The sequence below is a fragment of the Acanthochromis polyacanthus genome, chromosome 19 (assembly GCF_021347895.1).
Source record: "Acanthochromis polyacanthus isolate Apoly-LR-REF ecotype Palm Island chromosome 19, KAUST_Apoly_ChrSc, whole genome shotgun sequence".
NCBI lineage: Eukaryota > Metazoa > Chordata > Actinopteri > Pomacentridae > Acanthochromis > Acanthochromis polyacanthus.
The window spans coordinates 19,838,152-19,982,330 of NC_067131.1; the positions used below are offsets into that span (position 1 = coordinate 19,838,152).

Sequence of the window (144,179 nt, forward strand, 5' to 3'; positions counted from 1 at the left end):
AAAAGCTATTTCTGGTTTTATCAGACCAAAGAACTTCAGAGTCTCCAACATGTCTTCTGGTGAACTCTAGTCCAGATTTGATATGACCTTTTTCAACAGTGGCTATCTGTTTGCCACTCTCACATAAAGCTTTGACTTGATGAAGAACAGTCAGCAATTGTTGTCTGTCTCCTTGATCTCAGTTACTGAAGTTCGTAACTCCTTCAGAAGAGTCATACGTAGGTGTCTTGGTGGCCTCTCTTACTAGTCCGAGGTAGATTTCTCTATGTGCCATATTCCTTCCATTTCCTAATGATGAATTTAGCTGCACTCCAAGGGATATTAGTTATCATGGAAAAGTTCCTGGATCCATGCCCTGACTTGAGGTTTTTTGGTAACCTTTCACAGAGTTTCTTGGTGTGTTTATTTTTTTAATCTTCAATGTGTAGTTATAACAGAAGTGCTGATTAACCAGCGACTGCACCTTCTAAATACATATGTCTATATTACAATCACTGAGATACATTCACTGCTCTCCAATAATCTCAGTTTCTATACACACGTTCATTACTGCACATATGTTGAACTGGGTGACTCACTTTAAATGGGCTGAATACTTATGCAATCCCTTATTATATTTGTAATTAACTGACATTACTTTGTAAAAAAAATAATCTGTTTTCAGTTTGACATGAAACCAATGAATAGTATAAATTCTAAAAGCCAAATTAAGTTGACAATAGTTCAAAAGTGGAAAACTTCCAAGGGAGTGATTTTTTTTTAAATGGACACTGTAACACTGCTTAAATAGACTTTTTATTACAAGTGATCTAATATTCACATATAAAATTAGTGAATAGACCATTAGGTCAAATTTTTTGTTTATTTTTTAAGGGTAAGTTTTTATTCCTTTTACTTAAGTGAAGGACTTATGCCACATCTGCTGCAACCATGATTACCAACATTGGTTCAAAATGTACTTGTACTAAGGTTAGTACTGATAGTAGTCTAATTAATACTAATGCTAATACTGAAATAAATATTCATGTAAGCTCCCCATCATCTGTTCTGCTACTCTTCTTCTGTCTACTAAAACATATTTTAATGTTAGTGCTCATAAAAGCCATAATGGTATATGCATTATCCTAATAGACCACTAGATGGTGGGCTTTGCCTTGGAAACATCTAAGCCGAGTAAACCGTTTATGCTTGTAGGCATAATGAAATACAAGGAACAAAAAAAAAAAATACAATTATTATATATCATAATATTAATACTATAGCAGCCATATTGTTTAAATGCAGCTTTTTGTTTCTTTTAAGCTCTCTTTTTTTAGTTCTATGTCCTTCAAATTTTCGTGCATTTGTTTGATTTTTTGTAATTTTTATGTCTTACTAAATCAAACAGCAGCCAGTGAGCCAGAGGGAAATCCCTGCAGCTTCACGGAGCGATAAATGGGCTTACCAGCACTGGGCGGAGCTGCTCTGTATAGGGCCCTACTTAGATAACATGTCACTCCTGATACCTGAGGACTTGTGACAGTTCCTGGAGTGTAAATACTGGGCTTTCCTCACATGTCGTGGTAGCATGGTAAGTTCACACTCTGCAGGCCCTCTGCTGGGTGGTTTGATATACCAGCTCTTCATCAGAAAAGATGTCCATCTAATCTCGGGCAAAGAAGAATCTGCCCAGGGGCCAAGGTCAGCTCTTCTTGGAATGTAGGAAGAGAACAGAAGGGCTTAACGTCTGGTAATCAGATCCCCGGTTGGACAAGAAGGAGTGACACCTAAAGCAGGAGTGGAGACTTAGACAACCCTTACTTCTAGCACAGGTTCCACTGGAGTGCTCTTTGAAGTCAGTGCTGTTATCTCACCACCAACGATAGACCAAACACATCTGCTGTTTTGCATCAAGAATCAAAATAAAGCATAGTCTCTATAATTTGCCCTGATAACTGAAGCAATATCTAATGTTTTAGTTAAAATCTTAACTGCTGAAACTGCATCACAACACAAAGATTATTGAGAACTTCAAAGCTCGATATCTTAGAATTCTTTATCTCAGGCAGATACAGCCTTATACACAAGAGCAATATCTAAATGAAACAGAGGAAACACTTCTTGTGTCACTTGTGAAAGTCAAGTGAATTGAAAGGAAACAGAAAACATGTGGTAAGATGGGAGAGAAGATGTAACAAGCGGCACTGGTTGTTGTTATGCTGCTTGTGTTGTAGCCATTCACTGAGGACAGTTTCACATCTCTTTGTTTTACTTTCAAGATAAGGATCTGTCAGATGGTAATTTAAGGTATGGTCTGAATGGGGCTCACCACTACTCATAATCGGGATGTGTCAGTATGCTTAAAGCAAAGTAGTTTGTAAGATGTTTGACCAATGAGTGAAAAAACGAAATATTAAGAAAATATAGAAGTACCAAAATTTGCATTTGCTTCACTGTCTAAATGGGGATGAGTCAATCTCCACATAAACCCCCATGTTAAAATATCCAACTTGACAGCAGAAATAAACACGTTCACAGCCTGGTACGCAAAACAGTTTTGGTCTCCTTAGCTAATTTCCCCATTCATGGCAACTGTGCAGGGGTGACTTTCTTGTTTAACTTACCTGTATTAAGGTTTAAAGTTATGCATCACTAGCAGTGTAGCTGCTTATAGTGACAGGTGAGTAATAGGACAGGCCATGGCCCAGAGACATTCGCATGAACCACCTCAGCTTCTGTCATGTTCCACCTCTCTGCTCAGTGTTGGATTTCTCGAGCGGTAGGCGGAATCCAGCACTGCTAACATGCCGATGGCTGGAATCACCACACGGCGCTTCAAAACCACTATTTGAAAAGTTTATGGGTGACATTTGGAAGGATTTGTCCATCTTGTGTTGTAGTGGCAACTACATTACAAGGCAACAAGGAATGGCAAAAAGGGTACGATGCATTAAGTCAGATAAAGTGATAATGACACCAACATGGCTGAAAATCTTTCTGGGAAGGTATTCATAGAGTTGCACTTTTTTGTACGCACAAAAAGGACAGAAATATTGTTCTGTTATTACATATTCATGACTACGAATACCAATTCATTTTCTAATCTGTAGATTGTATTTCCCGGGGTATAATTGTATGCAAAGGTAACAATTCTGTTTGCACATTGGTATGGAGTATGCTCTTGGTTTAGCTGAGAAAGGCACAGCTATTTTCTTGGGGGGGAAACAAATAATACTTTTTAGACTTTATTCTCCAGACAAAACCAATCAGTGGCTTGGTGCTTATGCTTATAGTGAGCTCCACATGGTGACTGTCTGACTGATACAGTGCAGGAAGGTTGATTAAACAAATAGTGTAAGAGGTGCAGATTGGAAAAGAATAGCAAAAAATGCAGTGTTTTTCTGCTACACAGGTATGAAGGTTAACCCTGCTGGCATGCTATAGCTGATAGACAACAAGCTGACTGCCTAAACGTTCTAGGTGGAACTCAAGGTCTAGAATTTCTGCTCTGGAAGTCCGAGTATGTAAACATAAATAGGCCTCTCGCTGTTTGAACAAGTCTCATTCCTAACTGAACATCAGCTTCCAGGTCTCAGTTACATCTGGGAAAACTAACATAGAAGCCTGACAACAGCCAAAGAATGTTGTTCAGTGCTATTGAACCCAATTTTAATGGATATGGTATGTGGATTTTCATAGTCTTAAATTGGGAAGACATTATCAGCATGAGAAACCGTGGCAGGTATATGGCTAGCACTTAGTTTGAAGCATACTGACAGCGTAAAGCTTCATGAGCACTGAGCTCATAGCTGCTTCACACCTGTACATCTGACAATGAGCTCAGGGTTTACTCAGTCCCACTCCAGACTTATCCTGAAAATACAAAGCTGTTGTAAAATGTTGTGAAAGTGATTTCAAAAATGTTTCAGCCATTGATCCTTGTGGCTACATTTGTCCTCAGCATCTGACCAACCATGGCTGTTTAAAAGGCAGTCATAGCCACAGAGCAGCAAACTCTAGCTCTGAGGCCAACGTTCTCAGACAGACTTGTAGCTGTTTCAATGTGGAGAGGAAGCAAGTCACATGCTGTAAGTATTCTGAATCATAGTCTAATCTCTGATGTCTTATGCTGTGTCTACATGAAAAGCATAGTGTCCAGCATGTTAGTTCTGCTCAGGCACAGCTCTGGATCTGTAGGTCCATAGGTGTCCTGCATTTGGCAATGAAAAATATACAGTTACTGTGATTTTCACAAATGAAGAGACTTAAAGCATAAACATGCACTTCTTCTCGTGCTTGTGGGTGTCTAGTATGAATGAAATGTCTGTGTAGACAACTTATTATGCAGTCAGATGTGCTTGAGACTGAGGACTCAAAGAGTCTGTAGACACAGTGTCAGAATGATGGAGTAGAACAAGAATAAAAAAAATGTAAATGTGAAATGAGGATAAGTTACCTTCAGGCTTTCTGTAACCAGAGTTCTATTTTCACTAAAAACATTTTTTTCTGTCTTAGCTGTGAGTAATTTGATCTGATACAAGACGGCACGCATGGTGGTATCTTTTTGGCTAAAATAACTACACAGCTAAGAAAATATTTGTCTCAGCTGTGTAGTTGTTGTCACATTTTAGTACATAGCAGCATATAATAACTATTCACTCAGTGTGTGATTGTGAGGAGAAAATTCTTGGAGTAACTTGCATGTTAGGATGGCTGTGATCTAATATCCAACACCTGGTAGCTGTCTGACTCTAACTGTGCCCAAAGGCCAAGAGCCTGATGAAAACTACACAGCGTTGCTACTGAAGTGATGATTCACCAAGTCCCTATCAAACTGTTTTCCAAAAAAGGCCAAAGCAAGCACCTGATGTACACTTCAAGTTAATATTTAGTAATACCGAACCACTCCAGGCTCTCATGCACACAACAAGCAGACTTCAATAAAGAGAAATGTTTTTATACACTTTTGTAGCCCAAAGTATCACAGCCCACAAGGAGTACTTTAACTAGCACAATTAAATAAAAAGTAGCACAACTGGGTCGGAAAATTCCTCATAGTTGTGAATGTACCTTCATATAGTGTTTATATCTACAAGAGTGTCTGTCTGAAAGTCTATGACTCTGTAGGTTTGTCAAGTAAATGTTAGACCAGGGGTCCCATAAATTGCCCCATAAAGCGAATATCAGTGATCATCGTCTTACAATGTCTTGTTCTTGTGGAAAACCTTGAATCCTGACTTTTCTCAACATTGAAACATAAACCATATCCCCCCATGCAGTGGCACTACCCAACATAGGTGGCCTCTTCCAGCAGGACAGTATACCCCACCCCACCCCACCCCACCCCACCACACCACACCACACCCCACCCCACCCACCCCACCACACCACACCACACCACACCACACCACACCACACCACACCACACCACACCACACCACACCACACCACACCACACCACACCACACCACACCACACCACACCACACCACACCACACCACACCACACCACACCACACCACACCACACCACACCACACCACACCACAAAAGCTGGCAGTGGTGACAACAGTTAAGTTTCTGGGTTACTGATCAGAAGGTCAGAGGTTCAAACCCTGACGTGGCCACTGTCGGGCCCTTCCTGCTCCAGAGGTGCTGTACCATGGCTGACCTTGCTCTGACCCCAAATGAGGTATGCGAAAACAGCATTTCACAGTGCTGTAAAAATGTATTTGATTGTTCAGGAAAGGCTCAAGAAACAAAACAAAGGGCCCAAGGGTTTGACCGAGCCTCCAAAGTGCCCAGATCCCAATCAATGGAGCATCCGTGGAATGCAGCAGAACAGGTCAGATCCATGGAGGTCCTACAATCAAATGCACAGGACCCAAAGGATCCACTGACAATGCAGCAGTGCTGGACACCACAGGACAACCCCAAGAGGTCCTGAGTCCGTGCATTGACAGATCGCACCTCCACAAGGAGGATTTTATATATTAGGCAAATGATTTTAATGTTGTGGCTGTTCAATGTTGTGTAATTTTAGATGTAAATACACTATTTTTCCTTATTTGGGTGCAGGACACAAGCAGCATAGAGTGAAAAGTAATTGGGAGTTATCAGCATACTGAATATCGTGTGAATATACACACCAAAAACAGTATCTCCATATAGTACAAAACAAAGTACCCCTCATATCTCTAAAATGATAGAATTAGTTTATGTTACCACATGGTAACTGCTCTAACATAGTCTGTAGTTGGGCCTGGATCTTCAGGATGACCATGTTTAAATAATTCTATTAATTTATTTATTTGATGGGGACAGTGTGCATAAATGAATGTCTATTTAGACAGCAATAGACGTAAATGTCGGATTATAGCAACAATGCTAATTTGCATTCTCAGTCCCCAGTCAGACTAAAAAAAATGAAAAAAAAAAACAGAACACTGAAACATAGGATAATAGGTCACAATAAAAGGACATTACAAAAAGTACACAAAGAAGAATCTGAGAATCTGTGGGTTTTTTTTTAACCGTCTTCCAGTTCCTGCTCTGTTATAAGCCTGTAACATGAGGGAACATACTTCAGTACATAAACGATAGATCAGTACTAAGAAGTCACACAAACTGTAAAACATATATTTCTAAATTTAATACCACAGAATCAGTTATTAAATGTACATTGCTGATTTGACACTCAAACTTCAGTTTGCTTGGACTACTGCAGTGTTAAGTAGGCCATCCAATGGACTTGAAATTCTGACGTCAAGATGAAAAAATGTAGTTGTTGAGCTAATTTCATTATTTCATCTCAATTTGAAATTAGTTTTAAGCCAACTTATGCAGGTCCATCCCATAGGTCCATCCATCCAGTATCTAATCTTTATGGGCCGTGAGGGTGCTGGAGCCTATCTCAGCTGACTTAGGGTGAAGGTAGGTGACAGCCTGGACAGGTCACCAGTCCATCACAGGGCTACATACAGAGACAAACAATCACACTCACATTCAATTCAATTCAATTTTATTTATATAGTGCCACTTACAATTCAGGTTATCTCAAGACGCTTTACAGAACCCATATGCCTGAACCCACACAGCAAGCCCTAAGGCAACAGTGGAAAGAAAAAACTCCCTTTTAACAAGAAGAAACCTTGAACAGAACTCGGCTCATATGGGGGGCCCATCTGTCACTGGTTGAGAGGGACAGAAGCATATAACACATATTGGAATACATGCATGATAAGAGTAACATAGATGATACATACAAAGTACAAGCCAACACTGAAACTGATTCATAAGTTTACTGTTATGGTGTAATGCACTGGTATTAAATACACAACATATATAGCTGGTAGTAAGATGCAAACAGTGTGTAGATGAGCATATCATGTAGCATACATTCACGACTGTGGATTATTTAGAATCACCGATTAAACTGAGCATGTTTTTGGCCTGTGGGAGGAAGCTGGAGTAACAGGAGGAAGTCCATGCACGCAGAACATGAAAACTACATGCAGAAAGATCCCAGGAAGGCCGTGACATGAATCAGGGACTTTCTAAGCAAGGCAATAGGGCTAACCACCGACCCACTGTGCAGCGCACTTATGAAGATATTTAAGCTTAAGTTACAGACAATTTTCAGTAGATGCAATTAGTGACACTATTATGTCAGATGAACCCATCAAGAATAATGTTTGCATGCCCATTGAATTACCTTTTAGAATGCAGACACACACTGTAAACAACAAAGTGCAACAAAGACAGAAAATAGTGAAATCTAAATGGTTTTCAAGGTTTAGTTGCTCCCAGCATCATGGAGAAGTTGTTCTCTGTGGATGTGCAGCGACTCCTGTGTTTCCTGATGTGATCCCAGACTAACTGGTGGTGCTGGGCTCTGTGGGGGCCATCTGTTGCCAGACCAGATAACTGCTCATGAGTCAGCCTGTGTGCTTGGGCTGGTTGTCATGGTGCACAATGAAGTTGGGAACAATCAGACACCTCCCTGATGATACTGTGAGACAAGAAATTAAACAGCTGGAGCACAGAAAACCGTTGCAGTTTCACAATTGTGGCGATTTGTTTGTGAGGAGTTAAACAACATTCATAAACGACAAACTTCTTCTTTTGTTCAGACTGGATTGACTAATTTAAAAAGTAGAAACCACCAGACTCTTTCCCAGATTTGACCCTAAATCCCCCCCCCCCCCCCAACCCTGATAACATGACTCTGCAAAAAAGCATAACTTCATGTTGCTGAGTCATGCTGAGTGAGTGTGTGCGCTTGTAGCAGAGTGTGTGTATAGAGTGTGTGTATGGGAGCGGGAGGGGCGGAGCTTAGTAAGCAGCCGCCCTCCTCGCCATCGTGACAGCCTCCCGTAGAAATAATTCCTGCCTGACTCCGGTTGACTTTTTTTTTCACCTCCGAACGAAACATTTCCTGACGCCGCCACCGGCCACGCTGCCAGGAAAGACGGGGAGTGAGACGCAGACAAACCAAGACGCTACACATACCTGTCCGTGTGGCATGTGACATCCAGAGAGCGACTTGTAACGCGAAGGAAAACTGGTCGGCGAGACGCTCCGACCTGTAGAAGGATAAAGAGCTCTCCGCTGGTTCTTGGTCTCCCGCCGCGACCGATATGGAGCGGCTGTGCGGACCAGACCTCCCCTTCTGGGTGAGTAACTACCAGGTGCCGGTGTTGTGTCCCGGTGGTTTGACGTGTATTTTAAAAATGTTCCTCCCGTCTTCACTTCATGTACCTGACAAGGTTGTAACCGTCAGTGTTATGTCAGCTTCGTTTTCTTTCCGGGCAGCCATTCAGAAGTGCAGCTAGCTAACTATAAATATCCCACTTAATAGCATTTACCGTGTTAACGAGCTCAATTAACCACACGTTGAGTTAGCTGCTTTCGGTTCACCACGTACAGAAGTCGGTCAGTGTTTTCTTCTTTTCTCGAGGAGGAACACTTCTTCAGGCTAATTAACTGTCAGGTTTAGCTACATGTCAGTATTAGTGTGGTGTTTGTAGTACTACAAAGTCACGGTGTGTAAACTTATCTCAGAGTCCGTATACAGTAGGAGTCACTCCAGCAACGTTAAGGCTAATAGAGATAACACTACTGTAGAATTGGGATAGCTAATGAATAGCCCATTAAAGACACTGTAGTGAATTATTCTGTATGGTAATAAAATACTACACGGTAGCAGACATCACTATCTGGCACCACAGACACCTTCTTGTTAAATATTAATATCATGAATGTTATAGTAAACCACAGGCTGTCACGAGAAAGTCACTACTACACAGTTATACCAGCTACATAAATATAGTCCCCAATGGGAATATTATAGTGTCTGTTTCTTACCCTTACTTATTTTCCTCAGAGATCAATACAGTTGTTTATGATGTGTTAGAGGTAATCAGGTTCAGGGTCAGTGTCATTCTTACCTTTGACATACTAATCTGGGTTTAATCTTGCATGCTATTAACCTGTTGCAGCCATAAAACGCAACAACAGCTCCTATTGTGCCTTTATTGGGATGTGAGGCTATAGCCGTTTTGAGAATGCACACCCTGTCGTTTTTTGTAGGTCAATGATAGCTGTTTTAATGTGTTATAATGTCAGTGCCAGCATGAGGAAGTCTGTTTATGAAAGTGTCACTGTGGTAAATCAGTGTTTCTCTGAATAGGTGTGGGTGACACTGAGAAAATGTGTAAATGTCGTGATGGAGATGAGAAATGGTATACATAACAGGCAGCATACTTTTTAATAAAAGCAGAAAAATTACAAGCTTATTTTTGGAAATAACATTGCTGTGAACATGTAGATTAAAATATATTCAACTTTGTGGTCATTGCACTGAGTACAAGTGCTGAGACAATGAAAAGTAATTTAGCATCTAATTAAAGGTGCAAAAGAAGCATTGAAAGTGCAGTGTAATATAAATGTCTATGTGGAATAGCTTTAGGAGCAGTATGAATGTGCTGAGATTTAAACAGTACGAGCAATATTAACACCATAAACAGTGCATTTAAGTATGTAAGACATGAATATCCAAGATATCTAGCTAATACAGGGTGACACAAAAAACAGGAACTTTTGAACAATCCAATAAAACCAAGACTGATGGAAGAAAAATATTTTATTCATAGTAATTGAAACCTTAAAACATGCCATTTAAGAAACAATGATGGAATTTTCATTTTTTTTAAAATTACTTCCTGTAGATGGCGTCCTCCTGTACGAATGCATTCTTGAAATCTACCTGGGGCTATCTCAATAGTAAAGTGTACACGATTCGACCAAGAACTCTAGATGAGTTAAAACAGAGAATTCAGGATGAAATTCACAGTATCCCAACTGAGATGTTGCAGCGGTCAATGAGGAATCTCAACAGCAGATTTCAAGAATGCATTCGTACAGGAGGATGCCATCTACAGGAAGTAATTTAGCAACTAACAGCTACACCTGAAGACCTGAAAGACCTGAAAGGTCTTCACCATTCTTGAGCCTCTCCGCCACGGTCATCCGGCTGATGTTCAGCTGTTTGGCTATGTCAGACTTGCTGTGGCCAGCACGAAGGAGAGCAGATATCTCAACTGTTTTGACTTCCATCTTGATACAACTTCATCGGAGAACAAATTTGTATTAATGACACCTGTCTATAAGGTAGAATTTTCAGTTTGCTTATTGGAAAGTTTCACTCCGACATGTAAAAGTCTCTAAAGATCATGAAACCGAGTGTAACAGAACTTTTGCAAAGCCCGATATTTCTTTTCCTGTCTTCACTCTGGTGCTACTATACTCCCCACTATCTGGATGTTTCTTAGCTACATATGTCATTAGATCCACCAGGTATTTGCAACTTTCTGATCCTGGGAACTCAGTATAAAACTGGCCAGCTAGCTGTTTATCAGTGCTTTTACGTTGTTTTGAACCAAAATAGTAATGTTGCAGAACCTATAACTAAAACAATGATCTTTAAAGATGCTAAAACACGAGAGCTGAGGGGCTGTGCACAGTTGGATCATAACTCTCAGTTTGTGTCTGTTCTGTGTTAAAAGTTGTCTTTGTAATTTGTTGCTAATATGGAAATATCCATGAGTGCAGCTTTAAATACTTTACAGTAAATTCTTAGAATGTGAGCATGATGCAGGGTTCTCGCCAGCGCATTTCAGCGTAACGGCCCGTTACGCTGCCATAACGGCCCGTTACGCTGCCATAACGGCCCGTTACACTGTCTAACGGGCCGTTACGCTGTCTTAACGGCCCGTTACGCTCAGTTTAAAAGATTATGCTGTGATTAGGGCCGCTACGCCAGCGCATTTCAAAGATTACGCTGTTGTTATGAGAGTGTGTGGCTCCGTCATGAGAGAGGGAGAGAGAGCAGCGTGTGTGTGGGAGGGAGGGGGAGGGAGGGGGAGAGCGAGTGAGAGAGACGGCAGTCGGTGCAGTCGGAGGAGGAGAGAAGGTGTGTAGTTGCTGGGTTGGCCTTACTGTGCGGTTCAGCCACTGTTGATAGACAATAAAGGCTGCAGTGTTCTTCGATTCGGCTGGGCTCCTGTGTCTTTGCCTCTACGGCTGCTGAGGAAGTGAAGGGGGTTAACCCCGGGCTTCCTGACCGACCTGGCCGAACAGGAAGGGTTAACACTGTGATTAGGGCCGCTGCGCTGTTATTTTGACAGATAACGCTATGTGCGTTTGTTTTTATCAACTGGGTGCCTATCTAGGTTAATTTATGTCTCCCCACCTCAGCCGTACTTTTCTGTCGATTGACCCGTTCCCGTGTATTGCGCATGCGCGTTCCCGTCTATTGCGCGCGCGCGTGCAGGAGGACCTGCCGTTACGCTGAAAAAAATCCTGGCGAGAACCCTGTGATGACACCAACAAGTCAAGCCTTTATACCATTCAAGCACCCAAATTGTGTAGATCAAATCTTATTATACTGTGTCTCCATTCTGTGAGGTCTGTATGAGGTTTAGGAAGCTCTTGGCCCACACTGTCATGAAGATTCTCCTCTCTGCATCTAACTGTGCAGCTGACTTGCCTCTGGCTGGATCTTACACTAAAGGCTGGCTTGTTGTCCAGGTCATTTGAGGTGACTTAAAGAGGACATGATGCTTCTCCTTATTTCCTGTCATGTATGTAAAACTGTGTGAGATGTTAGGCATGATAAATCACGCAAAACAATTCTGGTGCAGGCCCAGAACAAGAATATTGAGCCAGAAATAAGGATAATACGTCCTCTTTAGACTATTTACGTCGACTTCAGACAATTTGGAGGTACCAGTAGTAATCTGCCAGCATGCAGTAGTGCAGTCAGGTTGAATACCAAGGTCTGGTCAAGGGCTTCATTTGCAATCTCATTGTTTGTTAAAAGGTGCTAAATTGTTTGTTAAAAGGTGCTAAATGTACCCTGCACCTTTATCTCTAGTTGATAGCTCAAACAAGCTTGTACAAGTAAATGTGCTGCTGTAATGCTCATTGTTTTGCTGACTGGTCTGAGTTTGCCACAAAGTGAATTAAGCTGTACACACTTAATGAAAAAGAGATTTGGAAGTCCTGCACAGGGAATATTTTTGCTTTCATATTTCACAAGATCTTGGTCACCTATTTGACAGACCTTCTCTTATGTTTGGTTAAAATCTGCCTGCCTTGCTTGTTTTCCCAAAACAGCCAAATATGCCATTGTATTTGACATTTGCATCTGTCTTACTGTCAGTCTACAGTACTGTACTGTGGCAAATTACTTTTCACCTACATTAGAGAAGACATGTTATGTTGTTTAAGTTTACTTCACAGATATTTGAATTTAAAACCAGTACATAATGATGGGATTGAAAACACGTGCTTCCTTAAAATAACCTTGTTTATTTTTACTAAATGAATTTATGTTTTTAGTATACAATATACTGACCATCATTTTAGCAGCTTTTTGCTAAACCCTGTTTGTTGTGAAGCTGTAAACAGATACATAAAAAATATAAATGTAGTAATGATTATTACTTACAAAAAGTCTGATCAGTCAGAATTAGACATGGGTGTCTCCTGTGTAAACACGGCCTGCATTTCAGCTGGAAATTCCCTTTTTTTTTTTTTTCCACCAGACTGTTGGTTGGAGCTTAGTCATTCATGGTTGTGCCAAGGAGAGCATCATTGATTTTTTTTTCTCTTTTTTTCTTTTTTTGCAGGATCTGGTGCAAATATGTTATTTTTGAATGACACATTTAAAATAATGTGATATTGATGAAGTCAGAATCATTTGTTTTTATAAGCTATTTACAGACTGTATGTGCTGAAACAAGAAACAGTATTCACCTTGAGGTAAACTCATTAAATATGCAATAATTACGATCAGGGTTTGTGAGTAGTGGCAGTAAAATGTGCCAAAGGACTTTTAGGATCCCTCTAACCCAGTTATTCCTAATGGCTGACTGTTTTCTATCTTTGTGGAAAGTTCTGGTGCTGTCTCTGCTGTCTGGTGATTACTTTGCCAAGAAACGCGACAGAGTTTCGTGACAATTGGTGTACGTTTGTTTGTCTGTCTGTCTGTTAGCAACATTGCTCAAAAATAGATTAACGGATTTGAATGAAATTTTCAGGGAAGGTCAGAAATGACACAAGGGCCAACTAAAATTTCAGAAATGTCCAAAATGTTCATGACATCATAATTTCCCCCCAAGCACAAGGTGAAATATTTTATTATTGATCAACCAACAGTTAAAACACCAAAGATCTTTACACTTAAGAAGCTACCACAAGTACTTAAATAATTAAATGGTGATTAAAATTGTTGCAGATTTTTTTTCTGTCTACCAGTAATCAATAAATGTAGTAACCGATACAGCATACTCATGTAATCGTGTATTTTTCATTTCACTTTACACACTTGGCAGCACTTTTTTACTACGCAAATATACATTGTACAAAAAAAGTGCTGTCAGTCATCAGCTCAGCAGTTGTGTTTGTCAATTGCCTGCAGCTGCTTCTCAGTGAAAGACATCCTGCTCTGCTTTTTTAATGCCATATAAATTCTAGCTTTTTGTAATCTGGTTGGAGTTGTGATGAAAGATTGTGCTGCTCTATTATCAGGTGTTTAACAGTAATTTTGTGTGTTCATTTTGAGATATCATCTCATAGTGTGGACTGGCAATGCAGATGCATTTGTTATACATAATGAAATACTGTGTCCATCATTAAGACCCACAGTGAGCCACATGTGACATGGATACATGCAAATTTTTATGCATGAGGTCAAAAGAGGTCAAAAATGCTCAGACAAAAATCTCCACTTGCTCCAACAGTTCTCTGATAGCTAGCCATACTTCAGCTGCCTTTAATGGACTTTATAATGAGAACATTTTCAACTGTCAGCAGCAGCAAGGATTACAGTTGCGTTGAGGGGAAGAGCAGACAGGCAGGAGGACCAGGGAGTTCCCTGTGTTCTCAGAGACTGTATAGATGAAGCAATGTATAAATCTGGAATAACCTCTGTCTTATTTAGGGTCATTGGTTACAGTTTGATTACTGTGGGGCTGAAGCTGGATTGAAACTAAAAAAAGAGGAAGATAGAAATGAAGAAGTCATGACTATAAGGATGTTGAGTGGGAAAGCTTAGTGCTTCACAATGATCACAACACATTTATGGTGTTCGATTTGTAACCGACTTACAGAATTATTTTGACCCTTTAGGTCAAAGCCTTTTCACACTGAATGAACAATCAGACTGTAGTAAATACTCATGGCACTGATAATGGCTGAATTTAAGAGAGTACATGAAGCTCAAATAGAGGTGCATTTATTAGTCCATACACAAGGCAACCTGACCACTTGTTTGTTATTTTTACTGAAAAGAAAATGTCTCACTCTCATTGACCGTTAAAAATTGCCTTGCACTTGTTTTTCCTTCACTGTTATTCATTATATTTTTTTTTATTTTGCTCAGTTCACTGAAAACCAACTTCCTCATTGTTGTTTTTTAAATAATTCAGTAACAGGGCTTGAGTCTGAATGCGCTATTGTTGCAATGACTCCTGCCTCTACAATTGCTAGAATTAGCAGGCTTTTCATTTTAGAATTTATTGTATACAGCAGAAGTGCATGCGCAATGTCACTTTAATTTCAAAATGAACAATTGTATTATTTCTAAGTTGACAGTGTTCTCAAGCTTTTTAAACATGTTGGAAATACAGGCCCCTAAGTGGAAACTCAATGCAACTAAAGTTAACACACCACCAGTGAGGCACAAGTTGACAAGCTGTGATCACTGAAACTAAATTAAGAGCACCTGTGATTTCCAATTTCCCCTCTTTGCATGAACATTTTTAAAGACCAACCTTTGAACGCCAGAATTTACTCACATTTTGGATTTTTCTGTGTGTCTCAGTTCCACATGCAAAAGAATAGCCAGAGGTATTAAATAACTTGATTGTAAAACTTCACAAAGATTAAAAATAATGCCAGAAGACTAGCAGTCGACTAACAATCGGCAATAATTAGGAGGCATATAGCAAGGTACAGTAATGGGAAAATCAACCTCAGACAATCAAACAGCTGAACAGGAACTTCTATGAAGTGTGTACAAGAAAAAACAGTTTGCTCTTCAGCACTAGACTGTAGGATTAAATGTGACTAAAAGACATGAACTGCAACCTTATGAATATTGGCAGGTGATTCTTCAGTCAGAAGAGACCAAGATAAATTTCTGGCTGACAAGATGACTCCCAGTCTGCAGATGCTTGGCAGAGGAGTGATATTTCAGTGTGATAATCATATAAAGCACACTGCCGACATCACACTGGCGTGTCTAAAAAAGAAAAATGTAAGAAATATGAAATGCCAAAGTATGCTGCCTGACTTGAATGTAATGTAACACCCCTCCAGCAGAAGCAGCTGAAATAACATTTACTCTGAAAAAATGAACATCTCTCCAGAAATTTGTGCAAAACTGGTATTCCCCATGCGAAAGATTTCCTCTGTTGTCAGAAATACAGTTAAAATACAGTCAAAATCTGAGTAAAAAAGATGCACTGACTTTTGTTGTGTTGACTTTCACCTATAGACGCAATCCATTTTTAATGTAGACATAGAACATAGAAGCTGTTATGAACTAAGAAACAATACAATTATTGTAAGGTGATACAATATTGAATCATTTGACATTTAAATGGTACCACACAGTGGTCTATCTACTTTTGTTTTATGGTTTATAAGCTCTAATAACCTCCTAAGACCTTTTTTCCCCAAAAAGAGCATATTGTTAATAATAATAATATAACTACTAATATTAATAATAACAATAACAATAATAATTTAAATACAATAAACATAATAATCACACATTAGATACTATCCAATTAATATTATTTTTTGGTTGCTCCGTATCCGAAATAACTGGAAGAAATCTAAAATGCAAACACAACCAAAGCTTTGGTCTTAGAGGTTAACAATTACAACTAACAAGTTAGTTAGCCAAAGTACAAAAGTCAACTTTTGGTTGTTACCTAGTAAACGTTATTGGTATGCCGGGGTCAGTTGGGCTGGGTTTACAAGATGTCTGTGAATGGATCAGTAAACCATCTAGCATTACCTGGCTGTCATTTGCCATCTGTTTGTAGCTATACACCAGAGACTGTGCTTATGAAAAATTAAAACTGTGTGATTTCAATTTTCCTGTCACCCATGTCAAAGTAGTCTCCTTGTGCAACAATATAGTGCTCCCACTGCTTCTGCAATGCTTGTAATGCTCCCTGAAAGTCGTGTTATGTAAACATGTCAAGCAATATTTGTTATTCCCAAATTATCTTACAATGGTTGTCCTTCTTCCTGTTTCTTTTTTAATTTCTATTTTTTCAGTTTTTATCAGTATTTCTGTTTTTATCTGTATTTGCGCTGAAAGAGAGCACCCAATTTCGTTGTTGAACATAACAATGACAAAGTGATTCGTGAATGTGTCAAAACAGCAACCATTTGACTTTCCTTGAAAGTTTTACTTCTTAATTTTCATTTCGGGTGAGATGACAAAGTCACAGAGATCCAAATCTGGTGAGTAGCATGGATGGAGAGCTAAACGTTCTCCCTCAGACACCTCAGGACAATTATGCTCTTTGTGTGACCCTGACTTGGTGTTCTAGTCCTGTTTTGGAGCCTGCAGCTCTCCTGCTGTTTCTTCTCTTAGATCCACCTTTCATGATGATCCTCTAGATGAAAGTAGGATGAGTCTTGCTGCTTTCTGACACAATATGTGATGTTTTTTCTCTGCTCTGGTTTTTGGTGCACAGAGAAATTGCAAATATACATATGTGTGCTTGTGTGCTTCGTATGCGTGACTGTGCAAATGCACTACAAACAGTCTCAGAACTTTTTGATCAACCCTTGAAGCTGTGGAGAACTGACAAACATCTAATGCTAGTAGATGATAAATAACAGTTGGAATACATCAGATAAACTTACTTTAACTGATGTTTTAAAGTAGATCCCATTAATTTTTAATCACCTTAAGCTTAATCTTTGGGCTTCTTCTGTAAATTTGTAAAACTGTGTTTGCCCACGTGCACAGTGGCTTAGTGGTTAGCACTTTCGCCTTGTAGCAAGAAAATCCCCAGTTCAAATCCCGGTCTGGCCCTGGGATGTTTCTGCATGGAGTTTGCATGTTCTCCCTGTGCATGTGTGGGTTTTCTCCGGGCATTCCGGCTTCCTCCCACAGTCCAAAAATATGTTGAGGTTAATTGGTTATTCTAAATTGCCCATAGGTGTGAATGTGAGAGTGATTGTTTGTCTGTATATGTAGCCCTGCGACAGACTGGCGACCTGTCCAGGGTGTCCCCTGCCTTCGCCCGAGTCAGCTGAGATAGGCTCCAGCACCCCCCGCGACCCTAGTGAGGATAAAGCGGTGTATAGAGAATGGATGGATGGATGTTTGCCCACGTGATATTATCTTACAACTTAGGAGGACTCAGAGACCATTTAGTAGATCTAGTTTAGCTCATATTTTTAAGTTAAGTTAAAGTTTATTTCAAACCCCACATACACAAACATTTACAATTCCCACTAACTTACAGTTACTCATACTGTTGTTAATGTTCAGCTGTTATTGTCAGCAGGTGCAGTTTGTCATTATTGTCATAAATGGAAAACTGCGAGGCAGACATCACTTCAGTGACAATGCCACATTTGAACATTCATCAAATAGCTACACTTGCTTGAACTATGAACAGGTCATCAGTGTATTTAAACACAATAGTATGAATAATGAAAAGTCATTTCTATTATCCCAGTTATGTGGCAATTGTCACTAACCACTGTAACCTGTGAAGTCTAGATTTTTATGGATTTTGTATTTGACCTAGGGGAAAATACTGATTATATATCTACATTAAGGTATGTAAATTTTTTTACATTTTCTTTAAAAATATTGCTTATATCTCTAATATCATATCTCTAATTTCATTCCTTATATAATGTTATTTCATGCTTTCAAAGTATTTGAAAAAGTATTGAAAGTACTAATGGATGCTTTTATTTTGTCCCCTGCCTTCACTGCACTATCAAAATCCCCAAATGCAGTTTCTATTTCCCAAACCCAAACACTGGTAACTTGGCAAATAGAGCAATGAGGAAGGGTGGTTACCTCCCGGTGATAGCATGTTGCTTTAAATGTTTTATGTGAACCTGTGAGGTCAGAGCCGCAATATAACTGCTTAAGGTTAAAAAATGTCATTTAGATTTGTTGAATGAGATTATTTCCTCGCATTCCAAATTAGTGTTTAATTTATTCATGTTATCTACATCCTACAGCATGTTGGTCTGCAATTCAGTTTTGTCTGTGCACTGTGTAGCATTATAGTGATTTTCATTGCAAGTTACACAGCAAATCTCCTCTGAATTGTAACCTTTTGTCCACTACAAATATGAATGTCTAGCCTGTCATGTGTATTTAAGAAAACGGGCAGTATCCACTAAACTGTGAAGAGTGTAGATCCGTGAATACCATTGTTAGTGTTTTCCACATTGGAGAATAAACACACATAGCCCACAGCAGTTCCTGTCCCCATGCAGTCTTTACTGTTGTCAGCCTTCCATTCCTACCACCAGACAGCTTTTCAGTGTAACAGAGAACAGATGGAGAGCCAGTTGTAATTTATTTTCTCAAATCATTAAGTACACTAGAAAGCATACTGTAAGCCTGATGCCCCCACACCTCCTGCACAATTTACAACCTTTACGATTGATGGCTATATTTCTCAGCATTGCAGTGTGGAACATTTCAAGGTCCATGCAGAAGACGGAACTGATTCATACAGAAAACAATGTCTTTTTAATTACTAATTCTGTTCTTTTGGTCCGTTGTTTGGCTTTCAGTGCTCTGCTCTGTGGCATTAAACCACATATGATGAAAATACTGAACTAGATCCACAAAATTATATGTAGCGGAACTAGTAGAGGAATTGTATTAAATTGAGATACTGTGCTTGATTGTTGTAACACAGTTATAATATAATACCTTTACATTTGCAGTTGTGTTGTGTTCGCAACAGAGTAAAACCATACTAATATTACTGTAATAATTTCACATTTTGGAAAAAACTTCTATGTGTTTCAGTGTTTGATCAGAAAATTGCTGCTACTCTGTGGTCTGCATTTTAAGCATAAAGGTATGGCCTTATAGCCCATGATGATAATGTGATTAGGATGTACCAACAGTAGAAAGAAATGTTAATAGAGCATTTGATAGTGTAACTTCAATGCTTTCAATGAAAACTGCCTTGAAAGCACATGTCAGAAACATGAGATTCCATTGTAATAAGGATTTCGTTGTCTGAAAACACAGATGGTTCTAACATCTCCATCAAGTTATTGATAGTGGTGAAAAGAAACACTCCATTGTGTCAACATTTTCAGCTATTTTGCCCAGCCCTACTGCCAGCTGCTGTTTAGTCTAGCATAAAAAGTGAAAGCTGGGTCAAGTAGCAAAATCAGTCTATTAACTCATGTGAATCTGTTGTATGTTGTTGCTTAAATCCATATGGAAATCCGAGTATGGGTAAATTCATGCTTTCCCCATCCAAATGCGCAGACCAGTGCAGGCTTTGAAAGCAGACTCTGGATCAGCATGCAGTTCTGTTTAAACTACAGTAGGTTAGCGCAGAATTTCGGAGAACAGAATAACACACTGTGAAATTTTTGCAGACGACAGCAGGTACTGATAGACAGCTGCAGCACCGTGTTAGTGAATATTCTTGAGGTGTGTCGAGGAGAGTGGGCGGAAATATCACAGGATTTCTGAACAATTTAGATATGGCTACTTTGTTTGAGCATTTTAGATTAAAATCATGTACAAATAATAGCTCCGCCAAAGTTCTACAACAATTACTTCAGTAGTTACAGTGATGAATTATAAAGGTGTGGATGACCGAGTACAGTAGTCTCATGCAATCTCTCCTCGAGCCAAGCATCTGTTTTGAGCATCATTTGTTTTCCTTGCACGAGTAGTTGGCATTCTGTGCCGATCGTCCACATGGTCACAAGTTGTGGGTTGCATTTAGATGTCCGTGTGGATTTGAGAGGATGACAAAGTTTACGTCACACAGGCACAGCATGCATGGGTTGGCCTGAAAAATAACAACCAGGCTTGTCGTTTTCCTGTTTCCAGTCTTTATCGTAAGCTAAGCAGCTGCTAATGGAGGCTTTACATTACAATAGTGGGATGGTATCTTTCTTATCTAGCTCTTAGCAAGAAAGATTATAAACATTCAAGAAGTGTCTGTGGCTCAAGTGGTAGAGCAGGGTTGGTTATTTGATCTCAGTCTTCTCCGGTCTACATGCTTAAGTGTCCTAGGGCAAGACACTGAACCCCATTTTGTTCTTGATGGCCAGCTAGTGCCTGACACGGCAGCTCTACCACCTTTGAAATGTGAGTGCATGTGTGTTAATGGGCGAATGAGAAATGCATTGTAAAGCACTTTGGTTGTAAAAAAAAATGTGCAAACCATTTCCCATTTTCCCATTTGCTTTTTAAAATGTGTGTTAGTAATGGCTAACTGTGATATTGCACTGCTTTTTCTTTCAACAAAAGGATGTGAGCTGTACACAGTGTAGAGTGATTCTATGGTAGTGAGATAATGTTCTAAATGTAGCTGTCAGACATTATCAGGCAGACAATTCGAGAAAGCATATTTTAAGTGTTTGACTTTATTTAGCAGTGTGCAACATAAAAGTGTGTGGCTTGGAGGGCGATTCCTCTTCCAGCAGATTTCAGGTCAATGTTTTCTCTGCTTCCTTATGGCTTTATTGAGATTGCAGCTCGTTTTGTAACTGGGAGCCAGTGTTTCCCCTCCCATATAACCAGCGAGGCGGCCTGCCTCGTCGGTGCTCGTCGGTTATTCCAGTCTAGTCGCCGGACCGACTAGACCGTCCGCGGGGGGGTGTGCAGCTGCGGCGGAGACGGTGGAGACGGCCCGATAGTACATATAATTCCTTCCTTCCTCCCCCCCGTCAGTCGTCAACAACTTTCAGCTGAAAGTGACCCCACCACCTCACAGCCATTTCAACCCAGGGGAAACACTGGGGAGCTTCTTTCTGCTACTGCTGCTGCTTCATATTAAACCCTTTCCATTTGTGAACCTCAGGAATGTGTTTGAGTGTAGTACAGCTACAAGGAAATACATCAGCATCTTTACACTGACAGTGGTAATTTTGGCACCTGATATGCCTGTACTCTGCAGTCATACACTTAGTGCTCACTTAGCATTAGAATTATCACAGTTACCATCTCTCTCTACTGAAAAGCATAAGTTCATTCAGTAAAATTCACTCATTCACAATCATTTGCTCATTAAAATCTTGTTCCCTTTCTGGGTTTAGCTATAATGGTTATCCAAAATGTTAATCCAATTATCCCACATTTCAGAACATCCAGAGAAAGCTTTTGACTTAGTGCTATCATTAATATAGAACAGACTCATTCCTCCTGACAGGAACATGAACGTTATCTGACTTAAAGTACAGTAACTCAAGTAGTAATGTAGTAGTGTAACATCCACATCAGCTATGTTGCATTAGCAGTGTTAAATTACTGTCCGCTTACCTTGTCAGCTGCTGCGTTGGTCTTCATAGTTTGTCTCAGCTGGATTGTTACTGATTTTCTGTGTAATTACTCCGCCAAGGAACATGGCGGTGTCATGTGACGATCGGTGTACTTTTGTTTGTCTGTTGGCAACATTACTCAAAAACAGACAAACAGAATTGGATGAAATTTTCAGGCAAGGTCAGAAATGACACAGAGTGATTAGATTTTGACATTGATGCGGCTTATAGTCTGGATCCATGGATTTATTAAAGATTTCTGTATTATTGCATTATTACCTGAACATCACCGCCCACTTGAGCTTTTCAGCCAATCACAGCGCAAAAAACGATGGACTTCCTTTTCCACTATACTTACTTCCTTTTCCACTATTCTCTCTGGCACATACATACATTCTCCTCTCACACACCTACATTCTCCTCTTACATACATACATTCTTCTCTCTCATGCATATATTTTCTTTGTACATATACATATATGTCTATTTAGGAGAATGTATGAATGTGAAAGGAGAATGTATGTATGTGCAAGTGTGACAATATATGCATGTGAGAGGAGAATGTATGTGTGTGCATGAGTGAAAATGTATGTATGTGAAAGCAGAATGTGTGTGTGAGTGAATATTAAAATATATGTATGTGAAAGAAGAATGTATGTGTGTGCAAGGAAAATATATGTGTGTGAAAGGAGAATGTATGCGTGTAAGAGAGTGAAAATATATGTGTGTGAAAGGAGAATGTATGTATGTGACAGGAGAATGTATGTGTGTCACAGGAGAATGTATGTGAGTATGAGAGAAAATATATGTGTGTGAGAGGACGAGAATGAATTAAGTCTTGTACGGCCCCTCATAGACCCCCCCCCTCTCCCTGCCCACCCCTAGTAAGTAGATGTACTGGTGCAATAAAAACAGAGAGCAGGTGAGGCAGGCGAGAGGCGGGCAGAGAGGGGACACAACCCAAAACAGGCTGCGCCCCCCTCCCATCACCACCACCAACTCCCCCCACCCGCCCAAGAGTTGTGTATGTAGTGCAATTAAAATTGGAGGATGGGAGAGGCCACCACCACCCCCGACTCCAAGAGCCCTAAGTGTTGTATATGTGCCCCAAGGTGAAAATATGTACAGTGCAATGTGTGAGTTGTGAGGTGCAAATTAAGAGGTTAGGCAAATGGGGGCCAGCCCCACTAGGCCAAGACAAAGGGGGGGGGGGGGGAGCAGGAGCGGTGCCAGCGGCCCCCCCAGCAGCAAGCCCCAGGGCCCACAGGCAACGACCCAGACCAACCCCCCGCGGCCAGGCACGCCGAGCAGGAGCACCGCCCCCAGCAGACTGCAGAACAAGAGCAGGATCGGCACCAGATGACACCCTCCACGAGGAACCCCAGCCCCATGATTACACCAGAGACCGCCCCATCCAGGCCCGGGCCCCCACACCAACCCTGTTAATTGGCAGGTGGGCCCATGGGCTGCAGCGTCAGGGCCCCCCCACCTAGAGGCAAGCCAGGCCACAGCAGCGGACCCCCAGGAGGCCGGAGGCTCCCAGCCCCCCGCAAGACGGAGGGGGGCAAAGCGAGGCGAAGGGAGGAGGGAGAGGCACGGGCCCGCCGCAGAGGAGTCCCCCACCCCATAGCCCCAGGACCGGCCAAGGCGCCACCGGGGAAGCGGCCAGCGCCATCTCCAGACCCCACTGACCACACATAGATCCAGCACCTCCGGGGCGCAGGAGGCAAGCCATAGAATACCCCAGCATCCCATGAGGAGGCCGCCAGGCCAGTGGGCCCCACAGGGCAGTGGGTCCGGTCTGGGTACCTAGATGGAAAGTTGCCCCCAACTACCATAACCAGAGTATACTTATCGTCTCGAGGTCCCAGGAAAGTGTACTATTTTAAGAGGAAGAAAAAAAAACAACAGACAGACAAAGGGGCCGCGCTAGTTTGTGTATTGTGCATGTGTGGGTGTGTGTGTAGGTGTGCGTGTGTGTGTATGTGTGTGCGGGGGTATTGGCAAGCAGAAAATAAATAAATAAATAATTACGGTGAGGTGAGATTTATGTTTTTGTACTTTCAGGTGTGGAAAAAATCAAGACAAGGTGACCAATGAGCTTCATTATCTGCAGTGTTGTTGAGAGGAGAAGTTAGATTTTCCAGGGAGATGTAGTCAGAGAGGAGGTTTTTCCATTAGGCTAAATGTAGGGAGTTCCTTGATTTCCAATTTAAGAGGATAGTTTTGTTTAATTATGTCCAGTTTATTGACTGTAAATAAAGATGCGTCATACACATTTGAGCACAATGTGAAGAACTCAGACTTAGCAGACTGTGTATTTGTGTCTCTTGTTACATCCAGTCACTTGGAAGGTGAGAATATGGGACAGAAAAGAGCAGGCAATGAAATGAATTAGTCTTATATACCATGAGTCATCTTAAAAGCTCGGCTCTTATGAGCATGTTTTACCATGTGCAAACAGCTTGGAAAGTGTGTCACAGTGCAATCCAGCACTCTTTGACACACTGATAGTAGTCAGGATCAAATTTTAATTTAATGGTTGATATGGAAGGAAATTAGAGGCTACTGCACCTTTCCTTTGACTTTATGGCAGGACTGTTTATTACCAGGCTTTGCAGTTTACTGTTATGGTAGTGAAGTGGCTGACTTTCCAGCCTGCTGTGCTGATTTCATAATGAAGTAGATTGCTAGCCTAGCCGCGCTAGACCCATGCTCTGAAGACGCAAGGGTCTAGGCACGCTCGACAGGGAGGGAGGCGGGCTAAAAGGTTGTCTATCAAATCACTCTGCAGCAGTTGGGTAGGTATACAACCAATCAGCGCAATGAATAGGCTCCTAGAGCGCCGGAAATCAGAGGATGCGGTAGTTCGGTGAAGCCTTATTTATACAGTCAATGGGTGAAGCTCAAGTATATTACAGACATGTTAACAGAAAGATTATTCAGAGTCGGTGCTAATGGAGCTCAATGACTGTTGTCGTTTTTGTTGTCGACCCTGGCAGAGAATTAAATTCGTTACCGTGGGTTGTCTAGCACGGCTAGGCTAGTTGTTTCCGGTTGTTTCTGTCAGAATCGTCGCGCCTCCGTCGTCACTTAGTTACGCCCGCCTTCTGACTCTACACTTCATGGTGATTCGTCCGGCCAGTTTTAGGAGCATCCAACCTCGAGCCTTATGGAGGGTAACTAGACCCACCCTGGCAGAGAATTAAATTTGTTGCCGTGGGTTGTCTAGCGCGGCTAGGCTAGTAGATTGCTGTTGTATTGTGAAAATGTCAAGAATGTAAGATTACTGCCTTTGTTACCAGCTGACTTGATAATATACAGGTAATGTACGACTGAATGCCAGCCTGTTTCATTTCTCCCTCTCTTTCTTTTTTGAAGGTGTGGATTGTCTTTCATTGTGTGTAATTCTACTGTCAGCCAATGGGAAACTAGCATGTAAAACCACAACTTACAAAACACCCTGTCTCAATGTTGTACCTCTAAAAAATGCTTTGGTGGAAGTTCAGTTGCCTCACAATTGTATTAGTGAAGTCAATCTGATCTTTAATTGATCTCTGCTGCTTTTAAAGAGAGGAAAAAAATACATCTATGATCCTATCCTTTGTTCCTTGTTTGTTGAGATGTGGGCAATACAAATTCTCTGATATTCTCCCTTTTCACTATCAGTTTTCCAAAGTTGACATGTCTCTTTTTGCATCTCTCTGTTTTGTCTGTACTTGTGTATTCTGTCTACCAGTCCTTTTAGAGTGTTGTGAATTTTTGGTCCAGCACTTGAAGTTCCCTTCCGCTCAGAATATGTTCTGCATGTTGTTACTCTACTTGAATGTTTGAGCTTCACCATGGAGACTAACGAGTGTCAAGCCAAAGGTTGTTTTTAAGTTTATCTGCTGAAATGGAAAAATTTCTTTGTGCTGTCTGCAAATCTAAGTTAACACCTGAACATACTGTACGAGCGTGAATTTGACTTCATTCCTATTCTGAAAGCCAGCCATCGTTTGTTTGCAGGGCGATGAGGAAACTTGAAATCTCGATAGCAGCACAGGGTTTCCGCGGGGTTTTAAAAAGTATTAAAAAGTGATAAATCAAAAACGCAAAATTTAATGGCCTTAAAAGGTTTTAAATTTGGGCAAAAGGTATTATTTTTTAAAAACGAGGTATTATTTTTTTTCTTTTAGACAATGAGTTGTTTCATTTTGATCAAAAAATAAACATAAATAAAATAAAACATATCTTGCTTGCAAAATTTTATACCGGAACGTTCGTCAGTCGCTCACGTCGACGTCATAGCAATGCATTCATTGGTCGTTAGAGAGCTGAAATCCTCCGCATGCGCACTGAGTACATAGCTGACTTAGCTGCTGCAATGCTAACTTGACATCTCCCTGGATGATGCCACTTTGACTTCCGAGAGCGACCGCGGCCTGCGGGATCGCGGAATAGCGCTCATCTGTCCGCAGATTGCTCTCCCACAACCTATACGTGGATCCAAACTTTAAGCCGTATCACTGCCGAAGTCTAATCATTTGGTCCTTGTGTCATTTCTGACCGACCCTGAAAACTTAATTCAAATCCCCGAGTCCGTATTGAATGATGTGGGTAACAAGGAAATTATTCACACACGCTGATCGTCACATAACTCCGCCGTGGCTCTCAGCGGCGAGACCGAGACGCCCCGTCTGCCCCAGTTGTCCGACCACGGAGCGCGTTACCTCCCGCTCATGCGGTGGTCGACCCTCCGGATGACATGGACATTTCTCTCCACTCTTTGGTGGAATAATTAATCTAATTTACCTCATTCTTTCAGTGCTCTAATGGATCTAGATGCAATAGTTTCCATCATGGTGATTTGTCTGGTCTGTTGTCCGCTCATTTCAGCCGTTCTAATATGTTTCGTGAGTGTGTATCAATCGATGATTTTTTTTCTTTTTTTGTATTCCACCACAATATTGCACGGTTGTAAAACAGTTTAGCTCCGCTTTGGTGAAGAACATCAGTGAATTAATTGTTTATCACGGTCTTCAGCAGTAATTTTTATTGGTAAATGAGAGACATTAGTATCGCACATGTCTGCATCTTCAAACCATAAACAGGAAGTGAATTCGGTGACATACGTGCATTACGTTTGCGCTGGGAGCTGCTATGATTGGTGGAACTCACGGGAGGCAGGCCAAAATTGCGGGAAAGTTGCGGTGATTGGACAAAATTGCAATGGCTGAACTAATCACAAAATCAAATTCTCTGAGGAGAAGATACAAAGAGAAGAAGGAGGAATTGGTGCAAATGGACAAAACTAACGAGGACAAGGCTGTGCAGCTGACGCACTTGCCGTAAGACTTTGATTTTGTCTCTCTCTCTCTCTATTTTATGAAAGGTTAAGGCACTTGGCACAAGATTTTTTTATTTTGTCATCCTGCTCTCTTTTTGATTAAGTGTTTTGTGAAAATTTGCGTGCAGATTTGTTGGTCATTTAAACCTAGTTGGTTGTTCAATCCTTGTCTCAATTTGTTTTTACTGGTTTGTGTGGTTGTTAAACATGTTCTTAATGGGCTAGTGGAGTCTTCCATGGGGACAGGAAATAAATGTGCAATATTTTGTCTAAATCTCTTCTTTTATAGTATTAGTAGCTGTTGCCTAATGGTTGGGAGTCAATCTTGAAAAGGTTGTATGTAAGTTTAAATTCAATACCATTCCATCGCTTAAGCGCCTCTGAAGCAAGGCACCCCACCTGACATTGCACCAGTTACTGTAACTAATACCCTGTAGCTAAATAACTAGGTCTCCTTGGATAGTGGTAAGTATGATGTAAGTGTTGTATGTCAAAATCTGCGTGCATATCAAAAAAGGTTTCTGATTAATACTTGCAACTCGGTGTCTTGATGGTTGTAAAAAAAATCTGAAGGTAGTAAAAAAAGGTATTAAATGGTAGTAAATTTAACTTCAAGATTGGTGTATAAACCCTGCAGCAGTTACATTTTTGAGCTCTTTCGTGGTGTAGCAGGGTATTTTTTTTTATTCCTGTAGCCAGTTCCAAGTTGATGAAACACTTGAGATTTTTTAAGGTCAGCAGCCAACAAATGCCTTATTGAATCTCTGACTCATGATTTTTGTTTAGCTATGCTCTCTGTGACACTGTAGGTAGCAGGGCCATGTCACCATACCACGGCGTATAACAGTATTATATTGTGTTCTGTGACTTCTTGAAATGTAGTAATGCAACAATGAGTCTGTGGCAAAATAATATTAAAAAAAATTGCAGAGCTGAAGCTAAGGTGTTTAGAGCCAGAAATGTCCATTCTCTATACACCGCTTTATCCTCACGAGGGTCACGGGGGTGCTGGAGCCTATCCCAGCTGACTCGGGCAAAGGCAGGGGACAGCCTGGACAGGTCGCCAGTCTGTCGCAGGGCTACGCCAGAAATGTTTAAATGGAAAAAAAAAAAAACTTCTACATATGTAACTTTGATACACAGAGGTAAGTTTTTTTAGGGTTCACTCAGTGACCAAAGAATGATTTTTAAGTGTGCTGTGCATACAAAGCGACAGTGATTGGAAGTGATATTTTGAAGTGTGATGTTGATTTAATTTTCTACTGCTGCAATCAAAATCAATTACCTTAGTTTCTATAATAGTCTCTATTTGCAGAGCACATTCTACACTCAAATTACTCTGCTTCACTCACACAACAAAACAAGTAAGTCATGATATCAGCTGTGGTTGTCATTATTATCTGGTAATTGGTCAACTATTAAAATGACCAGTAGTCAATTGGAATTGTTACCATGATCAGAAGAAGCTAGTGAAACAACAACAGACCATAGTCAAAAGACTTTCAGGGCCGCTAGGTTGGTGAATGACTGCTTTCCTCTGGCCTTGAGTAGCATGACTTGTTCCAAAAAAAGGAAGGAGTTGTTTGGATTTCCTGTACAGGAAACTTTAAACAAGAGGATATTATGACAAGATGTGATTTGATTGTTCACACAGTACAACTGTTGTAGCAAGTGTCAATTTACAGTAATAATCCAAAGCTGCTACCAAGGCTGCAGCTAATGATTATCTATTAAACTAACAATTTTATTCATGTTTTGATTAAATGATTGTCTACTCTTAGAATATCAAAGAATTTATCAATTCTCTAGAGCCCAGGGAGTTCTGTTCAATATGACTATAAGCCAAAGATATTCATTTGACAGTGATATTTAAACACTTTTCACAATCTTTCTATGACAAATTGGTTAATATAATAGTTAATGATTCATCAACTAATGATTACTGTGAAGTGAACAGTGTGTTTACTAAGTCAGAACCATTCGATCTCTCATGGTTCTGAAAACACCCTGTGATAATAACTAGATGCTAGGCAACAATCCCACTGAGTGATGAGAATGAAAGTGTCCCAACGTGTAGTTGAATTCCGTCTGTTTCATCTCATAGCCGGTTCATTTTAGACTCTCTGGTCTTTCATTGTGCAGCTTTTCACTCAGTTAAATTAAGCAATCTTCCTGCCAAGCTCTCTGCTGGCTGACTGTTATCGCATAGCGCCTCAGCCTTTTCATCTCTCCTTTTGTTAAAGTTTCAGGTTTCAGGTCTTAAGTGTTGTGATAACTGCTGTGGAAGTCTGTGATATACAGGCTAGGCAGGCTGCGTTTAGTAATCGCTGCAGCGTGTTACAAGCAGCTTTTCTCTTCTTTTTCATGGCAATCATCAGCATTTTTTGTAATGAGGGTAATTTCTACTGCTTCAAAAAACCTTTTTTAAACTTACCTTTAATTCACTTGTTAAAAGCATCAATATGGTCAATTGTCGACTACTAAAGCCTCTAAAAATGTGATGTATTTGAATTTCAGCAGGGGCAACATTCTTTCCACAAAGCAACAAAGCACTCAAGAATCAAAGCCATTTTTTGGTCCTTTTAGCCTGTGACAACTATTCTTCAGTGAACACAAAAGTCTTCGTATCTGTGGACAAATGGTTTTCAAATATTGTCTTATTTAAGGTGAGCCATCAAAGCAGAAACTAATTAGACCACATCTTATGTACATTCAGTGCCATGATAAGAACTACTATGGCACGTATGTGCGAGAGCAAAGAAGCCCTTTGTGTAGCATGGTCAGTCATTAATCACAGTATTTACTCATGGCCTTTTCCTCAGTGTACAGTGGAGATATGAGGATGCTTTTAAATTTGGCATTCAGCATTCATTGCTGGGTGAGACAGAGAGTTGTGTTACATATTATATGGACACAAATAATGTGCTGTTGGCTGTTCTCTGGCTGCTCAGGTTGACCTTAAGCAGAAATGTTGGAATGAAGGACGTATGATTTGCAATGCAAACACTGCAGGAGTTATTACTTCTACTGAATATATGGCATAGAGGAGGAGATACAATGAAACATGAGTATATCCTAAGTCCAGTGTGGTTAAATGAAAGGATTTATTGTATTTAGAAGCAATTCCTTTTTCTTTCATTGTCTTTTGCTTTGAGCTGCACCTTGAGAGTCACTTTAAAGCAATAGCCTGAAATTTGGGGAAATATCCTAATTACCTATGTGGGTGACGGCTGCATTACAAGAGTGATAGCACTCTAATGTGTGTCTGATAAATGTGAGGTGTGACAACAAAAGAATGAGACATAGTTTGCTAATCACATGACTCACGTGCTGTTTTACATCCGTATTATTTTTTCCTTGTGAATCCATTAGATGTACCTATTGCACGTTGTCTCAGTTTTTAAGGACCAGTTTAGGTCAAAGCCTTTTTTAAGGTGTTAACAGCAAGGGCTTGTTTGGACTCTTAGCAACTCCAAACTTACTAAAATGGAAAATTCCAGTTCAACAACAATATGTTTATGCCTCTTCCAAGTGTTTATTCAATTTTCTGTTGAGTCATCAGGAGATCGACAGTGCATCGTGGTCTAGTAAATATTTGCTGTCAATAAGATTCATGAAACCACTGATTCACAGCTTGCTCATGAGCCATAATGTTGAGTCCATCTAAAGAAGACATTTTACAGCTGCTCTCCTTGCCACATTACTCATATGTGCCAGTGCAGGCAACTACCAGACATCTCACTACTCCAACGCTTTCACACACACTTGACCTTACATACATGGGTGTGGTGATTTGTCGAAAGTTGTTGGAGGCTGGCAGCTGTGTTTATCTTGGTTCTATCTGTGGGTGGGCCTGGAACCATGTTTGTCCGGGGGAGCATGATACCTCTGCGTGAGGGTGTCTCTATGATTCATGTTTACTTTACCTGCCTTGTCCGGATGTCCTCCAGTTTTTGTTTTTCATTTGCAAAACGCATAAATCATACCTTGCTTTATATGAAGTGCTGAAGGTTTAAACAGAAACATTTTATCCCACTTGGAGCTTGTCTTATGCTTGTTTCCTGACCTTTTTCCTACACAGAGGTAGACAAAGTCTTGTCTCTGCCTTTCTTGTGTAACATTAGCATGATGTTTGGATCGGGTTTTAACACTATGAGTTACTGGTGCAATTTACAAAGTGAGCACAGCACGTACACCTTAATGGGTCTAAAGATCATTTATGTTTCAATGTGTTACTATTGACGTGTGTACATGGACCTTTTTGGGGTCATTCAGGGTCTGGCGTCATGGAAAGAAGTTCACTGATGTGGAATTTTAGGGCCAGTAATGATATCCAATAATATCAATCTAACAAATACAAAAATATTAAAAGGAAAATCTGGAGATTTTTAGGCAGAGAAGTTTATTTTTCTAATGCTATGCTAGTATTGAAACAGCCTTTAATAAAGAGAGGCACAACTTGACATTCACAACTGGCTTAAGTCTGCAGTCCATGCTCTACATGATCAGATATGAGCATTTGCTGAAACTCCATTATCAGAACCCAAACAATATTTTCAATTGGCCAATAATGCATGTCACTCAATTTATAAACATGTCACTTTACAGCAAGCCTCAGATCCACAAAATCTGAATGTACACCTTGCTGTGCAGTTAACCGAGAATTGGAATTTGTTTTTTTAAACACTTAGATTCCTATTAAATAAACTGTCTCTGCTTATTGAAATGTTGTCAGGCTGTTGCCAATCTCAACTTCTTGGAATTCATGTACAGTATTTCCTTGGAAGGCATCACTCTTGTTTCCAGCCCCTGATCTTCAGGCATGTTATTTGGTCGCGGATCCGCGAAAATTTGCGTATCGAGGTATCAATTTTGAGACCCAACGTGAATCGCCCAAATTCGATGAGAAAGAAAAATATAGGGTGTAAGGGGTATAGGGTTGGATCGCACGTAGTTGTCAACAGTGCGCTGGCAAAAGCACGAGTTGGAAACAACGATTGGAGAGCATTATCGAAAGTTAGATGTAGCTGGGAAAGCGAGGTGCATGGTGTGTGGCGATGAGACAAAATACATCGACAGAGGATGCCAAGCGCTGATAGACCACATGAAAACGAAAAATCATGCCAGGAAATTGTACGAAAAGCGCTCTAACCACCAAATGCCCAGCAATTTTTTCACCCGGCGGAGGGAAGAGACGCGACAACAGGACCAAACATACGGGATCAGTAGTGTGTACTTGCAACCATAGACATAATAAAGAGTAGACGCCGCTCGGGCTGCTGCGCAGCGAGAAATACGGCCGCCATCTTGGTCCGGTCAGCCGCTCCACTCAGCGCTGTTTGACAGTGCATTTAATCCATCTTAACTCTGAATATTAAACTGATTTTCACGCGTTTTTATTTTTATTTTTTGCTGCAAATGTCATACATGTAGCTATGATACAGGACATATTCTGATATTAAGCTCGACTGTAGACAGGTATTTTGCAAACACTGTAAACACACACACACTAATATATGTTAGAGAAGCAGATAATGACAGTAAAGTCAATTATTTTAATAATTTGAAGAGACAATATATGATTACACCATATACACATTATTATTATCTATTATTCCCGCTCTGAATATTAAAATACGCTGAACCATTTGTCCTGTATCATAGCTACATGTATGATGTTTGCAGCAAAAAAATTAAAATAAAAACTCGTGAAAATCAGTTTAATATTCAGAGTTAAGATGGATTAAATGCACTGTCAAACAGCGCTGAGTGGAGCGGCTGACCGGACCAAGATGGCGGCCCCACTGCTCGTCAGCCCCAATAGGCAGTAGCGGTTGATGCGGCGTCTACTCTTTATTATGTCTATGCTTGCAACAACCCAGTGGCATTGCCCCACAAGTTCCTCAACAGAAGAGGCTCACTCCCATGGTTGATCGGAAAGCACACATAGTGATGACTTAATGTGGCTCATTCAAATTTGAATCCAGTATAAATATTTGGTTTCATCACATAACATGACTTTGTGCTGTTTTTGGGGGGTGCCTAGAAGGTCCCATACAGACATTTTTTTAAGCCTTCATGTTTAAAGAATTCTAGGTGTCAGAGTTCACCAGAATGCACCATTTCAGCCTTTAAATTTCAAAGGTTTCTTGCATGGGAGGGGGCCCCCTCCAAACCCTCCCCCCGGCTCGGTCGCTCCACTCCCTCGCTTCCAAGGATTCACTTATTTGGTAATTTCCCAATGACATACCTGGATCTTAGAGATAGCAGACTTCTAGTTCAAGGAAAACATCTGGTATGATGGAATTGTGGTGTTTATTTGTGTGGACGGTGAATGTTGGCTGACACATGAATTCACTGTTTGGACTGTGCATCTTTCTGTTACCACTAGATTTTTGTTTCTGTCAGTTAGGGCTGAAACGATTCCTCAAGTTATTCAGACGCTTCTATTTTAACTGGTGCAGCTTTTCTAGTGTTTACAGCGCTTAGCAGATTAGACAACTGAACTATGAAGGCAGTTCAACACGGTCTGGCTTTATTTGTGTGAATCGGCTCGACAAAACTAAAACCTCACTCAGAGTTAACAGGTATGAAGGTGGTTTTCAACTTCCTTTGTTAACTCGGACTTTCTACTTCAAACTCGTCCCCACAAACAGGAGTGTTTGACGCATCATTTGACCCGTTTTCTAGACAAACGATTGCAAACAGGTTGTTTTTATGGAGAACAATGAGGATGAAAATGAAAATTTATGATGGTAAAAAACTGCAACTGGAAATTATGTAAGACAGTAATACTGATAGAAAACTGTTAAATGCGTATAATGTATTTATTTTACTGATCAATGCAGCTGATTATTTCTAAAGCTGCACGATAATTATATTTAAACATAATGTTGTATTGAAGTGCATTTAATAATAATAATGGATTAGATTTATATAGCGCTTTTCTGGGCACTCAAAGCGCTTCACAATGGACCCATTATTCATTCACTCACACATTCTCACTCTGGTGGTGGTAAGCTACATTTGTAGACACAGCTGCCCTGGGGCAGACTGACGGAAGCGTGGCTGCCAGTCCGCGCCTACAGCCACTCCGACCATCACCAACATTCAGATGCATTCATACACCAGTGTGAGAGCAGCACTGGAGGCAAGGCGGGTAAAATGTCTTGCCCAAGGACAAAACAGCACAACTAAGTCAGAGTGGGAATTGAACCACCAACCCTTTGATCATTGGATGACCTGCTCTATCACCTGCGCCAAAGCTGGGGAAGGAGGGGGAAGATAAAAAGGGGGAAAAAAAACCTGGCATGAGTTCAAATCCCGCTCAGAACCATATGGATAATAATTGCAATTTGTGTTTAAGTGTTGAATTCCAAGTTCTCTCAATGACTGAAACTTTAAACACTCATAACTTGCTTATTCTTACAACTACAACTAACAATGTAGAACTATAATAAAGAATGTAGGTGATTTAATTGTTGTAATGTACCTAAAGTCATCCAAATGCTGTTTGTATTATGTAGTCAGATTTACATTTGTTGTTGACAATATGGCATTTAATGCCGTTAACATTTCAACAAAGAAGAGAGATGACACACCAGTGTATGCAACTAGATGTATTTGAAACTAGATGTCACTGAAATTTCACATAACTGGACATATTTTACAACTATTTTACAATAAATAAAAACAAAAAAAAAATGTTACAAAAACTTACAATAATGATACATTCTGGTAAATAAAACTGCTAGCCCTCAAAGAAACATTAACATATGCACATTATTAAAGGAAAAAAAGGAAGAAAACATAAGGATTTGTGAAGGTTTACCTAACTATACCTTTACAAATCCTGAAGTATTCTTCCTTTCCTTTCTTTCACAGCAACAATCCTCAGAGGCAAACAACAACAGAATGATTAGAGGTTCAGTGGCTTTATTTTCTGCCTCATCATGTTCAATCACTGTTCCTTGCTTATGGTCTCAGTATTTGGGCAATATATTTTGCCCTTATACTGACTATGGCCAGTCTCCTGTGTGCGAAACTGTTAGCACTTCCCACAAGTATTTGAAGGTGAAATGTAGCACAGATGAAGTGTGTGCTGGACTTGACACATCACTGGTGGATGAATGCGAGCTCTGGCCAGTGGCGGTGGATGAAGCACCAGGAGCAAGAGGAACCTGTGATGTCACACGAGGCACAATAGTCAACATTTGCAGGGTGCATGTACATGCAACTCAAGTTATTGATGGATGTAAAGCAGAAGTCACTGGTGAATTTAAAAGCACAATACTAGCAGCCTGTGGGCCTGGTTAGTAGCAGTTAGCGGCTGTTGCATAACTATTTAATCAAATATTTTTAAAAAAATATTGCGTTAGTGTGCTATAATTAGTTAGACCTTCGATTACCTAGACCTGTGCTTTCCTGACTTATACTTGTCAAAATGTGTGCCGTGTATTCGCTCTAAGTACTGGTGATTAAGTATTTCTCAATTTTTCAGACATAAATAAATGTGTTCTGCATGAATACATAAAACTGCAAGGGATCTTAAACAATTAGTTGAAGAAGATAGTAAATGAAACACCAAAATGTGTCATTATTTAAAGTACTGGGCTAAAAAAATAATTAAAAACACACTCAACACACACAATTCATTGCTGGTCAGTAAAATCTCTTCTCAAGTTTGGTGAAACTAGCAGCTGGTCTTATCTCAGTTTTCTATGACAATATAACCCTACATAAGTAGACTGCACGACTTTGTGGAGTCACCTTAATGAATTGACGGTGCCTAAAAAACCATAAGGAACAAACCATATGAAATTGCTCGTGGTTTTCAGTGAAAAAAAAGTTAACAGTTCAGAAACACATTCATCTACAACTGCAGCTTTTAAATGTAAATTCTATTACCTTCTGAGTATGAAATCCACACAAGCATCTCTGCGGCTCTGTCAGGAGGGTCCTCTCACCCCTAAGTTGCAGGGGACATTCCATCTGTAACCATGAATATGAAGAAAAGAATATGGCAGACTTGTCATGCTGGTTGCTCTCTGACTATACCTTGACAAAAGTATGCAAGGAGTTGTTGTGTCAGGCATTTGTGGTCTCTCATCTTACCTTATGATAGAGGTGGTGCCATTTTTTTTTTTTTTTTTGCCTGGGGGCAGACCTGTTCCCAGCACTTGATGGCCAGACTCCTGTGGTGGAAAATGACCTCAGCAGCCGAGCTAGCCATTCTCTGTCATCCATGGCCTTGTGTGTCTTTTTTGAAGCCATTTTCTGAAATAACAGTGCTAAAAGGCAAAAATATCAAGCAATCAAAAATGTGTGACATGCAGCAATAGCCAAATTAGGCTAATGTATTACCTCTGTAGCCTACAGTTTCATAAGAAAACAATAATTAATATGCTACAGCAATCATGGAAAGCTCTCTATGTCTCAAATCTGCAACCCATGACAGCACCGAATGAAAGTATGGCGACATCAGAAAGAAAGGGTAATTCACAAGTATATTTTAGGGATGAGTAAGTGTGTAATTTAGCATGCATAACACATATGTAATTGAAGACACATCAGCACAGTTGTCCGAATTATCCGGACAGTTGGCCAGACTAGCAAAACTTCGATTTGCCGTTCTGTTTAGAAAAACAGTTAATGCCACAGACATAATGGTATTAGCATTCCTTTACTTACAGGCAGTGACCAAAATGCATATTTTCTGTGAATTTAGACACTGAAATGCTTACCTTATCTCTTGAAAACCAAAGTAAAAATATCGGACAGTTGTTTTTGTTTTGTTTTTTGCCGCTTTCAGCCGCCTTGTACTTCTCTGTCTGTTTACTCGAACGTACACACAGAACCGGTGGCGGGGAGGGGGGATTTGAATGCCAACGCGCGATTGGTCGATGCGATCGTCCTATCAGAGGGGGGGAAAGTATGATTCCGGGCATCAGATTAGCGCGGGGGGTGAAAGATGTGAAAGATGATCAGGCGGCGGTGATTTGTCCGGAAAAGACTGAACAGGCAATGTGAGTGGTTTTCAAAAGAAAGGCCAGGTGACGCGAGTGGTCAGGAAAAGATGATTTGGGCGACGCGATTGGCCCCCCGTGTGCGGACAAGCGACCTCCAGGTACCGCCACAGCCACCCCAGTGTCAGACCATTTAGACCAAATCAAAGTGAAACTAATGTTACTGATTGAATATTCTCTGTAATAAATAATGCAAATGTTTAATAATCAGTTTTCTTATTTGTTTTCTATCAGCTGCAGTACCAGCAGTTTAAACAGACCAAACATTAAAACATATTTATGTGATTTACAACGCCCATGCTCCACCAAGGCAGTTATTTCTGTTGCACAGCATACTCACTTCAGCTTTTGATGCTGTAACGCCAAGCGCAGAGTCTGATTACTCGATTAATCGCCAGAATAATTGACAGAATACTCAGTTACTAAAATGATCAATAGCTGCAGCCCTACTGTCAATAGTAAGGTCCAGTTTGGGGTTATATCATAACAGATGAGGTCTGTAAACTAAAGCTCTGTTTTCCATCTCTTGTGTCTCTACAGGTAGCCAATGAGACGTTCCACACAGATCAGCCCAACCTCCCAGAGTGTTTTCAGCTCTCTGTCCTGTCATGGCTGCCAAGCATCTACCTGTGGGCTGTCAGCCCGATCTACCTCTTCTATCTCAAGAGGAACAACAAAGGGTACATCATGATGTCCATTATGAACAGGTTCAAAACGGTGAGAGGATATTCATTCATTCATTCATTCATTCATTCATAATTTTACTCATTTGTAGTAATATATGTTTTCAGTGTACAGTTCTCTCAGAAAAATCATTTGGGGATCAAAAAGCAGCACCACCTACGATAACATCAAGGTCGACCAATATTTTTAACAACCTTTAGAGATGTGCACACATTAAAGCATTTCTCATGAGATCAAATACAAACATTACTCATTCTGTTACGATAGATTAATTGATTTATATGCATTTTCTTAAACTTAATACGGATTATGTTGGTTTTCTACTGTTATCCTAAGGACTGTCTGCCCACATATGAATTAGTTAAATGGCTTATCTATTAGGACAAATGAGCAAAGAATGAGTAGTTCCCATTCATTCTTTATCTGTGCTAGGCAAAAACTATTTAAAAAATAACTTATACCTTCCAGGTCAATTTCATTTCTTGTTCTTTTCCATCCATCCGACAGCCAATTTCAGGGCTTGCCCTATAGCTATTTGAAGTGTCATATAACCAGGCTTGTGGCTTTCTCTTCTCTGCTTTGTAAAACTTTTGGATACATTGGTTGCACTGTTACCAGGTTTGTTAGTGTACGTGTTCATTTTGTGACACTGTTCTTCGAAGTAAGGTTAAAATATTAAATCTGGTCAAACTGTTTATGAGACAGCTGTTCGGACCAGTATCGGAGTGAATAATGTCTTAGTGTCATTCTCATGTATTCATTAAATTGACCAACAGAACAATCCCCAGAACTTAAATGACAACTTCAAATAAACATGGTTATTACTGTAGACAATGAGCAGAATGATTTCCAGAAATAGTCCAGTGCTATAAAGTTTAGATTGTTTCATCATCTCTTTTACTTTTTTTCTATTTTTATTATGTTTCATGTCTGTTTTTCCTCTCTGTGCCTCCCTTTGCCCTTCCTGTTTGCTCTCAGGTGTTTGGTTTGTTGCTGTGGATTGTGTGCTGGGCAGATCTCTTCTACACATTCCATGAGCTGCGGCAGGGACTCAGCCAGCCACCCATCTATTTTATCACTCCGCTGGTGCTCGGCATGACCATGGTGAGGAACACGTACCTTTTTTAAATTTACTTTTCAATAACTCGTGCTTGAGAGCAAAATTTGTTCAGCGTGCATCCTTTACTGTGGAATCACACAAATCAAATAATTACATTTTGAACACGTGCAAATACTGACTGATCCAAAACACAGGGTGAAGAGAGGCTGTCTGAGAACACGGTGATTAAAGATAAGGGTCACCGAGGCTGCACTGTAAAAATGACAGCGACACGTTACAGCGAATGCTGCCTCCACTGTTTTCAATGCAAATCTAGTGGGTGCTGATCCCAGAGGCAAAGGGATGGAGGGCAGCTGCCGCTCTCAAATGGCAGGATACTTATTTGAATGAATCAGTTAATCAACATTATAATTTTTTCATGTCAGCTTTTGGAAAAAATATTTTTTCACATGGGCAGGAAGTCTAACCTGAATGCTTTGGGGCTGTCTTTACTTACGTGTAGCTTCAACTACAAATCAAACCTTCCCTAAGTAGCAAATAACCAGTCAAGATCTGTTAACAAAATAAAAATGCCATTGTTATGTGTACGCCCACACACCGATGAAATGGACCTGCTCCCTCCTGGTGAGTAGCTAGCCATTTTAAACAATGTAACTATGCAGGACAGGTTGGAGAACGACAAGCAGTCATGAGCGCAGATGAGGAAGAGCTGGTCTAGAGAAAATAATAGGTGTTGGTCTTGTGGTCACACTTTGTCTTCAGAAAACACAATACAGATCAAAACCTCTTTAGCATTTTACTCATCTTAAACACAGTTATGTCACAGAGTATGCTAAATGCATGGCCAAGAAAAACAAGAAAAGACAGCACAAAACTGCATGCATAACACACAGTAGTCTAATCCACAATGTTTGCTCATGCTGCACCATGGGCTAGAACTATTTCATATGGAATGCAAAGACTGCAATGTTTAGGCTATTTGTTTTTTGATTTCTAGAAGCAATAAGAGATATGAAACAATCCTTGAATTGTAGTAAAAGAACTTTAGTAAAGAACACAACTGGACTTCTCACCTCCTTATAATATCGATATCACCCTGTACTACGCTCTAATGAATGCACATGACCCTGTGCCTCTGGTTTCAGAGTTTATAATGGTTCAACTTTTCAACTTGCCACTGTGGTTTGCTGTGTGGCCATGGTAACTACAGAAACTGCAGAGAGGGAAACAGTGCAGGAAAGTGATTTTACAGGTACTGAGATATTCATGTTAAACACCTTTTCACCAGCAAAAAACAGAAAGATCAATGAAAGAAAATGTCATAGAGCAGCATCAGTGTCAAAATCTGATTGACTGAACTGCAAACTACACATAGTTTTAATAAAAGGATTTTACCTCATTTGAAGCTAGTCAGTATTACAGTAGTGCTGTGATTTGAGCCACAAACCAAGAGTTGCAAAGGGAATGACAAGTGACTTGGGTGCTTTGTGTTGTCGAGTCACCTAATTAGTCTGTCAAATGTCTACAAATTGTAGAATTACTGAAAAAAGGTTCTAAAACCTGAAGATATTAAGTTGGCAACTTCATTTCCCCATCTGTGCACATGTAGTGACCTCACCAAAATAGTTCAGTGAATCTGTTTAAATTTATCTCACACCTTTGGTTTCCTTATAAAAAGATGATGTGAATAGCAATGAAAGCAGAATTCAAAGATGGGATTGTATTATGTTTTTCTATTGGTATGAAGTAATTGAGCTGAACTGCAAGGGTGAATGTAAAAACAGAAATCAAATATATTTTCATGGTCTCTGTCATGCTGCAGATTAATGTGCTTCCAGGCATCTAAATCATCATTGTTACCGTGCAAAGCTAGTGTTAGTACTTTCTACATATGTGAGTATGCCAGCCTCAGATAGGGCCAACGTGATGGAAATTTAATCATGTCTATCGGTGCCTAGTGCACATGCTTGACAGTAGTGTTTATACACGGAATATGTAGATACCACTTACTGTGCACGTATGGAAGTCTGAGTGGACTCCAGCAGACTGAAAAAGTAGCATCTAGCATCAACTATGTCTCCGTGGTGTCCGCAGCTGTCTGTGTGTGTGTTTCTGCGAGGCGGCATAACCAAGGCTGTTGGTCATGACATATCATTGTTTTACAAACGATTGCCACACCATCAAACAGTTTTTGCTATCCATCCATCCATTATCTACACACCGCTTAATCCTCATTAGGGTTGTGGTGGGGCTGGAGCCTATCCCAGCTGACTTAGGGTGAAGGCAGGGGACACCCCGTTCAGGTTACCAGTCTATCACAGGGCTAGATATACAGACAAACAATCACACTCACATTCAACTCTACGGAAAATTTATGATCACCAATAAACTGCAGCCTGTTTTTGGACTGTGGGAGGGTACTAGAGAACCTGGAGGAAACCCATGTGTGCACAGGGAGAACATACAAACTCCATGCAGAAAGATCCTGGGAAGGCCGGGACACCTGCTAACCACACATCCACTATGCTGCAGCAGTTGTTACTAGCTATTTCAAATGTAGTTAAAGCCAATTTTATCTGATGGTCACACTTGATAACTTGTTTGTTTTATTTAAAAGCAAAAAGCATTCTTGGCTTCTCCAGGAATTTATAGCAAGTACAACTTGTTTAAGCAGTAAGAAGCAGACTCATGCATTCAAGGGTTTATTTTTGAAACAAAAGGCCGATACTGTAAACCTAACCAGAGGCTGTGTAAACAGAAATACTTTGCATGATGAAACTGAATTAGTCTTCACAGGGGATATTCACTTGTTACAGCTGCTTAAGGGAGGCCAGGTCACTGTTAATATCCTGTGTAACAGGAAAGTGACATTTCTTTTCTTCTTAGCAATGGAATGTGTCATCACTTCTGTTGCTATTATTAGCATATAATTACTGTCAAGAGAAGTTCAGTGTAGATTAAACAACCAGTGTGGAAGCCTGAACTAACAGTAGCTCCTTTTCAAAACAGTAGGTCATGTTTTTTCTCAAATGAGAAGATTTGAACAAACGATTTTAGATTTTATGCTGTGGAACACAGTGTACTTGCTACAATAACATCATCAGAGGCTTTCCTATTAATAAGACAATTAGAGACATGAAATGCTTCAGTATCGCTACAGTCTAAACACAGACCTGCAGACTGCAGCATTTGCCAAATCTAAGAAGAGAGGAAGTACTGAGATGAAAGAGGTCACAGCAGCAGCAGAAAGTTTTGAGAGGGTACAGCTTACTTGTAAGTGAACTGAAAACTTGAGAGTCTTAAATCAGGTTGTGAATTAAAGCCGTAAAAAACGTGTGTTCTGAATTTGTCACACGACCAGAAAATGCGCTATTAACCACCTAGCCAATTTGAGTGCTAAAAAAATCTAAGTATATAAAATTTTATTTAAAAATAGTAAAAAAATTAACTGTTTTCTATTAAGGTCCTAGTCGAATGTTTCACACCAACCCAAATGAACTGTACCACGCAAAACAGACCTGATTTTATTACAGTGAAACAGGTTAGCTGTGATATCACAATCTGCAGATGATGATTATACAGGCCACTTGGATAAAGTGAGCACACAAGGCAGCCCAGCCCAAAAATCTCTAAACACAGAAATAATGAAAAACGTGTTGAATGGTCTAACTCTAAAATTCAGTAGTACACAATGCAAAGACTGTTCACCTAGTTTCAGCAGTTATTGTCTTGCAGGTCTAATGCGTTAGCAAACAAACCTCTGAACCTTCTCCAACTTTGTAATGGAACAAATCCTTCTGAGGTAACAGGCTGTGTGTGAGTAAAGATGATTCCTGATTTGTGAGACGTCAGTTGATCTACCAGTTTAATTAACTCAGACATATCTTGACACAGTAATAGTAGACTGACATAAACCTTTGTACAAATACAGTGGCAGGATGAATCACAATGATTCCTAGTGAAATACATTTGTGACTTTTTCCCTTGCAATAATTCCCAACATTAGCATGCTAACAGGCTATCTAAGACAGTAATCATGATAAACATGCTAAACAGTGTTAGCTTTGTGATTGTGAACATAATAGCACAGCCTCACAGAGCTGCTAGATTAGCTGTCGGCCCCTGGTATGGGTCCCAATTCAGTAGTGCTTAGTATTTCTATAATGCATATTGTACTGTCATAAATGTTCAAACATACTCTTAACACATGAAAACAAGCAACATTCTCTGTCCTTTGATGCTAACAAGAAATGACAGTGTGTGTGTTGTTGTACATCAGTCAAATTACGAGTTGGAGAATTGTTGCTTGGGCTGAACAGGTAATTGAAATATTTTCAAAATTGGAATTTGGCCAAATGCAATTTCAAAATTGTATGAGCTCCAGCTTTTTGATAAATGTAAAATGTCTCACAAAATTATACTCACAAATAAAGCTTTGTTGTGCTCCAGAGATACCCCAGCTATAAATCATGTCCTCCAGATGTAATGGAACATGTCTCTTTGGTCCAGACTGAAGCAAAAATCACATCATCATTTTTATATCGGTTTCAGTGGGGAAAAAAGAAACAAGAAAGCATTCCCACTGTAATTAACTCATATCACAATCGCAATATCTGTCAAGTTAACCTAGTAGCGTTCAACCTTATGTGCTACCAACTTTTCTCTGCAATGAGATTTGGATAGAGGAGACTAATTGAAATGCTTCACCTTTTTTGATTTGTTCTGTTTTCCAAGGTAATTTCTGGAACTGTCTTTTATGTTTTGCATTATATTTTAGGAGAACAGTTTGTCCATTGACAGCACACTCAGAAATGGCAATGTATGTTGTACAAATTCAGATTAATTTAGTCACTTTTTCAGTTTACATGAGCTTCAGACTCAAAAGTTGCTCTGAATTAGTATGGAGCATGAATATGGGACTCCTTGTTTGTTTAACAATACAGACCGTAATATTCTGTCAGAAGGATGTATTTTTTGGTGTCCCTATGTAATGCCAGCACAGCAAAAGCAACCAGATAGGGCAGCATACCTGAGAATAGTGTGTCCACAGTTTTCTAAAGGCTGTGCTGGCTTACTGATAATCCAGAAAAACTTTTGGAGCAGCTGTCTAACTCAGTGTTTGGTGGAGTAACAGTCGGCATGAAAGGCTGACCCAGTGGGACTGTGGTTTACCTCGCATGCCCTCAGTCATTCTGTGTTGGCTAATCTAACTCTCTCCTTCTTCCCCCCAATTTCCTTCTCCTCTCTCCTTGTAATATCCCCCTCCCTTCCCTCTCAGTTGTTGGCCACGTTTCTGATCCAGTTTGAGAGGTTACGTGGGGTTCAGTCCTCAGGGGTCCTTCTTATCTTCTGGTTCCTGTCTGTGCTGTGTGCCATCGTGCCTTTCCGCTCCAAGATCCTACAGGCCTCCAGTCAGGTGAGAATACGCCAGAACCCTAAATGCCTTTTACATGTCTGCCATCATCCTCACTGCCTGCTGCCACTTCATCTTCAACCCTCAAAGATATTCAACCTGTGTTATTCTTTCTCTTGTAATTTTTTTCCCCACTCCTTTGCCTCCTGAACTGTTTAGTGTTCTTGACGTTTAAGGGCACTTGATCAGTCAGGTTTGCTATGCCCTTCCCCCAGTCTTGTTGTTGTAGTAGTTAGTTTGGAGCTTACAGTGAGTGGATGTGCTGGAGGGGGTCACATCAGGTCACCGCTAAGCAGAAAGCAAAGTGGGAATAGTAGGCCTGTTGTTCATAGCATACTTATCTTACCTCCAGCGTGCGCAGCACACTAACAGAGCTGCAGCACACGGTAAACAAACGCTGCAGGCAGCAAGACAAGACAGTCTGTGTAGTTGATCTACAGAAAAATTTGTTTGCGCACCACAGACGCACTAAGATCAGCATTCAGTATAATGGAAGAAAATGCAATATATGTATTAGAAGCAGACCTATAGCACAAGGTAATCAAAATAAACACTTGGAGGCTGTAGCAGTACAGCTGTTGCTAAACACCACTGCCTAAGGTTATTACTTGACTAAGTGCTGGTAATTCTAGCTTTTATAACTGTGGGGCTTGAATGTACCGGAATTGCAAGAGTCCCAAATGACTCCCCCTGTCTTTTGAGAGCAAAGTGATTAGTCACCTACAAAATATTTCTGCGACTAAGGCTGAAAAGCAATGCTTTTTTTAACAGAAAGAATTACCTAAAATTCTTTAACAAATTTTCTATAATTTTTTTGAAAATATAGGAAATTTATTGCAGCAAGAAACATTACATTGAAGTGACTGCAGAGATAAGTGTAAATTAGAGCTTTACTCAACAATTTTGTTTATTTTCACAGTGGATCAATCTCTTTCACACTTTGAATATGTGAAAGAGATGATTGCCTACTTTGGGTTCTTACTACAGGTCTCCAGTCATAGTCGGCATCGGGGTTTTTTTGCTTTTATTTTTGAAGAAAAAAATCTAAAAAGATACTGTACATTGCCTGCCCGCAGTCCAACCAGCAGATTGAAAACAAAAGGTAGCAGTTAGTTCTTATATTGTTGTGAAACATGTTGGCATAAGTGCTTGTTTCTGCTGCAAAAGAGGTTAGAGGCTGTGTTAACATGCACGTAATAATTGGATTATGGTTAATAATCAGAGTAAATCTTGCCCCAATTAGCATGTTTACGTTGCTAGATATTCTGATTTATAACTAAAGGCCCCTCTGTGACCTTAGAAATTCTTTTTGGTCTTTCTGCCATTGTACCAGCATGATTTACCTCTGTCATTTTGTGGTAGCTTTGTTGTTGTAGAAGATTTGAAAAACAGATATTTTTTCAATTGTAAATAACAGTCCACTGAACTAGACACATGTGAAACACTAGTTATTATTATAGCCCCACACAGCTACAGTTAGACCTGACTGAGAGAAATCTTACTTCATATTTTTTGTGTTACTACATTAGACAGCACCTTTCTAGGCTCCAAGTATGTCAGAGTGCAAAAGGTGTGTCTGACTTTTACCACAGATTAGTTGCTTTTGTATTGCAGTCTGGAGACATGATGGATGGAATGGCATTTATTTGTAAAGTGTTATTTGGTAAGCTTGTGCTGCTATCGTCACATTGATCTAAAAATTAACCTTTGCTCAATTATGAGTCACAAAAGTAAAGCGATTTTAGGCTGTCAAGGGTGTAGCATTGATTCACAAATGCCTTCATTTGCTCACGTGAAAAAACATTCTGTGGGTGTGTTGGGAGTGTCGTCCTGAGAGCTTGAATGAATGAAAATTTTTAAACGACAGATACTGACAGACTGTTAGCATGGTTTTACTCTTGTTAGCTCTGCTGAGATTCATGCAAAATTCTACTTAGTCCTCTAGTCTTCTTTAGCCATGCAAGTAGCATTGCTGGAAGGATTCCAATGTTGGTGTGTCACAAAAATCTCAACTGGATTGCTATGAAATGTTACATAAACATTTGTTGTTCTTAGAGGGAAAAATTACTGTCTTTGTGACTAGATTTCCCGACTTATTATCCAGTGGTACCATGAAGCTGAGAGTTTAATTTGTGATTTTCAATGTCTTACACTGATGACTATTGGATGGCTAGCAGTGAAATAATATTGTTGCTGCATCTAAAGTCACCATCCACCTTCAGAGTTTATCTTTATGTGTAGTTTTAAATACCTGCAATTAACAAAGCAATTTATAATTTGTGAAGGATGCAGTTTAGGCTACATGTTATACAACACCAAGGGTTTAAACTGTTGTGTCAGTTGATAGCAAATTTTTGAAAGATGTCCATGAGATAATGACTATTTGCCTGATGAAGGTCTAGCACTGAAACATACACTCCTCTCCTAAGCACCTGCCTCATCATGGAACAACGTCCCATCACAAGTATTATATGTATTGCACTTGAATATTGAACTGAAGCTGAATCCAGTCACAAATCCAGTCACAATATCTATCAGAGTGGTCACATTATTTTCCCTGAATCTTTCAGCCCTGTTCGTAAATGTAGCATGTAGCTCAAAACTCTGCTTTCAACAGCGGTACAGGCCTGCTTGCATTGTTGTAGACTCTTAAGTGGTGTGACACCCACATTTTGAGGAACTTTAGTTTCACAATAATTATTGGGCAGGAAATTGCCCATAAATGTAAGTACATGTAAATTAAGTTTTCCCGGCAGGGCCAAAGCCCTGGAAGACAAAGCAAATTAGTCTGCTGATGTATTGAAAGCACAGCAATGTTAAACTCTGTCTGAGGGCTCCATCTCAAACTGCTCCATCCTTCAGAAAGTACTAACCCCTGAATAGGAACTTTTTAAAAACTCTTAATAGGTAGGGAATGTCCCTTTAGATCTATGAAGTTTTAATACCTGTGCCACAAATGCATTAATGTTATGTTTTTCCTTTCAGTGTGAAACAATGTCCATTTACGCATAGGTGTCATTTTAAAATACTAGTTAAAGCACTAAAAATGTGAAAAATAGCTCTATACATGATACACATTGCCTGATTTTACCTTATGTAAACCCACTATTGTGCTGCTTTTAACTAATTTCTACACTAACTCTCTGCATTTGGGAGTGACCGTGTGTGTCTCTGTTTCATGTTTCAGAGTGAAGTCACAGACAAGCTTCGATTCACCACGTTTTACTTCTACTTCGGTATGGTGGTCTGTGAGCTGATCCTGTGCTGCTTCAATGAGAAGCCTCCTCTTTTCTCCAATGTTGTCACTGATCCTGTGAGTCATACATTGTTCTACACTCTCCACTTCAAGTGGAAGATTGGAAGATCTTCACTTCATCCAGGAAGCATGTTTGTGTGTTCCTGAACATGTGAAGATCTTATATCCCTGTAGATATTGCATATTCACTGTTCTGAGTGGTTAGAAGTCTTGAGAATGCTCTGCAGCAGCTTCATGCTTGTTTAACCAGGTCACACTCTCTTTCACACACACACACACACACACACACACACACACACACACACACACACACACACACACACACACACACACACACACACACACACACACACACACACACACACACACACACACGTTTGTTTTTCTATACCGGTGGGGACTTACCATTGACTCCCATTCATATCTAACTCCTAACCCTTACCCTAACCCTAACCTTAACCATCACCAAATCAATGCCTAACCCTAAACAAACGTTTCTGCACTTTTACATTTTTTATTAACAACAATATGGCCAAGAAAACGGTGTTGCCACCCGTGGGGACCTCATTTTAGGTCCCCACCGTAAGACAAGTCCCCACCTTTATAGCAAATAGTCAGGTCAAAGTCCCCACCGGTATAGCAGAAACAAGTACACACACACACACATACACACACACACACACACACACACACACACATACACACACACACACACACACACACACTATGTTTTTCTATCATTGTGGGGACATACCATTGACTCCCATTCATATCTAACCCCTAACCCTTACCCTAACCCTAACCCAGACCAAAACAATGCCTAACCCTAAAGAAACGTTTTTGCACTTTTACTTTTTTCAGTAACAACAACATGGCCAAGAAAACAACTAAACTTGTGGGGATCGTCTTTCAACCAAAATGAGGTCCCCACAAATGACATTGTTTTTGCTTTTCCTAGTTGTGGGGACATTTGGTGGTCCCCACAAGTATAGCCAGCACCTGACCACACACACACACACACACACACACACACACACACACACACACACACACACACACACACACACACACACACACACACACACACACACGCACATTAGAATTCAGTTGCTGCTCACAGAAGTATCCTCGTTTAACCTGCCTGGCCTATTTTTCTGAACATTTTTCAATTTCTCCTCAGAATCCCTGCCCTGAATCCACTGCAGGTTTTCTCTCCAAATTGACGTTTTGGTGGTTTACAAGGTGGGCTCTCTTCCACTGCACCCAACTTCTTTCGACCCACACTTTGTTGTATATGTTTTGTTTTACTTTAGTAAATAAATTGTAATTACAGAGCATAGTATGATATGGAGCTTCAATCCGTTCAATCAATGTGAAGTGAATAATTACCTAGATATTTCATTTTAGATTTATTTTTCAAAAAATATGATTTCTGAGGTAACTTATCGTACAACTAAATCTTATTTTATGTAGCAGACATTGCTGTTAGTTAGAGCAACAAGAAAGACAAAGAAATTCTAAATAGCCAGTAAGTTGTTAGTTCTGTAATAAATTCAAAACACAGACATTTCTCTCTGACTAACTTCCTCACTACCTTAACAAGGCTAGACCAGCAACCTAAATATCAAATATGACACACAATATCTAACTGGTCTATTTTGCTAGCTTGAATTGTTTTGCAATGTGAGAAGCTAGTGTTAGCTGCCAGCTCAGGTGACCACAGTAACATACTGTATTTTTGCTCCTCTCAGAGTTGTGTCTTACTATGAGGAACATGTTTAAAAATCAAATCACTGTCAAAGTAATGCTGAATTAACTAGCTAGCTGCTGCTGTTCATGCAAGCGGCATAGTGAACGATTTGTGGATTTATGCCTTGGTAATTAGTGGAAACAAATGGAACCAGATTTGAGATGATTAGCAGTTCTCCTCCGTGGTTCTTTTATTATCTATTTATGATACTTTTCATTCCTACAACAAACTGTTCTTGTTTTTCTGGTGGGAGCACAGCATCTTCATTCTCTTTTGCACTGTAAGCCAATCTTCCACTTGAGCTAGACAATACATCAAGCCAATTTCCGGTGAAATCTAATCCAGTAGTTCATAATGATGATTAGCAAATCCAGGAAACTTGATTAAGGTTTTTTTGTGGAGAGCAATTCTTACTAAGATGCCTCTTAGATAAAGGATTTTAGTTACAGAATCACATTTTGATATATCAATGAAGCACACACAGGGGATAGAAGAAATCGTACTGAAGGAAGTCCAAAATATGGTCTAACAACTATTTAGGTAATGTCTCATTTGTTTACAGTAATTACACTTGTTAGTGTTGAATTGCTTAATGTACCAGATTGAATTAAACTGCTGTTTCTCTCTCTCAGTCTGGCCATTAAAGGCTACAAAATGCCCCTAGAATCCAAAGATCTGTGGTCTCTGAATCACCGTGACACCTCCAAAGTGATGGTGCCCAAACTGCTCAAAGAGTGGGAGAAGGAGCAGGCCAAGGCCAAGAGGTATGTTTGTCAAAAAGAAGGTTGGAGGAATGGTTAAAGAATTGTTGATTTCTGAAATACATGGTATAGAAGACATGTTTTCCAATGTCTCTGTGTCACTCATTTGAAAGTTTGGTATCACAATGTATGAAATTGGAAAAAGTCTCTGTGATCGCACACTAAAACAGCAGGATATTTGGAGAAACCAGGGTAAAGCTGGAGACCGGAGAACTATTATGACCTGGACATTTTGAAATCGGCAGTTGGTCTATCATCAGATCTATTCACTACCACGTTTTAAACCTAAATTAGATTATTACGCTGCCAAGGAATGTAACAGTTATGTGACGATCGCCGTACGTTTGTCTGTGCGCAACATTACTCAAAAACGGAACAACGGATTTGGATGAAATTTTCAAGGAAAGTCAGAAATGACACAAAGACCAAGTGATTAGATTTTGGCAATGATGCAGCGTATAATCTGGATCCACGGATTTGTTAAAGATTCTTGTATCATTGCAAGATAGCGGCACAGCGTCAATGTAACTATGACAACAAGTCGCATGATTGCGATCCTACTACAAATCGACCACTGCGGACTTGTCCATCAGAAATCATACAACTGAGCAGACTTGGCGAAGCACTGCGCACTCTGAGTGCTTTTCTTGTTCTAAATGTGTTACTAACATGTGACACTTAATGAGCGACAAGGCTCCTTAGTGGGAGCGCTCCATTTTCCCTTTGTTGTGGGAAGGGTTCTGCATACACCCCCTGTTAAAAGTTTTAGGGCACTTTCTCATTCAAATAAAGTAGAACTTGTCCTACAACCTTTGACACGGGGTGTATCTACCAAATTTGGTACACATATGCAGCACATCAGGCTGAACAAAAAAGTCAGTGACAGCCACATTCCAAACCCAACAGGAAGTGAGCTATTTTACGTTGAATGTCAGATTTTGCCCATTTTTCATTTTGTTCTAGAGTGAACTCCTCCTAGGGGGAAACTCTAATTCACCTCAAATTCGGCCAGTACATACAGGAGGCCTTAATGATCTAAAGTTATTAAAATCTTTTTCCAAAGTCAAAGGGCATGTCTGTGGCGGCCTCTGGAATTTTGATCATTCGCCATGAAATTTCAAATGCTGTGTAAATGCCCTGAACATGCTCCAATCTGCCTGAAACTTTACATGTATGATCAGAGTCCTGTCCTGATCACATCCATATGATGAAATACACCCCCTGTCAAAAGTTGTAGGACAGGTTCTACTTTATTTGAATGAGACAGTGTCCTAAAACTTTTGACAGGGGGTGTATATACACATAATTGTATGTTAATTTCACATATTTGTATGTTAATTTAAGTCTCAGTTTGACTCAGAATTTGGTTTAAATTGTCTTGGAGACAAAAAGGAAACTATGACTTATTTCATGTCTCAGCACTCTTGCCGAAACGATTGTGTTTTCGTAGGCCCCAGTATCCTGTTATGAAGCTTATCCCAGTTTTGATTGTATTGGAAATGCAGTGTTTACAAGAAGCACAGATAAATCTGGTTTTAAACATCCTGGCATACATGATAACTACCAGTATCCTAGTTACTCATGATTGTATAGGTCCCTGTGATGTTGACAACACAAATCGATAACTTAACCTGTCATTTCCGTTTTTACTAACCCAGCCTTAAACTACCTGGAGTGTGTCTATTGAAAGTGAGGCAGCCTTAACTGTTAGGTGGCTTCTCCTTATTACCAGCAAAGGGGATGTGAGATGTCCTCTACTTTGTCAGGCTGTCACTGCCACTAAGTAGGACAGAACTGGGATGAAGATTTGCAGCTGTTACTGGTAAGGATAGATCATAATGAAATCCTAACACATCAAATGGAGATAAAATTTACATTTGAGTAGGTCATTGCTCCTACTGAGGATATAGATCTTTTTAAACAGATCACAATTATGTAGTTGTTTTTTTTTAAAAAGGCACATTCATTTCCTATAACAGCTCGGCATTATAGTTTTCAGCATTTGTTGAGAACTATGAATGAATACACATTAGGTGCCTTATTTAGTATTTAGTGCAACATTACGTTGTATGTAGACTTGAATAATAATAAACTACAGTGTGTGTGTTCCTGGTTATGAAAGAACTAGGGCTGGACCTGAATACCCGAATGTCCTAATATTCGAATATTCGGCCATGATGGTGAATATTAATATTAATTTTGAGATCCGAATATTTGGATTATTTTTTGCATTACAAACACAGAGTCTGAAAATCGTTATGGACTCAGACATTGCTTTTTCAATGAAACAGCCCCTCCTCTCACTTCCTTGTCAGACTAGAAAAAGGAAAGGAAGTTGTCTTAGAGGGCAGGGCTCTTTGTGCTTGTGCGTGCGTGCGTGCGTGCGTGCGTGCGTGCGTGCGTGCGTGCGTGTGGTTGTAGGTTCACTCTGTTTTTGCACAAGTGAAACCATGAGCATGTGTTTTGTAACCTTAGCAGCAGAGTAGCAACTTACAACTGCTACTACTGCTGCTATTTATTGCAGGAAAGAGCTAAGGGAAACTTCTCAAAGAAAAGATCAAAGAGAAAATGAAAACCTTCACACACATAAACTGCAGTCATGTCAGCGTCATGTTGAAAGACGATCAGCACACATCAGAGAGAGCATATGAAATATTCTGCACTCTTTTGTAGCATTGCTGCTCTGATGTGCTCTGTATGTTTATAGAATATATATATATTTTTTTTTAATGTTGCTGCCTCCAAGGCTAAAATAGATCCCCCACTGCTCTTCAAAATTAATCACTTTAGTCTGGTCGGTAATATTGCATTCCGTAGCGTAAGTCTGTTCACGTACGTACTAGAGAAATTGGTTTAGTTCTGTGGCTGCTGGGAACAGCATTTCAGCTACACTTTGTACTACTTCAGCAAAAAAACACGCTCGACAAGTCGGCTGAACTCTGACCTCCATCAGACTGCTTCCTCTCTCTGTGCTGCAGTTCTCCTGTCAGAGTTTCACTGTTTTTTTTGTTTGTTTGTTTTACACTGAACGCAACTTGTAAAATGATATGGAAAAGCTTGATTAGGTCTTTTCATTTGTGGTCTAGAAACCTGTTTGGTGTGTCTTGTTAAACTGTAGTCATTCGTTAGTTCACCACTGGAATTCGACTCCTGCACTTTAGACTGGTATTAGAATTTGTTTTGTGTAGTTTGCTATGCATTCTTTGCACTGATATTTTCTTGTACTATGTCCCACTGCTTGAGGTCCTTATAGACAAATGCCCACTCCTATTTATCTGTTAAACAAATGCAACCACAAGCAGTCAATACAAAGGACACTACAACATAGATGCTACTTACCTTTCAATGTTTGTGTTACTACTTGCTGTTTTGTCGATTTTTTTTCTGTTTTTGTCCAAGAGATTTGACGTATGACGTGTGCTATATGATCTAACTTTAGAGCTAAACAATTTGTCATTTGAACAACAATAAAAACATTTGTTGAGGGGTCTGATTATTGTTGCTAATAATGTTAAAGCTCCGATACAGATAAGAAACATAAGGAGTTTGCCTACCGAGAGATATTTCTAAACAGTGTCTATTGTCTGTCTCAGTCTGGTGTCTTTCATAGCTTGTGATTAAGAAGTGAGAATTGGAAAGAATCAAATGCAGCCTAAAGATGGCAGGGCTGGGGAGGAACACCTGGTATAAAGAATTGTATCATCTACAAAGAAATTGACAATTAATTACTGAACAGGAAGGATGATGTTATTTGTAGTGTGAATAGTAATGGACCAAAAATGGAGCCCTGTGGCAATCCATTACTGATGGTTAGAGGGCTTTACTGAACACCATCAGCAACTATAGTCTCTTCAGTCTCTCTGGAATAGCATGACTTTAAGAGCATGATCTTTATGACATTCTCTCTTTCTTTCTGATTTTCTTTTATCCTTCAAATTCCCAACCTTTCAGCCATTGCGAACAGAGTCTGTCGAGTCAAGCTGCGTACTCCAAGCCCCCACCATCGACCACCAACCACACTGCAGGAGGAGGAGATGAAAGCAGCCCAGAGGAAGTAGAGGTACTACTGTCCAATCAGAAGTCTGCTCCCCGCCAGCCATCCTTCCTACGTGCCCTCATCAAAGCCTTTGGACCCTACTTTCTGATTGGCTCGGCCTACAAGCTCCTGCAGGATATTATCACCTTTGTCAACCCTCAGCTTCTAAGGTAAAAAGAAAGATTTGAAATTGCATGCTGTATTTGCTACAACACAGTACCAGGCAAACTGACAATGTTCCAGTTTTGCCAAATACTGTCTGCAGAACATATTTTGCATGTTTTGCATTTGGTTTGATTTTTTTTTCTAAAGTATGGCAGCTGTCAGAAATGCATACAGTCCTTGTTCTGCATGCAAAGTCATTATGTAAATATGTTTCTTCTATATGCTTGTAATGTCCCAAATGGAAATTTTGTGATAACAGCTTTTCTATGAAAGCCTTATCTCTATGAAAATGAGATAAAGTATCAGAGATAGCTGACCAAATATCATGTGGTTCAAGACTGATCCTGATATTATATCTTTGCTACTGATGTCAGAGGCAAAGCTGCCAAATGTATCATGAATCTAATTTTAGATTCAAATCTGATGTTCTTTCATAAGACATATATCTGTCGGATAATTTTGTTTTACATTTATTTAAATATCACAACATTAAAAATGGATCTCTGATTTGCTATGCTGCTTTATATTTGAAACAAAGCATCAAATTCAGTGTAGTTGAATATCACTAAAATAAGGAAGAGGAAGTAGAAGATTTTGGGAGATGCTTTTGAACTTTTGAACATGCTCCACATAAGCGATAGTTAAAGCTTTTTGTTACAGATAAAGTATGCCAGACACATTGCAGAGGGCTGTTTAAAAGCTTTAATACCCAGAGTTTAATAACTACCGTAATAAGATAGTTTGACCTATCATTAAGTCCAGCAGTGGCTCTCAGGCGGTGCTATCATTCATCTAAAGTTGCACTATCATGACAACACCATTGTCTTGCACTGCTTGCACTGCTTGCCTTTGAGCTCCTTTTAAAACCTACACCCACCCATGCAAAGACCAGACCTAAACATCATTGTCTGCTCTGTTATCTAACCATCATGATAGATTTGGTTCCCCAAGTATTACCCATAGCCAGTACTTAGCCATCTTTATGGATATGAGAAACTATAAGAAAATTGTCATGAATTGCACCCTTCAGTTGATTAGCTAGCATGCTGCCTGAGCCAGTAGACACATCAAATGACAGGAAATATGCTAAGCTACAGTATTGCTGGCATGCAAAGATTACTGTCATGCTGCCCAAACCACCACGTACAAAGAACAAAAGGCTGCATGGTAATGCTGCTAGCATTTAAGCTAAATAGTCAACTAAAAGAATGCCAACCTATCAGTGTGCTGCACTATTGACCAAACTAACTAGCATCTTGCAGGCATGCTGAGCAATCCCAAGGTGACATTGCTACTTCTCCTTCAAAACTAATATGCATTTAGACAGACAGATAAGTAAAACACCCACAAAGAAGTATATGTAATTATTTATGGAACCATTCTCTACACAGACTTGGTTTCCTGAAGCTTTAAGAAACTTGAATCGCCATAAGAGCAAATGCATGAACACACATAGACACGGGACTAGCAGGTGATTGTTTAAAAAAAAAAAAAACATGTTAAATTTACCGTTTGTAATTTTTGTGTTGTCCAAACAGTTTTAACAATATATTTTTTTACACTAGATGCTGGCTATATAAAGCATGTTTGATTTTGATGACAATCAGCATGTTGCAGACGAGCCACAGAGGAGATTAGAAATCTCTGGAGGGCATGTAAATAGAGGTGTGCTGACTCTTTCACAGCAGGAAGGCAACATGGCTGCTGAGGTTTCTGCCAATGTCAACAGTTTATAATAATTATTCTGGGACTAGTTACATTATCTTGTGAATGATTGGCTTAATTTTTAATGTGGTATTGGGGTCAGCAGCCAGGTTAAACTTTGTGTCATAGTATAAGGTAATAGTTAAAGGCCATGTTAGGAGAATGGAAATCTGGGAGTACTTCAGCAGAAGCATGGAAAAAGGTCTTCATATCAAATATTTGGTAACTATTTTTTTAAAGTAGTAGGGAATGGTTCTATTCAAAAGTAACTCTTCCAAATACTGTATACATATCATGCCTACTTTTGTTGTACATCAAAACAAGCTCATTTTCACATAAACGGTTCTATCACTGATTAACATTGTGATCTTTCTGCAGTAGTCCCTTGTTCTGATGCCAAACTGAAAAAAGTTGTTTTAATGTCAGAATTTCATTTTCAATTTCGGAGGGATGTAGGGATGGATGGATGATGTGAAGTTAACTGTGTGCCCCAACACTGGTCCGTTCATTGTTACGTGCTTTAGTATAATTGAATAGTTCCTTTTCTTTCACTTTTATAGGCTGCTGATTGCATTCACAAAACAGAAGGGTGCTCCTGATTGGTGGGGTTACACACTGGCCATGGCCATGTTCTTCACAGCCTTGCTGCAGACTCTCATTCTCCATCATCAGTTTCAGTACTGTTTTGTCGCTGGAATGAATGTTCGCACAGCTGTCATTGGCGCTATCTACAGGAAGGTATGCCAGAGGTTGCATCTTAATTTTCTGACAGTGCAGTCTTAAAAAAGAAAGAAGCTGTCATTTTGGAGATGATATGGTATGCTTCACAGAAAAGAAATTTATTCCATTGTTAAGAGTTGTGGTTTTTTCCCCTCCTCCTTATTCTGCAGTCACTGGTGATAACTAATGCCGCCAAGCGTTCATCTACAGTGGGAGAGGTAGTCAACCTGATGTCTGTGGATGCACAGAGGTTCATGGACCTCACCGCCTTCCTCAACATGCTGTGGTCTGCTCCTCTTCAGATTATGCTGGCACTCTATTTCCTCTGGCAGGTACATGCACAAACAGCTTACAGGAATTTTTCATATCTCTGAGTTGATTTTGTGGAATGAAGTCATGAAATAATTGTATAGTTAGGACCAGGATTTTCCTTCCATGTTTTATATGCACCTCAACGCCACGTCAAGTTGAGACAGGAGTTTACATGTAGAACAGTGAGTCTCTCAGTCATTGCTGGCCAATCCCACACAGTAGGCTGTAACTTAGCCTTTTGTTTCTTCTTTCAGTGATAATTTGATTCTCCTTAGACAGAAGCATTGTAAAAGACAGCTTCACCCTCATTAAATTCCACTATATCTAATCACTTCAGAAGCTGTTGAACCTGCACCAGAAAATCTGAAAGACTCAAACATTAGCTGAGTCTGAGTTATGTTAGTAGAATTATGTTAGCGCAATACAGCAGTAAGTTTGTGCTTCAGTTTATTTTGTTGGACTGTTAATTAATCACAGTGGTAATCCAGATCAGTGGTTCTCAGCCTTTTCAAGTCAGAAACCATTCTGACATCTAATCAAGTTGGTGTCTGCCTTCCTCCAAACATTAAAAGTTGGACATTAAATTCACAACCCCCCAATGCAAACACATCAATTGCTTCTAAACTGTTTGCACATCTTTTGTCATTATCAAAGTATCTTCCAGTAGCTGCACTGTATGCTGGCAAGCAGAATATTTATGCATCTTTGCTGTTTAGAAGCAAGTAGGCATGTATGCTTCAAAATGAGTATGGCTAAATTATTGGGTGCATGTGTGGATGCAACGCTGATAGACTGACAAATAGAACATGTTAGTTTGGTTGCTCTGTCTTTTGGCTGATTAGTTCCTGTTTCTCACATTGAAAGACCCTAAAAGGATCTTAGGATCTGGTGATGACACATAGCCTAGCCATGCTAGACCCAGCTCTGAAGAGGCAAGGGTCTAGGAACTCTCGACAGGGAGGGAGGCGGGCTAAAAGGTTGTCTTTCAAATCACTCTGCAGCAACTGGGTAGGTATACAACCAATCAACGCAACGAATAGGCTGAAATCAGAGCGCCGGAAATCAGAGGATGCGGGAGTTCGGTGAAGCCTTATTTATACAGTCAATGGGTGAAGCTCAAGTGTATTACAGACATGTTAACAGAAAGATTATTCAGAGTCGGTGCTAATGGAGCTCAACGACTGTTGTCGTTTTTTGTTGTCGACCCTGGCAGAGAATTAAATTCGTTGCCGTGGGTTGTCTAGCACGGCTAGGCTAGGTGTCTCCGGTTGTTTCTGTCAGAATCGTCGCGCCTCTGTTGTCACTTAGTTACGTCCGCCTTCTGACTCTACACTTCATGATGATTTGTCGGCCAGTTTTAGGAGCATCCAGCCTCGACGCTTACCGAGGGTAACTAGACCCTTGCGTCTTCAGAGCTGGGTCTAGCGCGGCTAGGCTAGAACACACAGGTTTCATTTACAGATGTGTAGTTTTAAGATTTAATGCGTTTGACTATGCATGTGAATCTATATTGTGAAAATCCAAGCTGGGACTTCCAAAGCTTGTTGGGAGCTTAGTTGATAGAGCTGCTGTCAGACTTTCAGCCAGCTTGCTGTTAGCCTGAACATTCGAATGCTTATTCTCAGAAGCTCTATAATCCTTCTATGTAACAGCTAGCAAAACTGGCTGTTACTGCTTGGTTGAGCATGATACGATGGGATACAAGCCTTTTTGTGTCCAAATAGAATCTGTTTAGATACTGGTCACAGGTAAAGGTGCTGTGATGTAAAATCCAGTCTAAAATAAGTTGTTTTTTTATGCAATTAATTATTTTCCCCACAGCCATCTGTTGAATCCCAGAATTTATCTTGGATCTTGGGTTTAGCAACTGCAAGTTAAGAAACATTGATCTAAAATATCTGATAACTTGCAGCATTGGACATGACCCATCAGACATAATGAGTTACACATCAGCTGATTTATTTCTGTTAGCAGGTCTGAGATTGATGTTTTTCATTGGTGTCAGACTGTTTAGGAACTTTTTTAGATGTTATCAAACTTCTGCTTTGTACTGCATGAGACCTTCAATATCTTGTTTACATGCACACCCCCTGTCAAAAGTTTTAGGACACTTTCTCATTCAAATAAAGTAGAACCTGTCCTACAACCTTTGACAGGGCGTGTATCTACCAAATTTGGTACACATATGCAGCACATCAGGCTGAACAAAAAAGTCAGTGACAGCCACATTCCAAACCCAACAGGAAGTGAGCTATTTTACGTTGAATGTCAGATTTTGCCCATTTTTCATTTTGTTCTAGAGTGAACTCCTTCTAGGGGGAAACTCCAATTCACCTCAAATTCGGCCAGTACTTACAGCAGGCCTTAATGATCTAAAGTTATTAAAATCTTTTTCCAAAGTCAAAGGGCATGTCTGTGGCGGCCTCTGGAATTTTGATCATTCGCCATGAAATTTCAAATGCTGTGTAAATGCCCTGAACATGCTCCAATCTGCCTGAAACTTTACATGTATGATCAGAGTCCTGTCCTGATCACATCCATATGATGAAATACACCCCCTGTCAAAAGTTATAGGATAGGTTCTACTTTATTTGAATGAGACAATGTCCTAAAAAATTTGACGGGGGCTGTACATGTTTTTATTGACAATAGGAGTTGTGTTTCATCTTGAGTTTTATCTTCATAATTTGCTGACTGCGTTGTATTTTACAGAACCTCGGTCCCTCTGTGCTTGCTGGAGTAGCAGTCATGGTCATGCTGATCCCTTTTAATGCTGTCATTGCCATGAAGACACGAGCCTACCAGGTATAAACAGTTAAACTAAGAATTTGCTCAATTTCATATCATCATATTGTCATTTCCTAGATTTTGAAAATATTTTTTGTAAATTATTCAAATTAGACTGATTTACATTACAAAGTTTTGTTGTATTGTTTTTGTTTACAGGTAAATAATTACTTCTGGTGATGCATGAAAATCAAACGTAATTCTTTACATTACCCATTGGTGAATTTTTTATATGGGATTTTACCAAGCTGGCCCTATATATCAATATGTTAAAAAAAAAAAGGAATTAATATGACAGCATTAGCTTGTATAGAATACTACCCAGGTTCAAACTCTGACTTGTGTAATTTTGTTTTGTGTGAACTTGAATGCAGTGATTTATTTGGAATGTGCTGCAGTGTGAAGTACAGTGTTGCAAGACCTTATCTTTGTTTACTTTTCACTATTTTTTGAGTTTGTTTAGTTTCAAGTATGTCAGTTTAGAGATAAAGAGAAGTTTCTCCTCTGGGCATTTTTAGGTAGAACAAATGCAGTACAAGGACGCTCGCATCAAGCTAATGAATGAGATCCTGAACGGCATCAAAGTCCTCAAGCTGTATGCCTGGGAGAACTCCTTCAAAGAAAAGGTCTTGGCTATTCGTCAGAAGGAGCTCAATGTGCTTCGCAAGACAGCCTATCTGGGAGCGCTGTCCACCATGGCCTGGACCAGTGCACCTTTCCTGGTAGGCTTGGTCTAATGTTTGGAAGAGGCTTTGCTGTGAAACTGATTTGTCAATATCCTGATAACTTGTGCACATTTTGTTGTGCAATGTTAAATGAAATTAACCCTAAATATCAACAGGCTGCATGAATGTCTCCCAAAACATGTCTAACATTTGCTTAAGGTGACAACATAAGTATTGACACTGTTGTTTGCGAGGTACACCTTGTTAGAGGAAGTCTTGTTGCCTTCAGGTCGCCTTCTTAAGCTCATAAATCATGTTTGACAGCTGTAATTACAACTTGGCAAGTGTTTAGGTAGCCTAGTTTGCGGTCAGAATGTACTAAGGAGCTTTATTAACTATTTTAGAAACCAGGAAATAAATGAGCTGCTTTGTGTGGAAGCTGATCAAGGAAGAGAATATTGGGGTCAGTTTTGTAAAACATATTTTAATGATTTCAGCAGGCGAGGCTTACTGTACATCAACAACACTTACATTTCCCGTAAATGCTAAATGTCACATGTAGGCATCATGAGAATTAAGGAACTCCTGATTTGTTGGTTGTTTTGCATTGAGTTTTAACCAGTGTTTTCACATTATTTGCACGTACAGACCCACATACACGATTTAAAATCATGTATTGTACTTTGCATAAAGAATTAATTAGTCACAGACAATAGAGTTGCAGAATGGCCAAATTATAATGGCTAAAGCAATTTGAATATGTTATATTGCCAGAAAGCTTTGGACAAAGGAAATTTAGATAAGCAACTGCTTCAATGAAATCCATGACAACTGATTTTTTTGGGCCATTTAGGGCCAACGGAAACAAACTGTGAGCATAACATTGACATATTGTCACCTTTTAAGTTGATATATAAACAGCAGTAACTGTTCCCAAACACGAATATATCCAAATAGAACAATGTAAGCATCAATTTGGAGTCATGTTTGTGTCCTACGAATGAATTTAAGTACAGCATTTATTTTCTTTTAGCTCTGGCTAAAGGCTATGGTTTCTACTACCTCCTAAAGAGGATCTCTGGTCTAAAACTGTTCTTGTCCAATGTTTTCTGCTTAACAGACAGTACACAGTGGGTTTTGAGAGCTTTGCCAACAAAAACAGCTCCTTGCAGTGGCCAAATTTAAAAATAATTTCAAATCAAGTTTTTAGACAAAACTATTTCTCTATACAAGTAAAACATTACCATTTCCTTTCCTTTGCAAACATTTAGTCTTAGTTTGCTCTTCCAGTGATTTTTGTATTAAAGACAAGATTTCAACCAGTGTCAACTCACTAAAGCTGCAGCACAAACCAAATGCAATTAGGATGTATCAAAATTTGTCATGCTGCAGTTACCAGCCTTCAGACTCTCGGAATATGCTGCAAAGGTTCGCAATAATATGTCAGATCTAACCCTTTCCAGTGCTTTAAGATGATCTGCTGACAGAAAGCATGGTTAAAGGTTTTCATGACTGGGCCCCCAACCTGCTGACAGCAAACACAGACAAGCCTGAGGGCAGATACCATAGCAACAGTGCCTGTCCACTGACTTAAATCATAAACTTGGAAAAAGACATGGCCTCTGTTAGTTTTGTGTAAAGAAAAGCATTGAAATGCCTCCACATATGCCATGACAACCAAGGTAATCATGTAGGAACCAGTGTGAATGAACAACAGCTTTTTTAGAAAAAAAATGTGGTCATCTGTGTCAGGTTTTAATGTCACAGTTTGATTTTGTTTGCATGTTTTTTTTCAGCAGATAAGCTCACTTTTTATCAGCCAAAGCCGGTGAACATCAGTGACTGTAAACTTTGTAATGTGCTGAATATCCTCAGTTTCTGACATTGGGCTTTTTGCCGAGTCATTGGTCCTCCCCCATCACAACCATGACCGCTGTACATCTCTACGGTAATCTGATGGACTTTGATGTCTGAGCGTCCTGTTTCCATGTGCTTTCAGGTTGCCTTGACAACATTTGCCGTGTATGTGACTGTAGATGAGAACAACGTGCTGGATGCAGAAAAGGCCTTTGTGTCGCTCTCACTCTTTAACATCCTCAGGTTTCCTCTCAACATGCTTCCTCAAGTCATCAGCAGCATGGTGCAGGTGAGCATGTGTTCATCTGTTTTTTTATCATTGCCTTTGGAACATCTTTTCCTGTTTTTGTTTGTTTAGCCCGTTTTATTGATTGTCTATGTGGTTATTCTATGTATTAGGCCAGTGTGTCACTGAAGCGTGTCCAAAATTTCCTGAGTCATGATGAGCTGGATCCAGATTCAGTAGACAGAAAGAGCTCAGCCACAGGTAAAGTGAAACGTTCAAATAAAATTAGAACCTGTACTATACTACTGTCCAGCTTCTGTTGGTTTTTTTGGATCTATGATTTATCTGATTGCAGTATCTTTAGAAAATGTGTGTTGCATATGTCATCAGTCCATAGTATGAGCTGTTGCTTTTTTTTTTTTAATACATGGCTTTAGTGCAAAGTCACTGCTTCATCATTTTTATTTTTCACCCACTGACTCAGCCTAGAGGGCTTTTGGACGACTAATAGTGTATTCAGTCTTTTGTCCTATCAAATCTGCACTATCATCAATTTAAAAGCAACTGACATGAAACCCATATGTCATTTTGTGTTGCAACAGAATTTTCTGTGACAGTTGCCAATGGGAAATTCACCTGGGCTAAAGAAGATCCTCCTGTTCTGCACAAGTATGTCATGAAAAGCCACTTACTGTATGTTTTTGGGCTGCACATTTTAAACAGTTTCTTTAACGATCTTCACAGTCATTTGATGTCAAAATAATCTTCATACCTGATCTATAGGATGAAGTGATTTGTTCAATGTAGTCAGCATTAGTCCAGCTGCTGAGCTGAACAGAGAGATACTGTTAGAACAATTGATCAGTCCAGGTAATCTGTCAGTATTTACTGTTAACTTTAAAATGGATTTATACTCAGAGTACAGCGTAACAGATATGCTTCATCACTTTAGTTGGAATGTTACTGGAAATGTGATCTGAGTCCAGCTCAGGTCTGTGTTACTGTTTGAAAATCGAGAAAAAAAAGTCGAGGAAAAAAAATAAATAAATACACACGTGGACAAAATTGTTGGTACCCCTCAGTTAAAGAAGGAAAAACCCACAATTCTCACTGAAATCACTTGAAACTCACAAAAGTAACAATAAATAAAAATTTATTGAAAATTAAATAATCAAAATCAGCCATCACTTTTGAATTGTTGATTAACATAATTATTTAAAAAAACAAACTAATGAAATAGGGCTGGACAAAAATGATGGTACCCATAACTTAATATTTTGTTGCACAACCTTTTGAGGCAATCACTGCAATTAAACGATTTCTGTATTTGTCAATGAGCGTTCTGCAGCTGTCAACAGGTATTTTGGCCCACTCCTCATGAGCAAACAGCTCCAGTTGTCTCAGGTTTGATGGGTGTCTTCTCCAAATGGCATGTTTCAGCTCCTTCCACATATGTTCAATGGGATTCAGATCTGGGCTCATAGAAGGCCACTTTAGAATAGTCCAACGCTTTTCTCTCAGCCATTCTTGGGTGTTTTTGGCTGTGTGTTTTGGATCGTTGTCCTGTTGGAAGACCCATGACCTGCGACTGAGACCAAGCTTTCTGACACTAGGCAGCACATTTCTCTCCAGAATGCCTTGATAGTCTTCAGATTTCATCGTACCTTGCACACTTTCAAGACACCCTGTGCCAGATGCAGCAAAGCAGCCCCAAAACATTACTGAGCCTCCTCCATGTTTCACCGTAGGGACAGTGTTCTTTTCTTCGTATGCTTGGTTTTTGGGTCTATGAACATAGAGTTGATGTGCCTTACCAAAAAGCTCCAGTTTGGTCTCATCTGTCCAAAGGACATTCTCCCAGAAGCTTTGTGGCTTGTCAACATGCATTTTTGCAAATTCCAGTCTCGCTTTTTTATGAGTTTTTTTCAGCAGTGGTGTCCTCCTTGGTCGTCTCCCATGAAGTCCACTTTGGCTCAAACAACGACGAATGGTGTGATCTGACACTGATGTACCTTGGCCTTGGAGTTCACCTTTAATTTCTTTGGAGGTTGCTCTGGGCTCTTTGGATACAATTCGAACGATCCGTCTCTTCAATTTGTCATCAATTTTCCTCTTGCGGCCACGTCCAGGGAGGTTGGCTACTGTCCCGTGGGTCTTGAACTTCTGAATAATATGAGCCACTGTTGTCACAGGAACTTCAAGCTGTTTAGAGATGGTCTTATAACCTTTACCTTTAAGATGTTTGTCTATAATTTTTTTTCGGATGTCCTGGGACAATTCTCTCCTTCGCTTTCTGTTGTCCATGTTCAGTGTGGTACACACCTTTTCACCAAACAGCAGGGTGACTACTTGTCTCCCTTTAAATAGGCAGACTGACTGATTATGAGTTTGGAAACACCTGTGATGTCAATTAAATGACACACCTGAGTTAATCATGTCACTCTGGTCAAATAGTTTTCAATCTTTTATAGAGGTACCATCATTTTTGTCCAGGCCTGTTTCATTAGTTTGTTTTTTTAAATAATTATGTTCATCAACAATTCAAAAGTAATGGCTGTTTTTGATTATTTAATTTTCAATAATTTTTATTTATTGTTACTTTTGTGAGTTTCAAGTGATTTCAGTGAGAATTGTGGGTTTTTCCTTCTTTAACTGAGGGGTACCAACAATTTTGTCCACGTGTGTAAATAAAAAGAAAATCCTAGTTTAGCGTAAGCATTAGCCTCAAGTAGCTAAGCTGAACAGCCATCAACTTTTTCCACCTTAATACCTTCAACATTCATCATCATGCCTGTTACAGTTATCAGTTAGACAGCAGGGAGGTTCACTTGTTTTATGAGACCCAACAACTGTTGCACACCTGTAGCTCCATCTCAGTAACATTAACCACCACTTGGTGTCACGTACTACAGAAAATCTTCTATACATTTGCTGTATGTTGCATAGAAAATCAGAGGCTGTAGTCTGTAGCATGTTTGTTCTTGTCAAGTGTGTCCTCTCATCATAGATTTTAATGCTGACCATGTGTTTGTAGCATTAACGTGATGGTGCCTCAAGGCTCCCTGCTGGCTGTGGTGGGCCATGTTGGCTGTGGAAAGTCCTCCCTGATCTCTGCACTGCTGGGGGAAATGGAAAAAGTGGAGGGAGATGTTTCTATTCGGGTAGGACTTTACTTCATCTTCACTTCATGTGAACCTACAGAAAACAGCAGAGTATGTATATTATTACAATCATCATTCCTAGACTTGATGGAGAGTTTAAGTGTTTGTTTGGCTTTTTGGGCGTATCTTTCCTGATTTGGTTCAGTCTCAGCTCTCACATTGTCTATATCTATCTACTACAACAGTATTGTTTTTATCAGATTGCAATCTGTTGAATATCCTCTATGCATTTTAGAAATTTCTTAAGAACTTCTTTTCTATCTTGTCTATCCTTTCTATCTATCTTGTGAAATGACAAATCGTATTTTCTGGAGATATAAACATGTTATGGGTTTCTAACAGTTGTCTGCTTCTTCCCCCAGGGATCAGTGGCTTATGTACCACAGCAGGCCTGGATACAGAATGCCACCCTGCGGGACAACATCCTATTTGGGAGGCCTTACAACGAGCAGAAGTATCGCTGTGTTCTGGACGCCTGTGCCTTGACTCCGGACCTCCAAGTCCTACCTGGAGGAGACATGACTGAGATAGGAGAGAAAGTACGAAAGCAGAACAAGCTCGTTCATTTTCATCTTTTGGTTTTAGTGTCTGCTTTAGTTCTGGTTTCCTGTCATTTTAGGATTTTCTCTCAAATCTGTCTCTTTCTCGAGTTAGCCGGGTACTTACCCTACTTAGGAGTTTGTTTTGAGGTACACTGTAAATGCACATGGTGAATCAGTAAATAGCCACAGTGAGTGAAGTGACGTGTTTTGTTCTTGCAGGGCATCAACCTCTCCGGTGGTCAGAGGCAGAGGGTGAGCCTGGCTCGAGCTCTGTACAGTGATGCTGATGTTTACCTATTGGACGACCCACTATCCGCTGTAGATGCCCACGTGTCCAAACACATCTTTGACAACCTCATTGGCCCAGAGGGGGTACTGAAGGGCAAGGTAAGGAGAGTCAACAGGCATGTTTTAACTTAGTTAGCAATACAAAAAACCCCAGTAAACAACACCACAGAGGCAAATTAACTCGAGTGTGCAGTAAGTAAATCTGACATTCACCTTAAGTCCTTGAAATGTTAAGGCCTAATGAATCTGGTCAGCAGAGTCTTGTTTCATTTTCACGTGAAAGTCAACATAGAGTGATTTGTATCATAGCTTTATGGTCTTTCCTCCTCATTGTGTTATGAAAATCTGTACTTTGACCATGAGCATTAATGCTACCTAAAGGATGAAATGTAATGGCTTTGGTGAAATTCTAACTTTTTGCAGTGACATCAACAAGTTAAAGACTTCACCAATCCAGATTAACTTGGTGTTTAGCCCTCATCAAGAAACACTGAATGCTAAAAACTAAATTGAGATGGTTGCCATTGCAAACATTATACCAGCAAACATTAGCATGTTAGCATTGTCATTTCACACATGTTTACATGCACATCTTAGCATTTCGCTAAAGCACCACAATGTCAGCCTCAAAGAGCTGCTTCTCAGGCTGTCCTATTTCTCAGTGTTTAGTCATTTGAGGGAGTTTTATCTTATCATGTTACCATACAGGAAGCTGTATCTGGTGTTATCTGTTTATTGCCTGGTGGCCTTTTAAAGTGTGTTACCATTCTCTGATAAAAATGGTGTGACTTCCGTTATGACTGAATTCTGCTGCCAAAATGAGGCCACTAAGATTGTGTTTTTAAATAAAAGTTTGTTTGTGTTGATTTGTGGGTTTGCCTTATTGTCATGGTTATATGTTGTTTTGTGTGTCATTTACTAGATCACAGACAAAATAATTTCTTTATATTGTTTGACTCCAGACACGCATTCTGGTAACACACGGCATCAGCTTCCTGCCTCAGGTGGATAACATAATGGTGATGGTGGATGGCCGGGTGTCAGAGATGGGTTCATATCAGGAGTTGCTCAAACAGAACGGAGCCTTTGCAGAGTTTCTCAGGAACTACTCTTTCGATGACATTGTAGAGGAGGATGAGGCCACTGGTACATCAAGATTTCCTTTTCTCTTCTGTCATCTTACAACAGTGCAAAGAAGATGGTTGAGCTTGTTTGTTGGTTGTATGTCATACTGTTCTTTTCAATGCTTTTACAGAGGATTTACTCGAAGATCAGGAACTTTTCCCTGACGATGCTCTTAGCAACCATGCAGACATGGTGGACAACGAACCAGTGATCAATGAAGCTAAGAGAAATTTTATGAGGTACTGGAAGTATTTGAACGGAATTTTGTCTGTTGAGTTGTCCTTGTAAGAGCCTTTGTCAGTCTATGCCACAGTTTGTGCTTATAATATTATTAAGTAAGCAAAACCTCAAAGCATGTTTATGATAAAATGATTTTGATACAACAGAACAGTAACTGACTGGACATCTGGTCGTTAAAAACACATGAAAATGTTCTTGTGGGGTAAGTTCTATATGTAACATTAGAGATTTAATACTTTATTGGCATTTCCTCAATAGGATTTTCTTTGCTTAACTTCCTAACATTACTGTACTTAAGACATAAGACGTGGTAAAAACATAAAGTGACCTTTGCCAAACAGTGCAATACACAACTGTGCATGAAAAATAGTAACTAACATTAAAATACATTAGGAAACCTACATTTGCAACACCATGGATTTAAAAGTGGTATCTGGCACACTGCCAGTGTGCACTGTTGTGAGCTCATTGCCGTCTCTCCTTTTTACAGGCAGATAAGCATTATATCTGCGGATGGAGAGAACCCCAGATCCCGTTCAGTAAGGAGACAATTCTGCAGCCAAAGGAGACATTCAGAGACACAAGAGAAGAAGAAACCACCTGAGGCAGAGAAACTCATCCAGGCAGAGACGGCAGAAACAGGCAGGGTTAGTCCATCCGTCACATTTCACTTTTCTCTTGTAAATATTTAAGCTAGTAGCTGTCTATTTCTGTACTCTCCCCCTTTTCACAGTGTAGTGGCCTCTGGTCTTTTATTTTAAGGGCAATTTTTGCAGATTAGTCTGATGAGCAGATGGAATAGACAGGAAAAAAGATACCTTATTTCATTTCTTTTGATGACAGAACAATACATTCGGCATTTTTCATACTAAACTGTCATTACTTAATTAATGACACCATATTCAATGAATCTGATTTTCGTAGGTATAGGTATATGAGAAGTAAATATTTACACTTGCATTTAACTTTTCCTATCTAGAAATATCCAATGTTAGACCCAGCACTATGCAGACAGAAAAAAATCTCTTTCTGAACATAGCACCAGGGAAAACACGGAAGTCTGTTATCATCTTACAAAAAAATTTTTTACACCATTAACGTAGCTCATTTATACATTTTAATTTATATCAAACCTGTACTTCCTTTCTTTGTTTCTAAGTCCTGAACATTACAATATTACAAAATGTTGAGATTAAACAAATATAAGAGCACAAAATACAATTATCTGTATGGTGAAACATCATAGTGACCTGAGGTTTGACAGTAACCTGTTAAATTTACTCTCATTCTTAACCAGGTGAAAACTAAAGTGTACCTGGAGTATGCCAAAGCGGTGGGACCGCTGCTGTCGGTGTTAATCTGCTTTCTGTATGGCTGTCAAAGTGCAGCTGCAATCGGAGCAAACATCTGGCTTAGCCAGTGGACCAACGATGCCTCGAGAAATCAGACCCAGGAGAATGTTCATATGAGGGTGGGGGTGTACGCAGCACTGGGCATTGCGCAAGGTAAGAGACACTGATGCTGAACACCACAACAAACTCTGAATAAAGCACTAGATGTATTTACTGTATAAAACTGTCATTTGTCAAAAAAAGTGCAAGCTGTGCTTTCAGGTGTACTATGCTGCCATGCCATGGTGCTGAAATAATTATTATATCTGGACAGCCACTTCACTCGATGGTGTCACGTTAAATTTCCATCCACACAGCTTCTTGTTGCTGGTTTCATTTAAATAGTCTGAATGTATTTGCCTTGCAGCCAGTAGAAAGGTCTTTACATACTGTAAGATCATTATAGTCCAGAGGACTGGAATAGTTTTAATACACAGACTCAAAGGGCCCCCATTGCATCTAATAATTACTATGAATTGTTCTTGTTGGATGGTTTTTGTTAGTTGGATGCATGGAGGCTGTGGATGTGAGACAATAATTTATTGCAATGTCTTTCCCAGTGAACTGTTACTTTGACCTTTTTACACTCAGGACAGATGCTGCCTGCGTCTACTAGTAATTCCATTGCATTTTCATTCCTCAATAAAACCTTCCTCTCCAATATCTTCTCCTCCTCCTCCTCCTGTGGTTCAATCCAATCCCAGGTATCCTGGTCATGATCTCTTCCTTCACACTAGCCATGGGGAACATCGGTGCAGCCAGGAAGCTGCACTTTAACCTGCTCGAGAACAAAGTTCACACGCCCCAGTCTTTCTTTGATACCACTCCTATAGGACGCATCATCAACCGCTTCTCCAAGGACATCTACATCATAGACGAGGCTCTGCCAGCCACTGTGCTCATGTTTCTGGGCACCTTCTTCGTTTCTCTGTCCACCATGATAGTTATCATTTCCAGCACTCCCATTTTTGCAGTTGTCATAGCACCCCTGGCTTTCGTATACATCTTTGTCCAGGTACTCGGGTAGGGGATGGGGTTGTTAGTCATGTGCCATATTATCCTCTCTGTTCCTCTTCCTTCTAAATGTGCGACTCTTCCCTTTCCTGGAGTGGCATGCCGCATGCATGTTGGTGCAGAAAATTTTGTAACCTTTCAGTTTTGGCTTTTGTTTCTCCGTAGCTTGTGACGTTGTCCATAATGGACACCTGCTGCTGTGGTGTTAATCATAAATTTACTTTGCTCTCTCCGCAGCCAAAACACTTCCTGTCTTGCCTGCAGCCTGCTTCCACACCCTTCCACACACACACACACACACACACACACACACACACACACACACACACACACACACATAAAGACAAACACTGTCATGTTGACCAGTACAATCTCAGAATACATAAAATATACTGGAGCTGACTTCAAACGGAGTTACTTCCCTGTCTTCATTCAAGAGATTGCTCTTTCAGTTTAAGATTGTTTTTTCAGTTTATGTTCAGATTTCGTAATTCTTTCCCACCATGCCTTGCCCTCCCTCTCAAAAAGCCCCTGCCCTCTGCCCCTGCTCAGAACTGCCTGTCTACGTGCAGGTGCTGAATACTTATTATTTTGCACAACTCAGTTTTCTTAGTACATATACCAATGTTCGTACTTTTCTGTACTAGCTACATATGTTAGTATTCTCATAGCACATGGATTTAGGTTTCTCATAGCATCCCTTATGGGCAGTTACTGTTTAATCCTGTTCAGCAGATCACTCACCAATATCGACCATCCCAATCAGAGACCTCAAAAAAGAATTGAATTTAAATTTTCCTATCCTATTTTTCAGATTTAATTAGTAATGACATATTTGAAAGGAGGCAGTGACAATTTTATTGGTCAATGTTATACGTGGCATTCTATTGGTTGGGGACTTTGACAGGTTAGTTTCACCAAGATCCGAGACCGAGAGCACAAATCCGAGAGCTGAAGTTTTTGCCAGTGCTTAGAAGCAGTCCAAGAGTGACGATACTCACTCAAACTGAAGCACAGCATATTTGTGCAGCAACAGCCTGTCTGAGGTGCAGACAATTTTGAGCAGAATCAGAGCAGACTTGCACCCAAGTAGGGATTATTTGAAAGAAAGGACAGAGATTGGAGGTAAAACATGACAAACTGAATGTAAAATGAAGAAATAATGACTTAAAACTGAAAGCTCATGTTCTTGAACAAAGATAGGAAATAACTCTGTAACTGCCACGCAGTGCCTGTTCATTTAAGGAACCAATGTAATGTTTGTCAGACCTTAGTGGTCCATGACCTCCCTCTAGTGGTGGACAGGTGTTAATACAACAGAATCTGCTTAATTTTCTGGGTCTCTATTATAGGTCAGTGTGACTAATTTTAGAGTGTCTGGATTTGTTATGGGGTTTATACAAGGTATGTCTATAGAACTGGTTGTCACGATTATTTCATAACGTCGTGATTTAATAAAGTGTTGTCATGGAAACATGGAGCCTCTCAAGTCTCTGGTGGAATAATAGCAACTGGTCTATTAGGTTAAAAAAATAGAGTCCCACATATTTCTCTCAAGCTTATTAAAGTCTGTTTATTGTATTTAGTTAAGAATTCGATTTAGCCTCGGCTATATTTAAGAAGAAGGTTATTTAGATTTGCTAATATTTATGAGACGAAGACCAAAAATAATGCATATGAAATGGTTCAGAGTAATACATAATAACTATGCGTTATTAACAGTGAAACTATATTCATAAATTACTTAATGTCATATAAGATTTAGGTACAATGCTAAAATTCTTCAAAACTACAGCTGAATAAGACATTGGCTCAACGTCATTCAGTGTTATAAAGTTTTTCTTTGTCACTTATGTTAATTTAGGTATGACTGGATGCAGACTTAGTGTTTCCTATCACAGCTTATCCATAGCTTTGTGTTACTTTACGTAAGGTTGATCCCACTAGTCTACAGAATTTAAATGTGAGCAAAAGAGAGCACTGATATTGGATTAGTACTCTGTGTGGGCAGATACCATGAGCTGAGGTATTAGGAGATATGTGAAAATGCAAAGCAAGTGCACCAGTTAATCCTATCAACACTGCTCCTATTATTACCATTGCTGTAACACATCTACAGCTGTGTAATTTATAAGAAACAACTAGTCTAGAAAACTGATTTCCTTAAGTAGGTGAGGTACAGAGTCACAAGGTACACATATAGAGGTAGGTGACGTCCCTGTTTGGGTTGTGATCCCACGTCTATAAGATTGTGGCCTTACAAAGCAACAAGTAATTAGAAAAAGTGATTAAACTCACTCTACTTTTATGAGATTGCCCTGACACAGAAGAAGCAAGGTTTGTTATGTCTTCTGTTTGTTTTAATCACATCCTAAAATACTGAAACTTATAAATACCCTGCATAGTAATAAGCACCATGGCAGCATAGACAGAAAATCAAAAAGGAGCACCATAAAAGGACAAACTGGTTATAAAAAGGCAGCTTTAATTTGGTCTTGTTTTCAGTCTTATTAGGTGTTCAAAACCCACAGCTGAGTAAAACCTCCACTGAGAGTGGAAGCTGCTGTTTCTTTCGACATTTAGAATGGGTTCCAATCTATTTAACAAAGGTGTTGTTGTGTTGTCACACTTGATCCCCTCCCCACCCCCCTTCTTGCAGGTGTGCTGTTGTTGGTTAACTGCCTGTTGTGCCGGGCCTACAGTATGCTGCGGGCAGCCAAGCTCACACACCAGAACATGCTTCAGGGGGTCCTGCGAGCTCCGCAGGCCTTCTTCGAGAGCACCCCCACTGGGCGGTTACTAAACCGCTTCAGCAAAGACGTTGATGCTATAGACTCCCACATCCCAGACAATATTGACATATGGATGCGCACTTTCTGGTACACACTGAATGTGCTGCTCATATGCTCTGCCCTCACCCCAATGTTCCTCATAGTCATAGCCCCGTTAATGGTGTTCTATTGGTGGGTTCAGGTAAATAGGAAGCGAGTCTGCTAACTCATTAATACAACATGCATGTCTGAGAATGTTGTTGAGTGTGTGTGCTGGTAGACTGCTGCATGTGTTGAAACAGTGATCATTGCTGTTCTAGTGCTTTAGGTGCAGTGTGGTTTGGTCTCTGGTAGTCCAGTAGTCATGGATAGCAGTGGCTGTTGTGGCTCAGTGGCTTGTCTGTAGTTTAGGACTGCGTGAGCTCTAGTTTGCAGCACCACTTGGTTCAACTGGTTACACAGACACTTTTTAGGTGATGGCAATGCAGTGCAACAAAACACAAGTTCAATTTGAATTCTGATGTAATTGGCAAATTTCAGTTATTCCTCTGAACCCCCAAACCTGTCAGAGGCTTTCATAAGCAGGCTTTTCTTTTAAAAATTGCCAAAAGTACACCATTTAACATGGCATAAAACAGAAAATATCGCCAGACATTCCATGTTTCGACGGCCTTTGAACTTACCTTGTGTGATGCACAATTAGAAGAGAAAAAACATCCAAACCTAAGCCTGAAATTATGATATCTAAACAAAGTTACTTTATTCGTCATGTCTCATTCAAAAAATTGCTAAACATAAAAAGTTTACACCAGATCCTGTATACCACAAAAAACTTTAGCGCCGCTCAGCATAACAGAGAAGCCGGTAGTAACGTCACTGACAAAAACTGAACTGCAGCCTGTGTTTAAACAAAGCAAAGAAGATGACAAGAGAGAATGAGAGGAAAATACAACATATTTTATCAGTTAAATAAATGCCACATGGTGTACAAAGGAGCAGGTTTTCAGCATGATGAAGTATCTTTCTAGAGTTGATGTGCAAAGTGGTGTGAAAACTGCTTAGACCGTAGATGTTGTTAAAATACAAATAGTCCTGTCTAGTCATACATATGTGTCCTGTGCAGGGGATCCAATGTTTTCACTACATGGAACTCCTGTGGGCACATGTAAGAAGAGCTTCGGGATTTTATATTGCTATAAAATATGAACCCACAATGAGTAAAAATTGGACAGGAGCAAAGTAAAAAATGCCCAGAAACTGCTTGGGGTTCAGAGAATTAGAAAACAGTCAATTATTGGAGGCAGGGCTGCTCTGAAGGCAGACTTGATTCCTTTCAGATAAAGGGCTGCGTACATTCAGCTTTTCTCCAATATGTTGAGAAAGGACGAGCATTCCTTTCGACAAGTGTAGTCAGAAGGAATGTGGTCTACTCATCCAAAAAGTTTCATTTTCAGAGCTCAGAATTTGCCTACTAACGTGCCTATGTTCATACAGGCTGCATGTTGTTGTGAGGTTATATAAATAAAACTATTTCTATTACCGTATCTGCTTGCACAGGTCTTGCTACCACGCAGCTTACGGAAGATTGATAATTCTTCTGCCACAGCAGCAGCTCAGTCTCACTGTTAGTGGTTATGGTGTCAGAGCCAGGTGAACTGTGGTAGCTGAGAACAGCAGTTGTTAATGGTGGTGGTGTGTGTGTGTGTCTGCCCATGTTTTTGCTATATTGTGGGGTCCAAATGTCCCCACAACTGTAGGAAAACCGAAAACTGTCACTTGTGGGGACCTCATTTCGGTCCCCACAAGTTTAAACAGTGTTTTCTTGGCCATGTTGTTGTTACTGAAAACAGTTAAAGTGCAAAAACGTTTCTTTAGGGTTAGCCATTGTTTTGGTTAGGGTTAGGGTTTGGTTAGGGTTAGGGTAAGGGTTAGGGATTAGATATGAATGGGAGTCAATGGTATGTCCCCACAATGATAGCAAGACACACACACATATATATGTGTGTGTGTGTGTGTGTGTGTGTGTGTGTGTGTGTGTGTGTGTGTGTGGTGTGTTCATCACTGCAGCATAATCAATAATAAGGCAAATTCCAAATCAACACAGATTTTTGAAAATAAACACTTAGTAAAGCTCTAAGTAGATTTTTGTGTAGTGTCATGTTAAGAGTGAAAAGTTTCTTGAGAGTAGATGGTTAACTGAAATGTTTGCATTAAGAATGACATTTAGAAATATATGGCAGTGTTAGCTTTGATAGCATTAGCTGCCAGTTAGTCTCACTCTAGACATCAAGAGGACAAATTTCTGCCATGTCAACAGTTTTAAGATATGAAATTCACTTTACTTGTCACAATGAATACTAATAAGTCTCTGAAAACACTTGCTGAATTCTTCTTTGGTTTTGGAGAGACCTTCCCAAATAAAAAAACAAAACAAAAACACACCGCAAGATCAAGGTTATTTCATCTTGGGCTTGATCCCTAAAATGTTTGATATAAATCCTACATTACAAACAATAGATGTGAAGTTGAAGAGGATCAAGCTTTGTCCCATACGTAGGTTTAAAGTCACAATTACTCGTATGGGACTTCCTTGAAGTGACATATGAGGCATGATCAAAAGGTTCAGAGACTGCCAATAAAAATCTAACTACAGTCTATATTTGCATTGTGCTGCATCCTTGTCAAAATGGTCCCCTTGTGCAGTGATACACTAGCCTAGCCGCGCTAGACAACCCACTGCAACAAATTTAATTCTCTGCCAGGGTACAACAAAAACGACAACAGTCGTTGAGCTCCATTAGCACCGACTCTGAATAATCTTTCTGTTAACATGTCTGTAATATACTTGAGCTTCACCCATTGACTGTATAAATAAGGCTTCACCGAACTCACGCATCCTCTGATTTCCGGCACCCTAGGAACTACATCAGCCTATTCGTTGCACTGATTGGTTGTATACCTACCCAATTGCTGCAGAGTGATTTGAAAGACAACCTTTTAGCCCGCCTCCCTCCCTGTCGAGAGTTCCTAGACCCTTGTGTCTTCAGACATGGGTCTAGCACGGCTAGGCTAGTGATACACAGCTTCCAGTGCTCTTGTAACGCTTCCTCAAAGTCCCGTCATGTTAACAGGTCGATGACAATTGTGTTGTTGTAATCTAAAATCCTGTGTCAGGGTACTTCAATTGATTGGATCCTCATGCCATTGCAGCACAGTTCAGGTGTTTTGCACTCTCCCTCACACACCTCAGGAAATTAAAGTACTCTTGACCAACCTTGTGGAATGTATTTACAGTGCACAAGCATATGAATGTTGAAGAGAACAAGCGTGGTCAAGTGTGATGCCTTTTCTGGTTTTGTAACTGCGGACTCTTTCACCATGAAAACTGCAGTTTCTTCTCTTGATGGCAGCCTTTCATTGACACTGATGATCCCACACAAATGCATGTGGTCATAAAAACACACACAAAAAAAACAAAAGTTGTCACAAAAACACATATAACTCAGGTCCCTATGTTGATAGCACAATGTCACGTGACATCCTGAGTCCTGACAGTTACTGCCCGCACATGTACTCAGTGCATGGTGTGCACATGCAACACAAACCGTCTCAGAACTTTTTGATCACAAAACCGCTGGAGTTCCCCTTTAACCCACTGAGATTAAATCATACAATGTTTATCATTTGGTGCTCCAGATTAGCTTTCAATTAAGCTAACAAACATTAAGTTTAGCGATTAAGCAGTGGAACATTCTCTATGACCCAGTGTCAGGTGTAAACTCACTGCTTTTGTTGCATTAAGCGATGAAAAGACTTCTGTCATAATTTACCTGGCAAGCATATAAAAATACTCAGACTGTCATAAGTCATTAGTCAGAAATCAATTAGACAATTTTTGGACAGGTAGTCATTAAAGGGGTGGTCTTTATACTCACTTTGTCATACTAATCAAATCTCAAATCTGAACTAAAATCAGCTGCACTAACACAAGCTCATATGATTCCTGGACTTTGTCATGGCATCCATCCTGCATGGCCTGTCTCTTTGCTGCATTATGTGTCTTTAATCGTACTGTTTGGAGGCGCTTCTGTTTGATTGATGCAAAAAAAATAGCAATATGCTAACATACTCTGTATGTACTAAGGTTAACAGAACTATTGCTCAAATCTTTTATCACTTTCAAAAAACATGAGACTGTAAATTTGGTTTGGATGTCGGTGTATGTGTAATGAAAAACAAAACACCTGCAGTTAAAGATCTCAGTGTTGTCGACCCCATGGACAGCATGCATGTTATTATTATGGCATATTGGTGATTTCATTAAACTGCTTACATGCACTTCAGAGCGTAAAACATTCCTGTGATTAATGCAGGAGAGCTGATTTGCATGTAGACTTGGAGCTCACAGCTTCAGCTGAGCTTGTGTAACCACAGCTGGCACCTCATCAGAAATCAAAAAATGAATATCAAATAAGCTCTACAGGTGTTTTGTCCACACAGGCTTCCTTTATTACTCTGCGTGTGAACGAGTGTGTATGCGTGTGGGCTTGTCTGTGTGCATCATTATTGTTTTCAAATATCTGAGCATGTTTAAAGCCTTGCCGGGCTGTAATGTTGTGTTTGTTTCTCTCCCCTCAATGCTTGTAGAGATTTTACGTTGCCACATCTCGGCAGCTAAAGCGTCTGGAGTCAGTCAGCCGCTCTCCCATATACTCCCATTTCTCTGAGACCATCACTGGCTCTAGTGTAATTCGAGCCTATGGCAGACACAATGCCTTTGTACTGATGAATGATATGAAAGTGGATGAGAACCAAAAGAGTCACTTCCCTGGTATAGTGTCCAACAGGTACGTATCCTGTTTCAGCTCAGCACAACAGAAGCTCTATGTTCCAGTGTTGTTGAAAAGGCTTCTTTGGTCAGTCTATGCACAGCCGCTGGTGTCATGGATGAGGCATTTAAGATCCTCTGTCTTTATGTTGTTGGATCAGGGCCAGTAGCAGTGTTGAATTAAGGCTACTGTTAACTCATATGTCCTATCATCACATCAGATCAGTATTCAAAGTCAAATATATTACATTTGAGGGTAAACAGCCTTTGATAACTTTCTGATAAGTCCATAGTGTCGGCATTATGGTTGCAACTAATAATTTTCATAGCTGCTTAACTGGTCATATCTGCTACTTTTTAAAAATAATCAATTGTTCAGTAAATAATGCAAAATGCCCATCACAGATTTTTGATTCTGATGGTCACATTATCAGATGTCCGCATTTATACATCAGATAATCCAAACCCAAAACAAATAAAAGTCACAGATTCATGAAAATAAAACACAAGACACACCAGATTAAAGGCTAGGTCAATTATACTGTACAACATATCCTGTACTGCAGCCTTTGCAGTTTGCTAATTGCATTGTTTCAGATTGTGAGTTCAGTTTGAAATTGATTAATTGCTCAGCTCTATTTATACCACACACTTACATTTTGGCTCCAAGTGGCATTCATAAATACAAACCAGTAGGAGCACTTTATTTCAGGCAGTGTGCAATGTGTTTCATATCTGTGTTGTATTCATCCTATAGGACTCGACTTTGTCCTGGTTTGAATATGAAAAATATATTTACATGAATATTACAGCATGATTCAGAACTTGAGTCAATAGTCTGAAATTTTAGGCAGTTTTCCCATTTGATTTCTTGTCATGAATTGGTGACAAAATATTATCGGTGTCACCGTGTGCTGCAGGTGGTTATCTTAGCAGGATCAGCAGCTTTCCTGTTATGCGACAAGTGGTGGTTAAAACCACAGCGTTAGATGTTGCTGGTAAAGATTTTTTTTCTACAACTTCTAGACAGCTAAGACAGCAGTTTCTACCTGCTTCCAGCCTTTCTGCTAAGCTGATCTAACTGCTGTAGTGTCTTGTTTTTCACATACCAATCCTTAAATAATTCTTGGTAAAAATTTTTTTTCAAAGTTTCAAAACACACTTTAAAGACATGTTAGTTTCTTCAATGTCGTATCAAAATCGTATAGTGTTTACTTCCTTTATGTACTATATTTTAGTTTGATAAAAAAATGTCCGTTTGGATGATGGAAACGCATAAAACATCATTCTGCAGCACTACACAGGGTTTTCATCAACAAGTATTAGCCCTGACCAAATATCTACAACAAGCAAACTCTATTACATCTATCTTGTTGGAGATGTAAAACCCAGACAGTGAGAGGCACAAAACACAACGACCTTTCAACACTGGAACACAGTGTTTGCTCGCTTAATTAAAAATCCGCACAACCAAAGCTCAAACTATCATTACTGCAGAAGGATTCATTTAAACATTTACTTCTCAGTGTATACACTGGCATACCTAAACCACAATGTTTTGGTGTACAATACATTCAGCACAAACAACTCCATCCTCCAATTGGACAGATTTTAATCAAACTGAAATAAAATAAGTGAACACTAAGCTAAGTGCCTGAGTTCTCCATGAAGTCTGGCTTATAACTGTCACCCTGCTGTCCTTCAGGTGGCTCGGAGTGCGTATCGAGTTCATTGGAAACTGCATTGTGTTGTTTGCTGCTCTGTTTGCTGTGACTGGAAAGGATAATCTGAACCCAGGCCTTGTGGGTCTGTCAGTGTCCTACGCTCTGCAGGTACTACTACTACTTAACTACCGTAATATTTTGTACCTATGCCATTTAACTGTGTGCATATTGTGTGTTTTTTCAGATATGTTACCAGTAACTGATAGTTTGAATGAGGTAGCTGTGTCATCCTCATCTTTGCATATGCTGACGTTACAAATGTCTCATAAATATTTATCTGTTAAGCTGTACCAACCAGTATCTTTACTCCACCAAGGAATGCGGCGGAGTTATGTGACAATCTGCGTACGTTTGTCTGTCTGTGTGCAACATTGCTCAAAAACAGACCAACAGATTTGGATGAAATTTTCGGGGAAGGTCAGAAATGACACAAGGACCAAGTGATTAGATTTTGGCAGTGATGTAACTTATAGTCTGGATTCATCGATTTGTTAAAGATTTCTGTATCATTGCAAGATAGTGGCACAGCATCGCTGTAACTATGACAACAAATGAACACATCAGCTGCCTGCTGACGATCACATGATTGCGATCCTACTACAAATCCACCACCAGTTATCCTTTGAAAATGGTACAAGGAACAATTGGTTAAATTGTGGGGGTGTTTCCAAGTCCCATCAATTCCCGCCAGCGGCTACATATTTAGGTCACACGATTTGGTATCTATATGTAACGTACACATGTATAACACGCCTGTGCTTAGCGCAAAATATTTTTTTATTTAAGATTTCATCCATCGGAAATGATACAAGACTGGGCAGCCTTGGCAGAGTACTGCGCTCTCTAAGTGCTTTTCCTGTTATATTAATATTGCATTAAATTAGTCTTTTAGCCTCTTTTAACTCATTGTTTTGGTTTCTCGTGTCATCAACCTTGTTTTCAGCATCTTGCATCTGTTTTCAGCCATAAAAGCTCTAATAAAGCCTCACCAACAGCCCAACACTAAACAGCAGAATATAGCTGTGTGGTTCTATAAATATATAATGGATAAGTCGTTTTGACCATCTTATTATTAGCCATTTTTTCATTACTTTAGTTTTAGCTAACTCTTACAGCTTTCATGTTTAGCAAACTCTTTTAACAGTTTATTGGTGTTCTTCATTAAAATAGTTTAGAAACATTTAGCAAAGTCTTTCAACTGTTCATCTGTTATTTAGCTTACCATTGCTTTTAGCTAAATATTTTAATATTCTTTACTTTGGATGGTTTTAACCACAAAACCATTACTTTGAACTAACCAACTTTCAACTGTTTATCCATTATACTTAACTGTTTCTAACATGTATCCATACCTTTAAGTGATTCAAGCATTTATGTATTAACTCTTTAGACCTTTGTTGCTTGCTAACATGCTAACATGTTTATATGCTAGTGTTCAAGTGTTACCCTGGGATTCAACATGCGGATCTATTTTTAATATTGCAATTTTTTTTACATAGCTGAGTTATTCCACAATATCTCCACCCACTTTCTGCCTCCAGAATTACCTGCTTATTTGGCTCTAATACTTTTTCTGTTGTATCTTGTTTAATGTCTATTACCTTTACTGTAGAGCCCTTTGAATTGCCTCACTGTTGAAAGTGCAGTACAAATACATTTACCTTGCCTTGTTTAACTGCCGTACGCATATAGTAACTATTATTGTGAATTGCTGACATACATGATATAGCATTAAAAGACCTTATAAGCATGACTTTTAAGCCAGTACTGTTTTAATAGGTGACCATGTCTTTGAACTGGATGGTGCGGATGACTTCAGATCTGGAGAACAACATTGTAGCAGTGGAGAGGGTGAAGGAATACTCTGAGACCAAGACTGAGGTATGTTATGAATCATGGAATTGAATTCTTACAGGATGTTTCCACTTCTGCTCTTTTGTTCTGCACCTCTGTTCATGTGTTTGCTTTTAATGTGTTTGGCATTATCCTGCACTTTAAACTTAGGAATTTGCCGACATTCCAAACAACTGCCCCGCTGCTCAGCAAAACAATACAAGACCTATAAACTGTAACTAGATCCAGAAATGTTAGATACGTAGTGCCAACAAGGGCCCCTCTGTTACATAAGACAAACAAGGCATTTGTACTGTACACAATGTACTTTTTGAGCAGGTATCTGAATATGTGCCCCTTCTGTACTTTGTTTAATTCATCCAGAGGTGAATTAAACATTTGGCAGCTCTGAGTGACTTTGAGCTCTTTGAGTGATGAACATATCAGTTCTACTTAAAGCCAAGCGGGGTAATGAGTTGTTCAGAAAGTTTTCCCAGTCCATAAAGCTGTGTTTGTGTTCAAAGGCCCCTTGGGAGGTGGAGGACAAGAAGCCCCCTTCTGAATGGCCCATGCAGGGGAATGTGGAGTTCAACGACTACAGCGTTCGATACCGAGAAGGACTGGACCTTGTCTTGAAGAACATCACGCTGAAAGTCAAAGGAGGAGAGAAGGTGGGAGGAGTGTGCAGTGAGGTGATATATGACCAGCAAGAAAAAGTGGATCAATGGTGTGCTGATTACACTTCTGTTTCTGTGCAGATTGGTATAGTTGGCCGTACAGGGGCTGGCAAGTCCTCCATGACGCTCTGCCTCTTCAGGTTGTTGGAAGCAGCAGCAGGAGAGATCACTATTGACGATGTGAAGATAGCTGAGATAGGCCTGCATGACCTAAGGTCCAAACTCACCATCATCCCACAGGTACACAGCCCTCACAATCAACTCAGTCAAAATGAGGTGTCAATATGAATCATTGTGGCCCAGTACCCATATGTTTGAACTGGTAAAAACACTGGAAGTTAGCCTGGCTCTGTCCTGGTAAAAGAGGCAAAATTATCGCAATCAGCTTATTAATTGCTAATTAATATCAATGTTCTCTAAAAACGGCATGATTAATGCCAAATAAACAGCTGTGGTCATTGGTGAGCTTGTGTTTCAGCTTTTTAACGTCCAGTCTCTGCCACAGGAGCCGGTGCTTTTCTCTGGGACACTGAGGATGAACCTGGACCCTTTTGAAAAATACGCTGATGAAGATGTGTGGAAAGCTCTGGAACATTCTCACCTTCAAAAGTTTGTCAGCAATCAGCCCGCAAAACTGGAGCTGGAGTGTTCGGAGGGAGGAGAGAACCTCAGGTGTGTTCAGAGGAAGAGAAACATAGTCAGCAAGGGTTCTCTAATTCTGTTTCCATAATCTAATTTAGATAACAGTTCATGGGACTGGCAAAATTTGGAAGACCTTCTTCAATTTCACTAAATATTTTTACACTCACTTCAGGTGGTTTTTAATCTTTTTTTTAAGATTTCATGAGCTTCATGAGAGTAAACATTTAACTCTCATTACTGATCAGCTGCTTCTTTTGCTATCTTCGTCTTAGCATTTTTTTTGGGCCACTATTTAAAATTTGCTTCAGCTTCACTAAACGTGGACTGATAGGTTGTGTGCTGATGTGTTTCCAGTGTGGGCCAGAGGCAGTTGGTGTGTTTGGCTCGAGCTCTCCTGAGGAAAACGAGGATCCTCATCCTGGATGAAGCTACTGCTGCTATCGACCTGGAGACAGACGATCTCATCCAGTCCACTATAAGGACTCAGTTTGAAGACTGCACCGTCTTCACCATCGCACACAGGCTCAACACAATCATGGATTACACAAGGTTTGATCTGTATATATGTGCTATAATTATAAAATCCACCACAAAACTCTTCATAACTGTTAAGAGAACAACAAGTCTGTTTTGTAAATAACTGTTAATATGATAATGTATTTCAAGCAGGCCCACAGTGTAGAAAATCCTACAGATATTTAGAACACTCACACTGAATGTTGTGGTTTTGGTTCCAGAATCAAAGAGAGAGAGAGTAAGCAGCCTTTCTGCAGAGAGATTCAACAATTCGACAATTCAATCAGATCCATTAGAGAAGAGGCAGAGAAAGCATTGGTCCATTAGCAACAGCTGTGTGTGCAACACACAGTTACAGAATGTTGCTCTAAAAGCATTTGGGGATATAAAGGGCATTGCTAAGTAGACAAAGCACCGCATAATTATATTATAACACTCCCTAAATAGTCATTTATAAACCTTGTCTTACATACAACTCATGACCATGTTACAACATATGACATGCACTGTCATGTCCGATAAGCACCTGAGCCACTTTCAGGTACTCTAAAATATTAGTAAGTTCACCACTGTGCAATATCATTTTAATGCCAAATGGTCCTAATTGTTATATCTTGCTATAATTGCATTATTTCTAAGTTGAACATGAGGTATTTCCTCTTACATAAGATCAAAAACTGTTTAGATTTACTGTATTAGAAATACAGGCACCACAGTTAAAACTCAATGCAACAGAAGTCAGTACACGTTTTATCACTGAGATTCAAATCTTTTGATTTTATTCTTGTATTCAAAATAATTTTTTCACCTTTATTTTAGACAACAGACTCAATCCTCATCTGCATGGAGGATAGCAGTGTTATGCAGTTTTCTGGAGAGATGTTCCGTTCTTCTTCATAGGCTTTTTTTCAGCTGCTCTTTGCTGAAAGCATTCTGTTACTCTACTTTTCTCCTAAAATACCCCAAAGGTGTTCTATTGGATTCAAGTCAAGCGACATACCCGGGCAGGTCATAGTTTCCATGTTTTTCTTCACTAGAAGCTCGTGTGTGATTTTGACATTGTGCTTTGGATTATTATCTTGCTGGAATATTCCTCTTCTGCCAAACTTCTGCAGACTGGAAGTCATCTGGTCAGTCAACATTGTGGTATATCCACAGGCATTTGTAGTTGCATCGTTAAATATCATTTCCCCAACACCTTTCACACTTACGCAGTCCCATATCATCAAACTCTAACCTCCGTGCTTCACAAATGGGACGATGCATTCGCTGTGGTAGTCCTGGCCACAACAAATAAATCATCTTACCAAAGAATGTTCTCCGAATATTCTCCCAAGTCTGAAGCACTTGGCCATCTGTTTCTCTGAGGTAGACTGTAAAGGCACTGGCAGTTGTCATTTTAGGAAAATAACCACCATAGCTCTGACTAGTGGTACTATGGCTTGTTCTGTAACTGCTGATGACTGTTGGAACTGTGTTTCAACATAATTTATTTGGTTACAGGTCTTCCTGTATCCTGTTCCATCTTTGTGAAATCTCAAAGCGACAGGCAGACACATAGATAATACAAAAAAGTTCTGGTGTTTAGAGGCCTCACTTTTGTTGCACTGGGTTTCTGCTTTTGGGCCTGTATTTTCAGTATAGTTTTTCTAAATTGTTTGTTCAGATATAAGTGTAGAAATAACGCAGGAGAACCAAAATCAAAAACAACAACCAAAATTCAAGACCATACTGCCCAATGAATGCAGCCTGTCTAGACATAAGGACGACTCATTTCAAACCATCTTACATTCACTGATGTTAAACTCAACTTTGTCCCAACGGCTTTGCTGAGCTGCCTTGGCCAAAGAAGACTTTCCTCAATGATAAAAGATAGAAAGCAATAGAATGAGTGTTAATAATCAGATGTAATCACCAACATTGTAATTTGTGACTGCAGTTTATATTTTGTCAGTATGCACATGTATTTTGCCATCTCTTCACTGTTTTAACTGTTCAGGCTTTGTGAGTGAATCATCCTCTCCCCTCTCTTCCCACAGAGTGCTGGTGTTGGACAAGGGACAGATAGCTGAGTTTGACACTCCTACAAGCCTCTTATCACAGAGAGGAATCTTCTACGGCATGGCTAAAGATGCAGGACTGGCCCAGTAGAACCGCTTTCTGGTCTTGATGTCACAAACTCTGACTGAGGATCAGCTTAGTTCACAGTCTCACTCTTTTAAACCTTTTAAACTTTTAAACCTGGCAGTGGAACTGAAGAGTACTTTTTATGTGCACGTGTTCTTTTTTCAGGACACTTATTGCTCTTGTTGAATGAAGCCTGAATTCCTTTGCAGATTTGGGTCAGTTAGCAGTTGCAAGGAGTTTTAGTGTTTGTCAGAAGCCACTTCAGGTCATTTACATGCTCTTTGTTGTGGCTGTATTGTCCTGCATGGAATCCCTGCCCATGTGTTTTGTGTCTAAATAGAAAAAAAGCCATACACGCAAATGCTGCTTGATCCAAGTCTGCTCTTTAGTGCCTTCTGCCAGTGGGATAAAAAATAAGCCAGTGAATGTATCATTTTGTAATTGGCTGTCTGCTGCAAAAAAAAACAACAAAAAAAGGAGGAACTTTTTTTATTTTATTTTTTCTACAAAGAATACTGTGCCATTGTACCTTCCTCACAAGAAAATACTACAGTTTTGTGATAAACCCACTTATTTTTGTACTGTAACATTATTTAAGCTACTTTTTAAAGAACTGTCTCATTTAGGGAAGTTTGCTCAGTTAAATATGTGATTCTTCTGTGAACCAAATCTATAAAAACTTGAATTCTGTACCACCAAAATATGAGATATGATAATGCCTTTATTAAAAAAAGAAGAAGGACATTTGTGTGCTGTTATTATGGGAAATTATGGGATTGACATCAACATTAACATTCATCCATAGATCTCTATGGTAATGTTAACAGGTTCCTTGGCATGAATTTATTTAAAATTACTGAACAAGGCAGGTAATATTAAAGTCAGACCACCTCCTCTACAGACATAAATCCCATTAAAGCTTGTGAGGTAATAAATTATTTTTAAAATCACTGTCTTGTTGCAAAGGTTAGTGCTGCAAAAAGACAAGTTTTTCTGCAGACTTCCTCCAGAATCTTAATGTTGTTTTTTTATCACATGATGCTGTTCACTTCTCTTTTTCCAAATGAAAGCCCTGTCTTTGTACAAACAGCTCCATTTTTGTCTAACCCAACTACATAACTGATGAACAAAAGCTTTCTCCTATGACCAGTTAAGCTTTTGAAAAGGCTGGGTGAGCTTTTGTGTGCCTGTCTCGGAGAAATAAAGGCATCCTTGGTCAACGCCTATGGACACCAGCCTTGTGCTATGTCAGCTTTGAGATGTTGGTACTAGAATTGCCCATATTCATCAGGATGGTCTTGGTGGTGAACCTCGGATTCTTCTTGGACACACGTTCAGCTTCCTACCGTTACCTTTAAGAATTTTCACAGTACGGAAGTCCTTTTACTTTTTCATAAATGCTTTGCACTGTGGCCATTGGGTCTTGGAAACACTTGGATTTGATTTCATAGGCTGTCCTCATGAACAGAACAGAAATCTACTGCATCCGCTCTTCTCAGTTTACAGTGTATTAGAACGCACTAGAGTAAACATTTAACTAAGCAGAAGCTACTGGGACAGTAGAATAATATATAAACTGACAATTTCAGGCTTTTGACAATGTTTTGTCACTTATTTATATAATTTTCAGCCAAAAGAAACCTATCAAGTCGAATATAAAGTCACTATGAATCAAAATTTGGCATTAAAATCACAAATATGGGGTGAGATTATGTACCTAAACGGTGCTGCTATATTTGACTTCATATAGCATGGTGAAATTTAACTGTATAAAAATCTTTCTTTGAATGTAAATGACTATGTAATTACTCCAGTCATCCACAAGAGTGTGCTCACAGTTAGTCAGCAATCCATGAGCTCCACTGCTGTCCCCAACCTCCACACAGAAAACTTATTAAGTAAACTTATCGAAACGTGTGTCTTAGTCCCCTAATGTACCCACATATCCTGAAATACTGTTATACTTCTGCAATGGTGGTTATCACATTTAAACACGGCATTATGTATTTTACTTTCTGTACTGTTTATAGAGTAATTCAGTTTGGAGGATGTGTGTCATAAGAAACTTGATGATGCCTGATCTCGATGCTGAATTGATAAAGTAACGAAAACACACAGATCACGACAGGACTAAGAAGCATTGTTCACCTCTGATCCCTTAAAGTAAGATGTCTCTTTGACACCCACTGCAGTTAACATTTCTCAATATTTTTCCTTAATTATTGACTGTGCACACACCCTCACTTTGTCTCTAACATGCCAAAACTGACAGATGCTGATATCCCGGGATGAATGAGAGCTTAGTTGCCAGCTTGCTCTGTAACGTCCCTGCCAGCGGGGAGGTTTGGCTCTGGCTCTCTGCTGATTTGCCCCATCAATTTATGCTGTAGGCAACTGAACCAGACTTGTAAGGAAGACTGTAAACAACTTTAGCAAAGCAGTGACAAAGCCAGAAGTTCCTTGTTTTTCTTCCAACACTTTAATTGGGATGTGCCAGAGTGTTGCTCAATGTTATGCCTGTTAATAAGAAACTGCTAAGGGTGTTCTTTTGCTATATTTGGGCCACCCACAGTTATCTAAAAAGTTAGAAAAATAGTTTTTCGGAAGAAACACTTGTTTGCTTTTTTGCTGAGACTTCAATAAGAGGGTGTGCATCAGGCTCAGATGAAATATGGTAGTACAATTAGAAGCCTGGTAACTTTGTTTAGTTTAAAGACTGGAAACATGGAGAAGCAGTTAGACCGGCTCAGTCCAGGTGAAATAAACAAAGAGGCAGCGATAGATTTAACACATTCACTTAGAGTTAGAGTAATAGATATACTTAAGCTACATGATTTAGGCTGAGCTTGTTCGTTTACCATAGCATTAAAAACTAGCATGTCTTTACAACAAAAAAATGAAGCTAACAACATAACACAGTTAGGGTATATTAGCATAAAGACTAGCCTGTCTGTACAGTAAATATGAAGCTACTGAAGCTACTTATATAGTAAAAATAAAATAAAATGTAAAAAATACACCAACTGCAGACAAATAGCTTACCTTAGCACCAAGACTGGCATGCTTATAGAGTAAATATAAAAAAAGTACTCAGAGAGCGCGGTACTCTGCCAAGGCTGCTCAGTCGTAAGTCCTGATAAGTCCGCAATGTTGGATTCGTAGGAGAATCGTAATCATGTGATTGTCAGCAGGCAGCTGACAGTGTTCACTTGTCATTGTTACAGTGATGTTGTGCTGCTATCTGGCAATCATACAGAAATCTTTAACAAATCCATGCATCCAGACTAAGTCACATCACTGCCTAAATCTAATGAGGTAGTACTTGTGTCATTTTTGATCTTCCCTGAAAATTTCATCCAAATTCGTTTGTCTGTTTTTGAGTAATGTTGCACACAGACAGACAAATGTATGCCGATCATCAATTAACTCCCCCGTGTTCCTTGGTGGAGTGATAAGGTCAAGAACAACAACCATTTACCGTAACTTAAAGACAAGGTTGGTAGTGCAGTAAAGATAAAGCTACCAATAGCAGTCAGTTAGCATAAGTTAAAGTATGTCTATATATATTAAAGCCACCATTAGCAGCCGGTTAGCTTTCCTTGGCATAAATACTGACATGTCTGCATGGTGAAAGTAAAGAATGGCAGCCAGTTTGCTTAATTTAGCACAAAAACTTGAATGTATGTATGTTAAATATAAAGGTACCAAAAATGTCCAATAATCTAACTTTAGCATAAATTGTAGCTTGTCTCTATCGTAAACATGACATAATGTAATACCAACACTTCTAAAACTCACTGAAGAACATGCCATTTGTTAGTATTTATCATCCTGTCACTGAACAGAGCTTGCTTGACGTTTTTCTACTTTTTCAGCTAGGAACTGTGTTATATTCAGCAGTCTAACGTGCTATATGTATATATATATATATATATATATATATATATATATATATATATATAATAAGTAAAGCCAGTGCAGACGTGCAATAAACCTGCATTGTTTCTAACACCAAACCACATCTTCACTGAGTGTAGAAAGTATTGAGTTTTCCGTGCATGATTTTATAAAGTTTTAACTTAAGCTTTTTAAAATAAATCATGTAATTTATGGAGTAGCTATATAATACTGGAATGTAATTAGCTAATTTGATTTGTTTTAGTCTATATAAAATATTGTAGGGTCTTACCCTTACTGTTTAAGCTTGTTTGGTAAATATGTAGCATCAGTCTACTAGAAAGCTGTTTTGCTAACTTGATTTAATCTGTTACCTATTAAAGACTTGAGTTTATGGTTCCATCTATTAGTTTCAAGACTTTTTAATTACAACATACTGTTCATTTGGTAATTCATGGTCCCATTTCCAGTAAAGTAGACAATAAAGCAGGGTATGTTTTAGGAGAGGGATACTAACATGTTGGCATATATATGGTCCTTATGTGTTCAGTAAGATATTTTAGTTTTTAGTTTTGTGAAAATTATTAATGATTATGTTTAGGAGAAAACAAAATCAATATATATTTCACTATTCACTAATACATTGCACAGTAATCATACTCTCAGGTGCTTTAAAGTCTAATGTCAGCCAGTTGAGTTACTACAATGTTTGACGCTGGACTCAAGAAGCTGGTGATGAAAGGACAGAAACTTAAAGTACCTGCAACTGATTTTATCTCATCAAAACTCTCTTGTGTTTCATGTAATTCTCTAGTCTAAGCAAGGAAACTGTTACTTTTGTCAAACCTTGAAACCTCAAATAACCCCTTGCCTGGGGGCATAGCATTCAATGATTTTGTGCTTTTCATGCCTCCTAAGAGTTTAATTTGATTCCACTGAATAAGCCTATCATTTCCAATGTATTTCTAGCCCAAACATGTATCTATCATCACTTGGTTTGACAGGAGTTTATTAATCTGTATGAAACCTTTCATTTGTGAATGACAGGTTCAGACTGTGGTGAGCCGACTTTACCCTGTCCTGAGGAAGTGATGGGATTTAGTTTGATGTAACACTCAGGCATTCTGATCATGACAAAGTGCGTGTGTGTGTGTGTGTGTGCGTGTGTGTGTGTGTGTGTGTGTGTGTGTGTGTGTGTGTGTGTGTGTGTGTGTGTGTGTGTGTGTGTGTGTGTGTGTGTGTGTGTGTGTGTGTGTGTGTGTGTGTGTGTGCGTGTGTGTATGTGTGTTCTTGTACTTGCTACATGGTGAGTACCATTTTCTGCATTTAACTATCAAAGTGAGGACATTTTTACAAAGTGAGGACATTTTGACCGGTCCTCACTTTGAAACAGCCATGTTTGAGGGTGAAGACTTGTTTTTAGAGAACAGGTATGAATTGAGGTTTGGTTAGGGTTAGGGTAAGGATTAAGTTTAGCCAATCAGTTGTGATAGTTAAGGTTAGGGTAAGGCTCTAGGAAATGCATTACGCCTATGGATGTCCTCACTAAGATAGAAGTACAAACATGTGTGTGTGTGTGTGTGTATGTGTGTGTGTGTGTGTGTGTGTGTGTGTGTGTATAGTAGGACAATACACACCAATCATCAATTAGCCTTTCAACACCATTAGCTAACACAGTGTATCATTAGAACACAGGAGTGATGGTTGCTGGAAATGTTCCTCTGTACCCCTATGGAGATATTCCATTAAAATTCAGCCATTTCCAGCTAGAATAATCATTTATCACACTACCAATGTCTAGACTGGATTTCTGATTAATTTAATGTTATCTTCATTCAAAAAATTGCTTTTATTTAAAAAATAAGGACATTTCTAAGTGACCCCAAACTTTTGAACGGTAGTATATATAAAACAAAGACTGTAGAGTGCACAGAAAGGAGACAGATATGTGAGCCCTCCCACCCTCCCACACGGTAAATTGCTGTTAATCACATATGCAGAATGTGTGCAGTTGCTTGTCATTAGCAGTAAAACAGAGAAAATATAATCCTTCTTACAAGATTGAGACCTGTAGCTCTGGAAGCTCAGAAATCTCTAGATAAACAAGGCTTTATATTTTTTGCCTGTCGTGCACACACACAAAAAAATACACAGACTTGCACAACAAATCATCATGTCCGCATCAAGAACAATTTCCCACACACACACTTGGACACAGCTTGAGTTTGCTGTTATAACACTGGAAGGGGTTTTAATAACTGGCCTGTCCTCAGCTGAACTGTGGAGAAAACCAATCAAAGTAGTTTACACAGGACAGGAATGAGCAGGGGAAATAACTTCATTCATTCAATGCTGTGCCAACACACACACGCCTACTGCAGGGTACATCACCTGATCTTGAAAGTATTTTTTTTAAAGTTGTACTGTCCTCATCTCACCTCGTCTGAGTCAGATTTGTAAAGGCATGCATGCAAAGCTACATGTTTGCTATTTTAGGTCCTGGAAATGAGGCCACATTCTTAAATAACGACTTTAATGTTGGGTGATAACCTGTTGCAATGCTGCAATTAAGATTTTTCTTGTCTGTCTAATGCCCCAACACATGTATTTGCAGCAGCAGAGTCTGTTTTTTGTTGTGAAATTTATTCGCCTTCTGAATGAGTCAGTACATTTCCATAAATCCACACAAAGTGGTTGTACTGACACAACTAATCCAGTGTACAAAGACATGCTTTGTAGGATGTGAAAATGAGTGAAAATAAATTCCATGTTGTTGAGAAAATAGAAATTGCTTTGCCACAGCAGTCATGTATTACTGGTCACACGTATGCAAAATTGTATTGTGCTTTTAATACATGTAAAATAGAGAAAATTATTTTTAGTATTTGCATGTTTAAAATGTCACCATTTATCATGTGTTAACTCATCCTATTTCATAGTGCAGAAAGTCTGTTGCAGTGAGTCTACTGAGTGATTTCTAAATATGTGTCAGCTCACTCAGCATTTCAGCATATTCTTTAAAAACCTGCTCCATGCAGTCAGTCTGAGCTGGATCACAAGTGCTGTTGCTGTCTAGAATATGTGCCAGATAGAAAAGATTAAAAAATGTACGTAATCATGGCAAACCTGAAAGAAATTTCCTTTTATCATTATTGTTGATATCAAATCGTTTCTTTGTTCACTGCATTTTAACGGAGTTTTATCAACCATTACTGTCAAACACATATTTCATTATAATTATTAATGTTTTAAAAATCCAAGATTATAAGCAGAATTATTAATTTTGTTTTAGTTTTGTGTTTTGTATAAGAAAAACAAATAAGATACTTTCGAACAGCATATTTTGTTGTTAAAAGTTAAATACAAATCCTTGTTTTCTAAAAAAAAAAAAAAAGTTTCTCTTCCTGCAACAGACGAGTAAAAATATATCGATTTTTAGGATAACGTACTCAACAGAATATACATTGTGAATCTTCACACATGATGACACGTTATTGTACTTTTCAATTAATATACTTTTCTGTGAAAAGTACAATAATTATGTGCTGCGCATCACTTTTAATTATTGTACCATAAAATGCCAGACGCACAACGTTTGTTTCAAACATCCTGACTGTGGTGTAAACCGAGCATGTGTTTTTAATTCTTTCAATTGTTAAATAACACATTTTTTAGAAACAAAGCCTTGAAAAGTTTTTTTCTCCGTGCGTCTTTACGCACGGTGCGCTCTGGTGCCGCTGAAGCCCGCAAAGGGTTAAAAGGGGTTACCAGCAATTCCTTTAACAGGCAGGTGCCCCGCCAGTTCCAGCCCCAAAGCTTAGCACTGACTTTAAAAAAAAAGAAAAAAAAAAGCTTCTTCCACCATCTGAGGAGGAACTCGTAGCCGTCATGTTGTGTGTTGGTTGGCGAGTTTGGATTACGGTGATGGCTGCAGATCGACGGTATAAATAGAGCATCATCGCTGCAACTGAACTGGATTTATCAGCTGGCACGCTGATCAGGCTGAGTCCCACACGCAGGCACGTGTGATGCGCATTTAACTTTTTTTTTTTTTAACTGACTTTTATTTTCAAAGAAGTGGAATTCGTTCACAGAAGATATTTTTAATCTTCACCACTCGTTGAGTTGTGTTATGCTCTGGAGATGTGGTGGATGCTGTTTCCACGGTGGATCTGGTTCCTGGTGTGTGTGTCAGTGTGGATGGAACTCCAAGCCGGAGTTTTGTCCCATATTATCTATTCCCATGCAGGTATGTGTCCCAATGACATGAACCCCAACCTGTGGGTGGACGCCATGAGCACCTGCACACGAGAGTGTGAATCTGATCAGGTAATGTCAGAATACTATTTTAGGATGAAAGTGTACCTTAACAGTTTGTAAGTGTAATATTAAGTAAATGCTTTTCTATTCAGTTTGTTATGTAGTTTCTGTTTTGAATATAATATATGCAATATATTTATATATATTAGCTATATCTCAAATGTATTGTTAAGTTTGTTTGATTGCTGGCTTATATGTCTACTTTATCATTGCCCACTGTATGTAAAATGCTCTCCACACACATTTAGAATCTTTCATCTGTCATTTCTCTCGTCTCCTCTTACAGGAGTGTGAGTCCTTTGAGAAGTGTTGCCAAAATGTCTGCGGTAATCGGAGCTGTGTGGCAGCCCGTTATAAAGACAAAGATAAGGGCCCCGTGGGAATGCCCAAAGAAGCAACCTGTGCAAGTTTTATGTGCACCCAGCAGGGGTCTGAGTGTGATATCTGGGATGGCCAGCCGGTGTGTAAGTGCCGGGACCGCTGTGAGAGGGAGCCGCACTTCACCTGCGCCTCCGACGGCATGACATACTACAACAAATGCTACATGGATGCAGAGGCGTGCTCCAAGGGCATCACCCTCTCTGTTGTCACGTGCCGCTTCCACCTCACCTGGCCCAACACCAGCCCCTCACTGCCCCAGGCAACCACTCTCCGACCCACCACTGCTCCCCTGCAGGCGACTATCCCACCTCCTACTGAGCCTCAGCCCCCTGTGGTGGTCAGCAGCCCTGCTCAACAGACTGTCAATGTGGGAGACACAGCTAGCTTCCTGTGTGATGTAACAGGTCGGCCACGCCCGGAGATCATCTGGGAGAAGCAACTGTCAGATGGAGTTGAGAGGGTGATTATGAGGCCCAACCATGTTCGGGGCAACATGGTGGTCACAAACATCGGTCAGCTGGTCATCTACAACGTCCAGCCTCATGACTCAGGTGTCTACACCTGCACAGCTCAAAACCCATCTGGCTCTGTGAAGGCCAACCACCCGCTCACTGTGCTGCCCACAGAGGTGCTTCAAACTCCTGAGCCCAAGAACCTGACTCGCTGCCTGCCGGAGGAGTGTCAGAAACCCCCTGTCAGCTCAGAGGATTGTGGGAGTGAGCTAGAAAAAGTCAGCTGGTACTATGAGCCCAAGACCAACAACTGCTTCTCCTTTACACACTGCCACAGCAACAATAGCAGCCAGCCATCCAGGAAAGTGTTTGATACATACGAGGAATGCATGCAGTGCTGCGGTCCGGAGCTGTCAGGCCCCTGTGGGCTTCCTAGCCTGCAGGGCCCCTGTAAGGCTTATGAGCCAAGGTGGGCCTACAGCAGTACTCAGCGGCAGTGTCAGCCCTTCATCTACGGAGGCTGTGAGAGCAATGACAATAACTTTGAATCTAAAGAAGCCTGTGAGGAGATGTGCCCCTACCCTAAAAACCACCATTGCAAGGCCTGTAAGCCGAGAGGCAAGATGGTGACAAGCTTCTGCCGGAGCGACTTTGTCATCCTGGGTCGTATGACAGAGCTTACAGAGGAGAAGGACTCAGGTCATGCCCTTGTGTCCGTGGAAGAAATCCTCAAAGATGAGAAGATGGGTCTCCGCTTCTTTGGCAAGGAGCCTCTTGAGGTTACTTTTCTGAACATGGACTGGAACTGCCCATGTCCAAACATCACAGGTGCCGCTGCAGAGGGACAGGTCATCATCATGGGCAGTGTTAATGACGGTATGGCTGTCCTTCAGCCTGAGAGCTACGTGGGTGCCTCTAGCCCTCGTCGGGTACGGAAACTGAAAGAGGTCATCTCTAAGAACACCTGTGACATTCTCAAAGCGATCACCAACAGCCCGCAGTAGGGTTCAAGTTATCATGTGTACCTAAAATTTAGTCTGAAACAACAAGCTGAAATCTTATCAACATTCACTGCGGTAATGGTTTGATTTTTAGAGGCCATTCCTGTTATGTTTAATGGAATTATTTATGTTTGTAGACATTTTGAGGAGTTCCTGATGAGAAATCCAGTCTTATGACATTTTGTATGTTTTCATGTGGTCTGTTTTGCAGCTGAGCATTTTGGTTATGCTGTGGTCATTGGTGTTGCTGATTGAAATACCATGTATACGACCATAGGAGACATCCATCACAATCTTCTAGTTACCTTAACCCCCAGACTCTGTCTTCCCTCACGCCCTGTCCTGCCTCCAAGCTGAAATGGAGCTTGCAGACTTTGACAAGACACAAAGAAGTTTGATGTTATTTTACAGAATGTAACTGTCTTTTGATTCAAGTATTTCCCAGCTGTATTTCTCCCTGACACTTGCTTTACTTACCTTACATTTAGTCTGTATTTCGTACATTATCTGTGTAGCATATTGCACATGAAATGTGACAAGGTAGATTTGGTTAATCCAGATAAATGAGTTGTAATATTTTTTTTTATCTGCTGCATTTTCTCATAATAAGTCGTGGTATGTTCTTTTTTTAAAAAAAAAAACAACACTTTCTCTTATTTCTTGGCTATTTATTATAATATAAGCTTTTCATTGTTTTTGTCTATGTTTTTTTGTTTTGTTTTTGTTGTTTAGTTTTTTTGTACTTCACATCATTTCTAAAATTAAATGGAATTTTGTATAATTTTATGTAATTTGTGAAGAAAATAAAGATATTTGACTTCAGCATCTTTTTACTCCATTTTATTTGTATTTATTTATGTAGTAAGAAATTAAATCACAATTATAGGCCAGGCTGAATGGTTTATTTTTTAAGCTAATGGGGATAATAAATACACAGTGACTGTGCAGTCAAACAACCCTTTCACCTAGGTTTTGGCTTCTTTGTCCCTGTTGGATGACAGAGTGCAGCTACTTGGTTTTTACCTGTGTGGCTTCTCTGACAGGCAGTGATTAAAGAGATGAGGGAATAGTACATCCCCAGCCCACCCTGCCCCCAACCCCATCCCCCCAAAAAACTCCAAACAGAACCCCATCCATTCTAAAGACCCCTGTGGCATTGTAAAAACTTCACCCTATTTTGCTTTGCCTCCATGGTCTAGCCTAATTGGATAAGGAGCCCAAGCTGTAAACCCCAGATCCACTCCCATACAAGAGTTATGTGTTTCATGCCGTGCCAACAGGCGTCTCTGGGTTACTAGGAACAGGCCTTGGTGGGCTTCGACGAGGGTGTTCTACATCCCAGATGAGATTCTGTTTCTCCCATTCACAGCAGCGAATGAGGCAGCAGATCAGCCCTTGTACGGTGTTCCTTTACTGGCAAAACCACCTGGGAGCTCAGACCTGCACTTCAGCAGCTGTTGAGGCTCTGGAGCAGAAAGATATTAGATCTGCAGCACCTTGGATCACATCACAAAGTGATATAAACAAAGTTCACATCAACAGCACAAACCTCTCAACACTCCTGTAGTTCGCCAGCCATTTAATGGTTCTAAGATACGTCGTAGGAACAGTTTTTTCATTCCAAAATAACACACTTCCATTGCACTTGCAACATTACATCAGCTCTTGGGGTCTGCAGTATGGGTTCACTTGGTTCATTCACATAGATATTTTTTGGCCTATTATTGATAGAGGTTCATTAATGATTTTCTTTTGAATCCTTCTTATTCTGGTTTCTGGTGAGTTTTTTATTTTTATTTTTTTGCTTCTGTCATATTTTTGTTCACTATGGACACATTTTTCACAGCAATATTTTCTCTATAATATTTTTTGACTGATTATAGAATCTTCTTGAGAATTTAAATCTTGACCACTATTCTGAGTCTCTGTGAGCACTCACAGAGACTGTCCACAGCACTGTCCACAATTCTCCAGATTATATGAAAATATAAAAATATACTTTGGGGTTATTTAGGGCTACGGACAGTCATATGTTACCAAAGGAGAAGGACACTCCCGATGTTCCAAGGGGTCAAAAAAGATTTGTCATGCACAAAGAATCGATAGTCATTAATGAGTCACACATGTGCAACACATAGAGGTAAAGAGGGTGTTGGTGTTGCCAGTAGGATGCTATCCCACTCTTTCCAACGATTTGATGAAGTTGATGGACATTTTCAGAGACTGGATCATGTTGTTGAACGCATCCATCCAGAGCTGTTTGAAACACTTTCTTAAATGACAAATTGTGGAGTTGTGGAAATTTCAATGCCCTCAGTGACAAACCAGCATCAAGCAGCCAACGGTCTGTTTCCATGTTTCTGTTGTCATCTGTAGCATTGTGTCATCTGAATATAGCTGCAAGCTGCGAAATGAGGGCGAGAGAAATTCAACAAGTTGTTGTGGTGCATTATCGCTCTCTTAACCTTGAAGGTATATGGGTGCCATACTTAACTTTTTAGGCAGTCAGATAAACCTTTGGGAGGTACAGGATAAGCCTCTCTTTAACACACAGTGGAGAAACTTTGCTTTCATTATGATTATGGGTGGTACATACACATTGAAGCCAAAACATTACAAGGCTTCACAGATGAAGCAAAAAGCATTGATTATCTCATAAAAATGGCACGTGTCAAGGTCTGGAATATATTAGTTAGTATGTGAGTTGGTTCTGGGAGTCAAGCGTGTTGGATGTGGGATAAATAAGCAGGTGTTCAGACCTGCAGTACGATGGGAACATTGTGTTGAAGCATTTTTGAAATGGTGAGGCTTGTGATGCTCTTCTAGTCAGCAGAGGTGGTGATGACGGTTTGAGGAGGGACATACCATGAACCAGTGACAGGATGTCTGAGGATGTGATGGAAGAAATGTAATACAAAGTTACTCTAAGTTGCAGCTTCCAGAATTGAAAGATCTGCTGCTAACCTTCAGAGGTCTTGTAGAGTCCAGGCTTTGGCAGGATGGAGCTGTTTGGATGGAGAACGAAGGATAACCAGCATATTATCATGTGGTCATCATGCTTTCCTTATCAATGTATGTGCATTGAATGTATTGTCCTTGTAATGTAGCTGGGATTGAGCCCAGACATTCACTGGTACAAACAACAGTTCAGCTGAGGGAACAAGTTCAACTATCAACTCAAAACTGCTTAAAACAACCGCAAATTCCATCAATTATTTTCCTTCTCCTGATTTTCCAACCTGTGTCTATTTAAAAAACACCTTTAACCACTTCAATGCAGACTCTGGGGTCTACAAAAGCACAATTTATTATCAATTAAAATTCAGCATATTTGAAACATGTGTGATCCTTATTTTTCAAGCACTCACAGACTTTTATGCTTGTCTAATTTGAGTTGGGCCAACTAAAAGAGTACAAGAGTTATGCTTTGATATGCTGTGCAGAATTTTCGCTCATATTTTTTCACTCTCGTTTCTTTCAGGCTTTGTTGATTTGAAGGGGTCATTGCGTTCAAGAGCTCAGTTCACACAAGCCCAGAATAGTCAGTGTGGTCCATGCAAGGCTCAGATGTGGACCTGCATCAGGTAGAAAGGACGCAGAGGGGAGCAGAGACGGGGACTGTGGACCTGGTTACACTCTGTGTGTATATCTGTTGTGTATCTAGAGGAGATCGGACAGTAGCACCTGTGGAACAGATCAGCTAGCCGGGTGGTTTAAGACCTTTGATTCATGACCTGCATCTGTTATGGTCATATCATTTGGAAGGTCTATTGAAAAGATACAGTAGCCACTCACACGCATTGAGTGGAGATAAACAGGCTCCCATGGCAGTATATCATCCTGTGGCAGCAGCGACTGAAAGGTCTGAAGCTGGTAGGTGGTAGCTGCTCTGAAGCTGACGGTTCAAATCTCTGGATGGGGAAATGATTGAGATATGTTGTCACTTCCCTGAATCACACAGAGAGGTGGCCTTGAACAAGCCGCTTCACCACCAGACCCTTCTTTGTCAAATGTGATAGATTGTTTGACGCTGTTTGTCTGAAAAGGCAATCAGCTCATGATGAGGTAAAGACCAGGAAAATAGTAAGTCAAAATAAACATACGACAAATCTACTTCTTTAAACAAGAGAAGAAATTAAAGTCAAATCTTTACAAGAATCATCTTGAAGTAATGTAAATTGGATATTACTCTATAATTTCATATTTTATAAAGTCATTGTCACAGATAGTTTCCTTTATACTCCCCTAAATTATTTATGGGACTATACTGGACAGGGTCGCTTGCATGTTTTTGATTGGTTCTTGGTCAGTATATAATGAAAGCTTAGACATCAACAGTTACACCTATTCACTAATCCAACCTGATTAATATTGTGTGGTTTTTGCAAAAACATGTACTGATTGGGAAAATTTTAGTTGACTGGGATGTAAAGTTTGTATTTATCACAGTAAATACAATCTCAGTGATCAGTGTGTTTGACTCTGTTCCTGTTATGTGGTTCTGTATTTGAAGAGGTAGTGAGAACCACAGCATCCTCTGGTGTTGATTGGAGTTTCTCTCTGTTGCCAGTACTCAGCACAATCCAAGCTAGGTAGATATTGAAAAAAATGTTAAAATCTAAATATTAAAGAGTCTCTTCATTAACTAAACCTTTTAAAACTCATATCTGTGTATCAAAACTATATGTATAATTTTTTTTGTTTGAAGATAAGCCCTTTTTTCCTTTAATTTTCTTAGACACAACGCTACACTTTTGCTTTTTTTTCAAGATCTATGTATTTGTATTTTTCTCACTTTGCAGAACCCCCCAGTTACTGCAGCTTGAGCACACCAACTCACCTACCACTCTTCTCAATTATTGTAAAACTATTCCACCCTATGAAATGGGAAACTTAAGCACTGGACTACTTCATGAATATGCACTGCCAAAGCCAAAAAAAAGTTGCACACTCTATTTCATTGGACTGCCTTTAGCTTTGACTATGGCACTCATGCGCTGTCACATCGTTTCGATAAGCTTCTGCAAAGTCATAGCATTTATTTCTGTCCAGAGATGTTCTTGCAAAATCTTGTATTGATGATGGGAGAGTCAGACCGCTGCGCAAAGTCTTCTCCAGAAGATCCCAAAGATTTTCAATGGGGCTGAGGTCTGGACTCTGTGGAGGCCAATCCATGTGTGAAAATGATGTCTGATGCTCTCTGAACCATTCATTCTCAATGTGAGCCCCATGAATCTTGACATCTTCATCTTGGAACATGTCCATGCCATCAAAGAAGAAAAACTCCATTGATGGAAAGACCTGGTCATTCAGTATATTCAGGTAGTCAGCTGACCTTATTCTTTGGGAACATAAAGTTGCTGAACCTGACCAACCCCAGATCATAACCCACCTTTGGTGTGTCAAGTAAGTCCAGGAAGGAACTGAAAAACCATTTACTCCACTATATCATTACATGGTAATTGTTGTTGCTATACTAATGTTCAAAATCTTATAACTGTTGAGTAAAAGTAAATAAGTATAAAACAGTAAGAGGACTCAAATGATAAAAAATAGTCCCTGTGATATCTTAATATTGTGACTCATGCATCAGCAAAAAAGTAAGTTGGTTGAATACATTTTAAAAGGAATGTGTAGACATGATTATTTTCATGACATTTTAAGGAGTCAGTTGTGTGAGTTGCAAAAATTCACTAGCCAAAGTGCACGTTCACAATGCTTTTGTTGTTTGGTCAGACTAACAGTTCAAACCTCAAATGACAAATAATATATAACATTAAGAATAATTAAAACACAAAGCCGGTGGAACCATGAAACATTTGGCATCTTTACATGAAAAATGACTATTCTCTGAAAACTTACCAGTTAAACAACACATTGTTTCAGCCTCTTTTAGGTTCTTTCATTTATGACACACTGTAATGTTTTTGTAAGGACTTCCAATTGAATTACTTAGGTTATGTAATCTGATACAAATTAGCGGTGATACCCACTTTTCTGTACAGGTGATTCGCTCACTTGTCTCTAATAACAAGTCAGATTCTCCTTAATTCAGCCTCCATGATCATAAGACAGTCCATGAAGAAAATACATTACAGTCATTGATACATGCTTTTCTCTTTATGCTTCCCAATAGGTCTGTCTGCATTATCCCTGCAATGCATGTCGATGTTTAGAGTGCTTTGCGATGCATGATGGGATGCCTCTGCCTCTGTAATCTCCAACAGAGTGCAGTACACCTTAAGCTCCACTAGAGGGCCACACAACCTCACATAATCTGCTGCCTCCATGCTGAAGTACAGTGGCATGGCACTGTGACTGTACAACATCAATTCACTATCTGTTAGTGCATTTTCCCCATGGATACATTTGGACAACTTCAGGGGCCAATGGTCCGTTGTCAGAGTCTTATTACCCGCAATGCAGGGACATGTTCAGGAAAAGTAGTTCTGGTGCTGCTCGTGTTTTATTGTCCTCTGGTGGAAAAGTGCTGTTATCTAAGTCCCAGATAATTGACCGTGTAATGAGGACACTAAAGGGAGCTATTCAAATGGACTGCAGGCTTCTGTCTCCCATCCAGCTGCTAGATTACACTTTTTACAACCTCACACTGCAAACTGGTTACTGAGCCTGGGGTCACTTCTGTTCCACTACTGCTGCTGTCCTTATGTAATGAACGGTAGGAACATATAAGAGCACACACAGTTGTGTTTCCATCACTTTAGAGGATAGTACTCTGAAGTCTTCACTCTAAAAGCAAAGATTTATGGTACAGGATCCCTCAAAGGAAGGCAGGTCCCCCCCATGTACCTCATTCAGGTCCCCACAACATATGTAAGACACACACACACACACACACACACACACACACACACACACACACACACACACACACACACACACACACACACACACACACACACACACACACACACACACACACACACACACACACACTTGGTGCAAACTCAGCAGGTTTCAATGCTTGGAGCAAAACAGTGACCAGCTGGTGGAAAATGAGGGGAGAAAGTGCATCATCCTCCCTTCATTTATTTTCATGCCACGTTGGGCCGAGATCACTGAGTGACACTTTCCGAAGCACTTTACTGTCTCTGATTGACTACTGCTGAATATTTCATTGGTGATCATGAGATCTTTGATACTGATTCCATGGCATGGAAATCCTCACAACAGTAAACATCAGCAAAGATTACATAACAGTGGAGTGAATTTCACATTAAACATTTAAATCAGAGTGAAATGTAATGTGCTTGATTAATGAAGGTATAAGGAGAATTGTGTGAGGCAGAGTATGTTTGACAGAAGAGGCAGAAGTGGAAAGTAACTAAGTACTATTTTGAATTATTTTCCTAGAGTACTTTCATTTTATGCTACCTTTTACTTGACAGCTTTAGTTCCTTTAAAGATGGATATTTTACGCAGTGGAGAGTAAAGCAAACTTTTAAAAAACAACATATTGTTCATTAATCCAGTGGTTTCAAATCTTTTTAAATGGGATTGTTGGTTCACTTTTTCCTTCTGAATTTCTTACCTTGTTTTCTTTTGCAATAAAAATCAGAGATTAAAGAAAAAATATTAATCAATTTATATATCAGAATTTTTGTTTTTTGTCCTTCCTATTAAATTAAACATGTTTTGAACCCTCAGATTTACCTCCTGTCCCTATATTAAAACTGTACATAAAATAGTTGCAGCACATCAATGCTTCAATTTTAATAATCTAATGATAATTATATGTCATATCATAATAAATATCATCACACAGTACATCTACTACCTGTGCATTTTTAATTTAGTAGAATTTTCCATACAGGACTTTTACTTCCAATGTTTTTTTTGTTTGTTTTTTTTTGCAGTGCTGTATTGCTACTTTTACTTGAGTAAAGGATTCTAATATTGCTTAAATCACAGACAGATAATATGTACAAAGAAACAGCTTGATGAAATTTAAATATCATCATTGGAAATGCTCATGCTAAGCTATACTGAAGCTGTTTAAGGAAGTAGACAACATTGGCTACAGTATAACTACAGTTTACTGGTTTTAGTGTAGCTCTGCTTCTGGTGTTAACATAGGCTAGCATGACATTTAACATTCATTTTTCCTCTTAATGATCCCTAAAGCAGCTTTAGATTAAGACTTTGCTAAACTCGCTCTTCCACATTCTTTGGTGGTAACAGCTAGTTGTGCATGAAATATCAAAATATATATGCCTACTAGGAGTTCTAAAGCTTCCTGGTTATTGTTTTGTATCTTGTCATGAAGTAGTTCCGACATTTATCTTGCCCTAAATTCTAATGTTTTTACATTCCTATTTTTGTTTAAGTTTAACATACAATGTTCAAAGTATAAAATGCTGTACAGTTAGCAATGCTGTTTCCTCCTTCCTCCATTTTGTCATGCTCACATGTGACTGCAGCTAAAGCACCGACTTAACAGTTTTTGCGAAATCTCAAACACTTTTCAGGGTGAAATATGCTGTAAACAGTGTCTTGCCTATTTGTGACTGGCGTTTTATCCTGTTTCAAGTTTTTCCGATAAGCAAGGTTCAAATATCCTGACTCAAGAGGTCATGTGTGAAAACAAATGTGACATCAAACTTCTCCATCCAATCTCGAAAACAAAATGAACAAGCATGCCTTCCAGAACATCATATTGTACATTTAGCATTAGAAATATTTATTAATTAAGTGGTAATACGTTAAATATATTCCACCCTGAGTGAAATATGTCAACAAACTAAAATAAATGTTGATGTGCTGCTTGGTCACGCTGCATGTGTTTGTAATGGTTGACCCACTGATGAATCAATGGAGCTGAAAAGGTGAAAAACAGAATTGTTCCACTGTATTAATGCCGTAGCATGTTGCTACATGTTGCATAGGAGCAAAACTGGCTCTCAATTTAATGTATAAAAACACCCCAAAGCATCAGTAAAACCAGAGAATTTTGAAAAAAGGCTCCCTATAGGCCCAAAAATGGAAATATGTACTATACTAATGGTATCTGAAAAGATCTGATGTTTGCTGACTGAAACAAAACATTTTTATTGTAATAATTTTTTCTATTATTCTATTTTTGCATGTTTTTGCCTCACAGATGACCAAGATAAACAGAAACTGGAGATATGTTGAGTGTTCAATCTTAAATCAATCCTAAATTACATGATTTAGGCAAGTTGTCACATTTGCACTTGTTCTTAATGTGTGTATTTCTGTGTCTGGTTGAGGAGGGGGAGTGTTGCTGTATATGCATGTGCTCGCCCACTCGTTCAGGCTGTTTTATTTTTGGAACAGCACACGGACTGGTCAGGACTAGAACAGCAGTAAAATAGAAAGGGTTGACAGCCTGGAAGGCCGCTCTCTCCTGGTCTCTCCTTCACTTCCCTCCATCTCCTCTCCAGACACGGACTGAGCTCCAGTTGCCTGAGTGTGTCTGGTCTAATCACTCACACTGACTCCCAGAGCCAACATGACCTGAATCCATCCCTTCTCCTTTCTTATGCAATCCCTTCATCAGAGAGAGAGAGAAGGGGAGAGAGAAAGAGAGGGAGGCTGCTGTTCTAAATCTCCACTGCCCCGCTTCTGTTGCATATATTATGCAATCTGCTTTAGAAGTTTAATCAGGGTGCTGGCAAACCACAAAGGCACAGAGTGAGTGTGAGAGAGAAAGAGATCAATACAGGATCTATCAGGGACGTTACATACTGAGCCATGTTACACAGTCATCGTTAGCAGCAGCATAAAAATCAGAGTCGGAAGGAACACGACTGATTTAGTTTCAGATTAGAGCAGCAGTGCGGGGTAAACTCGAGCAAACTAAAACAAACCTTCTATTATTGGCTCAGTGGAGTTGATCCACCTCGATCTAAATCTGTGTGACATAATTTGTGACGTAAGTCAGCATTGTTAATTGCATAAAGAAAAGTCTGTTTCAGGATGGGAACATTCTCATTACTGCTAATTTGGAGCTAAATTGTTTATGTTGGCCATTAGTGGTGGGGAGAACTTTACTGTTCTCAGCTACTGCTTCGCTTGTACGCTTGTAAATAACTTAAAAAATTATTCCTATTATTCTGTGTCATATTTCTGCCATACTACATTTTAGACAAAATTATTGCTCTGTATGGTTCCTTATTTAAATATTCTATTTCTGCAATTCACTGCTATACATTTATTAGATAACTCTGTGTGATCATACATGAGAGATTTTTCATGTGAAACGTGATCAGCTGTTTGTATGTAAAATATGTGATCACATTAAATTGTACGATGCGCTTCGTCCTTATATATGAAACTACACAATAATACACAGTGTACAAATTGGCTAATATGAGCTCTATCACAAACAGGTGAAACATTAGAATGCCAGTCATATGTTAAGGCATCAGTAAAAATAAAACATTACTACAATATGAATAGTGTTGTTTAGTCGGGGAATTGAAATTCTACAAAACAAGTATTCAGAATAGAATCATTACTTTTGATTCTAACATCCATCCATCCATTCTCTATACACCGCTTTATCCTCACTAGGGTCGCGGGGGGTGCTGGAGCCTATCCCAGCTGACTCGGGCATAGGCAGAGGACAACTTGGACAGGTCACCAGTCTGTCGCAGGGCTACATATACAGACAAACAATCACATACACACTCATACCTATGGGCAATTTAGAGTTATCAGTTAACCTCAGCATATTTTTGGACTGTGGGAGGAAGCCGGAGTGCCCGGAGAAAACCCACACATGGACAGGGAGAACATGCAAACTCCATACAGAAAGATCCCAGGCCCACCCTGGGATTTGAACCGGGGATCTTCTTGCTGCAAGGCGAAAGTGCTAACCACTACTCCAGTGATTTTCAACCACTGTACCGTGGCACACTAGTGTGCCGTGAGAATTTATCCAATATCACTTTTTTAAAATTAACATTTATTAATCATTTTCTGCAAATATTATGTCATTGTCGAGTGTCCTTGCTGCAAAGACTGGCAGAGTAATGTAATATTCGTCCGTGTGGCAACATGTAGCTGATTGCCTCGTTCCTCCAAGAGAATTAGTGATGCACGTGAGAGGTTATGGTGACAGTCATAGAGAAGTTTTTAAAAAGGACAAATGCAAACTCCGAACTGGGCCCTGGACAAGATTCTGACCCAGATGAAGGCCCTAGTATTAGTGGTGGGAAAAAGAAAGCAAAGACGGTGAGCTCAAGGCAATATAGTGAAAGCTATCTTTCGTTCGGATTTACTTTCACCGGGGATGAGACGACACCTATTCCATTATGCCTGGTGTGTGGCGAGAAGCTATCCAACAGCGCCATGGTGCCAAGCAAGCTTAAACGCCATCTCCAGACGAAACACCCGTCGCTTCAAAACAAGCCGATAGACTATTTTGTTCGCCTGCGTGAAAACACAGAGAAACAGGCAACATTTATGAGAAAAACCACAAAGGTAAATGAGAAAGCGCTCAAAGCTACTTACCTAGTTGCCGAACTCGTTGCTAAATCAAAAAAGTCGCACACTGTGGCAGAGACATTATACTACCTGCTTGTAAAGCCATTGTCAACGAGATGCTCGGCCCTGACGCGGTTAAAGACATAGTCCCGCTCTCTGATAACACAATTGCCAGATGTATTGATGACATGTCTACAGACATCGAAAGCCATGTTTTGGAAAAGATACGCATCAGTAGGAAATTTGCGTTGTAACTTGACGAGTCTACCGATATTAGTGGACATTCTCAGCTCTTGGCCAATGTACGTTTTGTGGATGGAGATGTCATTAGAGAAAACTTCCTATTTTGCAAGGCACTGCCAGAAAAAACAACTGGAGAGGAAATTTTTCGGGTCACATCGGAATATCTTGACCAGGGAGGAATTACATGGGAAAACTGCACAAGTGTTTGCACTGATGGAGCTGCAGCCATGGTCGGGCGCACCAAAGGCTTCGTGAGCAGAGTGAAGGAAAGAAACCCAGATCTGATTGTTAAGCACTGTTTTTTGCACTGTGAGGCCCTCGTTGCTAAGACTTTACCAGCCGAACTGGTTCCTGTGTTGGACGATGTAGTGCGCATAGTGAACTTTGTAAAGACACGACCTCTGAAAAGCCGTATATTGCATCTCTGTGTGAGGAAATGGGAGTGGAGCATAAAGCCTTATTGCTCGATACGGAGGTCCGATGGTTGTCGCCCGGTAAGGTGCTGACCCGTGTGTATGAGCTGCTAGAGGAACTTAAAATATTTCTGACAAATGAGAGGTCTGATTACTCAAATCTGTTTGCAAGTGATGAGTGGTGCACAAAGCTGGTATACCTGGCTGATATATTTCATCATCTGAATGAACTGAACACAAGGATGCAGGGCCGAAATGAAAACCTGCTTACAAGCACAGATAAAGTAAATGGATTCCGTTTAAAGGTGCACCTCTGGCAACAATATGTGCAACGTGCCAACCTGGAGATGTTCCCACTCACAGAGAAACGGCAAAGTCCCACTGCTGCACTGTATGAGGTAATAGGTAAACATTTGAAAACTCTTGAGGAGAAGTAATTTTATTTCTCTTCAGCCTCCACTGAATGCTTTGACTGGGTTAGGGACCCATACAGGTCAGCGTCAGTTGTTGGAAAGGACATGACTTTACAAGAGCAGGAGGAACTAACTGAACTGAAACAAGATCGTGGTTTAAAACTAAGATTTGCTGATCTTCCTTTGGACAATTTTTGGTTGACTGCTGCCAAGGAGTTCCCCATTCTGGCCAACAAAGCTGTTCTGACATTGCTCCCATTTTCCACAACATATCTGTGTGAGCTGAGCTTTTCAAGCCTAACTGCTATAAAAACTAAAAACAGAGAGAGACTGAGAGCTGTTGAAGAAGAGCTTCGTGTGTGTCTTTCTTCTATTCCTGCCAGGATATCGGCTTTGTGTTCATCTAAACAGGCCCAGGTTTCACACTTAGTGAGTATAAATAAATTGAGAAATTATATTGTAATTACATATACTGTACAGAGTGTCATTTTGTAACATTTTGGTTAGTGGTATGCCGCAAGTTTTTTCCAATGTAAAAAACGTGCCGTGGCTCAAAAAAGATTGAAAAACACTGCACTACGCCACTGTGCAGCCCTTTGATTCTAACAGATAACGCTAAATTATTTGATCAATGAATCAAGTGGTCACAGGTCAAGTAGTAATTTAGATATTTATTGAAGTTGTTTTTGAAGCAAAACATTGATTGTTTTACAGTGTCACGGATTCGGAGATTGGACCCGAGCAGAGAACCACACTACCAAGGCAGGGTGAAAAGGAGAATGAGCTTTATTATGGGTAGATGAGTAGTGGCGGGGAGTGAGGGAAGCCGGGGAACAGAGGGAGGATGAGGGCAGAGTGAGCCCAGGTGGGGGGAGGTCCGGAGCCGGGGGGAGGTCCGGAGCCGGGGTAGAGGTCCGGAGCCGGGGATCGGCAGTCGCCGTCGGTTCTGGGGGAACCAGAGTGCAGCAGGTGGAGGTGGACAGATCCCTGGCGGCCGGAGGCAGGTAGGGAACGGAGAGCCAGTGGGGAGGCAGATGCAGGAGGAGTGGGGGACGTCAACCGCTGACGATCCGGTGGGGACCGAAGTGGAGGATGGCCCAGGAGGCAGCTGTCGGCTCCACAGCCTCATGAGGGACGCCGAGGTGGGAAACCGGAGGTGGGAGAGGAGCCGGTGGGGAGTCAAAGGAGGGACGGAACCGGGGAGTAGCAGGCATATCCGGTGAACGCAGGTGAGGGAGCTGGGTGGGGATCCAGGAGGGGGAGCTTGGTACCAGAGGGGTCTAGGAGGGGAGTCGAACCGAGTAGGGGATCCAGGAGGGAAGGCGAGGAGACACGGAGGGAGGGAACCCGGACAGCTGGATCTAGGCGAGGCAGAGAGACAACACATTAAACAGTGTTCCAAACATAAGGAGATTCAGAGTGCTAGAGCGTGACTGATTGGTATGTCGAGTTCAACAATCTGGCAGGGTGTGGAGGGATGAGCCGGTTCTTATTGGAGTGGTGCAATCAGTAGACGAGGTGCAGCTGTCCGGGTCCTGGGGAGGTACCTAATCACCTGAGTGGAGACAGCCATGAGGCTGCACTCCACTCAGGCGCAGCGCTGAGGAGGGAGAGGAGAAAACAGAGGGAGAGAGGAGCAACAGAGGGAGAGAAAAAGGGGAGACAGAAGGAAAAAGGGTATTTGGGATGCCAGGTGGGGAGGACGGAGGTGAGGAGGGAGTCCTGACATACAGCTTGTTTCATTAATATGTCATTTGACAGACTAAAGAATTCATTGATTTCTTTTTTAAGATAAGATAAGATAAGATAAGACAATCCTTTATTGATCCCCAGAGGGGAAATTCAGGTATTGCAGCAACACAGGGCAAGTACAAGGATACAAGGGTAACACAGGGCAAGTACAAGGAATACAAGGGTAATTACACATATTTTTAGGACAAACCAAGGGTGACATATAATAAACAGAACAAATAGGGAAACAATAAACTGACCAGTAGCAGCAAACAGTACGAGACTGACCAGTAGCAGCACACAGTATGAGTAGACAACTGAGCTATGCAGTGCAGTGAGGTAAAGTGACAGTGATATTAAAGTGAAAGTGTGAGGGTAACAAGAGTTAAATATATACTGACAGTCAATAGGAACTTTGAGGTAGAAATGTACGCAGAATTCTACTTGTAGGGGGGTTGTAATTATTCATTGTGGATTTACTGATGATCTAGTGCCCTGGTAGTTGAGATAATGATGAGCTGTCATTTTGTCATGATTCATTGCACATGGGTTGGTCACTTTACAAAAGTGAACCAAATACACACCAAGCAATACTCAGTGAGTATCTGCACAATTTGAGAATGGGTTTTGAAAGCCTATATAAAGGCCCAAAACAGGCCACCATTGTTAGTCCAGTGAACAGCATCATGTCGCGTCTATCACATGAACAACGTCTCCGGGCACTGGGTATGGTGGAGGCCGGTTTGAGCTACAGTGATGTAGCCAGGCGTATGGGCTGTTCCCAACCCACAATCAGAAGCCTGGTCCAAAGCGCCGACGGATTGCTGCCTGCATCGAAGCAAATGGAGGCCATACTCGGTATTGACTGTTGTGACTTTGTGTTTGGCAGGTGCTGTTTTCTTTTCATTATTTTGAAATCATTCTTGAAACTTTAGATTTTTGGTTCTGTATGCCAATATGCTAAACAAATGATTCATATGAAGAAAATCCAGTTTCGGCTTCAAAATAAAAATTATGCTGAAAAATATGGTCTCAGAGTTTTTAATGACTGTCAGTGTAGTAATCAGCAGGAGTTTATGTACAGTAATTACAGGGGGGTCAGTGCAGTGATGTACTGTGGCCTCTGCTGCTGTTTAAGAGTCTGATGGCGGTGGGCACAAAGGAGCGACTGAAGCGCTGAGTTCTGCTTCTGAGTGGGATGATGCACTGGCTTAATGAGCTGCCCATGTCCCACAGCTCCTCGTGGAGAGGGTGAGAGGAGTTGTCCAGGATTGCCCTAATTTTGTCCATGATCCTCCTCTCTGCCATGGTCAGGTTGTCCAATTGAAGGCCCACAACAGAAAGGGCCTTCTTCACCAGTTTGTTAAGCCTGTTGACCTCACCAGTCTTGATGCCACCCCACCAGCACACCATGGCAAAGAAGAGTGCGCTGGCCACTACAACTGGTAGAAAGTCTTCAGGAGCCTGCTGCAGACGCTAAACGACCTGAGTCTCCTCAGGAAGAACAACCTGCTCTGTCCCTTCTGTCCGTGTTGTGGGACCAGTCCAGTTTATTGTTGATGTGGACCCCAAGGTACCGATATGAGTCCACCCTCTCCACTTCCTCCCCCTGGATGATGATGGGGGCAGGGGACCTCCTGCTCCTCCGGTAGTCCACAACCACCTTCTTGGTTTTGCTGATGTTGAGCTTCAGGCGGTTGCTGTCACACCACGTGACGAAGCTCTCAATCAGTCCTCTGTACTCCCCCTTGTCATCATCAGTAATGCATCCAACAATGGAGGAGTCATCGGAAAACTTCTGGAGGTGACAGGAACCAGAGTTGAACCGGAAATCAGATGTGAAGAGGGTGAAGAGGAAGGGTGCCAGGACGGTTCCTTGGGTACTCCTGTGCTGCTTGTAACCACCTCAGAGATGCAGCCATCCACCCTGACATACTGCAGCCAGCCTGTGAGGTAGTCCAGGATCCAAGCTGTGGTGTCGGGATGCAGTTGCATCTCCAGCAGCTTCTCCCCCAGGAGGCAGGGCCTGATGGTGTTGAAGGCACTGGAGAAGTCAAAGAACATGACTCTCACGGTGCACCCAGGCCTCTCCAGATGTGTCAGGGCCCTGTGGGTGAGGAAGATGATAGCATCCTCCACGCCGATGTGCTGCTGGTATGCAAACTGCAGGGGGTCCGAGAAAGCAGACAGCAGAGTCCTCAGGTGTTGAAGAACCACCCTCTCAAAGGTCTTCATGACATGCGACGTCAGTGCCACAGGTCTGTAGTCATTGAGAGCGCTGGGATGTCCTTTCTTAGGTACCGGGACGATGCAGGAGGTCTTCCACAGTTTGGGCACCTTCATCAACCTCAGGGAGAGGTTAAAGAGGTGCTGAAAGACTCCAGCAAGCTTCCCGGCACATGCTCTGAGAACCCTGGGGCTGATGTTGTCCGGCCCACTGGCTTTGTTGGTGCGGAGTTTGGAGAGCTCCCTCTGTACCTGGCTGGACATGAGTGTGAGGCAGGGAGAGAGGGTGGGGGAAGGGTGCTGGGTGATGTCAGTGTCCATGGCGAGTGGGTGGAGGGGTGGGGGTGAACTGTCTGTGGGAGCCACTAGCCAGCTGAGGGAGGGGGGCGGAGATGTGTCCATGATGGGGGAGGGGGCAGAGGCAGAGTCTCCAGTCGAGGTGTGAGTAGGGGCTGGGGTGGGGTGTGAAGACCCAGATCCACTCTCTGAGCTCACAGAGGTGGGAGTTGTGTTGAACCTATTAATGAATAGGTTCAGCTCAGAAGCAAACTCTGGGTCTCCCTCAGTTCTGGGTGCAGGTCTGTTGAAGCCTGTCATCCGTTTAATTCCACTCCACAGCTCTCTGGAGTTCTCCTGCCCCATCTTGGCTTCTGTCTTCTCCCTGTAGCTGTTCCTGGCCTCTCTCAGTTTCTTCTTGAGCTCCTTCTGAACAGCCCTCAGTCCATCCCAATCCTTAGCCATGAAAGCCCTCTTCTTCCTGTTAAGGAGGCCTTTAATGTCCTTATTGATCCAAGGCTTGTTGTTGGAGAAGCAGCGGATCTTTGTGGTCTGGACAATGTTGTCCTCACAGAAGCGGATGTAGTCTGTGATACAGTGGGAGAGGCCTTCAATGTCCTCCCCATAGTCCTCCTTAAAAAGGTCCAAGTCTGTGACATTGAAACACTCCTGCAGCGCCTCCTCTGTGTCCTTTTCAATTATCAACAGATTATTCAGTGATGGAAATTATCACAAGTTGCAGCACTACTTTAACACTTAAAGCTGCAATTTTATTTGAATGCTACTATTCACCCACTTAGTGGCTACAGACAAAAATGTGAAAGTTGCCATACTATTAGGGTGCTTTCACACCTGTTAGTCCGTTAGAGTGGTTCGTTTGGACCCAAAATTTGTTACAATGTTGCTATTTTCAACTGGTTCAGTTCGCATTCACACCAGTGTGTAGCGGTACTACGTTATGATTTATAGCTCTCGTTATCAATAATTGGGGCACCACCTAGCATTCTAATGGCTAGGACATTTATTAATTAACATTAATAAAATTATTAATATTCATAAAAATTTTGATCAATCTCATATCAAAAAGTCTTGAATCCTCGGTTAAATTGACCACATTCTACACAAAGAAACACAAGACTGTAATTTGGTCTATAATGAGGTATTTATTAACTATTCTATGAAAATAATGACAAGTGAACTATATACAGTGTAGATATGGTGTGTGTGTGTGCGTGCAGGACTACATGTGTGTGTGGAATGTGGGAGTGTGTGTGTGATGTGTGTGCTTGTGTGAGGGATGTGGAAGTAGGTGTGAGAGAGAAGGAAATATGGTGAGGATTAGCCAGAGCTAACCTGACGAGGTAACCGGTAATTTGGATTAAGAATTCTAATGATTTGTAAAAGAATAAATTGATGAAGTGAATTAAATGACCAAGCGGTTAGTACATCATCCATAGAATGGAATCAAAGCAAACTCAGCTGGAGTTATTGAAGTGAACCGTCATGGGCTGGGACGTGCGGGGCCTTCAGATTATGCACACGGTCTGGACTGGCATGTTCGGAGCGGTGCGTCGTCGTTATGGCCGCCTGGATGTCCTGCCGCGGGTTGATCGATTCTATGCAAATTGACCTGGTCCAATAGGTCTCCGGAGTTCTCAGCTGAGTGTTGCTTGGCTTAAAAATGATGGTTCTCAGGCTTTAGCCAAGAAAAACGGGTGTTGATGAAAAACGGTCAAAATTAAGAAAAATAAATGCTGGTTCTGAATCGGTTCTTCAGATTAAAACGAATAACGTTGGTTTAAAATTGAGCAAAATGTCTCCTTAAGTTACAAAAATATTAAGAGATAAATAGTTAACAAACTTAGATGGTGAGGGAATTTCGAAGATAGGAAAAACGCGCTTTAGGTAAGAAAATAATGGGAATCTCTGTCATGGATTCCCCAGGCAGTAAAAAGAGTAAGAGAGGGGTAAGAGAGTAGGTCGGTAAGAGAGAGTAAAATGTGGGCTACGGCTGACTTTATCTGTGGGTCCAGCTAAGGGGAGGACCTGGGCGGAGAGAGAGAACTTTTAGGCGCAAGTCTGGTGGAATTTGGAATCTCTTTGTTCTCACAGAGTAGAGAAGAAAGAGGAATCCAGAATGGATTAAAATATGATATTAAACGCGCAAAACACAATCTGTCTATCCCACCATATTCAGTTGTGTGAAAGTGAAATGTGTAGATTAATACATATGTTCATATGATGTGAATCATTTGATTCATAACTATATGTTTATGTTTATGACATTAAAAATATGTATCACAGTGAAAATATAACAACAAGTCAGAGATTTGGTAACAGGTAAATACAATGGTCATCATTCAACCTAAATGGAGAGGAAATTCAGAGATTAATAAGGGAATTCAGTCCAAAATCATAGTATCCTGGGGAAGAAATGATTAAACATCACAAATTAGTATCTAGACTTCTGTAACAGATATAACTATCAAATTCGGATATGATGTACAACATAATCTCACTATAACTTTGGTAATCAGGAAAGAACAAAATCAATTTTAGAAATATGAACTTTGAAGTAATTAGTCTCTTCAGTTAAAGAGTGTGTCTCTCTCTGTTCCAGCCTTCTGCCATAAAGTTTTACGACTTGTTATCTGATCTGTGGAATGCAGAGACGTCTCCGGCTGAGGGTCTCCTAAAGCTGAAAAGGGATTTTAGCCTGAAAGTTCATTAAACAAACATCCATAGCATATAATTGAAAGTCATTGTCTTTTAAAAAGAAGAAATTATTCCAGGGGTTTAAATGTTCACAGGAGCTCCATCCTTCTGTGAATGAAAACCTACAGAAATACAAATGTCTCAATCCTCCTATAGAGATGGGTGTTGGTCAGAGCTGGAGAGAGGGAGAGCTTATCTGAGTTTTGATCAGCTCAGGAATTCCAGGGCCTTTGCAGTCTTGCTACAAGTGTTTTCGCAGTTGAACCAACTACGATGAATGTTATATCTCCCCCCAGTCATTTGGCGGTGCTGTTCACAAAATAAGGTGTTTTAGATGACGTTGTGAACGCTGATTGGCGCAGCATGTGAAGAGGGAAAAATCCCGGAAGAAAACAACAGGCTGTGTTTATTCCATGGATCGAGGTTTATACGTAAACAATGAACTATGCTCTCCTGTTCGTTCTTGTTGCCATATATTCGTATCATTGCTTTATGCAGCAAGCACAAATACTGCTGTTATTCCAGCATGAAGCTCGCATTCGGTACAAGAACATTACACAGTCGTTTTTGGCACGGAGAAGATGCATTGCAAGATGTTATCGTTATCCCAAAATTCCCTGTGCAGGTTGCTACGGAAGCTCCCGTAGACCAAAAAGTCTGCTGCGCCATCAAGCCGGTCCGAATGGAGACAGGTTTGTGTTCTCACCAGGAGCGAACCGAGCTGGAGTTCACATAGAAGCGGACCGAGACCAACTTCGGGAGGTGGTCTCGGTCCGATTCTTTAGTCCGAACCAAAAAAAATCTGGTTTGCTTTCACACCAGCCCAAACGAACCGTACTTGCAGGTGTTGCGGACTCCAGTCCACTTTAAGCGGACCAAAAGGCGTAGGTGTGAAAGCACCCTTAGTTTGTATGGCTGGTTAGTGAAAGTCAGTTTGTCGTGTTGTTTTTTTCTAAGTGTTGATATAAACAGAGTTTGTGGGTCATAAACCCAAAAGATAGCTGACAAATGCGAACGTTAAAAACCATTTAGTATATCTGACTCAGGTTGTCTAATTTGGTGATGATTCTTGGTTGGTGTGTTAATAAAAATGACCCCATTCACATTACACAATGTCAATTTATCTATTGATGCGGTAAAATATTAATGACTGCAGCTTTAAGTTTTTACTGCTGGCCTAAATATCTTCCACCACTGTTGCTTCTGACACATTTTTACAAAGTCATTTTAACTCAAAATAGAAAAATAATGACACTCAGTACAAATCCATATGTAGTTAGTATCTGTGTGAACAAACGTTTTTGCTCAGCTTTCATTAATTGCATGGAAATTGCCAAAACAGACAAAAAATCACCCTGTCTTAATAAGTGCAGCGGTTATAATTGGAAAATGAAGTATGAGACAATTTGTGTTTTGTCAAAACACAATTAGAAGAGTGTCTCCAGCCTCCAGACTGTAAAATCTGTCGGCTGTGTGTTGGCGGAGAACTTCATTAATTCCTACATGGTGTTGATCTCAGCTGAGTCCTCTTCCTCTCTTGGCTCCATTGTTTGTAGGCTCTGAATAATTTGCTCATGTTAAAGCAGAGCAAAGCTTTTAAACCCAGATTTCCCTCGCTCATCCAATCGTTTCCCTCATTCCCTCATTCATCTCTATCTCTCATCCCTCCTCTTCCCTGCCTGTATCAGTGTTCCTCTATGTTGTGAGAACCGCCTCCCTCCTCTCTGATCTGGGATAGTGCTATCCAATGAGCTTCTACTGGGAAAAAAATCCATCTTAAATAGTCATTTAATCTTTAATTGACGCTTCAAGTCTCCTGCCAGTTCAACTTGAATCAATTTAGCTTGTCTCCAACACAAACCTTTACTTTTGATGTTGGAATTTTGTTTGATCAGCTTATATTTTGTGATATTTGTAAAGAGGTATTTATCTTAGTACAGTAGTTCTGAAAAAATATTTACAGTATGTCTTGAGGTTTGTGATGAATATTCTCCATTGTGGACTTTCAATTATGACCCACTGAGGAGCAAATAAAACAATATTAGGATTATGTTCTGTAAGCAAACAACATTGTTCTTTTATTTTGCATTCTAAAATAGCTGGGTAGTTACAATATCCAAAAACAAGAGATTGATGAGGATCTCTACACTGTTGGTTTATTCTGTGTGTTTCAGCTCTTTACTACAAGGAACTCCTTCAGGAGACCATCAATCTCAATGGTAAGGCTGCTAAAGGAGGAATCAAGTTGCTGCACTATTAGTTATTAGCTATACAAATAACAAACCTTAACTGCTAAATGCAAAAGAGCACTAAGACTGATTCAAAATCTAAGAAGTGCATGGGTTTGGAGCAGGGTTATGTTCAAATTTAGGGCATCAACTAATATCCTGTCCAGATAAGCAAGGTTAAACCAGCATCTGGGGTCTATCTGAACAGGTCAGCCTGGCCCAGTAACTCTTCATTTGGCCATGGTTGGACACACGTCTAATAAAGGCTAGTTTTTGGTTATTGACACAGTTTGCTTTTTTAGAATCTAGCAGATTGGGGTGTAAAGCTTGTGAGTGTGACATAAAAGTTTCTGTTAAAACAAAGTACTAGTTGCAGTAATGTTCCATAAGGTGACCACTTGAAGAACTTACACACGTGGACAAAATTGTTGGTACCCCTCAGTTAAAGAAGGAAAAACCCACAATTCTCACTGAAATCACTTGAAACTCACAAAAGTAACAATAAATAAAAATTTATTGAAAATTAAATAATCAAAAACAGCCATTACTTTTGAATTGTTGATTAACATAATTATTTAAAAAAACAATCTAATGAAACAGGCCTGGACAAAAATGATGGTACCTCTATAAAAGATTGAAAACTATTTGACCAGAGTGACATGATTAACTCAGGTGTGTCATTTAATTGACATCACAGGTGTTTCCAAACTCATAATCAGTCAGTCTGCCTATTTAAAGGGAGACAAGTAGTCACCCTGCTGTTTGGTGAAAAGGTGTGTACCACACTGAACATGGACAACAGAAAGCGAAGGAGAGAATTGTCCCAGGACATCCGAAAAAAAATTATAGACAAACATCTTAAAGGTAAAGGCTATAAGACCATCTCTAAACAGCTTGAAGTTCCTGTGACAACAGTGGCTCATATTATTCAGAAGTTCAAGACCCACGGGACAGTAGCCAACCTCCCTGGACGTGGCCGCAAGAGGAAAATTGATGACAAATTGAAGAGACGGATCGTTGGAATTGTATCCAAAGAGCCCAGAGCAACCTCCAAAGAAATTAAAGGTGAACTCCAAGGCCAAGGTACATCAGTGTCAGATCGCACCATTCGTCGTTGTTTGAGCCAAAGTGGACTTCATGGGAGACGACCAAGGAGGACACCACTGCTGAAAAAAACTCATAAAAAAGCCAGACTGGAATTTGCAAAAATGCATGTTGACAAGCCACAAAGCTTCTGGGAGAATGTCCTTTGGACAGATGAGACCAAACTGGAGCTTTTTGGTAAGGCACATCAACTCTATGTTCATAGACTCAAAAACCAAGCATACGAAGAAAAGAACACTGTCCCTACGGTGAAACATGGAGGAGGCTCAGTAATGTTTTGGGGCTGCTTTGCTGCATCTGGCACAGGGTGTCTTGAAAGTGTGCAAGGTACGATGAAATCTGAAGACTATCAAGGCATTCTGGAGAGAAATGTGCTGCCTAGTGTCAGAAAGCTTGGTCTCAGTGGCAGGTCATGGGTCTTCCAACAGGACAACGATCCAAAACACACAGCCAAAAACACCCAAGAATGGCTGAGAGAAAAGCGTTGGACTATTCTAAAGTGGCCTTCTATGAGCCCAGATCTGAATCCCATTGAACATATGTGGAAGGAGCTGAAACATGCCATTTGGAGAAGACACCCATCAAACCTGAGACAACTGGAGCTGTTTGCTCATGAGGAGTGGGCCAAAATACCTGTTGACAGCTGCAGAACGCTCATTGACAAATACAGAAATCGTTTCATTGCAGTGATTGCCTCAAAAGGTTGTGCAACAAAATATTAAGTTATGGGTACCATCATTTTTGTCCAGCCCTATTTCATTAGTTTGTTTTTTTAAATAATTATGTTAATCAACAATTCAAAAGTGATGGCTGATTTTGATTATTTAATTTTCAATAAATTTTTATTTATTGTTACTTTTGTGAGTTTCAAGTGATTTCAGTGAGAATTGTGGGTTTTTCCTTCTTTAACTGAGGGGTACCAACAATTTTGTCCACGTGTGTAAATCCTAACAAAGAGATGACTGTACATGGTGTGTTCATTCCCAAGAGTCCACACCATTTCCACTTTAACTGATGACTGTGACACCCTGACTGGCCAGTGATGAGTGCTGAAGTGCTGTAGTTTGACCAGTGTCCTATGAACTGAATGCACATCTCTAGACAGAGGCAACCACAGGGGCATGTCAGAGGTCATTTAGGCCACCAGGACTGGTAGAGTACAGTTACAGGCTCCCACACATTGTCTAACTTGCCAAGATGCCTTTATTGGTTCATTGTTTCTATGCTAGACCTTCATCAGTAGAGAGTGCAATTTAAAAATGGCACTTTACTGGCTTTGTTCCTTCTCCTGATGGGAAATCCTGAAATTAAACTGACCCACGACAACTCTGCTGGGCTTATAACTCAGCAGGATCAAGACCAGGAAGAGGAAGGTGCTGACAATGATCTGGAGGACAGTGGGTATGCAGAGGCCAGCCACTACCCCCATAGTGCTGAACAAGAGGGGGAGTGGGAGGCAAATGTTTGATTTGAAGGTTCGCTGCCTGCTAGATCTGATTGTTTCTGATCTGATTGGGAGTTAATTTCTTTCTCTGTCTAGAACGAACTCCATCAATGAGCAGCAGAGCACCAGATCACAAGGCTGTGACTAACAGACCTCAAAAACTCATCTCTGGTGGGTCTTTCTCACAATGGTAAGTAGGTAAATCAATGGCAACATGGCTGTCTGTTCATCTACATAAAAAATAAGTACCAACCCCTGGAACTGAATCATGAAACCAATGCAAAAGTGCCAAAAGCTGCAGCTGGTCAATTGGTCACTTGGGGCTGACTCCGAAAGTGAATCAATCTCCATAAACCCCTTACAGAAATAAACACGTTTTCAGCATGGTACAGAAAATAGTTTTGGTTGATATAGCTGATTTCCATGTTCATGACAATACCTCTCTTGTCATTTATGGACTTGTCTGGAGTTAGGTGGAGTCAGGTACTGCCAAGATGGAGGCATCATACTGAGCTTCAAAACTGCTCTGCATGAAACCTGTGGGTGATGTCAGGGAGGGTTCATCCATCTTTCCATACATCAGTGGTAACAGCTTTCGGTTTGACTTGTGTGGTCTACAAGAGAACATGTGAGCTCAGGTCTGTTTCCTCTGGTTTTGGGTCACACACACAAAACATTCTCAAACACATTTTAGATTAAATCTTCACACTAAAACAGCTACTTTGACCAATAACATGCTGTGCTGTGTGGCATTTAAGGTGTTCAGTCAGCAGTTACACAGAGCTCTTTTACAGTTTTAGTGACAGTCAATAGGGGGAAGGGGATTTTTTTATGTAGTACCACATATGACCACTGAGACAAACTAGCAGCAGGGCTGAAACTGTCGCACCATACTCTCGCTCTCCTGGTCTCTCTTGGGAAAAGTGCTTTTTTTGAGGGTAAATGAACAGAAGATGAACTAAAATCAAAAACTTCATCAACAGAAAGATGCAATCCTCAGAGTCACCCTATTGACCGCTTAGCACTTGGCATGTCGCCAAGCTACGAACAAGAGGATCTCAAGGATTATCACTTTAAATTCTCTGTGCACGTGCTGGTGTGACGCTTAAGAGTGTGAGTGTGTGTCAGTGTGTATTTTAGGGGTTCTGTTTTGTCTTTATGCTACTGGTGCCAGCCTGCAGGCTTGGCAAAGGAGACAGCATTCAAGCCACATGAGCAAACCCTGTACTCCACTGAGCTTCCAGAGGACGAGTGAAAGGTAGTGAGGGATGAAATACAAGGAGGAAGAGTGAGGGAGAGGAGCCTGTGGGTGGAGGGGAGGTGGTGTCGAGACCATTAACGGGCTGCTGAAAACCATGAAAAGACTCAAGTAAGGTTTAGAGTGTAAGTGCAGGAGGGGAGAGAAGGAGCTGAAGAGGACAGAAGTCAAGGACACCGGAGGGGTATCAGTGACAGTACATGGTGGGTGGTGGGAGCAAAGTGAGGTCACAGGGGTAGATCAGGTTGGGGCAAAGACGGAGAACAGGAACAGGGTGGAGGGTGTGATAGAAGGTGTCCCCAAACTACATAGCTGTAAGCAGTCTCCCACAGTTGGACTTGGCCCAGGAAAACTGTGCCTGGGTACATCGTGTTCACTCTCCCATTTCTGTCTCACACACACACAGTCAGCACACACAGACCAGCACACCACACACCAACACTCCCACGCTCAAATTTGTCCAGAATTGCTGAGACATATTGACACAAATAACAGTCTAAACACAGAAAACAATCTGTTAAGCCACACAGGCGCATGCGCACACCACACACACACACACACACACACACACACACACACACACACACACACACACACACACACACACACACACACACACACACACACACACACACACACACAGTGACTGTTTACCTCATGTTGTAAGTAACCAAAAAATAATTCGAACAAGAAAAAAACCAAACAAGTAATTCTGTAGCTAATCTCTTAACTGGTCATAAACATCACAGGGTTTGAGTGGAAGGCTTTGCTGCAGATGTCCATTCTGTGGGAAATATTCCCATAAGATTATTTTTTAAAAGAAAAATACATGATTGAAATGTCAACAAAACAAACATATATGTTTCCCATAATAAAGAACAAGCATTGCAGTTCCCACTGTCTGTTATCTCTTGCTTTCAAAAGATTCTCATCTGTCCTTTTTCAGAGGACATCGAGCAGCAGAAACAGTTATATTAAGTTACAACTATATGACCTTAATGGATTTCTTTCAGTGTTTGTTTTCATCTTGTGCTGACATTTCTCTACTCACCTTTCCTCTATTGAATGTCTTCATTTTGTCACTCGGGATAGAAAACACTTTTTTTTTTGATGAAAACTGTTTATTGTTGACCAGCACATGTTTTCTGTTGCTTTGTTTACAGCAGTAATTTCTTCTTTCACATTTAAAGGCAGGAAAATGGTCTGCATTTATATAGCGCTTTACTCTACCAGAAACGATACCCAAAGCACTTTACATTATACATCACATTCACACACTGATGGCTAAAGCTGCCATGCAAGGTGCTAACCACGACCCATCAGGAGCAGTTAAGGGTTCAGTGTCTTGCTCAGGGACACCTCAACATGAGCTCTCCAGGTCAGGATTGAACCTTCTGCTTACAAGACGGCCACTCTACCCACTGAGCCATGCCACCCTGGAAAAGAGGCTGGCATTTTCAGTCAGGATTAGTTGATGAATACACAGCATGCTTTATTACAGTTTTTTATGATTGCATAAACACTAAAAACAAAAGAATCACATAATTATCAATACCTTACCCTCAAGGAGCAAAACACAGGACCAGATTTTCACCACTATAAACACAAAGTCAGCCTCACACTTTTTGCAGAACAATACACACAGTCATTTGCAAAACACTAAACACACTTGTATACATTAGACACAGACGTATATCATGATGTCACTTCCTTTCAATTCCACAGCACTGATGGACAAATCACCACACCCATGAGCCATTTGGTTAAATACCCACATCAGGTGTGCAAACACGATTGCTTTATTGTAGACACACCAATCAGGTTTGAGCACTATAAAAATGCAACAGGTGAGTTCACCTGCTTTCCACCAAAATGGAAGCAGCCAGAGGAAGACGAGTGAGGATGAGAGGGGGAATCCATGGAGGATGAGCAGGAGGTAGAGGCAGAGGTCGAGTAAGAGGAAGAGGAAGACCTGAAGCAGGAGGAGAACACCCTCAAAGAAGAAGAGGACCAAATTTGTCTAATGAGATTCGAGCAACACTAGTTGATCACGTCGTGAATCATGGATTGATGCTGAGGGAAGCTGGACTAAGAGTTCAGCCAAATCTTAGCAGATTTACAGTGGCATCTGTCATAAGGACATTTCGAGAAGAAAACAAGTTAAAAAAAAAAAAGTTGTCAACAGTTACAGTAATCAGCTGCTTGCTGTATTGTATGCGCCATATCGGCACTTTTGATACCTCTTCCTGTGTCATTTTACAATAGCTTACATGTATTTTTTTTTCTACATAGGATTGAGGGCCGAGAACGACAAGGAGGAAGGGGACCTATATTCACACCAGAGCAAGAGACAGAAATCTTTAACATGGTTTTGGCCAATAATGCCATTAGGATCAGAGAACTTCAAGCCAAAATTATTAGTGACAACACCATTTTCAATAATGTCCATCAGGTCTCTCTGACAACAATAGCTCGCATCCTGAAAAAACATCAAGTTCACATGAAACAACTGTATCAAGTACTTTTTGAGAGGAATTCAGAGAGGATCAAACAGCTGCGGCATGAGTATGTGGAGGTATGTATTGTTCACTTTAACATTGTGATGTTACATACTGCACACGTAATACTTTTTACATGTAAATTTACTGCTTACTAGACCTATGCTGAACTACACAATCTTGTCTTTCACTGTATTTCAGAGAGTTTTACAGATGGATGCTGAGGAAATCCCACATGAATTTATTTACATCGATGAGGCAGGGTTCAACCTCAGTAAAGTCAGAAGGAGAGGCAGAAACATCATTGGCCCCAGGGCTATAATTAATGTCCCAGGGCAACATGGGGGTAACATCACCCTTTGTGCAGCCATTTCCCTGAATGGGGTCCTGCTAATATGGGCCCTTACAACACAGATCAAATTATCAGATTTTTGGACAGATTACACAACCTCCTCCCAGTAAATAACCAAATGCACCAGATCCACTACATTGTCATCTGGGACAATGTGTCATTCCACCACTCTGCTCTGGTCCAGAACTGGTTTCAGCACCATCCACTGTTTACAGTCCTATACCTTCCACCATACTGTCCATTTCTAAACCCCATCGAAGAATTTTTCTCGGCATGGCGGTGGAAAGTGTATGATCTCCGGCCCCAGACTCAGATGCCCCTCATTCAGGCCATGGAAGAGGCTTGTGACCAAATTGACGCTGCAGCTGTGCAAGGATGGATCCGTCATTCAAGACGGTTCTTCCCACGTTGTCTTGCCAACAAAGATATTGCCTGTGATGCAGATGAAATTCTCTGGCCAGATCCAGCTAGGCGAAGAGATGTTTAGTATTTAATTTATTTTACTCAGATTTCTTTTTGTTTTCTTCATTTTCTTTACATATTTTTTAACCTGTACTGGTAGTACAGTATTTTTATTTGTCTATTTTGTGGGTTTACAGTGTTGGGATATGTTTTCTTGTGATTGTCTATGTTGACTGAATGTGGTTATATGAAGAAAATTAAATCATATTTTCAAAAGTCTGCAGCATTGACCTTGTGATGTGTTTGAATTTACTATGTTGTATATTTGCACTTTCTCTGTGTACTTCAATTATACTAATCTATTCACTGAGAGGTCCAGAGGTAGACTTGCCAAAGGTAGAATTGAGATTGAGATACCAGTGGTAAAACTGCCAAAAGTGTTTTAAGTTAAACACAGCAGTGTGTAACTGGTTCAAACAGAACTAAGCCTTATGAAATGTGTGTGTTTCATATGGTAACATAGTATGGTTTTTATAAATGTGTATATAGTTTTTACAATAGTGTTTCATTTTGCACAGGATCTGAAGTGTTTTCCATATTGTGTGTGTGATTGTGCTAATTGTGTGCAGTGTTTTGAAATTCCGGGCCCTGTTTTCAAAATCGTGTTTAAGCAATTGTAAAAAACTGTAAGTCAAAATCAGAGTCTGGCCCTTCAAATTACATCTTGTTTACAACATCCTTGTCGACTTTACTTAACTAACCTACTGAGGGCGTCTCTGCCCTTTACCCAGACTAACTGCACAGGTCATTTGTGCAAGCTGCTTCTGACCCATAGTCACCTTATATTGCAGTTTTGAACAGCCAGTGTGGCTGCATCTCATTATCATCCTGCTACGCCTTTGGGCTTGGTCTGGGGGTCAGGCGTATGGGTTCTGTAAAGCGTCTTGAGACAATTTGACTGTAATTGATGCTATATAAATAAAATTGAATTGAATTGAAATACATGGGGGAAAAATAGCCTGATTTCCTTTTTTCACAAATATTTGAGTGATGGTGCCCCTGTAAAATAGCCTTGGGGACGACCTCTGTAATTTAAATGTTTAATTCACCTAAAAATGAGTACGTTGCTGCTCAGAGGTTGTTGTTGGAGCAGGAAAAATCTGTGTGAAATACTCAGACATATCTGTGGTCTACAACTGGTGAGTTAGACGAGTGCCATTGCAGTAGTGGCAGTAGTTACAGCAACAATGTAGAAAGTAAGGACACAAAATTGTAGCATTACAAATGAGGTTGGGGTGGGCATACGGTTTGACAAAAAAAATGATTTTTAGCATGATTGAACTGTAATACTCATCTATGACATCTATACACAAGTTCAGAATGGAATCATTCAGGGGGTGAATCATTCTGTCTGAAAAGACTGGATGCTGACACTCTTTCCTAACAAAAGTGTTTATTTTTCTTTGAAACAGCTGTAAATATGCAGGATTTACTGGCAGGATTCTTTACTTGTTTTGTAGAAATAAGTTCTGCAGTGAAATGCAAACAAAAATATGTTGAACAGCTAGAGAAAGTACAGCTCTAATCCCACACTGTAGAACATTATTAAGCTTATAAAAAGGTATTAATAGGATGTACATTGTTTAGCTGCAATGCTAGTAAAATCACAATATTTCAAACACATGACAGAGATTACATTCACTGAAGAGTGTCAAACAAGATTGAGATCACACTCAGTGGATTTTCTTGTGTAAATGTTGTAAGGTTTAATGACAGTAATAAAATAAAAAATCCCTTAAATGATAAATAAAGTCAGGCACAACAAAAACATTTTCCTTTGGACTCCATCATATAATTAATAAATGCATATGATATTCCCCTATTTCCAGTTTTTACATTATATATTCTGCAGGTTTCTTTGTAGTTGCCAGAATTCTTCGTTGAGAGAATGGCAAGAGTGTGCAAAGCAGTATTCAAAGCAAAGAGTGGCTATTTTGAAGAATCTAAAATATAAAACATATTTTGACTTATTTCACCTTTTTTTTTTTTTACTACATAATTCCATGTGTGTTCATTCATAGTTTTAATGCCTTCAGTGAGAGTCTACAATGTAAATAGTCATGAAAATAAAGTAAAACCATTAAATGAGAAGGTGTGTCCAAACTTTTGATTGGTAGTGTATATATAATGTCTGAAACTCAGAGAGTTTTAATGTGGCCCCTGCATTATTACCTAAAGCTGGAGGTCCCGTTGTGTCTGTGTGAAAGATTTGTTTTAATATTGCTGTTTATTTTATTTAAGGGAAATGACAGCTGCTTGGGGGACCACAGCTCTGTTTAGCTCTGGGACATCCAAGCAGGTTCATCCAGCCCTGCTGTGTAGTTACTGGGCTACAACACTGTGACATTCTACTCTTGTTCTAATGTCATCAGGAGAAATGCAAATGCACAAAAGGTGAAGAGGGGCTCTGCTTTGTTAAATGTTGTCGTCAGACATGCCCTGAGCTAATGCCACAACAACTCTCCTCCATGTTGGCAGGAGTGGACCCCCTCCTCCAGCCCCTCAGGAGCAGCCTGATGAAACCTAAATGAGCCTGTCTTTTAAAAAAAACAACTACTCTGCTCCATTAGGGATTTGTGGTGACGCAGCAGATCCACTCGACTGGGAAAGCCTCTGCACCGACAGTTCTGTGTGAACTCACCAAGGAGAGGCATTGTGGATCCACAGACGGACTCCCTCCAGGATGACTGCTCTTCATAAATACAGATAGAGACTGTGTGAAAACAAGATGAGATGAGTCACTGGCTTTTCGTGTTCCTCATCTTGTCTTCTCAAGGTTTAAGGTTTGTATCAAAGGAAGCTGCCAAAATGAATCTCTTCTCTGTTTTTCCCCTTTTTTGCCCCGTAAGCTAACCTCGAGCGTTGCTCATAAGTCTTCTAACTCTGAATGCAATTCTCCGGTGCATTCATTCCAGCTGCTCAACAGCTGATGCTAATGGCTCTGTAATTCATCCAGCCTTCAGTACATTATGTTCCTGTAAAGAGTCTGTGCATGTCAGTAGCTGAAAAATGTTGTTCCCTGTCACGATTGCATTTGATCTGCTCAGTCATTGAAGGATCAGCCAAATTCTAGAAACAACTATTTTCCCCTTTACTTAATTACCCAGGGTGTGTTTTCCCTTCACACAGAACAACCTAATACGTCATTTGTTCTAGCAGCTCATTACAACTCATAGTTGCCATTCATTGCGACAGTGGCTGCAGGTATGATGCCAGCAAAGGAAGAAGTGAGGCAGCCAAATTATAGCACCAAGGAGTTCCAGTCCAGGGGAGGTTAGGGAGGATGGACGGACCGGCTAAAAATTGGACTTATACACAGTAGAACTCTGTTCAGTCTAATTTCTTTTCTTATCGGTGGTGAAAAGAAATTTACATTAACTCTTTGTTCAGTTAAATTCATATTAAATAATGGATAATAGTTACAGACTAATATGTGGGCTTGTCTTGAAATGATCAGAATTAAAGCAGTGGTTAAATTAAATGGGTTGACCTAGTTTGGTCAGTAGTGCTGCTTCCTATAGCCTGTGTGGGGTCACCTTGTTTGCACAACTTACTACTTATTCTACTACACTTTGCTAGTTTTGTACTGGTTTGATTGCCTGTTGTTGTGTAGGTGTAAGCTATGTCTCTTGCTTTTTGCACAGTAAAGCAAGTTTACTTTGAGATTAGAAACAAACCCTGGCAAGTTAGATGATGAGTAAATGAGCTGAACTGATTTCTAGTTTCTACCATCAGATCAGTGCATGAGTGAGGTAATCCTGAATGAAGATACCAGGCTACATTACCTGGGTACCAGCACTGCCCAACACTGCCTGTGTTGGGCAGTGCTGTTGACAAGTCATTACTGAAAACAATTATTTGTTTTTCATGACTAGGTTTGGGTCTGTGCTATGAAGCAAGTTTAACATACCGAGCAGTCACACTAACCAGTCACATGAAGCTGGTTATTACTCCACCAAGGAACGGGAATTATGTGACGATTGGCGTATGCTTGTCTGTTTGTTTGTGTGTCTGTCTTTCTGTCTGTTAGCAACACTACTCAAAAACTGACAAACAGATTAGGATGAAATTTTCAGGGAAGGTCAGAAATGACACAAGGATCAAGTGATTAGATTTTGGCAGTGATGTGGATTATAGTCTGGATCCCCAGATTTGTTAAAGATTTCTGTGTCATTGCAAGATAGTGGCATGGCATCACTGTAACTATGACAAGTGAACGTTATGTGAGCTGCCTGCTGACGATCACATGATTGTGATCTTACTACAAATACACTGCTGCGGTATACTGGGACTTACCCTTTAGAAATGATACAAGGAACAGTTGATTGAATTGTGGGGTTATTTCCGAGGCCCATGAATTCCTGTACCCACAGGTCCTACAATTCGGTATCGGTATATAACGTACACATGCATAACACACGCCTGTGCTCAGTGCAAGATCATTTTGTTTGTGGGCGCATCTATATTAAATGGCCACATTCTATGTCGCCGTGAATTTTGATCATCAATAACTAATAAAAAAAAATGCATTTCTGACAAAGTCATATGGGGGAATAAACGACCTTGGTGGAGTACTGCGCTCTCTGATTGCTTTTCTTGTTAATTTATTACGTCAGCTCAAGTTTTTGGAATGTAGCCTTGGTTGTGATCACATTACAGGTGTGGTGTTGACACCAGATGGTCAGTCACAAACATGAACAGGTCCAGAGACATGTATTTCTCCCAAGAAGAACAAACTGTAATCTTAAATCTATATGAGGATTTAAAAAATATAATAAAGACTACAAGCAACAGTGTTGCTGCAATCAAAGCAGGAAGGAACACTCACAAAAGAAATACTGTGTGAATACATAGGCTTATAGGCTTATCAATATCACTGCCTCATGATTTGGCACAAGTACATGTGATTATAATTACAGTTATGTTTTCCATTAATGTAGTATGTTGCTTGGATGTACTCTTATGCAGGTTAAAACAAATTTAACCTTATTGTCCTGGTGGTGTTAAACGATCCTGAAGGCAAGCAAAGAACAAATCTAAAAACATAATTCAGACTGGTAAATAGCTTATTAGGGCTCTTATAGGGTCAACAGGTTTAAGGCTTTGATGCTTTAATCAGTCTCTGATTTAGGATTATGATGATGTACAAAGACCTATAGAACAATAAAAAAGCTTTGGAATAGCTTGCAGCTCTAGTAACTTTTGCCCTCATGGGTTCTGCTATGTGTAGTGATGCTTTTCTCTTAGGGAAATGACTAGTCAGCAGCACTCATCTATTATCTCAAACATAACCTGTTACGAAGCAGGTTTGGTGTGCAGCAAGTTACCATGGTGATGTATCTCAGTAAGAAGTGGAACACCGTCAGAACTCTGAAAACCCCAAGTTAAACCTGAAGTGACCTTGTTAACCCCAAGCCATGTTTTGTAGTACAGGCCTCTGGTTAAATAAAGGTTAATTGAAATAGAAAATAAAACACTATGCTGGATGGTGCTGTGCAGAGTTAACACTGACCACTGCTGGGTATGAGGTGGTGTTCTGAGTAAGTTCTGACCACTGGGGGTATAGTCATTACTCAGAACTTATCTGCATGATGGCCTAGTGTTGCAGCGAGTGAGCAACATGAGTGCTGTGATAGCCTTGCCCTGGGTTCACCTCGCCAAGCTCTCTCCAAATTGCTCTTGGTTGTAAACAAGAGAAAAACAGAACTTGAGAGAATATTTCAAATTCTGTGTAATTCCTCTTCTGCAAATTGACAAAGTTCCAAAAATCATCACACCATCCCCTCTGATGGCCGCTTTAAGAAAGAAATCCACAATGAGGCCTTTGAGCATCACAGATAAAGTTCTATTTACCTTCATTATACACTGCTCGTTCAAAAAAAAGTTGCACTCTAATATTTCATTGGACCACCTTTAGCTCTGTGAACAACACACATTCGCTGTGGCATCGTTTGTATGAGCCTCCAAGGTCTTATATTGGTGATGGGAGACTCAGACAAAGTCTTCTCCAGAACATTCGAAAAATTCTCAGTGGGACTGAAGTCTGGAGTCTGTGGAGGCCAATCCATGTGTGAAAATGATGTTTCATGCTCTCAGAACCACTCATTCTCAATGTGAGCCCCATGAATCCTGACATCGTCATCTTGGAACATCCCCATGCCATCAGGAAAGAAAAACTCCATTGATAGAGAGACCTGGTCATTCAGTATATTCAGGTAGTCAGCTGACCTCAATCTTTGGGAACATAACATTACTGAACCTGACCAACTCCAGATCATAACCCTAACCCCCACAGGCTTGGAGGCACTAGCCATGATGAGTGCATCACTTCATCCTCCTCTCTTCTTTACCTGATGCGCCCATCATTTTGGAACCGGGTAAATCTGATTTCCCATGGTCAAATAAGAGTTTGTTTTGACCATTGTTGTTCCTCGAAGAAGATGATGATGATGATGGTGATGATCACCACTATCCTTCAGGTTTTAATAATGCATTTGACGTTTCTTAACCCGATTTTAGTCGTTTCAGAGATCTCCCTAGTTGCTTTCTCTGCTTAATGCAGGCCAATAATTTGACCCTTCTGAAACAGATCAACATCCTTTCCACAACCACAGGATATGTCTTTTGACATGGTTGTCTAAGTGTTGTTGTCTAATTCTGTAGCATACTAAAACAGAAATGGCACTTTGTCAATTAGCCTCACACAACATGTAAAGTAGTTCAAATAATTTACAACTCTGATTATTTACGTGTGTCTGAACGTCAGTGCTTGTTGATTCAGACGCTGAGTGTGTGTTTCTCATCACACTGTGTTTGTACTGGACACGGAAACACACACATGTTCAGTTGATTGTGATGAGTCACTCACCCACCTCTCCCACTGCTCTGCTATATTTGGACTTATCTCAAGGCTCCAGCTAAACATTAAAAAGTAAAAGAGGTGAGGAGGAGGAGGAGGAGGAATAGATCTCATGTGTGTAACAAGTCCTGCCTTGTGCACTGTGACATCAGTGTGTCTACGTCACAGCTGGGGAGACACTGGTTGTTAGCACACAGCATGGTTCTCCCCTGCTGTTTTCAATTCCTCCAGTAAAGGAATATTTACAGCCCATCACGACGCTTTAAGTTTGGACACCATCTGCAGAGTGGCAGCAGAGATACAGGCCCGCTGTCTGACTTGATTGGAAGCAACAAAAGGGATTACGCTGATTGTGCCACATGGGGGATTTTAACTTAACAGCACTATAGTCTGTAGCACCAAAATAAATCTGTCTACCCCTGATTTTCTTCCCAACACAGAATGTCACTGAAGTCAAAGATGAAGCCTCAGAGGGAGAAAAAACATTCCAGTGTTTTATTTAAAACACCTTTTCCAGCTTCTTAGACTCTCGGTTAACTCAGACTCCCAACAGTTCTGAACAATGAATTCCTCGGCATCTACTTCCCCCTCCTGCTGTGTTCCAGCACTTACTCTCATTATTTCTCTGATCCTTCAAGGTAATTAGATGGCTATTTTTTCCTAAAAAGCACACTAGCTCATTTTTAATGTGACCAAAATACACTGAGGTTGCCACCCTTAATCTCTCTCGCAGCATCAGCAGATTGCATGAGAGTTTAGAAGAACAATGGGAGGGAACGCTTCATGTGTGTGCATGTGTTGCTTCAAGTCCACCTTATCAGTTTGTTTTTCAGCTTTAAACATATTGACCAAGAAACTGGGAGGGTTAATGTAATGACACATTGTAATCTGCTCTGCCTCGTGACTTTTACAACATTGTGATTGCATTACTGCTGCACTTTGACTCTATCAAGCAAAATTCCAAAGCTGAGAAATAAAGATTTCCTGTAGCACTGACTGTACTGTAGGTGACTGTGTGGATCTACAATCAGGTGTCATTTTGTTCTACAGTACATGCATTAATTCAAGGCTTTGTTAGCACCTGTGCCTTAATTTCCAAGAATCACACAATATTTTCCTCCTTAAATGACTTGTGGGTGACAAAGAAGCAGAGTATCTATGACAAAATGACTCCAAAAATGACTAATTAACCACACAGACGTGAGACACAAACTTCCTGCTTCTGCTGCTCTCAAGATACAGTTAACATGTCACATTTGCACCAATAAAGGAGGCAGTAAAAAAATAATCAAAAACTCATCACACAGAGACACATATACCAGTTATTTTATTGAAATGGTGCAAGAAAAAAAAGTATTCAAATTAGACATGTTTCCAATAGCTGAGCAGATAATAGGCTTCCCGAAGGCACATCCATTAGAAAAATAGAAAGAATCCTTTAGGAGTTGATTAGTAACAGACCAGATGTTACTGTTCTTTCTGTCAAGATAATGTTGGTTATATTTCACACATTCTGTCAGCGGAACAAAGTAATGTTTCCACGCATTAACTATGTACTGCACAGCCGTGATAGGAATTTTAGATGTGATTTGAACATCTATCCCTCCATACTCATTTTATCCTGGAGAAGGTTGCAGAGGGCTGGACTCAATCCCCGCTGACATTAGGTGAGAGGAAGGCTTCCCTTGGCACATGTCATCAGTTCATTGCACACAGACAAACAAACATGCACACTTACAGTAACAAATACCACCAATTTAGAGTCATCAATTAGCTGATTCCCATACAAGCAACAGGAGAAAAAGCAAACTGTACACAGAGAGGCAGCAGCTGAGTAGCAGGTATCAGGGGAAGATTGCCAGACACTCCTAAACACCATGTATTGCCAATACGTACTGCAAACATATATTTTGTATCACGATCTCTTGTCATGCTTTTAATGTTTTCAGTGCGGTATCTACACCTCTTCTCCTTACTCCCAGCTAATCTACAAATAAATGAAAAGACTGAGCATAAGTGGAGCAGAATCATGCCATGAACTGTCCTGTGATAGTACCCACTTGTCACTCTAGGTGGCCAAACCTTTTTATATGCATAACTTTAGGCCTTATTACAATTTAAATAGGTGAGTTATACATAAATTCACCGCCTGCATGGTTGTCATGAATGGGGAAATTAGCTGCAGAGACAAAAAACTTTTTGTATAGGCTGTACACATGTTTATTTCTGCTGTAAATTTGGACATTTTAAGATGGAGGTCTATGTGAATTCACTCATTTTTGGAGTCAGCTTCTCGTGGCCATTGGAGGAACTGCAGTTGTTGGTTGCTGAGTACTGATCGCACAAGCATACTGTGTGTTTTTAGGTGAAAACAGTGACTTTTATCAAGAAAAACATTGTCTTCTTTCAAGGATTCAAGATACTCAGTTCTGATTTCTGGAGTTGAATGAGTGCAACTAAAGCTGCACCCATAAATGTTTGTCACATTAACCTTAGAGCAGAGAATCACCACTCAGTTGCCCGTTGCATTTCAGAGCCTTTAGACACAATTAGCTCTTGTTTTTGTTTAATGGCCCACTGTCAGCTATTACCAAACAGGCACCTGAGAAGATCTCTCCAAATGAGACTCTTTGTATCTACTGAATGTGTAAATAAATACACAGATCAGCCACGACATTATGACCACTGACAGGCGAACTGAATAACATCGATCATCTTGTCATAATGTAATGTTCTGCTGGGAAACCCTGAGTCCTGACATTCATGTGGATGTTTAACATGTACCACTCACTTAAACACTGCAGGTCAAGCAACCAACCAACCTCCTGCCCCCCATGGCAACATCAGTCCTTGATGCCACTTACCACCCTCAGCAGGACAATTCACTCCAACACACTGCAAAAAAAAACGCTCAAGAGTGGCCTGGGGAACAAGACAGAGCTAAAGTGTTCACCAGGGTTCCACACTCCCTAGATCCAGATCATACTGATCATACATTTGTGGGATGTTCCAGGATAAGCCTGATCTAGGTCGGTCCTACCCTGCAACCCACAAGACCCACGGAATTTACTGCCACCATCCTAGCACCACAGGACATCCTCAGAGGTTCTGTGTTCGTGCCCATTGGGTCAGAGGAGTTTTAGCAGCATAAAGGAGAACAACACAAGATTAGGCAGGTGGTCATAATGTTATGCCTGATTGGTTTATTTCACTGTTCGCAAACAAATTAGTCCCTACAGATTGGTAAATGCAGCTTCAAAATGTGTACAGATAAATGACTATGTAAGATGTGACATGTGACCTGTGTATACAATTTTGACACATTTTCTCCAATGACAAAAAGAAAAGTTATCATCCTAAATGAATGCAAAAAAACTTGCATTAGCCTATGATAGCGTTACAAGGAGGAAAAAACAAGAAATCCCATTAGATTTAAGTGGATAGAAGGAAGTAGGACTTTTACAAGTTAAAACACTAGACAGCAGCCCCACTATAGTTACTAACACACCTCTTAATTACGTACTTTGTTTCTTTTTAGGGTGACTACTCACATGCAGCAGTATGCCCCAGGCCAGTGTTCCCTGGTAACAGGGTGAGGTGAGGGGTGGGGGAAGGACCAGGGTGACGTGTTTATGAACTGTGCAGCGTTGATGAACGACCAAGCAAATGAGCAACCATTTGAGATTAATGAGTGTAGATGAGCTCAGCTAACAGTGGACACTGAAGCACCATGATCGCAAATGAATCCACCAAAGCAGACACTATGACTCAGCTATGAAAGTAATCATGCCCACCATGTTCACAAACACAGAAGCTACTGGTGCTGCAGTTATAAACTTCTCCACTTTCTCCCTGCTGTCTTCATTTTAGGCTGTGTTGGCTGACTGGTCATATGTAGGCAGCTTCAAATGGCAGCAAACTTTAAAATCCACAAACCCTGCAAGGTGACATCAGCACTTCAAACCTGAGTAACTTTACAGCGTACTACTTCAAACCTGTAGTGAGCCACTGCATTTCAAATGGAAAATACTGTACTGATCTTACAGCTATGATTACTATTATTATTAGATTGGTTCTACAGTGGAGCGAAAGTGAGATGTGGGTCCCTTGTCAGACCCACCCACCCCTTTCCTCACTCTCTTAGCCACCCAAATCAGTTTGTAATTAATTAAAACCAAAACAATATCAGAACTTAATAAGCTTGGCAGAAATGAGTTTAAGACATAGAACAATCTGACTCACTGGATGTAGATTGTGGTAAAAGGCTGCACATTTACACCGCCTTTCAAAAGTTTGGGGTCATTTAAAAATGCCCTTATCTTTGAAAGAACAGCATTTTTTGTCAATGAAGATGACATTAAATTAATCAAAAATACAGTCTAGACATTGTCAGTGTGGTAAATGACTATTCTAGCTGGAAACGGCTGATTTTTTTGAACACTTTATTTATATATTTTTTTCTTTACATTACATTGACCTTTACAATAAACAAAGAACAAATTCCCTTCTCCCACCCACCCCTGGTTTACATAAAAGAAAAAATAACAAAAAAAACAAACAAACAAACAAAAACAACAAAAAACCCCAAAAGGTGACAAAAAGCACAAACAGAAAAAAAGAGAAAAATATATAAAGTGAATACTATAATCATGAATACCATGACCATACATTTGAAGTAAGTGGGTCTACAAGCATAATTAAGTGCATCAGGTCAACATGGAAATAAGTAAACAAATAAAACAAACAAGTTCTCCTTCACTTGGTTGTATAGCATCACATATTGCTCTAATACAAGGTTATATGGCAGTTTTAAGATGGACACAGATTTTGCACATATTCAAAGAAAAGAGACCAGGTCTTTCTAAAGTTTCCAAGCAGTTGGCTCTACTATATCTAAGTTTTTCTAGCTGCAGCATAGAAAGCATTTGTCTGATCCAGCCATCAAAAGAGGGCGGTTTTTTTGATTTCCACTAGAGAAGGATAAGTCTGCGGGCCATTAATGAGGCAAAGGCTATTGCCTTTGCTTGTGTTGCAGGGACAGTGATTTCTGGAGGAGGCACCCCGAAGATTGAGATGAATGGAGAAGGTATTGTTAATTTCTTACACATGTGAAAGCACCTCAGAGACGTTCCTCCAAAAGCTATTCAAAGTCTGGCAATTACAAAACATGTGACCTGTAGTAGCTCGACTCTGGTGACATCTTATGCAGATTGGACTGACATTAGGATATATTTTTGCAAGCTTGTCATTTGAGTAATGTAGACGATGCAGTACCTTAAATTGGATTAGGCATTGTCTAATACAAATGGATGAAGTGTGAATATTTTCTAGACAAAGTTGCCAATACTCTTCAGAGAGTTCCATATTCAGGTCTTGCTCCCATGCTGATCTTGTTGTCCTCCATGAGGGTGGACTGATGTTTTGTATCATGGTGTGTATCTTCGAAATGTTACCTTTTTTGTAAGGGTTTAAGGCCAGGATTTCCTCAACAACATTTTTAATTGGACCTATTTGGGGTCTACAGTACTTACTAACAAAACTTCTAATTTGTAGGAACCTAAAAAGTTTTAGGAATATTATATTTTTTTTGTAGTGTTTCGAATGGAATGAATTTACCTTTTACAAAACGGCTGATTTTTAATGGAATATCTCCATAGGGGTACAGAGGAACATTTCCAGCAACCATCACTCCTGTGTTCTAATGCTACATTGTGTTAGCTAATGGTGTTGAAAGGCTAACTGATGATTAGAAAACCTTTGTGCAGTTATGTTAGCATATGAATAAAAGTGTGAGTTTTCATGGAAAACATGACATCGCCTGGGCGACACCGAGACTTTGAACGGTAGTGTAGCTTTCTTCTCTCATTCCATGACCTACATGCTACTTTTTCGATAATTTTCTTCACCATGGTAAACAACAACAACCTCTGGGCAGTAACTTACATGCTAAAAATTTCTAATTTTGCAGAAGTTTGGATTCTGCAACAGATTATTGTCTTTAATATCAATGCTCACCTTTCTGCATTCAAATGTCCCACCAAAAAAATCCCACATCACTATTTTAAGTGAACAGTTCTGGTGTATCCTGTTCTTAGTCCCACCCTCCCCAAAAATGTGATTGGTTTAAAGAAACACAGAAAATCCAGACATCCCCCCCCCCCTTTCGGAGAATGAGGTGTAGCCAGACCATTCCAGGCACCACTGAGGAGATTGGTCTGGCTATGCAAGACTATTTACAGAGTGTGGAACAAAAGTAATGGCGCTCATTGCATTATGTGAAATAAAGGATTCTGTATTTTGGGATCAGCACCCACACAACAAGCTCTAATTAGGATATCTTAGACTCTCCTACTTTAGTTGTGGTCCTTGTTCTTGTAATCTGTTTCGTATTTGTCCAGCCAACTTTGTGGAAGTGCAATACTAAAATACTGAAGTACCTCTTAGAACCCTTCTCATTTTAATTTAGATTGTGTGTTCTGGGCGCATATTACCAACGAAATGTTCAGTTAAAGTCATAAAGTAAATGTCACAAAGATGAAGGATTTGTTTGCCCAGCTGATCCTTGTCAATTATAAATGTATGCAATTATAACAAGGCGATTTTGATAAAATTCCTCCTTCCTCATTATTGATCAATGAATATGGAGTATGAAATTATAGTATTTCTAGATATTGATAGCTCTATTTTAGCTCGAAGCATAGCGTCTGAAGTCTTCCTCCATCCCTGCAGTGAACTGCACACAGCATGTTCATGTTTATGCTCAGCTTGTGACACTTGATTCCAGCACATTCTACAGAGATAAGTGAGGTCAGAAAATATTTAACGATGAGTTCAGCTTTCACAAACTGACCGCTGTTGTAAGAAATATTTCTTTCTTGATTCTGAGTCATCACTTCATGTGGGAGGGAGATGTGTCCAAACTCAACAGAAGAATGTCATTTGGGCAAATAGAATGCACAGCATCCCAGTTAGCATTAATGGTATGCTCTGTGTAGCAGTAGCACTTTGGGATAGAAGCTGATGAATGTGTTGTGACATAAAAATATCACTCAGTGCAGCTTTTTTCCCTCTCCTTTGTATTCTTGCTGTTCTATGCTTTTTGCTGTTTTATGCTTTTTTTGTTCTATGCTCCTCTACCTCTACCTCAATCACCCCCCTTGCCCGTCAGCGTCACTTGTTACCATGGGAAGAACAATGCTGACATCATTCTCATTATGCAATTCTATCAGCCTGCCTCAGAGATCAGACAGTTGCTTTTTTTAGCAACTGTTCAGAAACAACAGGTCATTCAAGCCTGCACACCTGCCCTCAGTGTGTGTGTGTGTGTGTGTGTGTGGGGGGGGGGTGTACGTGTTTATACATACCGGTGGGGACTTTGACTTGACTATTTGCTATCTCGGTGGGGACTCGTCTCATGGTGGGGACCTAAAATGAGGTCCCCACAAGTGGAAACAGATTTTTCTTGGCCATGTTGTTGTTACTAAAAAATGTAAAAGTGCAAAAATGTTTCTTTAGGGTTACACATTGTTTTGCTCTGTGTTAACGTTAGGGTTAGTGTAAGGGTTAGGGGTTAGATATGAATGGGAGTCAATGGTAAGTCCCTACGGGAATGGCAGACCAGATATGTGTGTGTGTGCGCGCGCGCGCACGAGTGCATATGCAAGTAAGCTCCTATGCATGTTTATGTCTGCTACAATTACCCAGAAGATTGAGAGAGAGGGAGAGAGAGAGAGAGAGAGAGAGAGAGAGAGAGAGAGAGAGAGAGAGAGAGAGAGAGAGAGAGAGAGAGAGAGAGAGAGAGAGAGAGAGAGAGAGAGAGAGAGAGAGAGAGAGAGAGAGAGAGAGAGAGAGAGAGAGAGAGAGAGAGTGTAATAAAGGGTCACAGAGAGGGAGAAATACTGCAGTAACCCAAGGGCAGCTTGCAACTCAAGTGGAGAGATGATGTACGCCCTGCTACCACGCACGCACGCACGCACGCACGCACACACACACACACAAACACACAGACGATAGCCCAAAACAAACAGCTCCTCTGACAAGCCAAGGTTAGCGGTGGCACATTGAAACATATGTTTCTCATAAGGGAGTTCTATTCTCCCTCTGCTATAACGCTACAGGCTCTCAGACGATGTGTTGCTTTGCAATATTGCACCAGCGTGCTCATACACTGAAGGCATGTGGACGCTCATACAGATACTGGGCTGATTTGACTGTTGACACACACACGAGTCTCCATGTGATAGAGAAACTGTTGGCAACTTGTCTCTGCCCGCCATGCAGCCCCTAGAGTGCTGATACAGAGAACAGTCTATCTCTCCTGCTCTCTCTGCTTCACACAGACAGAATAGAAAACAGAAGAAGAGGACTGGAGCTGAATCCCAATATTCCTTCTGAGCTGACTCCTTCATGTCCAGAGGTAGGCCTCCAGTGATACAGACAAGTGCAAGTTTATTTAAATACTGCCTTATCATAGGCAAAGTGCTGCACAAGGAAAAGATAAGACAAATAAGAAGATGTAAAAGAAAACAGACAAACCTAACTCTGAATTGATGGAATATAAATTGATTCCTATAATGCACTGGAAAAAGAATAGTTTTTAAGTTAGTCTGAGAGCCATACAGTTTCTCTGTTCCAAGAGAGCTGATCCCAGCATGGGCAGCAGAACAGCTAAAATCCATTTCACCATGTTTGGTTTGAAGTCTGGGCACCACTAGCTGACCAGTCCCTGCAGATCTGAAAAGTCTACCAGGATTGTTTTCAACATATCTCTGCCATATTTTGAGCCCAGAGGACTAAGAGACTTCTAGACAATAACTAGGGTCGAAACTCAATTCTATATTTAACTGGAAGCCAGTCCAAAAATTGAAGTAACATGTTCTCTATTCTTGGTGTTTGGCAGTTTTCTAACCACAGCATTTTGAATGAGGTGCAAATGTCGAAAGCTGTCTGTATAGTGTTTTTTACGAGTCCCAGCATCTTTTTTCAGTTGTTCCCAATGAGAAGCGAGCGCATGTGGTCACCTTGGGAAAAAGTCTCTTTTCTCAGTGAGTTCCATTGTTTTTTGCTTATTGCTCCTTCTTTTTGTATGCACTTTATAGTTGAAAAACTCTGAACTTTTCCAAAAAGCACTGGTGTTGTCACTGTTGCTCTTGACATTAGCGTTTACCTCGAAGCCACACTGTACAACCTCACTCGGCCATTAACAGTTATAAACTCTCATTATTATTCTCTGACACTGTTTCTCATTGTCAATAGCTTGTCATCCTCATGTGAACCTTCTGTTTTGTGTTGTTCTATCAGCCTCCACTTGTTTCTGCTTAACCCAGGGAGATAGTAAGTAGTTTACCAGGTATCACTTCTACAGTATGTGGATGATTTTCAGTTAGACATCATGAAGCATCACAATGTCACAAAATGTTCTCTTTCACTTCCTAAACTCTATTAGAACTGGATGGCAGATAACTTCCTACAACTTGATGCCTATATAAAAAAAAAGTATTTCTGCTCCAGTTAGTCTTCTCCCTCTGGTGCTACAAAATCTCAGCTCAGACATCTGAAATCCAGATGTCACTAACAATCAAACACCGACTCTTGAACAGCATGGGAAGTATGAGATGTGTCCTGTTTTTACTGCTCAGATATGGACCTATTATGTCTCAGGCAGAGATGGAGATCATCATTCATAGTTTGATTTCATTCTGTCTAGACCAGCAGCTCTGGAGGCTTCTAGCTTTTAACCCCTAAGGATCAAGAGTCTTGTCTGCTTGTGACCCCTTGTCACTGATTGCATACACACGTGGACAAAATTGTTGGTACCCCTCAGTTAAAGAAGGAAAAACCCACAATTCTCACTGAAATCACTTGAAACTCACAAAAGTAACAATCAATAAAAATTTATTGAAAATTAAATAATCAAAAACAGCCATTACTTTTGAATTGTTGATTAACATAATTATTTAAAAAAACAAACTAATGAAACAGGCCTGGACAAAAATGATGGTACCTCTATAAAAGATTGAAAACTATTTGACCAGAGTGACATGATTAACTCAGGTGTGTCATTTAATTGACATCACAGGTGTTTCCAAACTCATAATCAGTCAGTCTGCCTATTTAAAGGGAGACAAGTAGTCACCCTGCTGTTTGGTGAAAAGGTGTGTACCACACTGAACATGGACAACAGAAAGCGAAGGAGAGAATTGTCCCAGGACATCCGAAAAAAAATTATAGACAGACATCTTAAAGGTAAAGGCTATAAGACCATCTCTAAACAGCTTGAAGTTCCTGTGACAACAGTGGCTCATATTATTCAGAAGTTCAAGACCCACGGGACAGTAGCCAACCTCCCTGGACGTGGCCGCAAGAGGAAAATTGATGACAAATTGAAGAGACGGATCGTTGGAATTGTATCCAAAGAGCCCAGAGCAACCTCCAAAGAAATTAAAGGTGAACTCCAAGGCCAAGGTACATCAGTGTCAGATCGCACCATTCGTCGTTGTTTGAGCCAAAGTGGACTTCATGGGAGACGACCAAGGAGGACACCGCTGCTGAAAAAACTCATAAAAAAGCGAGACTGGAATTTGCAAAAATGCATGTTGACAAGCCACAAAGCTTCTGGGAGAATGTCCTTTGGACAGATGAGACCAAACTGGAGCTTTTTGGTAAGGCACATCAACTCTATGTTCATAGACTCAAAAACCAAGCATATGAAGAAAAGAACACTGTCCCTACGGTGAAACATGGAGGAGGCTCAGTAATGTTTTGGGGCTGCTTTGCTGCATCTGGCACAGGGTGTCTTGAAAGTGTGCAAGGTACGATGAAATCTGAAGACTATCAAGGCATTCTGGAGAGAAATGTGCTGCCTCGTGTCAGAAAGCTTGGTCTCAGTCGCAGGTCATGGGTCTTCCAACAGGACAACGATCCAAAACACACAGCCAAAAACACCCAAGAATGGCTGAGAGAAAAGCGTTGGACTATTCTAAAGTGGCCTTCTATGAGCCCAGATCTGAATCCTATTCAACATATGTGGAAGGAGCTGAAACATGCCATTTGGAGAAGACACCCATCAAACCTGAGACAACTGGAGCTGTTTGCTCATGAGGAGTGGGCCAAAATACCTGTTGACAGCTGCAGAACGCCCATTGACAAATACAGAAATCGTTTAATTGCAGTGATTGCCTCAAAAGGTTGTGCAACAAAATATTAAGTTATGGGTACCATCATTTTTGTCCAGCCCTATTTCATTAGTTTGTTTTTTTAAATAATTATGTTAATCAACAATTCAAAAGTGATGGCTGATTTTGATTATTTAATTTTCAATAAATTTTTATTTATTGTTACTTTTGTGAGTTTCAAGTGATTTCAGTGAGAATTGTGGGTTTTTCCTTCTTTAACTGAGGGGTACCAACAATTTTGTCCACGTGTGTACGTCCAGCGCAACCGAAGACAGAGTCTGAGTTCTCATTTGGTTTTGTTTGAATTCCGTTAGGGAGCCTGAATATGTAAAAATCCTAGCAATTCACAAACATTAGATAAAGTCTGAAAAAAAAAAAAAACCTACTTTTAGTTCTCTTAATTGTTTTGTGACTCCTCCAGTTCTTCCTCTTACTCCTCAGGAGATCCTGACCTCCAGGTTTGTATGTAGTGGTTCAGACTAATTGTAACTTCACCTGTGTTAGTAAGACCTTGAAAGTGCCCCAGAATGCTTCTGCAAAAGTCTCAGATGACACTAATCCTTTCTTATGGCTTCCAATCAGAGGTGAGTAGTAATGAGTTACATTTACTATGTTACATTTACTTGAGTAACTTAAAAAAAAAAAAAGTACTCCTGAGAGTAGTTTGTCTCTGCCATACTTTGTACTTTTACTTGAGTAGATTTGCGAAGAAGAAACGCTACTCTTACTCCGTTACACTGGGCTACACTTGACTTGTTACTTTTTATTTACCACATTGAATTGACTTTATTTTGCCAGAGAGATGCCCCCAGTAGATCTACAACATGACTCTGTTTCACCAGTCAGATGATACAACAGTAATCATGTGCCTCTGTTTCACCAGACGTTGCCCTACAGTCACATGACCACATACGAACTGTGGTCATTCCGTGTGGTTTCACCAGATGGTGGTTGCCACACCATTTTCAAATTAGTCCTAAATTTGCATGTCACTAGATAGTTACAAAAGTACTTTCTATGCAAAATTGTAGGCCTGTAGCTCAAATAGTTTCTGAGTTGTGGGGGTCTGAAATTTTCAGAATTTGGGCTATCAAAAGCCTCGCCAGGGTTTTTTTTTCATCTTTAAGTGGTTAATTCTCAGCCTCTAGACATACCAGAGAGCTGTGAGTTGGTAAACAAGGCCTCTGCATGTAGCTAGTGCCCCACAAACATCTCCAGGTGTTTCCCTACACTCTGCAGGCCATGTCGCCTTGCTAAAAATGCTAAAAAATTAAGAAAAACCTACTCGCGAGTGGGGTTTGGGACCTTGAACGTACTAGAAATACTGCACAGAAGTGTTCTAACACCCCTGGGTTCCATTCTACACAAACTTGTGTGATAACTTAGCAAACTGGAGCTTTCTAGGTAACTCAGTTTGGAAAATATGAGCTCCCAAAGTTGGACAAGATTTTTAATAGGCTATTTTTGGTGGCAAAAATCTCAGTGTGGGACAGGTACCAGAGACCCCAACTTTTTCTACAAGACAGTTCCATCTGTCTTCTATCACTGTACAAAAAAGCAGCAGGGTT

At 40.3% G+C, this 144,179-nt stretch overlaps 2 protein-coding genes across 5 annotated transcripts; both read left to right on the forward strand.

Moving 5' to 3' along the window:
- The first annotated feature begins 8,290 nt into the window (after positions 1-8,290).
- On the forward strand, positions 8,291-86,436 carry abcc3 (ATP-binding cassette, sub-family C (CFTR/MRP), member 3). Of its 4 annotated transcripts, none has more exons than XM_022218064.2 (31): positions 8,309-8,652; positions 37,958-38,134; positions 39,080-39,205; positions 44,440-44,577; positions 47,762-47,887; positions 49,011-49,072; positions 50,213-50,344; positions 54,293-54,547; positions 56,807-56,984; positions 57,137-57,298; positions 59,991-60,083; positions 60,584-60,787; positions 62,730-62,876; positions 62,987-63,074; positions 63,416-63,482; positions 65,848-65,974; positions 66,337-66,513; positions 66,736-66,903; positions 67,767-67,950; positions 68,060-68,168; positions 68,660-68,816; positions 69,467-69,674; positions 73,234-73,547; positions 77,993-78,192; positions 79,879-80,005; positions 81,677-81,778; positions 82,255-82,401; positions 82,489-82,647; positions 82,913-83,079; positions 83,404-83,598; positions 85,605-86,436. In XM_022218064.2, the coding sequence occupies exons 1-31, from the start codon at positions 8,617-8,619 to the stop codon at positions 85,714-85,716; spliced, it is 4,644 nt and encodes a 1,547-aa protein (XP_022073756.2). In that variant the 5' UTR covers positions 8,309-8,616; the 3' UTR covers positions 85,717-86,436. The 4 variants fall into 4 exon arrangements, with proteins under 4 accessions (XP_051795822.1, XP_022073756.2, XP_051795821.1 ...); XM_051939861.1 differs by lacking the exon at positions 73,234-73,547 and adding an exon at positions 70,265-70,575 and having other exon boundaries at positions 8,310-8,652; XM_051939862.1 differs by lacking the exons at positions 79,879-80,005; positions 81,677-81,778; positions 82,255-82,401; ... (2 more) ...; positions 83,404-83,598; positions 85,605-86,436 and having other exon boundaries at positions 8,291-8,652; positions 73,234-73,453; positions 77,993-78,111.
- A 6,837-nt stretch (positions 86,437-93,273) lies between these two features.
- Positions 93,274-96,497, forward strand: LOC110968227 (WAP, Kazal, immunoglobulin, Kunitz and NTR domain-containing protein 2-like). The gene is made up of 2 exons (XM_022218065.2): positions 93,274-93,918; positions 94,196-96,497. Exons 1-2 carry the CDS (start codon positions 93,733-93,735, stop codon positions 95,744-95,746), a joined length of 1,737 nt encoding a protein of 578 aa, XP_022073757.1. The 5' UTR covers positions 93,274-93,732; the 3' UTR covers positions 95,747-96,497.
- Positions 96,498-144,179: the final 47,682 nt, after the last annotated feature.

Bases quoted from the DNA above. Each gene is read 5' to 3' on its own strand.
- LOC110968227 (XM_022218065.2), top strand. From the start codon at position 93,733: ATGTGGTGGATGCTGTTTCCACGGTGGATCTGGTTCCTGGTGTGTGTG. The intron at 93,919-94,195 runs GTAATGTCAGAA...CTCCTCTTACAG, and splicing joins GAGAGTGTGAATCTGATCAG to GAGTGTGAGTCCTTTGAGAA.
- abcc3 (XM_022218064.2), top strand. From the start codon at position 8,617: ATGGAGCGGCTGTGCGGACCAGACCTCCCCTTCTGG. The intron at 60,084-60,583 runs GTATAAACAGTT...GGGCATTTTTAG, and splicing joins TGAAGACACGAGCCTACCAG to GTAGAACAAATGCAGTACAA. The intron at 66,904-67,766 runs GTAAGGAGAGTC...GTTTGACTCCAG, and splicing joins AGGGGGTACTGAAGGGCAAG to ACACGCATTCTGGTAACACA.